Source organism: Zeus faber (assembly GCF_960531495.2).
Source record: "Zeus faber genome assembly, chromosome: 6".
Lineage (NCBI taxonomy): Eukaryota > Metazoa > Chordata > Actinopteri > Zeiformes > Zeidae > Zeus > Zeus faber.
Genome location: NC_137201.1, coordinates 25,667,121 through 25,794,328, shown reverse-complemented (window position 1 = coordinate 25,794,328; position 127,208 = coordinate 25,667,121). Strand labels below are relative to the sequence as shown.

Sequence of the window (127,208 nt, the reverse complement as noted above, 5' to 3'; positions counted from 1 at the left end):
CCATCATAGTACCCTCCACCTCAGCACCAGTCGTCCTGAGAACTGACCCGAGAAGGGCCATGAGCAGCTGGATCCGCCTCATGGCTCCAGAAACCTTCAGATGAGAAACAACTCGCTGGCCTGGGTCCAGTCTGGGGAGGCGGTGCTGTTTGTTCTGCAGGGTGCTGGAGCTCCAGGAAGAGCCATGCTGCAGGTCCTGGTCTGGCCCAGGCGACAGAACCTCAGACCTGGACCCTCACTGCTGCCAGGAGAAACAACGTCAGTCCCTTAAATATTACAATCGAAATTTAAAAAATGATATTTACCTTCTAGTTTAATTTTTTTTAATATAAAAAATAAAAATGATAATCTACGTTCAACTTAAGGTTCTGCCCAGTCCCACCTGAAAGATTCTCTTCATTGTGCTTTTCTTTGTCTCCGCCCACATTTTCATATCTGAGAGAAGCCACGCCCCCACGGCAGGAGCCGTAGGAGTGATCGATGTGGAATAACCACGTGGACTCGGGCGACACCTGCTGGTCAAACTATGATACTACACCTATAATCCACCAGCACAAGGAACGTTTCTTGGTCCCAGCGCGAGCAGAGATTGAAAAACAAACACTTAAACAACAAAGATTCAAATTATAAAATAAAAAAGGGTGATGGAATATACAGATGTGTATGTGCAGGTTAAGACACACACACACACACACACACACGCACACACACACACACACACACACACACACACACACACACACACACACACACACACACACACACACACACACACACACACACACAAGATTTTCACGTCAACTGCTTCTCCAGTTTCATATCTCTATGGCTGTTGCTATGGTGATGTTGTTGTCATTATTGGATACTGTTGCTGTTATTGGTTGTTGTTGTTAAACGTCCTTTTATCTGAGAGTGCGTGTTGTGACACATCACCTCACCTTTTTAATCAAAACGTCATTCATCATCAAATCTGTTTATTTAAGACAATACAAGAAGTGTTGCAATGCACTTATATAGTCATCCAGCTATTTCATAATTCAATACTCCCCTCCCACCAGGACAAGATGAAAATGGAAGTTTTGGCTGAAGAAGCCCAAATCTAAATATAAAAACTCTAAATTAATTCAGGTGATAGAGACATGTGTTGATGTTCTGCTGCAAATATGAAATGTATCAAAACTCTTAAAGAAGGTCTAAAAATGCAGTCCTGACTGCCACAATAGGAAAAATGCAGCTTAATGCGACTTATATACATCAATAAAACATATTACCCAAAGTGCTCCACCCCTCTACTTTGGTTCATGTCTAAGTTGTTTGACCTGACCTCCAGATTTTGGTTTAATGTTTTTGAAAAGTTTCACGCAGTATTTTCTTATTAATCCAAATTCATCTGTTTGGTTGGACTTTCTTTTCAGCGGTGGTGGTTCCCATGGAGCCCGACAAATGGGTGAATTGTCAGTTGGTCAAGGTTAACAATGTTTCGACCTTGTTAAACAACCTTAAACCACATTAAACTGCATCCAACTACATTAAACTGCAATAAACTAGATTAAAATGCATTAAACTGCATTAAACTGCAATCAACTACATTAAACTTTGTTAAACTACATTCAATTGCATTCAACTGCATTAAATGCATTCAACTGCATTACAGTATATATAAATGCATTAAACTGCATTAACTGCAATAAACAACATTAAACTGCATTGAAAAGGCTTTGAACTGTTTTAAACTTAATTAAACTGCATTAAACCTATTATGGTCACTCACTGATTGGAACTGTGACGTCACCCCTTACCCCCTTTATATCAAGTGTGTGGCCTCGCGGGGCACATGGCACGAAAAGGGTTCGAGAGGAGATAAGAGCAGATTCGTTTATGGTGGATTTGAACCATTTTCCCTGGAGGAACAAACCGAAACTAAAACACAAAAAGACCAAAGGTCGCAATGAGTCCCATTTCAATTTATGCTTATTTCCTGCTGCTTAATGGTTTACACACACACACACACACACACACACACACACACACACACACACACACACACACACACACACACACACACACACACACACACACACACACACACACTCCCTTTCTTTTTTTCCTTCTTTCACATAGATGCATCGCCATTTTGAAGCTAAATGGAAGTGTATTTCCTTGTTTGTTAAATTAATGCTGTTTTATTTAATTCTAGTTTAATCTATGTTGGATGGTGTTGGATTAGGATTGTTTGGGGTGTGGCCGCCATGTGGTTTTGATTTGACTGACTCTGTACTTGACTTTTAGACTTACTGACTTATATTTGACCAAATTAGGAAATTTGGTAAGGTCCCCAACCTTATGCCACTGCATATGGATCTATGTGTGGCCTGGTGGGGCCTTCAAGGTCAGGAAATTGAGAATCACCTATGATGGATTCGCCTCACTGGAATCACCGAGATGTCGCCCCCTCCCACACAGGGGCGCTAAAGGACAAGTAAACGGCTCCTAAAAGGCTTTTCATCAGCAACAAAAACTCAATGATCTCTACTGCATCCTTTCCCAATGTCAACACACTACATTATTCAGAAGGAGAACTGACGGAATGAGAACTTGACTGGAACCCCAGACGTGATAAAATGAGCCATAAGAGATGACATCTCAGAGGGGATCTTACTGAACTCACCAATGGACGGAGATGAACTGGGACAATGGCACACTCTGGAAGGCCTGGCTTCTCCTTCGGAAATTAAAACAAGCTGGTCGGAATGACTGATGCTCACCCATATGGAGGAATCGTGATGGCCATTCTTCCTACGTGGTGGTGCCAAAATGCTTTTCATCAGCAACAACGGAAACTCCAAATGATCTCTTATCCAGACGTCAAATTCCTAAATCAGCCACAAGAACTCGGCATGTACGATGAGAAAGCAGACTAATGCTCCTTCTGGTGGAGGTTGGTGCAAGGAAATCAACTTGATGTTGATACAGTGACACAGAAGCCATGTGCAATTCAAACAACACAAAAAAAGGAAAAAGGACTGATTTGGTAACACCGTTGCTGTGCTTTCAGATGCAGCCTATTGAATGTGATGTAAACTCGGTGGAATAATCTTGGCTGCGGCAAGTGCTAGGTCCACTGCACCACCTTCATGCAGAATGGGATCCAGGACTTCCTAATATTCATCAGAGGAGAGGTTTATTTTACTTCCAGGCTCGTATCCGGGATGGATCTTTACCCAGACGCCAAAGTGGATCCAAAGAATGCTTGGGATGATGTCATTACTTCTAGGTGTTTCTCATTGGATATGAGAGAAGTGGAGCGGTCATGCTGACAATATTGACATTGATGGACATTCATCATCAATGTTTAAGTCAACAAGTTGAACATGAAGCTGCACATGGAAATGCTTATTTCCCCATAGAGAAATAACAGGTTAGGGAGCGACACTGGGTGGACAAAGCGCACAATGGATGGCTGTTTCAGTGGTACCAAAGCCACTTGACAGGACTTCAGCCGCTACAACCAGAAGCAATGCTGGTTGACCCTGCTGAAGACCATCCCCCTACTGGACAACTTGCAGTTACATGGTGCACACACTGTCATGACAAAAGGATACTCCAAGGAACATCGTGCTACATCCTGACCGCCACTGTATGCAGAAGTGCCTCTATTCTTGAAAGTGCTCAAAGTGAAAGTAGAGAAAGTTCTGAAGCTGGCTTGGAGTCTCTGTAGCAACCAGCCATCCAAAGACATTAGTGGGTCTGCAGCTGAGAGCGCTGAATTTACTGCTGGATTTGTCGAGGAAGGCAGACGGAGTGCTCCACCCTTCATGTAGCAGTGTGTGGAAACCACCAGCATCAAACCTGCATCACCAGGACAACTTCTGTGACAAACTGCTTCACCAAGTGGAATGATCTGAGCATGTGGAGCGTCTTTCTTAAAATGGAAGAATAATCCCCACTCTATGCCAAACTGATGCTAGCATGAGGAAGCAGGAGGCTGGATGGACTTAATCTAATGTGTATGCAGGATTTAGTGTATCCTGGATGTGAAAGTTCATGAGTGGGAGGCGCTTGAGATGTCATGGAGAAGGACAACTGACTGGCCTCAAAGACTTTCTGGAAAACCCTCCGGTGACTCAAGAAGGTAAAGCACTGCCATACAGGCTGTGACCAGTTGGCAGGGAAATTGCTGAAGGAAAGTCTCAATTCACTCGTCAATCCTTGTTCCAAACCTCAGCTCATGAGATTCGGATAGTGATCTGGGTAAAAGTGGCTGCAATGAGGTTCCTCCACAGCGCGCTGTGCTCTTTATTAGGAATTGGGAGGGTAGCATCTGCTTTGAGGTTTGAGTTCAGGGGGTTTGGCAATCTGGAAAGGATTCCCCCAGAAGACTCCCACTTCCCAGGATTCTCTCAGCTGGCATGGGAACACTTCAGAAACCTCTTAGGAAGAGCTGGGAGAAGTTGGTGCGGGGGGGAGGACACCATGGTTCATTGTACTAAAGAGCTTCTGGTCTCTGTCTTTACTGCTTAGCAGAGACTTTTGGAGATGGCTGGCATGCCATAAAGTCCTTGGCAGCTTTCTTATTTTGGACCAGAACAGACAAATGCCTGAAAGGGGACCTCAGTGGAGGAATTCCAGATTCATTAGATGGTCTGGTGATGCAGTACAGGCATTTAAGTTGCCCAAGAAATGCAGATACTTGAATATGAGCACTCGGGCTGTAATGGCAGAAGTAGAACGTCAGACAAGGTATCTGATGTGCAACCAGGTTGTTGAACAGCACAGTCATTCAAATCTCCTCTTCTGGACACTGTCAAGAGGAAGAGAAGGATAAATTGACCCAGCAGGAATAAGGACTGCATCTGAAAAGGAGCCAGTGCAGGATGGAGAAGGAAAGGTACTCTCTGGTCAAAAGCGTCAGTGCCCTCATAATTTGAAGGAGCCACCCTGACGCATTTGAGCAGCAGCCTGAAATCAGTCCAGGACACCTGTTGGAGCTGTACAGATGACTTAAGACGAGGGACAGTATCTGCATTTCCCTGGGGGTTCCTTCTACCTGAGAGCTTCTGGCCACTCATGGTCTGTCTTTACAACAGAGTGGAGGAAATATTACATGTTGATTGGGATGGACTGGTGATGCTGTACAGGGATTCAAGTTACCCAAAATATGTCCATGCTTGAAGATGAGCACTGAGGCCCTGCGGCAGAAGCACAGCTTCTGACAAAGTATCTAAGGTGCTACCAGGTGGTTGAATAGCACTGGAGTCATTCACATCTCCTCATCTGGAATCAGTCAAGGGGAACAAGTGTCAATTGACACAGCAGGAAATGATGACTGCATCTGAAAAGGCAGTAGTACACAAAGTTGGTTCTGATGGAGGTGGAAAGGTACTCTGTGGTCCAAAAGGTCGGTCCACTCATACTTTGAGGAAGCTACACTGAAGCAGCAGCTTGAAATGGGAATCAGTCCAGGACACTTGTTTGGAACTGTAGAGACAACTTAAAACTAGGGACAGTGTCTGCATTTCACTGGCGGTTTGGACTACCTGAGAGCTTCTTGCCTCATGGTCTGTCTGTCGTGGTCTGTCTTTACAACAGACTGGAGGATGAATTCCACATTGATTAGGATGGGCTGGTGATGCTGCACAGAGATTCAAGTTGCCCAAGAGATGCAGATGCTTGAAGACGAGCACTCAGGCCGTGATTGAGTGCTGGAGTCCTTCACAATGCCCTGTCTTGACTCTGTCCAAGGGAAGGGAATGGTCAATTGATCCAGCGGGAAATTACCACTTCATCTGTAGAGGAGCCCAGGAGGACATTGTCCAAGAGAAAGTGTTCAGCCTGGACACAATGGAGATCTGGTTCAACTATGAAAGGTAACATACAGTGTCCAAAGAATTCTCCACGCAACATCGTGCCACATTCTGGCCAACCCTGTACACTGAAATCCCAATATTCTGGAAACTGCACCAAAAAAGCGAAGAAAGTTCTGAAGCTGCCTCCCAGTCTCTGTATTAACCAGCCATCCAAAGGCAGAGGGGGTCTGCAGCTGGAGTGCTGAATTCTCTACTGGAGTGTGTGGAAACCACCAGCATCAGAGAACTGCGTAACCCAGGACAACTTCTGTGACAAATTGCTGCACCAAGGTGAACTATTTCAGCATGTAGAGCATCTTTCTTAAAATGGAAAGTTGATCTTCATCCCAAACTGATGACTGCATCGGACTGCGCAGCATGGCGGACTGGCAGGCCAGAAGGACTTGATCTACAGTGTGTCCTGTGAGTGAGAGTTAAGAATTGGGAGTAGTTCGAGAGGTCATGGGAAAAGGACATCCTGCTCCGGAACTATGAAGGGGGGAGCTGAATCTCACTAGATTTCTCGCCAAAACAAAATTCTGCTCTGAAAACATTAGCTGTACTCTTTGATGTATTCTACAAGTATCCACAGCCCTAAGCACCTCAGACTATTACGTTTCGCAGATTTCCAAAATCCTGCTGGTTGGGATTATGATCCAGATGACAGCAAAGCAACCAGAAAAGCGCAATTGTCATTTTAAGAAGACTACCTTTCCAGAGGTTGAAAGGAACATTGTATGCTGCACCAAACGTTTGGACAGGAAGAGAATCCTAAGCTTGTGGGTGCTCAAGAATCTGGATGTCCACATGTCAGCTGAGGAACTGAATAAACTGCATCAGCCACTTTCCAAAAAGGACTGCCATCCAGAAGATCACCATGGATCGTATCTGATGTTGATGATCCCTCGATCCTTACAGGCTCCCCCGAAGAGGAGAGCCTGAGTATCACAATTTGCTTAATTTACAACCTGTTCAACCTTGCTGTGCCTCCAGTGCCTCCAGGAGCCAACCTGCGCCGTGTTGTCCAGGTGTCGCCTTGCAAATTAACAAGGTATATGCTGTAAGTGAATGATATCCGGCTGGTGGAAATTTAATAATTTCAACACGGCCGACAAAAAGGCCCAAACCCAAAATGCACTTCTCCTAACAGTACGTTCCATTTAGCCAAAGCCAGTTTGAGCTTATACCTCCAGAGACATCTTGTTCAGCAGCGTTCATCATTAATATTAATCTTAAAACTGTAGTTTATCCTGGAACCGCTTCATGGAGTGAAACCTGTGAAACGGTTTAATTCATGTTTGAAATATAATTTTGGGCCAATATTATAGTAGTTGTTATTGGTAGACAATATTTATATTGTCTACCAATGTCTTTGTCTTGGTATTGATAGATCATATTTATATTGCGTTTGTCTTGGTATTGGTAGACAATATTTATATTGGGTTTTTCTTATTTTATTCAGACCTTTGGATGAAATGGCCGGCATAAAAATATTACCATTAAAATCAGACTGGGTTTATTCCACTAGGTACAGTTACGTACGAGGAATTTGTCATGGTGAGATTGGTTCGTTACTACAGAAGATTAGCTTTTAAAAACAGCTTAAGTCTGAAAAAAATAAATAAATAAAGGAGAAAGCTGTAAATGTACATTTTTTTTTAAATGTTTTGTCTTTCTGTAGATCTGAACCAGCCCAACGCCGCTGTACCGCCCCCTGCAGGAGAGTCTGGAAAACAAGGCAGGAGTCTGGGGTACGTCGGCGATAAACACTCAAATGAGATTAATTTTCACTGAATGTAAATGGAGGCAGATTAAAGATGCATTTGCTTTACACATCTAGAGTAAAAAAAATAAGACCAATTAAATGGAGTCCGAGCAGCTTCCGGTTCCGCTCTGTAGTGTTTTCAGAGTTGAGGCTGATGGACTGTCCCTGCAAGGCTGAGGACCACCAGCCTCCTCCGTCAGACCCCTTGATCAACCTGGGCCCATCTCCTCCACCCTGAGATGGACCCCTCCACCCTGAGATGGACCCCCCCCTCCCTCCACCCTGAGATGGACCCCCAAACCCCGCCACCCACCTCCACCGCCCACGTCATTGGTGTGTAGAAAGGTCTCTAAGCCTAGACACTCGCGATTCGTAATAACTTTTATTTTCAATTGTTATTGTTTCTAATTGTTATAATATACATTAAGATTTTACTGGGTTTTTACATTTTAATTGTCTAAAACTCATCGCATCAATCTGACTCATCATATCTAGAGAATACTGAAAATAACGTTTTGCTTCAATTGTTTTTGTTTCTAAGGCCTTAAAGCTATAATATTTTTATGTACGCTCTAAATTCTAATCACCACTAAATTTCAATCACCAATTACTTACTAATTAACAATTAATAGGATTACTAATTTGAAGTGTTATGATTCAATCTCTGCTCATAGAAAAACTTGGAACCTGTTGGATCATTTTAATCTGAACTATCTGAAACAGATTTGACCGAAAATAATTAAGTTAAATAACTTGGTCCACAAAACTGCTTCCTTTTTACTTGGCATTGGTCTAAAATATGATATTAATTCCCTGAACGTAATCAAAGGAAGTCTTGACAGGACTGAGCTGCCCCATAGTGGTCCAATGATTAATGAAGCTTTGAACTCTGACACTGAAGACTCTGGGAAGGAAATGCTAATATTAATATGAATTATATGAAATGGTCACCAGGCGGCAACCGGAACGCAGAGCTGTAAATTCTGTAAAAGGAATTTTATTTCGACTTTAATTTTTTTTTCCTCCTTTCCAGACGTTCCACCGTCCAGCTGCAGGACATCATGACAACGCTGAAGTTTACTGTTATTAAATCTGAATTACTTTTAATCCAACAAAGTGAATCATTGATTTCATTCATTCGCATCATTTTCGCTGTGAAACAGTGGGTGAATCAGTTTATTCCGCGATCCCTGTACGAGGAATTTGTCATGGTGAGGTTTGGTGCGCTTCTGCAGACGATTAGCATTAAAAATGTTCAACAGTCTGAATTAGAATAATAAAGATAAAATAAAAAATGGCCAAATATACACAAGTAGCTGAAAAATACAAAACAAAGTGTGCCGTGGTGCGCCCCCTGGTGGGGCCTGAAAGGTATTGCACATGGGCCGTGAGAGGTCATTTACAATAAATAACAGGCTTTTAATTTTCAATTTTGAAATTTAGTTTGAAATACCATAAAATATTTATAATTCAATATTTACATTTAAAAAAAACAAAAAGTAATCAGGAGCCATGGGATTTAAATTGCATGTTATTCTTCATTCACTGTATCTGACCTATGTGTTGATCAGAGTTGTGATTGAAAGTTTGGGTGGGCAACAGAAGATTTCCAGATTTTAAATTGGGCCGCGGTATTTTTAAGTTTGGGAATGGCTTGTCTAATCTATAAAAATGTACAAATGCGACTTTACGCACAGGATAAGTCATTGGTGTATGGGTTCATAGGGTGATGAGTGTTAAACTGATCTCAATGGAACATTTTGGTTATTTCATATTATGTGATGCTCCAGTGTTGGTCACTGACGTCGATCCCAAGCAATAAGCCTTGAAAAGAACTCTGATCTGATCCAAGGCTGTTGCTTTGTGTTAAACTGAAAACCAAGAAGCTTTTCAATAAAATAGAAAAAGAGAAAAAACTATCTCATATCAAGTCGTTTCTGGTTTTTGATGCAGACTCTGTTCCACTTTCTAAAACTTTGAACAGCGTAGCAGAGGATCGAACAAGATGATGGGAATGAATGTAGAAAGTTCCAGTTGATGAATTGATCAAAGGTTGACAACTGATGCTGTCTTTGTAGTGAAACTACAAATTAAATATTAACATATGTATTTATAATAAACAGACAGAACTGGTTAAAGTTAAATTCCATCTTGAATAAAAAATAAAGGCCTTTTTTTTTTATTTGTCCCGTATCAAAATATGAAAACTGTAAAAAAAATAAAATAAAAAATAAAATAATAATATATATATATATATATATATTTTTACTTATGATTTAAGATATTCATATAGATAGATAGAAATGAAATGGAACAAAAGCAGAATAAACAGTGTTCATTATTTTTTTAGAAAATAAGATAATGAATAAAGATACAGAATAAAGTATGTAATTTATAAAAAGGATTTTTTTCAATTTTGCGAGGCAGCGAACCCCCAGCATTGACCACGGCAGCAAACAGAAACTGAAGCATTAAATAAAGAAATTAATAAATAAATAAAACAATGCGGTCAAACACTCCGATATTAAAAGATGCAACATGTTTGATTACAGGATTTATAACTAATATAATATATACAGTAATATATTAAAATTTCAATGTGCTCCGAGGAGCCCAAACAGTGTAGGGAGCCCCTCAGGGGACGTGGTGGAAGACATATAAGATGTGATGCTTTTGTGACTTCCCGAAAATTGTGTATGCAGATGAATTATATCTATTTGTAACAGTGAAAATTAGGTTGAATTATAGAATAACTTGGATCAAAAAAAACCCCAAAAATAAAATCATGAAGTTGTAAAAAGAAACCCAAAGACCAAGCACACTGAAGGAGGAAAATTGAAGAAGAACGATGTAAGTAAAGACCATTGCTTGGAAATTGTGATGCCGTTAAAAGCAGAACGGCTGCTGGACGCACACGGCCACCACCAGCTGGAAAATAGTGTTTTTTATATTATTTCACACTTATTGTCACATATTATGTGACAATATTATTATTAGTGTAAACTGTATATATTATCATTTCATGACACGGGTGGACAGTTTGAAACGTGGACACGCTTGGTGGACACTCTTGACCATAGGTCAGTCTATACATCCTCTGCTTGGGTAAAGTAGAAAATGCAGTCATTGGGTTCACCTAAACGTCTCCCTGGGGGATCGATTACATGTTGTCTTGTCTTATGTTATGTACCTGTACATAAAAAAAAAAAGTGTTCTGATTTACACTTAACATAAAAAAAACTACCAGATAAAAGGGAAGAAGAAAATAAATATAAAAAATAACAAATGATGTGGATATAATACTTACGCACTCAAACAAATGTGTTTACTTCCGACCGACTTATTTAAATAACCATATAAAAGAGGATTTTGAGTGACTCCCCACCCCCACCAACAAAAAAAGGCCCAGTGCAGACTTTGTTGCATGAAACTTTATTTCTATTAGTGCTGGGATAAACTCTAAGACATAGCTTTGTTAGACATCGTACCGTGCACGGCTCTGTTTGTATTGCTGTGACTCTACAAGGCACCTCGATGCATTCGAACCTGCATCCTTTTTAAACTGAGATTTGGGGTTAGTGACAGAAAATAAATAATGAGAAATGAATGAGGAGCAAGGATGAAAAGAAGCCTCCGGTGGGACGGAGGCAGGACAGAGATGACAACCACACCCAAAATGGCACGCCGGTATACTGCTCTAGTACCTCAAAAACCATAGTATGGATCAAATAGTACCTAAAAAAAAGGACCAGGATGAGAAAGGTACATACTGCGCCATTTTGGACGCAGATCTAGAGACGAAGAAATGGAATGGCTGGTACACGCACTAACACACACACACACACACACACACACACTCACACACACACACACACACACACACACACACACACACACACACACACACACACACCATTAACCATCTAAACTACAGCTACAGAGCAGGAGGATATTAAGCGTGAAAGATACGTCACTAAGCACAAAAAAACACAACGATATTCAAAAATATAAAACATACTTTCAGACGAATTTAGACCAAAAAAAAAAAAAAAGCTTCGCGAGATACGCGGAGAAGCAGGCCAAACAGGAAATGATGTCACTGAAATGTACACAGTCCACTTCCTGAGATCTCAGCTGTCACTGGAGTTCTGCTTTAAAAAAAACAACAACAACTAAAGGACATAAACAAAAGGAACTACAAAAATAGACGACAAAATATGAAGGTGAATATAGGAAAGAAATCGTTGTGTCCTCAGTATAAAATGAAGAAGGCGTCGTCACCACACACGATAAAGGAAATGTACAACAAACAGCTTAAATGTAGCTCTCAGAAAAAACATCTTTTAAAGTAACTGAGCGTGTAATAAGAAGAGGATTAAAAAATAAAACCCCAAAAGTTATCGACCCACTTTTCGACCTTTCCATCCTTTTTGCCTTTTTTTTTTTCCCCCCTCCAAAGCACCTCCTCCCACATTCAGACAACTCAGACCATAATTCAGGAATCAACAATAGATCAATTGTAGCTTTAAGACACGGTGTAATTTCCTATTTAGATAACATATGGAATGTAGCACGTCACAATAAGCTTTCTTTTAACGAACACTAAATGCACCGTTGATCTCATTAAATTCAGGGAGAATTAAATTGATTTATTTGGAATCAGTCTCGCCTGTGAAGTATGTTCTAAATGTTTCCCAGCCTACCAGCAGCTCCTCTCAGTTTGGATAGAATCTGAAGCCTGCTTCACACCGAATGCGTATCCTTATCCTACAGTCGGACCCCCCCCCCCCCCCCCCCGCCCCTAAATCTCCCTTTTTATATGGTGTTTGCAAAGTGCAAACAAAAAAAATCAGCACTATTCACTGACATAAAGAGATTTACTTCTTGTGAATATGGTGACATCCAATGTTAATGTTGACAACGTCCTTATTTCTGTACGTGAGTTATTTACTCCGTTTTAAGCCCAGTTCCAATAAAAAAAACTTGACGTCACTCCAGGTCGTACTGTCGGACCCAAACTTGTCGCATGAGCTGAAAAATCAAAAAAAATAAAAATAAAATCCCGGAACATTTGAACAGACGTGGACAGACGTCGTGTGTCGCATTCAGTGTGAAGCACGCATTCTTTTGCAGGCTTTGGGGAACTGGAACTTCAACCTCCTGTTGGAAAACTTCCTGCCGGCGCTGGAGGAGGAAGTACGTTCCGCCTGGCTCTGTGCTCATTGCGGTGCATTTCTACAAGCACTTGGAAAGCATGAACAGTTTTGGAAGAAAGTGGAATTCAATTTCAATAAAATTGACACTTTTTGGAGCGAACCTCTAGTTTTCAATGTCTCCTAATAGCTCTCTGCTTAGCTGGGAGGAAAGCAAAAACAGACTTATTGTGTTAAAAACAGGAAACTGAGAAACAGAATCATGGTCTCTCTCATCCTGCGATATATATCTACCGCGGGGTTTGACGTATGTACACGTTAATTCGACGACCAAAACGATCACCAAATCTTAAATTACTTCCGTAGTCGTTTTGGAATACATCGACAGAATGAATTGGCAGAGCGCACTTAAAATAAAACTTTTTTGCAAACACACAAAGCGTGTTTATGTCCTTGTCGGTACCCTTTGACAAAAGAGGATGATAAAACTAAAATAAATAGACGTAGCTAAAGCCTCCTGCAGATTGGAGGCTGCCTCTTCAATTGCCAATGGATATTCAGTGTTTGATAGCCTGAGAATTGGTCCACAGATTGAGCAAAGTGAGTTAACAGACCAGAAAGTACATTTAAAATCTATTGCTGCGGCAAGAGGTCTTTAATACAAAGCGAGAATAACTCTTGAGGCAGTGTTGCAAACATCTGAGGATCTGCCTCTTCGGGTCTCACACCCAGTACTGGTTCTTTTTCAAGGCGGGGTTTGTCGTCCGACAGTGCTGCAGCAGCTCGGGGTCCGTGTCTTTGGAATCCATGGAGGACATGGGGATGTTATTGGCCGCGTCCGTTTTGCGAAAGGTTTCCGCGCTGGCCACCTCTCCATTTTTGGGTTTGAAGGCTGGCGTTTGGACGTTATGCTTCCCCGTCTTGTTTTTGCGTATCAGGTAATAAGCCAAGATGGCCGCCAGGAGAAGCAGAAGGAGGATGACCAGGATAGGAATTAAGATGGACCATAGGTTGTTGCGCCGGGTCACCGGTTTTCTGCCCAATCCAGGGGAGGTAGTGGTCAGACCGTCCCCATCCCCATTACCCCTCCTGGGGCTAGCTGGAGTGTCCCAAGGCGACCCCGCCCCATTAGGCAGGTCATTTCCTTCCACATAGGGTGATTCGGGAGGCACCCTTAACAGAGTGGCCGGGTAGAGCCCAGAGGCGTTGTAGGGGCCCGTCTGGAAGAAAAGCACACATTCTGCAGGAGGGACCCCATGAGCCTTGAGCAGGAACCGGGCCTCGTCCTGGGCAACCCCATCCCCAGAATCTGCAGAGCTGTCGGGGATCTCCATGGCCACGCGGCCCTCGTCCAGGTCCCGTTGGCTGAATGTATCCACTGGCTGGCCTGCCCCAGGACCTCCGGACCTCACGAAGCGAGCACCTTGTGGCTGCTGGATGACACTGAACATGGGGAAGGTCCTGGTCTTGTTTGCCAGAGGAGTAGCGTCCAGGAGTTTCCTGTCCAGCTGGACAACAGTGCCCCGGGGTAGAAGTGGATCCTGAGCGATGTTGGCCAGAGGTTGGACGGTGATGTTGAGGACAGAGGACACGTTAGCAGCCCCACTGCGTGCAATGAACGCCACACTGTCTCGAGGGGAAGTGGATTTGACAAAGCGCACGCTGACTCTGCCCTCTTTGATTTGGGTTTGGGTGAAGGCAGAGGTGGCCTGTCGGTCCACCATGACAGCAGCGTATTTGGGTGCGTTGGTGATGGTGTAAATGACTTTTTCCTCAATGGGCCCTCCTGTTGTAGCCCGTAATATCTCCTCTGTTATCAGGGTCTCGTCGTCCCCTTGCTTCACCTTGATCTCCGGGGCTTTGGCCAGCACCAGCGTGCGAGCCAAGACACCGATGTGAAGCGTGTGTGGCTCTGTCTGGTGTTTCCCATCCCACACAACAAACTCCACAAAGCCATCGGCCAGGCTGCCGTCACTGATGAAGCCTACTTGTCCGTGGTTGACCATTTCCTGTGTGAACTCAGAGATGGGGTCATTGGTGCGCGAGTCCACCAGTCTTCCGTTGGCGGGGGCTTTGGTCACCTTGAAGTGCACCTCGTCCGGTGGACTGTCCTCGTCCCGGGTGTTGATATGATTCTTAGTCAAGACGGCCATGGATCCCTGCAGAACCTCCAGGAGCATGTCGATGCTGACCAGCTCGGGGGGATTCGAGTCCCGTCGTCTGATGGAGATGTTGAAGGTCTCCTCGAGGACCATGGACTCGGCGGGGGAGGCCGTGGCCTGGCCCTGGGAGTTGAGACGGGCTCTGAAGGAGAAGCTGTCGGAGGGGGCCCCTGAGTCGTCGTGGAGGTACTCCAGCTCGCCCCGAGTCACGTCCTCCTGCAGGAAGTAGGGTGCGTCGCGGGGTAAGTCCGCACCACCCAGGGTGACACGACCATGGGCTGGGAAGCGTCTTATCTCAAAGATGACGTCCAGGAGGCCGCGCTCGGATTCGGGGAGGCTGGCCCTGAGATTGGAGGCATCGAGGATTGAACTGTCAATTGCCTTCCTCTGGCCCTGGACCATCTCCAAACCTGAGGGGAAAATAGAGAAACAGACATTGTCGATACTCTTAAACAAATCATTGCTAGAAATAACTTATGACCCTTTTATATAATGGAAACCCGTCTTACTTGGGCAGCATAAATGTGAAGCTCTCGTTGTATTTGTGTTGGGCTTTTGTGCAAGCACTGCAAAGTATATGGCCATATATTGATCTGAACTAATGTATTCGATTAATTGGACTTATTCATCGCCAAAGGGGGAACGGGGTTGATCACCCTTGCAAGAATACAGTACGTTCCAAAAGGAAAGAATCATTATTATAATCATTAATCATAATCATTACATCTCAGGACTCAACCAATACCAATAAAAAATACATTGCAATGTTAAAATAATGAAAAAAAAAAATTATATTATAACGATTTGTATATGTTAAGGATCATGTAACAGCCAATGCTGAGAAGTTTTCTCCATTTAACTGAAATAACATCATGCAAATAAAGGTGGAATAAAACCCATTTTTAAATCACTGACCTTTGTTCTTCCAGAGCTGGGAGGAGACGTTGCGGTGAGCAGTGAAGTAGGACACGGTGATGGGCAGGACGTGTTGGACGTCCGGGGCTGGTGGGGCCGACAGGACGAGCTCGATGGAGTCCCGCACCACCCAGAAGGGGTCCTCGGGCATCTGGTGCTCGTAGAAGACTGCACCCGACTCCAGCTGGAGGAGGATAGGGAAAGAAAGTTTCAGTTTACAAATTTAGATAAAGTGCTTTACAATTATCAACGCCTATGTTAATTGTGTGTTTTTGTCTATTTGTGTACTTTTGGCTATTTATTATTTAATTTTATTTAAATTTGAACATAGAGATATTTTTTATTTTATTTTTTTCTCCTTTTTTATGCTAATTGTCTGTAGAGAAACGCATCAATCCTCGCCATGACAAATGCCTCATGTATAGTAGAATCAACTGTTTATTTAACTGATTAATAAACTGAATTCTGATTCTAAGTTTTAGGCTGGGCTTGGTTTTTGGGAAAGTTGAAGAACTCAGTTGAATGAGTTCTGCACCCCTGAGTGTTTGGGAGCTGGTGAAACTTTTCACATTAAAACAGCTTTACAGCCATGCATTGTGGCTTTTGGGCCAGTACGCGATTTTATTTTGGTTTCTATTACCGTGTTCACTATATTTTTGGCTCTTTGGATGTTGTTGTTGTTATGAAATTTCTGGATATACTGTGGTCTTCTAAAGATAAACTTGGAACCATTTTTAGCTTCTCAAAACCACGTCATACCTGCGTAAAAATGGTGTAAACTATGTTTTAGAAAACAATAATAAATCAATTGTAACTTTAAGACACACTTTTGTTAAAAATTTTCAGAATGTTTTTCTTTGATTTTGTTTTTATTTTTGAATGGGTATTTCCTGTTTCTTATCTATTGTTTCATAAATGTCTGGAATAAAAATAGTCAATCTTTTTCCGGTTTTACTAATACTATATAGAATGTCAGAAGGGACTTTCTTTCAAATAAACAAGTATAAATGCATCATTGCTATGTATTTATCAATATTATATGTTCAAATAAATCCTCTATATCAATTTGTAAAATAAGGCAGCAAAGTCGAAGCAGGCCAAAAATCGAAATCTACGGGATGAATCAGGACACAGGACAATAAAAACATCTGGACGTTCTAAATGTTTTCTATAAACTCGGGAAATTCCGTCCTAGTTTCCAGCTCAGCTTTTTGGTTTGGCTGCTGGGGATGTGTTGGGGAGCTAGAATGTGATGCTGTGAGGTTGCTGTGTCCTAAACTTAACACACACACACACACACACACACACACACACACACACACACACACACACACACACACACACACACACACACACACACACACACACACACACACACACACACACAGACAGACAGACAGACAGACAGACAGACAGACACACACACACACACACACACACTTCCTCTGCTGAAAATCACAACTAAAATAATTAAATCCCGTTCCCAGCTCAACAGATTATGTGCCTCTGGGCTTCCTTGTACTAAGTGTTTTATTTATTTTAGTAAAATGTGTAGCTATCAGAAGGTTTTAATTTGTTCTATTGCTTTTGCAAGTGGGGTCAGCTGTTAGGAAATTAGGTAAATACTATCATTGGGCTTGATTGGAAATGAGGAGAGGCAAACTAGATTACAACACACTGGGACCATTATACATAAACCCTGACTTTCCGCCATGCTATACTTTCAAAAAATAACCTGATGGCAAATGTGCCTTCGGTTGTGTCAAAATGATTTAAAAATGTTCAATCAAATTAAATGAATCAATTTACCGAAATGCATGGGAAGCTTTAGTCATTAATTCAACGCACCCTTTCATTATTGTGTTGTGGTGGCTTCACAAATGGCTAATTTTTCATCACAGTAATGGATTTACAGTCAACACCAAGTTCCCAGATGAGCGCAACTCTGCCTTGGGATGCGCGCCGCTGTTCCAACAGAGCGCTTTATTTGGTGCACAACGACGACACCTAGTGGTCGGAACGTGAACAACAGGCAGTGACATCCCAAAGTATCCATATTTTTGGAGCAAAATGATGGCCATGTTATGATGGTAAAATGTATCCCCACTAAAATGACATCAAATTTAAAACACATCTATGATTTGTGATATTATAATACATGATATTATATTATTAGGAACTATAAAAGGCTCAGATTGACTGCTTTACTCTGAGCAAAAAACTGTCAAAGGAAATGAATCAACAGAAAGCAGTGCTGCTTTAAAGTGTAGTGACTTAAAAATGACTCATCTCCTGTGTTATCTACACAAAGAAATTGAAATGCACAGCAAGTGTCAAGATGCCCTTCACTTGATAAATAGTTAAAAGCTGTGGCTTGGTTTTTATTATGGGTGAAATAGATTTTACGCCTCCTTACCCGCCTGTATATTTGAAACTGACACTACTAGAATGCCTTCAGTGGCAATCGAGGTTTAGAAAAACACAATTATATTAATAGCTTGTTCTTATGTAAAGTAGAAAATCTGACTATTGTTAAGCTTTAATTATTCAAATATAAATACCAAAACTGTGGTTAATGACTAGATATCTGCCCAAAAGAAAAGCCCACTGCTGTAAAAAAAAAAGAAAAATGTAATTACACAAGATAATCTGATTACGGATGGGGGCGAGGGAAGCTGCATGTTTGCACAGAGAAGCTTCCATCAACCTCCATCTTTTCCTCCATCAGATCCTATATCACAACATCCATCTCATCCGTCATGCTATACTACAACACATTCTCCATCTTGTCTTCCATCCCATTCTCCATCTCATGTTCCTATCGCATGCTTCATCCATCCTCACCTTTCTTCATCCTCACCTCCTGCACATCATCCTCCCATTCCACAACACATTCTCCATCTTATTATCCATCTTATACCTCCATCTCATCCTCCCATCCCATCCATCTTATTTTCCATTCCATCCTGCATCTCATCCTCCATCTCGCCCTCAGTCTCATCCTCCATTTTATACCTCCATCTCATCCTCCCATCCCATCCCCCATCTTATTTTCCATTCTATCCTGCATCGCATGCATCTCTAATCCCCATCACATCCTCCATCTCATCCTCCCACTCCACCCTCCATCTCATTCGCCATCTTATCCTGCAAATCAGACTCCATGTCATCCTCCCATCCCATCCTCCATCACATCCTCCCATCCCCTCCCCCCATCGCCTCCTCCATCTCACCTGCGTCTGGGTGAAGCGCGTGACCTCCTCGTCCTGGTTGCTGTCGTGGACCAGGACCAGGCGTCCCAGTCGCGGCGGGCGAACGAGCGTGAAGCTGATCTCGTCTCCGTCGTCGCTGGTGGCCGCCCCCAGGTTGGAGCTGGTGATGGGCTGCCGCGTTCCTGTGGGGGAACACACACGGAGGGGCTTTTATTTGGGGGGGTGTATTTTAAGCCAATCGAGCGGAACTTGTGAAGGTGGAAGAGGAGTTGGGAAAATCGCCCTCAGCTTCTTGGCGTCGCAGTCAGTCAGTCACTCGTGCGTGGTTCCTCGGAGAACCAATGAAAAGAGGGCTCCCAAATGTAATGTTTGGATAATGTCAAACTTGGATCACAACTCCTGGATGAAAAACTCTATATTCACGGACTACAGAAGCCAATTTTACAAACAGCCAACAGTAGAAACAGGGCCCGGCAATGACGGTTCTTCTGCCACAGCCACATTTTACTATTTACTATAAGCCAAGGACTGTCCCCGCTAACCACATCAAAAACATCATAAACACGTTTAACCGTCCTTATTTCTATGGCCTGCGTACAGTTCTCACTTTGAGAGTGAAACTTGAGCTTGTTCTGATAAACACATTTTTGGTTCTGGCTGGGGCTGATGAATTTGCGCATCCTTGCAATTTTGATCTTGCAACGCAAGAGTTCATTTTCCTTCTTTTTTTTAAGTGGAATTTGAAACGTTTTTTGCCTCTCTCACAGCACACTAGTGTGCCAAAAAAGCACAGTGGTTGAAAAACGCTGTTAAATTGTATATATACGTATATACCTTGTATGTTTAGAAACTTCCGCCAAGATGCAATGGCGAACAAAGACTCTGTTTGGCAAGCAGGCTGAGAAAAATTGGTTAAACTGGCAGAAGTTGAATGGATTTACTCCGCCAATAACTGTGAAACTAGTGAGAATGTCTTAATTTGTATTATAATCATATCGGATAATTACATTTTAAGGTGATTAAAGTTTGACAACCATTTTCTCAGTCTTTCGGCAACTTTTCTGCCAACTTGGCGACCACTTCTAAAAGTTAATGGGAGCAAACTTTGTATTTTCAGGTATATAGATAAACTATAAATTGTATGAAGTGTGTGTGTGTGTGTGTGTGTGTGTGTGTGTGTGTGTGTGTGTGAGTGTGTGTGTGTGTGTGTGTGTATATATATATATATATATATATATATATATATATATAGGGGATCACTGATCAATGTTGAGATTGAGTTCGATTTTGAGACACCTCCAGGATTTTGGAAACACGTCTCACCTGGAAACACCATGAGCTCCTCCTGTGTTTCCATGGTAATGGTGAGCGGCCGGGCGGTGATGACGAAGTGGTAGAGAGGAGACGTGTGCTCTCCATCTGTCACCGTGAAGCTGAAACCTCCAGAGTCGTCACCTGGAGGAGAGAGGGATTCAGTCCGTCCGTCCTCCCACCTATCCTTCTTTCCTTCCTCTATCTATCTATCCGTCTGTCTGTCTTTCTTCCCCCCCTCCCTCCCTCTGTCTGTCTGGCCTTCCTTCCTCTGTCTATCATTACATTATGCCATCCAAGGTCCTTGAGAGGAATGGAGAAACACATTTTTTATGAATGTTGAGTTAAAGCCGAGGCCACATACGAAGCAGAACTTAACTATAATAATAATAATAATAATGAAATGCTACTAATGCAAAAAGGCAGTTCTCCAGCTCCTTAAAAAGCATCTGATGTTTTCGATACTTTCAAATGAAGGCAGTATTTGGACCTGGAGGCTGGGGGCCATAATGGGTGTCGGTCGATTGTCATTACCAAGGCGTCGCCCTCACCCTCATGAATAAAGATGACCTCGCCGTTGTCGACCTGAGCCTGGGTGAAGTTGGCGACGCCGTCCGCGGGCGCCTCCTTCAGCGCCACCACGCCGCCGGTGGGAGCCTCCAGCAGGTAGAGCAGCTGCTCCGCGGGCGTGTCCGCGTCCTCCGTGCTCAACATGCTGGAGGTGATGTCGGCCTCTTCGCCGGCGAGGACCTGATGAATACCAATACGGGGAGGAGGGGGGGTGGGGGGGTGGAGGTGAATCTCTGCGCAGTCCACGTTAGTACAAACAGGTCGTTGTGAAATAGAGGTAAATAATATTAAAAAATAATGGCGGAAGGTGAACAAATGCATTCGATGAGACCCGTCACTGTTTAGGTGCCACGAACAACAAGTTCGGAGACACTGAAGTTATGTTAAACATCATAATTAATAAATGCTATTTAGGGCTAAAGCACTGGTGCCAATGAAAATAGACAGACAGAAATACATAGACAGACATGGACAGACAGACAGACAGCCATAGATAGATAGACAGACTGCCGGATAGACAGAAATAGACGGACAGATAGACAGATCGATATAGACACAGATAGATAGACAGACGGATGGACAGAAATAGACAGACACATAGACAGAGAGATAGATATCGACATACAGTAGATAGATAAACAGACGGATAGGCAGAAATAGACACAGACAGACGTTGGACAGAAATAGACATAGATAGACATAGACAGACGGGTGGATAGACAGACGGGTGGATAGACAGACGGGTGGATAGAGGAAAAACAAGACCGACGAAGGGAGAAGAGCAGCTCACGTTGGGAAACCCCCCAAGTAAATACAAATGAAACGGGGCGCAATCCATCCCGCAGACAGCAACGTTCAAAGGCGCCATTAAAAAGGTTCATTATTTCTCCCACTGCGGCGCTCTGGGTGCTCGTGCTGTGGGGGGGGGGGGAGGTGGTGGAGCAGGTGGAGCAGGCCGTGCAGGGGGAGCTCTAATGGACTTGTAACGGGCGGCCGGCTGGAAGGAGCGTTAATTGAAAGAAATGGTCCAGGTCCCCTGAAAGGGGACGTCAGACATCGGGACCCGGGCGGGGGCGGGGGCGCGGGGCATCGATCTCCACAGCGCCTATCCCCTCCACCTCCACCTCCATCTACTCCGTCCCTCTCTATGCCAACGTCTCCGTCACCCCTTTTCTGCGAAGGTGGGCAGATCGCTCCCGCAGGATGGAGACGGACGTCGTTCCTATTTGATCCTCGTATTCAGGGATAATCGTCGGGAGTGGACGTTTGTTTTGACAGGGAGCGACAGAACCACATTAACACGCGAGTAAATATTTCACGAGCATTGATCGCCGGGCGCTCGCCACCTTTTCGACTTCGCTAAATTACTTTTCTCCTTCTGTTACCTGCGCCATTTTTCAATTGTGTGAAATGAGCCACCCCGCCCGCCACCCCCTCCCTCCCTGCACCGCCCGTAGCATCACATTTATGTTCTCCGCCCATCGCGGCTCCATCCCGGCTCCGTCTCGGTGACAGACGGCGTCATCCGTCAGAGGGAAACGTGGCGCTCCGCGGTCACAGCCTCAGAACCTGTCTGCTGCTCCCTGTCCGGTGGCCGTTTCCATAACGATCCGTTAAAAAACACACACACACAGCGGCCCACGCTGAGCGCTGCAGTCCTCTCAGACTTAAGACTAGACTGCTGGTTGAAAAGCCACGTGTGTGTGTGTGAATGTGTGTGTGTGTGCGTGTGTGCGTTCGCGTGTGTGCGTGTGCGTGCGTGTGTGTTTTGGCTCTCACTGCACCGCCTCTGATAAAGCCGTAAGAAATGACCTACTTTTGCAGGAATCTTTATCTGAACATCTCTTCAATGGGAACATTTCGCAGCGAAAACATCGTGCTTTTCAGATCCTATCAGGTTTTTCGGCTGCCAAGCTTAACGCAAGCTTAACGCCCACTGGTGCAGACAGGATTTTGACCACTTCTAATAATACTAAGCTGCAGAGGGACTCTGTATCTGTGTATATATATATATATATATATATATATATATATATATATATACGCACAGTTACCATAGTAATAGCAACTACTGCCTTGTTAGCGCACGACCCTGGGGGATTGTCCTTTATCAATGAAGCAGCGAAGCAATTAACATTTACCTCCATAACCAGACTGAAGTGTCTGTTAAAGCGTGTGACCATTAAAAGTCTGATTGTTTTTCTTTCATCTCGTCTTCATGGTCTTTTTCTTTCTCTCCCCCCCCCGCCCCCAACTTTCTGCTCAATTCACCAAGGGAAACAAACCAAGTCTGCGGACGTTTCTTGCTCTCGCTCGTCTCATCAAATTCACATCAGCAGAACCTCTGAATAGGAGGCGCTCGTCCAAATCAGCCCGGCTTCGACAATCACTCTGGGAAACGCCTGTGCCTGCGCGCGGGAGTTTGACCGCCCGCCCGAGTTTGCCGCCGATCAACCGCCGCGGACGTCTCCCCAGTCCCTGGCCGGAGAGGCGTCTCCGGCCAGCGGCCCGTCGTTAAAGAAGCGGCGGCGGTAAAACCTCTCTCTCTCCCTCTCTCCCTCTCTCTCTCTCCCTCTCTCTCTCTCTCCTTATCTGCCAATGTGGAACAACGCCACGTCTACTTAGCGAGTGATGAAGTACAACCAGATGTTCCTCCACCCGCGCCGTTCCTCAGCCTGCGTGCATCCCACAGCCCCGGACACTAGATGGCCTCATCGGCTCGCACCGCGGGGCGGCAGGGTGATAGGGAGACGGCCCCGCAAAGTGATGGTTTATATAACAATCGATATAGTTAGCGGCAGAGAGGGTGGGCTGCAAATTCAATTTGATCCGACACGACGGCCGATAATTCATTTGTTGGGGCGCGGGGGGGTGATGAAGGAGCCGCCGCGGGCAAAAGGAGTTGTTTGTAAGACGACTCGACCGGACGAAACCGCCGGGACTCGGTGGGACGTGGGATGTGGAATCCTCGGCCCCGAGCGGCCCGGGAAACCTGGAGAATCCTGGGGAATGGGACCAGCCGGTCCTGCGCCTCGTCCGTAGGAGGGGGAGGACAAAACAAAACAGAAACAAAAAAGAGCTCAAACGGTGAAATCACAGCTGATTAAACAGCGCCACGACGGACCCGCTGGGACCCGCCCTCCCTCCCGATTCCAAGCACCTCTCCCGCTTTTTAAATGTATTTTTTTATTTTTTTTAAAGAGTGACGCTTTGATATCCAACAGGGTGACAATCGAGGGAAACGTTGGAAGCGGCCGCTCGCCTTCGCTCTCCCCGCCTCTGACTCGGGTGCACGGGACGGTGGGGAGGGAGGAGGATCGGCGTGAAAACAAAGGTGTTTTTGGCAGAGAAACGCAGTTCTGCTTGAGCTGGGAAGAGCCGGGAGAGAGAGAGAGAGAGAGAGAGAGAGAGAGAGAGACAGACTCGCGGTCGAAAATAATGACGCAAAACAAAGCACCAAGACAGACAAGACAAAATACCCAAATTAACCGAGCGATAGTGAGACTGGCCAAGGAGGCTGGCTCACCATCCTCGAGACGTGGGCTTTTAAGTGGAGGGGGGAGAGAGACAGACAGCGAGTGCGAGTAATGGAGACCATGTGTCCCCTGACGGCCGGGCCAAGCACTGGGATCAGCGGTGAGCATGAGCAGAGCCTGATGGCGGCCATGTTAGTCATCATGTCTGATCATCCGCCGCGGAGGTCGCTCCACACACACACACACACACTTCCTGCTTTAAATCAATCCCAGCGCCGCCGGGCCTTGCCCTGGCACTGACCCAGCCCGCCGCGCATGCTGAAGCGTCCATTTTTTATGACGTTACGCCGCGCAACCGCAGCAGAAAGTGGCTCGGGGGGGGGGGGGGGGGTGTTTGGGGCTCGCGGATAGCCGGAGTCGGGGATCTGGGGGGGCCGGGCCGGTGCCCTAGCGACTATCCTGGATCCCTCCTCCCCCGCAAAAAAAATACGTGGGGTTGCTAGGAGACAAAAGCCGCAGGCAGCGCGAGGAGGGCCGAGACGCAGAGTTTGGTTTCCACTTCTGTGGGGCTGATTATCGCCGTCCGTTGCCAAACCGCCCAATACACTAGGATTTGTTTTTATTGATCCGACCGAAGCCTCTCCTCTCCGTCTTCAGGAAGACCAGACCTTGGAGCGTCCCGCGGCGCAGCAACCGCGATACCCGCGATTGAATTAAACATGCCATCCAGCCAGACGTCCAACGCAGTATTTGCAATTTGATTTCCAGCATAAGCGAGTTTGGAAGGACATCGCCTGGCTCGGCAACGCGACGCGGTTAATTTGCGGACGAGGGACGCTCATGATTAATCCAGGATCGATTACTCTTCAGTGTTCCGTCACGTCAATCAAGCTTTGCGGATTCAAAAGAATAACTTTGCCCCGATGGGGTCAGGAGGGCTACTGTCATGTACTGCTCTGAAAGCGTCAACGCAAACACAAACGCCGAACCCGGGAGCGTCTACCCTAATTACACTTGTATTTGGTGCCGGGAGTGCGTATTAAACCATAAAGTTTTGATGGCGTGACGCCGTTCTGTCGTTCTTTGTGTGTTGTGTGAGCCAGTTCTCAGCTATTGAACCCATTGAGCCGCTGTGTTTCGTCAAACGCGTCAAAGGTTATGAATATGAAAGTTATTATTTGATTTTGAAAATCACCTCCGCTCTCTTTCTCTTTTTACTTTAGTAACTTTACGGTATACCTAAAACTATTCTCCGGTAACTTCACAGTGCATTGGCTGCAGGCCTGGGAATAGGTTGACCACACTTTAAAACCCTCAAACCGGTACCCTTAAATGCACCGCACATTTGGCACTCTGTTGGGGGCGGGCGGGCGTGGGCGGGTCGTCAACACACCCACGACACTCTTGTCATCAACACGGGTGTAGGTGCTTCAGGCTCATTTCTGCTTGTCTGTATATATGATATTTGTGTACGGTAAACAAGTATAATAGAGACAATTTGGTCGTGAGTGTTGAAAACCGGGACGTTGAGTGTTCTACAGATATCTGTCCGGGCCTCGGCACCAGGGGCGCCGCCAGTGATTTTGGGCCCCACGAAAATATATCACGTTGGGCCCCATCCTCACGTCCTAATCATTTTTTAGGCCCCCTGTCAGTCACAGGCTCTTACTGTAGATTCAGTCCTGCACGGGGACACAGAGGTCCAAAGCGAGGCGGTTGCGGACAAACCGGGGGGTCTGGTCACCGCCTGGGAAGTCTGACCTAACACGGAGCACAAAGCTTGGCCCAGGTAAAGACTTGAGTTTCACAGGAGGATTTCTAAAGAGGTGAAATAAAATCAGCCCTGTCTCAGTCTGTGATGAAATATGATGTTTAAAAATTGGACATTTTCCACTTAACCCGCTGTCATTATATACGCTTACCACTTAACCGTGAACAATTTGTTTTGTTAGATGATTAATGGTGAGTTAAAAGCTATCTTTTATTATGCAAATGATGCCGTTTCTCCAAATTTCCACCCATTTCCCAGAACAAAACCAACAAAAAAAACTGTGCTTTTATTTTGGATCATGTGATCATTTGGATTATGTTCCTCAGTTTCCTCATTGAAAGAAGAGAAAAGAAAGGCACCGTGCCGATCCGTGCGGCGTCGCGCATGGAAGCCCCCCCCCCCCCCGCTCCGCCGTGCCCCATTACACTCAAGGTCATTTTTCCTAATCGTACAAACTAATCAACAGATTAAACTTAAAAACTGATCTTTATGTGTCATGGCACCGAGGGGAAAAAAAAAAAAGAGAATAATGATTAAAAAACCGGATGATTAAAATCCAGTGTGGTCGAGTCGCTCGACGCCTTCATCTCCTACTGTGTTGCTGGTTGCTGGTAGTGTACCAGAAGCCGGCCGGCGTGTCTGCAAATTTGGAGCTGAATTGAAATGCGTGCGTATGGTATCGCGGTGGCAGGCAGCCGGCGCGTGCACAGTGCACCGCACGCAACAGTGAATCACTGAGAGGAACCCCAGGGAAAACAACCTGGTTTTCTATTTCCTACGACCAGGAGCTGCGGCTTCACTCCTCTCCATCGGTACCTTGGCAGCCGGGGGGTACGTGCTTATTTTGATTACTGTAACTTATCTTTCAAATAAAAAAAAACCTGAAACCTGAAAGGGTCACCGGCTGCCGTGTTTTAACGTTCTCCTGCCGGACTATGCTGGGGTGGTCGTCGGTCGAAGTGAAGAGGCGGAATCGCGCGGCGATTGTGACTAAATGGCGGCGGGCCGCTGTGTGTTTCAATGATTCCTACACCGAACGCTTGAATATATCCACGCTTCCCAAACGCAATGGTTTCGCCAAACGGTGGCGAGAGCAGGGCCAAATATCAACTGGGAAATAGCGCCCGGTTGCCCCGGGAAAAAACAGATTTGAGCCTCTGTCGACCATTTTGTGTGGACTGGACGCACTTGTTACCAAAGAGCCCATTATACCTTCCCCTCCTTTCAGAAATCTATCCATTGATCTCACTCAACCATAAAAGACGAAAACTTGGCCACCATTTTGCCAGTCTCGGCAACCGAAAGCTGACTCGGCAATCGCTACAAGTTAGTAGTGCTGTGCGGATCTATCCGTCCGTCTATCCAAAACAAAAAAATAACAAAGCCACATCCAGTTTTTTGGGGGTTTGGACATTCTGAATCTTTCTTCACCTCCATCCCCGTGTTGCGTGTCAGTATGGGCGGCTCGTCGTTGACCGGTACGACGGTGACGGCGATGGTGACCGGGAGGCTGCGGCGCTCCAGCTCGTAGGCCGAGGCGGAGAGCGTGAAGCTGTCCTCCAGGCTCTCCGTGCTGTCGTGCATGTAGAAGATGTAGCCAAGCTTCACCTGGAAACCAAAACACAAAACAAAACGGGAAAGAAAAAAAAAAACACTGTTACACGGGACATTTTTGAGTCGAGAGAGGAAAAAATCAAAATAAAAAACAGACTTCAAATCTACTTTCGGCTGCAGTTTCTTCCCCAATCCTGCAGTGTCATCACTTCCTGACCACAGCAATAGAAATTTAACCTGGCCTCTGGCCAGGTTAAATTTAGGCTTCACTTAGACCTAGATTAGCTCTAATCTTCCTTCTGGAAATCAGATGATGATGAGATGGCTCACAAAACTATTATATATCGATATATTAATTTATTTTGTAGTAGTACCATCTGTGGTGCACTATAAAAATATTTCCATTTTTCTCCATCATTTTTAGAATCGATTGGAATACCGGTATATACTGTGTTTATATATTACTAAGCCCTACTATATCGTTTAGTAGCATGAACTAAGACTTTGATATTGGATATGGGTATTCGGCAAAAGCTAAAGAGCATCTCTGGTGGTCTGAAACCTTGTGCACAACCAAGTGCACAAAGTTAATCATTGTGAAACTATCGTGTAACTACCGTGTAACTATCGAGAAACTACCGTGAAGCTACCACTCATACTGTACGAGCTTAGAACACACCCACACTTGGTTGGGGGCCCGCGGGGTGGGCCCGCGGGGTGGGCCCGCGGGGTGGGCATGCGGGCGGGCGATCCTGGCAGGCTGTGGGCCGTGAGGCCCGTGCCTGGCCCACAGGGGAACTCATCACAGGCGCACACACACCACCCGCACCTGTCTCCAACACCCTCCTGTTTACACCTTTCTCCCTTTCTCTCCTTTCCTGCCGTGCTGCAGCAATCACAGGAAGACGTCATGCGCCCTCGCCGCTGTCCTAACTTTCGGCGACTTGACTAATGATGTTTTGTCAGATGTTTCTGTGTTTGTGTTTTGTCAAGTACATATTGTTGTTTGTCTCAATGTGTCTCACCGGTCATGATCCTCCTCCCCCCTCCAGGAGAAGTAATGATGACAGATCAAAAACATGGTGAGATTGTTCTCCAAAGAGGGGGATTGGTGATCAGATTCATGAAGAGTGGCATTGCAGTTTAAGAATTTTAACTCCACAGTGCACTCCACTCTGCAGATGAACTCAGTCTTGGATGCAATGGGATATAAATACTCTTTTGTATTCCCAGCATGCTGACAGCACAGGTAAAATAAATAAATAAATAAATAAAAATTATATATATATATATATATATATATATATATATATATATATATATATATATATATATATATATATATATAGATGTAGCTTTTGTGTAAGAACTGTTTTATTCATTTAGGGAAACCTTGAATAAGCAAAAGGAACACAATAATATACACACAAAATAAAAACCCATTGTTTTTATAAGGACAGTGTGTTCAACTTGAAGCACGCGGAGATCGCAGGCGTAAAATCCTCCTCACTACGTCCAAAGACTATCGCTATTAGAGCGATCGGCTTTGGACGTTATTGGCAAGGTTCTATTACAGTAATATCTGGCATAGATGTTCTCGCCAAAAAACGTTTTCCATAATTCTCGAAAGTGGGGGGACAAATGTCCCCCCTATTCCGGCGCCCATGAGTGACACAATCCTGTAACTATTTTCGAGCATTGGTACATTGAAGGAATCATATCGTCCAGCACAATGTGTCCTCCTGCCCTATTTTCATGAGGGGAAAGTGAGAGATCTTTTCCCAAATCTCGGAGGAGTTGGAGGAGGAGCAGGCATGGGAGGAGGGGCTGAAAACCTATGTGATGAGAGGGCCCGCACCAAAGAGCAGGAAGTGGCTAATGGCTTCCATGTGTTTGTCGTCCTACTGGAACCCACACACGCCCCCAGCCCCTGCTCCGCCGTTACTGATGGGTGTTTTTGGGACAATCAGTCTCCTCGTAGCACAATAAACAATGGCTAGCGCTGGTTGAACATGTGGCTGTCATATTTAGTCAGGAAAAGCCAAAATGTGCTACCTACGGCTCTAATGGGGAAATGTATTCATTTATCCATAACTTCTGACTAATGCACTTTCCACTCGGTAGTGCACCTACAACACAGCGTGTGAGATTGAGTGGACTTCTGTGGATCCTGGATCATGTTCATCACATTAAACCCAAATCTGATGAAAAATAAGACGTCCTCGCACATGGGGCCTTTTATTATTCTTTTTAAGACTTTTTTTTTTCTTTTTCTTCTAACCACAGATGGAACCTATTGGAAACTTGATCGAGAGCCGAACCTGATTTAATAATAAGGTGTTGGTGGTGGTGGTGGTGTTTTTTTCTCGTATCATTTTCAACTCAAGATTCCCACTCAACCCAGCGAGTGGGGACGTGTGAATGGATCTGGGCGGGTCCTGCGGTGAGCGTCGGGCTGCACCTTCTCTTACTCACACACAGTCCTGACCCACTGTGTCACATCTGTGACACGCCGCACAAATAACGGCTTTACATTCCTTTTTTTGGGGCGGGCTGCTGTTAAGAGCTGGAGTCCTGCACTTTTTTTTTTGTGTGGAAATGCTGAGCACTTATGCTTCCCCGGGGCCGGGGGTGGAGGGGCTGTCTGACTCACTGTTTTTCCCCCCCGCCTTATTTATTTTTTAATTTTTTATTTTTTTTCATTTTGGGCTACTGCTACTGTACCCTTACATAACCCTGTGCCTTGTGGAACTACCCTTAGTTTAGTGCAAATGACTTTACGCCACTATCAGCTAATGTGTCCTGTCCCATGGTAGCAGGGCTCTTGGAACACAAAACCACTGTTCTCCAAATCAGTAAAATTCCAGATGAGGTTGGAGAATGAAAACTGCACACACAATGATAATGAAAGCCACGGCACACTCGGCTCGTTTTTCAATGTGGCATTCATTTGGGGAAAATGGCCCTGTTTAATTCTTGCCATTATAGAAAAATAAATAAATAAAAAAACAGAGAGGAACCACAAACAAAGCGTTTCCCATTACCCAGCATCAGATGTCAGGGATCAGACTCATTCTGTTAAAACAGAATGACAAAACAATTATTTCTAGCCCCAGTTTTCCTCCACAACTACTGATGTAATCTGATTAAACTGAGCCATGACTGCGCCTCGTTCCCAGTTGAGTTTAACCAAACAGTGGGGTCTTTGAGTGTCTGGCGCTCGTACGGTGTGCACACATTATTCTAGGAACATGTTGGGCCCGGCTCCGGGTGCTCCAAGAGCACCGTCAGTTTTTCCACAATGCTTCAGCAAAGGGAACAAAGACGAGGGGGAGCTGGGATGGATGTAAAAGCTATAAGATATGTGACTAACTAGCTCCAGTAAGCTATGTGGTCCTCTCAGAATGCATGAGTTTTTTCCACTGGTAGCCGGTATTCATGTCTCTCTTTTTATATTTTCCTAAAGAAGGGGCCTCTCAACCACATGGCGAGAGACCAGATAACTGTGCGGCGGTCCCAATTTTTTTGCCCTCTCTCTCTCTCTCTCTCTCTGGTACACAGGAATATACACAGAAAATCCAAAGCAGTAGGTTACTTAGGAAAGTTCCATGGTGACGAGGAGCTCCGTAGTTTTCTCAAAAGGCCCACTATGATCAAAGCCACCAGAGGTAGATGTCATTCTGGTGTAATGATAATCAGGATGGAGGTAGGTCACGGAGTAGTTTGTGGCCTCGTGGGGAGCTTAAGCTTCTGGACCAGGAGAAATATGAGTCATGAATTTGCTGTTGAGTTTTTTTCAGCCCATCATGGAAAGCCAGTAGTGCCTAATGACAGGGGAAGGCTGATATTGATTTGAGTTCCGAGCAAATGTGACTTTCACAGTTGCGTGCTGAGAGCCAGCACACAACATTGGCTTTGTATGGGATGGAAAATGTTAGAAGTAGCAGCTTTTTCAGGGATTGCGGGGGAACCTTACGCTCTTGTTCAAGGAACTACTGAACGCAAGCAAGCGAGACTCGTGTTCAACGCGGCGATGTAATCGAGGAACAGCTACATGTATATTGAGAAGGAAATACATAATTTTGTTTGAGATTGTTATATTAGATCTTACAAAGTAACTAGTGTGTTGTTACTTGGGTCATTCCCTAGCCCAATCCGCTGCCTACCTCTTCCCAGGTGAAGTAAGCCAGTTCCTGCACGCTGCCGTCCAGGTAGCGGATGTCCCCGTGCCGTGGGAGCTCCTCCACAAGAAACTCAATATTGGCATTATAGTAGAAGGGGTGGGAGATGTTCAGGATCTCCGTGGTGATCGACACGCCGAGCCCTTCCTTCACGGTGAAATTCAGGGTCTCGACGGGGATGAGCCGGGGCACGATGTTCACAGAGACTTGCAGGTTCTCCACCGTGGTGAAACCGTTAGTGACATCGGCCGTGAAGGCGTCTTTTCCCTGGGAAAACAAAGGACGGCGTAGTAAGTTATTGATATTGGAATGTATTAAACGCGCGGTGCCTGACGCGCACATGCCCTCACACACAACAGCGCTTGTGCTCTCCCTGTGCTGTTACACCGGGGAATATGGAAAGGGAATTGAATTTCATGGCTCTAAACCTGTTCTGACGCAGACACGTAGAGAATGCGTCCCTCGTCGACATCCTCCTGAGTGAAAGCGTGGATGTAGTCCAGCATGGGAGCGACGGTGCTGTCAGAGTTGTTCATCAGCATGACCACATGGCCGAGACGAGGGGGCTCTTTAATGGTGAACACCATCTCTGAGGGCAGGATGTCGGCTTGTTCCACCTGAGAGACAAAACACGATACCAAAAGAATGGACACATTGGCTCCGATGATGCCCAAGCAAACTTTGAGACAATATTTTGTTTGATTTATTAAGTCTGAGCTGAATAATTGAGTGCATACTCAAAAGAGAGGCGGCACATTTTAACCCTTAAATTACGTTATGCTTGTTAACCACGAAGGTTAAGGCTTTACTAAATCGGTATGACGATACAGCTGTATTGGACTCTACTGTGGGATCCATACGTTTTCTTAAACAGTACATTTGTCTATGGGCTTGTGGCTTCAATGCTGAGCACCAAAAACTGTGAAGCTTTACTTTAGATTCCGACAGATATTTTCCAAAATGTTTCTCATTGTTCTCAAACTCCATATATAAACAGATGGATTGCACATTGGCCAAAAATGTAAACTGTATTAATTAGCTTTAAAGACACACTGCAAGCAGAATTATCATATAAGTTACAGAGGGCTCCAGAAACCTCCTCAGGGTATAGTGCTGTTTTCCACATTTAATAGACTGTAATTTAGTACATAAACTAGATTAAAGCAGAGACTCTGCCATGATACTTAGTCCTATTTTCTTGTGGGTGTAATGAGCATTTGGGAGAGCGTTACAAAAAAAAAAAAATTGTACAACATCACGAGAAGGCAGCCTTCATTCGGTCATGTGAGAGCTGTATTCCATAGAGAAAAAAAAGTTTCAAATAACAAAGATGGTATTCAGTGAGGCAGTAATGAGTGCCAAAGTGTATGAATACAGGAGAAATACTGCCTTGTTAAATTAAAGCAACTGCTCACGGTGTACAGTAAGTTTGTCAATTATTGTAGTAATTACCATACACAATTAACTTCAACTCCTGCTGTAGAAATACTTAATTTTGCCTAAGGTAAGTAAAGCAATGCAATAAATGAACAGTACCTTGAGATGGTCCTGGTCGACGACAGTATGTTCTCCTTCATAAGAGATGAGGACCTTATTGGTAACCACCACAGGTTCAGAGAGGTATCCTTGTTTGAATATTTTAATCCTGAATGTGCCTTCCTGTGAATATCCCTTCGCCTGGACGGTGAAGCTAAAGGAGTCCTTGGACCTCAAACTCTCATAATTGTGCTCGTAGGACACAACGCCTTTCTTCAGGTCCTCCTGGGTGAATGTTGAAGCCTCAATGCCACTCACAATGATCCTCCCGTCATTGGGCGCGGTGGTCACTTTAAACTTGATCTCACTGTCATCTCGGATGTCCATGTTGGAGTCGGCGCTGAGCAGCGTGGTGTCCAGCGTCTTAGTGCTGCCATGGTCCATGACAACAATAGTGTTGTTGACCACTTGCAGGTAGGGGTCACCGGCCTGGAGCTGCAGCAGTGCGGTTGTCTGGTGTAATCCATCTGACACCTGCAGTTGGAACCGTTCACTGTCCGCTCCATGGTGAATAAAGAGAATTTTCTTATCTCTCAAGTCAGCTTGGGTGAAGCGGAAAAGCGGCTGAGATGGATTTATGGCTGAGACGGTGTTTCCTGAGAGGATTCCCTCGTGAGCGTAGACAATTTGGGTATCATTGAAATCTGAATCATCGTCTTTGAACTGAATCACATCAGTAGTTAACAAATGCTGTCCATGCCTGACCACATGAAAGACTTTGTCAACAAACCGCACGGGCACATGCTCATTTTTTGTTTGAATGGTTATTCTAAAAATGTCGCTAATTGATGACTGGCTATCAGTTTGGCTGGTTGAATCATCCATTGCGATGAAATGAAACTCATCGCTGACCATCTTGGAGCCATCATGCTTGTAAATAAGTCTTTCGAGTTGGAGATCTTCGTTGCTGAAAACCCTTATTTCCCCATCAAATCTAGGTTGCCCAGGTGGGGACTCCCTTATAAGTTTGCCATACTTTGGATGTTGTATGACTCGATACACAAAATCTGCTGAGCTTGGTGATTGAATCCAGAGGTATTTTTTGCTGAGGATTGTCTCACCACCCTGCAACACAGGCATCTGCTCATTGGTCAGAACAGGAGCGTTTGAATTGGCAAGGATGTTTATTGGATAGGTGTACACGGGAGAGTACTGATCTTCAGCAATGATTCTGAACTGGAACTGGTCCACACTATCCACAGCTCTGCGAACCCGGAGCCTGTAGCTAACATGACTGTCCCAGAGGTCCTGTTGGGTAAAGCTGTCACCCTCAGACAGCTTTCTATCTAATAACTGGAGGCTACCCAGTGTTGGAGGCTTCAGAATGATATATCTCACAGTTTCTGGATCTGGAATTAGTTCTTCGACTTTAGCCTCAAGGCTAGTGTGGCTGATAACCTTCCGTTCCTCTCCCTTTACCATCAGTGGGACGAGGTTGGAGATCTTCACCGGAGCGGGGGTGATCTGGATGACGAAAGTGTTGTTCCGTTGGGAAACCTGCCCGAGGTGGATGTCAAACTGGATAGGCTCAATCACAATGTGGTTCTGGTCACTGGAATCTGTACTAACATATCGAAGGCGGCCCTGATCCAAATCAGATTGATGGAAAGACGTGACCTGCTTGGACATGCCATTACTAGTGGTAATTTGCAATTCTCCATATCTGAGAGGCTGTGTGACGTTGTACAAAACATCTCCATCACGAGGATGAGCTATGACGGCGAGCTGTTGTATTTCTATGGTAGAGTTGCTTCCCTGAGACAAGATAATTCCAGTATTGGTTACTGTAGTCATATGTGGCTGTGTAACAGACATCTTAAAAGTGGTTGATTGACTTATTGAATGTCCGTCTGACACCTCGAAGGTAATATCATCAGCGCTTCCTCCTCTGTGTACAAAACTGATCTTGCCATCTTTTAGCTGCCTGCATGTAAACTCTGTGATACTTGTGCCAGGCTGCTGGTCATTTTCGAAGTAACCAACATCAATGGAATGCTGTGAGGTTACAGTTACAATCAATTCATCACATCGCGTGTCTGAATCAATCATTTTAATGAGGTTGGAACTCAAACGTGTGCGGCCATTCTCTGTGATTAGAATTTCCCCACCACTAAGTTGAGGTATGTCATTGACAGGAATAATCTCAACTGGAAGTATGTATTCATGGGAAGTTTTAAGGCAATCTGGTATGTATCCATTACTGAAGACAGCCACTTCCAACTGGATCTGATCCGCGTACTTTTCATTTCCGTCATGCAGATACTTAATTTTCTTGTTGACAAGATCCAGAAGAGTGAACTTCTGTGTATGTTTTGTGTTGAGATTCATATCAACAAGTCCATACCAGGGATCACTCCGAAGAGTAAAGATGATCTGAGACTGGCGCAGTCCTACAGCTGTTAAATCGAATGTGGGGCTTAAGTTGGTTATATCTAAAAAAGCTTCTCCCCCTTCAGGCACATGCAATGCGGTGACGTCAAGGAGTTTTGTGATATTTCGGAACAGCTCGGGCATGTCATCTGTTGGATAGCAATGCCGATCATTGGCGTCTACATATCTGATCCGAACAGGGGCTGTAGTTGTGGTTGCCTCTGAGTCATAATAACTTGAGTAGTCATAGTCCTCTCCTTCACATTTAACATGAACGTCTTTGGTCACTATAGCATCCTGCAAGCTCCTATCCTTCTGGTTTACTTTGATTTCCCCCAAACATCCAATAAAAGACTCCGATGTTATTTCTTCTTCCATACGATCCAAGAACCCGCTATCGCGGAATAAATCCTTCATTTTTCCTTGGATACCTCCCAAATATAGATTTCCAACTAAGTCCAGTTTGTCTGAGCTGTCCAGAGGGAGCGATGCAGATTGGCTATCAACATTGATGTCAAATGATCTCTGATCGACCTGGATCCTTACTCTATGCCACTGATCATCATCTAGCTGCACATGGGGATTGTCCACTACCTCCATGCCTTTGCCAAGGTCCACCACTCCTTTCAGGAAGCCACCTACAACACCAACAGCAATGAAATCCGACTCACGTCCTGGGTGGAAAACAAGCACCGCATCCTCAATCGTGGTTTTCATGAGGAACTCTAATGTGCGCGCACCCCCGCTAGCTCCACTCCATGTGGAAAAAGATACGAAGGAGTCCGGGCTAATGAAACTGGTGGCCTCCCCGTCGCCAGCCTCAAACTCACTGCTGCAGGTATCCTTGGTGTCATGGCAATCTTTTAACACAGAGTTGAGAATGTCAAATCCGTGGGACTCAAACTTGACCTCAGTCATGCAGCCGCGGAATGGAGGAATGGCCGTGCTGAGGTAGGGGGCATCCAACTCTCCTGTCCCGCCCAGCCAAATGCCCAGGTCAATGTTGAACTCCTCCTCTGGGTCGTCCACAGGGATGAAGGTTGAGAAAAGCTCGTCGATGGTCATGGTGAGTTTGGAGTCATGAAGGGTGACGGAGACTCTGTGTTCCACAAGGTTGTTCAGTTGCACTCCAGGCGTGGAGGTCAGCGTCATCTCCCCAGCCCCCGTGTTCATTCGCACCTATGGGAAAACACAAAGGTTTTAAATCAAATTATATTGTGCAGATATAATATTTGCATTTTACATTTTGTCTTTGAATTTTTAACAATTATGTGAAAGAGCTTTCATAGTAGACTTCACAGAATTAATTTACTCTGTGCAATAGCTCTTATTTTTTACCAATTCTATGAAGGAAAAACTTCTCTTTGTAAAAGCCATAATGAAAATATTTAAGCTTTTACACCTGAATCAGGTTACGTCATCATAATTCTGTACATCATAATATTGTAAAATTGTCAATATTAGTATTTTGCATGAGAATTTAGAAATACATACCAATACAGACACATCAGAGGCTTGTGCAAAATCTAGCCAACTTGACACTTGCTTTCAAGTTCTATCGGAAAATAATCATTTACTAGTCTTTCCCCACTCTCTTTGAAGGTGTAGTCTATATTTCACACCTGTAATTTCCCATTTTGAAGCTCGAGGAACAGATAGTCCTCCATTCCTGCCGCCAGGAGCAGCAACCCACTGCGCCGGCTCGTCTTGAACAGCAGAGAGAGCTCAAACGTGGAGACATCTTGGATGGATTGGATTTTGCAGAAACTGTCCCCAAAGTACGATACTGTGAAGGGAATGGAGGAAAAGAGTTTTGAGAACAAGGATCCCAGGACAAAAAAACCCAGAACCCCAAATTGATATGTTATATATATAAACTGGCCAAGAACATGTAGATCATTGTTTTGTAAACCACCCAACAAAAAAATAGTCAGGGATTAGTTATTTTTGGACATAATGTGAGGTGAAAATGTATGGAAAAAGCAAACAATCCACCTAGTTTATTGATGCTGATGTTTTATTTGATTACAGAAGTTGAAATGGACCCTGGGGAACCCATGGAACAAGAAAAACAACACCACCCCAACCCATTGTGTGGAAGACAAATGGGTTGACTAACAAAAAATAGACATTTTGCGCAGTTGTTATTATTCTGCTGCAAATATATTTTGGAGCTTGTCCTCATTCAACCGGCATAAGAAGACAGCTGCATCTGATACTATCAACCTAATAACTAACTTAAAACCACTAGCAACAACGGGATTTCAGATTTGAAAGTTTTGAAACCAATTAGATGAGTTTCTTTTTCTCGACAATTCTCTTGTTAGAGTTCAAGTTGTTGGAGACTGACTAGTACATTATCAGAGCTCCGCCAGCTGCTGGTGACTGAAGAGAAGCTCTTCCGCCCTCAAAGGGATTCTCTCACTAAGACATCAGTCATTACCGCTGGAGAGGTTTTCTGGGCATAGAGTCCTGGGCTACAGGATTTCCCAGGCCTGAGCCGTCTCCCCTCCAATGATATGCAAATGCTGCCACCTGCCTCGGAACGTGCTCCCCGGAGCCTCTGACAAAATGCGAGCCACGGAGGAAGTCAATTATTTCCCCCACGGTCACGGCTCCGAAATTAAACTGGACCATCTCCAGGATCCCATTTCCTATGAATGGTTTTCCGTAGTCTTAGCCAAGACACATCGAAGGGGGGGGGCTTTCCACGAGACACCCGCTTGCCTTCACAGGGAGGTGGTGATAGTTCAAGACATATATATTCATTGCGAGACACTCCGCGGAACGCCACACAAGGCTACTGCTTCACAACGGGGAGTGGAACAAGCAACAAGAGGGATTGCTGTGTCAAAATCGGAACATTCCATTAAGGTCGTCTGGGGCCGACGTGTATCCTGAAAATGAACATGTAAGTTTAGGAGCACGGGGGCCTCACGGTTCATAAGTTTGAATGTCCGCCCTGAGTTTGTATGAGCGTCCTCCGGATATTGTCGGCACCAGGTAGGAAAATGGAGGAAAGTCGAGGAGCATTGCAGTGCTTGGCGGTGGAGTTGCCACCGATGCCAACAGGCAGAACATCCCTAAACAAGACCAAATATGGCACAACTGAGTTTTCCGTGCTTTTTCATTTGGTATATGCACATTTTTTAGATGGAATTTACATTTACATTTACATTTTAGTCATTTAGCAGACGCTTTTATCCAAAGCGACTTACAATTGTTCAAACACCGACGGACGCAGCCATCAGGAGCAATTAGGGGTTAAGTGTCTTGCTCAAGGACACTACAGCATGCTAGCAGGAGGTGGAATGCCCCTGCCTGTTGTATGTTGTACATATGCCACGTTTCCAACTTCAAATATTAAATAGTACATTTTGTCCCTTGCTTTGTCATTGTGTAAATGAACCTGTCCATTCCAGATATGCCAACGTAGGCCATCATTTTGAGGTCAGCAAGAAAGGAATCAAAGGCTTTAACGTCTTGTCCGTGATCTAGTAATTACGTTAAGAGGATTCTGCTCTGGCTTCCAAGGCCACCCTGACATGAACACGCTTCGTGATCACTGGTCTCGAGCTCAAGCCAAAGAAAGAAAACAGCAGTTGATTACAACTCGCTGCCCTGCAGACAAAACAACAATATTTGGGTGCGTCTCGTGTTGGATAACGCAGGAAATAGTCCCTGCCATTGTGCAACACAACTGGACGTCACCTGAAATAGATTTGGGCAAACAGAGATGACTAGAACAGACATAGCTCTGGAAAAAGAAGTGGCGCTCAATTCGCTCAGAAAACAAGGATGGAATGATATTAGATTATCGTGTTGTTGGATGTGACTCGTCTTCAAAATGACAATAACTTTTGTAAGCAATGGCTGTCTCCTCATCTGACTGTGCTAGGGGCTGTTGTGGTACAACTCAGGGAAATCTGGTTAAAGGCAAGGTCTTACAAATGAAAGAGCAGCCCTAATTGAACAGGAGCTAACACTTAAAATGAAGAAAAATAATCTTCTCCTGAAGGCCATTGCATTAAAGAAAGATGAAATCGCAATAAGCTCCATAGTGCTTAAACCTGAGCTTTTGAGGGATTGTTTCCTGAGCGTGGGGATGAAATGCTGAAAAAGAGAACAATGCCAAGGCAATTCTGCCCGAGGACTCTCGACTGCAGACTGAACGAGCTGCCGCTGCCTTTAGGAAAATGAAGACATTTTTAATGAGGCACAATGGTGCTCCTGTCCGCAGTGTACCTGGACCTGGAATTTATTAGCTCGCTGGCTGGACTGCGAATAGAATGCATATGTGAAAAAGGGACATTTTCAGGAGTGAGTGTGTACAACAATCTGTTGCGTTTTTTTTTTTTTTTTTTAAACGTAGAGCGTTGGAAGACTGCTTCTCTGGCTGCTTTTCTTTTGGCCTATCAAGAGCACAGACAGCGGAATGTGCTCACACAGTGTATTACGACACATCATGGGTTTTTTTTCACCAAGATATTCATAACTACATGATGGACAACGTCGCTGTAACATATGGCCATTAAGCAAGAAAGATGCATTCAAGCCAAAAATAAATCTCCTACTTCCTGCAACCACAGCATTGCTGCATTTTCCAGGGTTTTCGGGGGGTTTGAGGTACAGTGTGGGAGCAGAGGTGTCATTAGCCGTGACAGTGTTGTTCCTGCTCCTCCAGAGTGGTTTCAGAGTGGCTTGAAGGCACCTGACAAGCTTGTTCCTAGTGTGTGTGTGTGTGTGTGTGTGTGTGTGTGTGTGTGTGTGTGTGTGTGTGCGTCCCTGCATGCGTGCGTGTGTGTGTGTGTGTGTGTGTGAGAGAGAGAGAAACTGATGTTGGGACAGTCTTTGATCCCCTTAAGACACCGCACCCATCTTCACACTACTTAATTGTGTGTGGAGCAGAACCCTGGTTGTCGGCCAATGCAGATGGCTATAATTTGATGACTGACTGAGCTTGTACTTACAACGCTCGGAGGGAAACAAAGAGCCTTCTTCTCTCTTTAAGGGCTGGATGAATTACTCCCTTATCTCCCTTCCCCTTTCCCTCTCCTCGTCGCCATCCGGCGTTTCGCTCTCCCATCGAGCGACACTTGTCCGGAAGAGCCACGAGGCAGAGAGAGAAACGAGGCCGACCGCAAAGCGCAGGGAGGTCGGAGACGCCCGGTCGGCGTTGTGTCCTGTGACTCGGCGGCGCTGATGACTCACCGTCACTCGCCCTTCGTTAGAAGGTTTTTTTTAAATTTATGTGAGTACAGGAAAACCAGCGCCGGGGTCGACGGAACGCTAATTGGTACCGCACTCCCCCCAGACCGCTGCCCATGGACACATTTCCTCAAAGAAACGTCTGCTCTTTAGGTTTGTAGGCTCTTATTCTTATAGGTTTACAGGTGGCTCGGTCTTATCAACTCGGAAACATCACAGCCCCTCGTATCTTTTTTTGTGACTAAAATGTTCAGATAAAGTGTGTGTGATTGTTTGAAAGGCTATGGCTGCATGAATACTCTGTGTGTTCTTGTCCCTGCCTCGCCATGGCAACAGTGCCTGGGAGTTATACAAACCGTGTTCTTAGACAGCCTATAGTTAAAGCCTGGTGTACGGCTTGACTATAAATATAGTGGTTATGTCGGTCATTTGTTTCCCTTGCTGGGATGTGCATGCTGCACCAGGGAATAATGACTCCTGGATATAATTATGTGAAGGAGAGGGCGCCCTGGGCAGAGCCGGACCCACAGAGTGTTTAGCGGCTGGAAGGACTTCAGCGGATGGTGGCATGGCACTTAAATGGCAACCGATGCTGTCTCATCCCTGCATCTCGCTATCAATTGTCCAATGACTTGGAACGCGCTTAAAACGCCGGTATTTTTTTTCCAAACCATTTTGAAGCCTTATTTTTCCCACCGGGGGTCAACTCCAGTCACTGGCGTCGTGTCCTTTTAAACCGATCCGAGATTGAGAACACAGCTTCAGCCGACCGCCATGCGACGGGGCAATCGTGGCTGCCGAAGAGCGTGGCGGGCGCACGGCTGGACGAGGTATTGCAGCTCGGTGTGCGGCGGCCCAAGCAGTTCTTCCCAATGCTGGATCAATTTCGATGGATCAATCATCCATGATGGAAAAACGAGGCTTGGGTTTTACTTTTCAAACATTTGTTTTACAGTTACGTATGAAACAAGTCTCAAGAGGCAAAAATTTTGCTCATTACTAATCCAAGACGAATATACGATTTCACATTGCTATCATTGCCACATTGAGAGTTAGATTTTTAACTCATACGCGCCTCAAATCTTCGACACAACCTGGTACAGAATCCCGGGGGTGGGGGTGGGTGGGTGGGTGATGATGTTCAGACCACTGCTGGGACGGCAGTGAAACTGACACCGCGACACATCCTCAAAGTCCTTTCAACGCACTGGTGCGAGATTGGTTGTAAGCCTCTTTCTTTTCCTTCCAAACTGGAGACAGGGCCGACTCCAGTCTGCCATTCACACGCTAATCGCAGCACGGCAACAGCTCTTAAAAAAGGAGGTGAACACTTTGTACATTGTGCTGGCAGACCTGACGGTGCTGCGTCGGCACTGCGTCCATTATTAGCCCTGGCTCCTGAATGCAGCGGAGCCGCGAGCCCCCGTGCTTTTTAAATGCCAGGGAGCGGAGACAGAACTCCACAACATACCGCCGCTGCGATGTTTTATAAGTCCTCCCCAGTTTGCTTTTAAGAACTCACCGGGGGCACATTTTCAGGAGCTTTATGGAGCTGTTTCTCAGGCCAGGACTATGGCATTGTGAAGGCATCATTTTAGCCTCCTTTTCAAATCCCCCATCTACCTCCGCAGACCCTTTGAGAACCTCCGATGCTCACCAGAGGGAAGGGGCATAATGCATTAAAAAACAAAAAAACAACAAAAAAAACCCCCAGAAGGTTTGTATGGCGTCAATGGGGGGGGGGGCGCCCGTCTCCCTGGCAATAACTAAAACTTTTCACCTCCCCGGCTGTAAAAAAACTCGCACTAAGACAGCAGTTGAGGGGAGGGGCGGCGGTGAAAAATTATGACCTTTCACTGTGGAAGAGGAATAATGTTGCAGTGTACGTTGAGCTGTGAAAAGAAAAGGGGAGGTGAAGCACGGGAAAGGTGCTTGTGAATGACTTCGAGAAAGGAGCCACTGTTGCCCCGGTCCGTAAATCAGGGGGCTCGGCCTGAAAGCCTCGGCCTACATTTTGAAACGGGGGAGGAAAAAAACAGAACATTTTCCTCAAAGATGTTTTTTTTTTTTTTTTTTGTGTGGCACGCAGATTTATGCTCAGCACATTCGGCGAAATGGCTTCGCCTCCTTGGCCGAATCGGATATATCTTTAAAATAGGAGTAAAGAGAAGGGCCGAATACAAGACAGCATCCATCATGCTTGTCATTAGAACAGTGGATGGATGGATAGATGGATGGATGGATGGATGGATGGATGGATGGATGGATGGATGGAATGATGGAAGGATGGATGGATGGATGGATAGACGTAGTCATAGGGTAAACGCCAAAATAAACATTTTTCTGCTGAGCTGGTCTGGACGCAAACTGTTGCCAATGGGAATTACTATTAACCCAGATGTTGGCTCTGTTTCAGTTTCATGTAGAATTTAACGTACTCCAGCTCCCTGCGAGGGTAAGGGGGGGGGGATATAGTGGTGTATTCATAGATGTAAAAAAAAAAAAAAAAAAAGAAAAAAAAAATGCACAAAGGGACATTCATTTCGAGGCCTCGCTGTAAAAAAAACAAAAAAAAAAACAACTCCGCTGTAAACAATTTCCCTGCCTCCATCCGACACTCCTCCATGTTCCATTCTAGCATGTTGAGTGCAAAAGTCACAGTTTGCTCCAAAGGCTCATCACACCCAGCTTAAAAGACCGGCCGCTTCATAATGAAACAGATGATCTCACTCGCTCACCTAATGACATTGTGGGACTAACAGAGCCGTGAACGGCGGCACTGTGGCGACTCGGGGCCCTGCCGGCGCTTTTACGACGGGCCCCGGCACAAAGCTCGCCTCTGTCCGAGCCCGGCCGCCGAGCTACGGAAGCCCATCGAGCTCCCAAGGTCCCCCCCCACCCCGCGGGTGGGTCCTGTTTAAATAATTTCCCGGCGGCTTCACATCAGGGGACGCGGATTGCCCCGCCCCGTCGCTCTCCGGGCCTGCATCACATGCTGCAACCTGCCGCCTAAAATTCCACCAGCACACCCCCACCCCCACCACAAAAACCCTTTCAACAAATAAGCTCGGAGAGGCGTGATAACATCAGACTGTTTACACGTGTCGCCGGGACTTTCCTCTGGTTCCTCTCATCTCGGAGTCATGCTTTATAAGGTCACGTTCCAGCAGACGTCCCGACACACCAACAACGGACCGAATTCCCGAGGGGGGTTTCCCACGCAGGGAATGTGGCCCATGTGGAGGGGGGGGGTGGACGCGGGGGTCTCGTGAGAAGGCGACGGGGGGTGAGAGGAGGTCGGCTGAGGACGGACGGCGATGACGCTCACTCGCGGAAGCCGTCCGGCGGCGAGAGGTTTCGGCGCCTTTTTTTTTTTTTCTCTCTCTTCCCAGGGCCGGTTCTCGGCGAGCCGGCCCGCGGAGAGCGGTCGTTTCGTTTTTTTTTTTTCCCCCTCAGGCTCTGCGTCGAGCGGCGGAGGGCTCCCCCGAACGACGAGCGGGGGTCACGACGGTCGATTTGGCGCCGAGTTGCGAACGGAATTGGCAGTTATTTCCCCCGGTGGAATGCAAAGTGTGATTCGGTCCCATTCAATATGAATAACGAGCCGACGCCTCGGCCCTGTCTTTGACTTGGACTTTAATTGAGTCCTCGGTGATTATTTTCAGTTTGAGGTGGAAGAGCGACTCCCGACTCCTGAGTCGTTTAAAAGATGAGTTCACCGCGAACCGATCATGTGCGGGTTGTCTGCACCTGGATCGTGTCGGAAAACAAAAAACCGCACCACCGCCACCACCGATTCTTTTCATTTGGGACGGGATTTTGTTTCCCTTGACGTCCCCATGTAAACCGGACCGGACGATGTAAAGGTCTTTTTTTTTTTTTTTTTTTCCCAGTGTGAGAGCCAATACAGAACGACGAGGTTGAAAGAAAGTTCTGTGAAAGCGTTTTGCTTTGGTCTGGAGAAGATACTGTATGTTTGTTCTAATAAAGGGTACGGGGGGCGGGGGCGGCGGCAGGGGCGGGGGCGGGGGTGGGGGTCGACTTCTCTCAGCTCAATATTTACAATGTAAATACAAAACGAGTGATGAATCATGTGCTCTGTGGGTCTGGTTTACTGACTGCTAGGACTAATTTAAGCAATGTGTAGTCATCTGAAAGCGAGTGACTCAATATTAACACGCTGTGAGCTGTACGTCTGGCTTGGACTCATGGCGTCATCATTTAGTCACTTTCTTAAAAAAAAAAAAACACGGCTTTCCTAAATGTCAGCTCATGTCGTGTTCCGCTAGTCCGTTATTCATGTGAGGTGTCTTAAAATTATTATTATTATTATTTTTGCTGCACAGATGATGTCACTTCCTTTGTTAAAAACGCCATTAAAGGGCGTCTCGCCCGGGTCGCCCTGATTCATTCAGGCACTCCGAGCGCGGCTTCACACCGTCCCGCAATAAGCCGTATCAACGGCTCCGTTCGGTTTGCGCGTTCTGAGAGCCCTTATGAGTCCTGTTACATCACTCACTCCAAACGCTAATTACCAGCGCATCGGCGGCGTTTCAATGGGCTGGAAAGCTCTTTGCTGCGTTGCCGACCTGACTGGAGAATGATTCCACTTCAGTGAGATAATGAGCGCGGACCCCTGGTGGAGGTCCTCAATCTGATAAGAACTCGGCTCCGAAACTGGACTTCATTGTTTTCTAGATTGGGTCGGTGCGTTGTGTTTAATTACACTTGGACGTGACCTTGGAACCGACCGGGGCTGGGCCACACGCAGACGTCAAAAGTACTTGGCAGTTGCGCTGCGGTACTTCAGGCCCTTCCACAACAGTGTTTCCCAACTTTGTTTTCCTGCCACGGCACTCTTTTTTTTTTTGCTCGCGAAATGTCCCCATGGCACTACATACAGTACAACCACGCTGTGAACCGCTTAATGCGTCACAAACAAATGGAAACTGTGCCTGTTGTTACGGACTGCTAATAGTTAGAAAACGGAACAAATCTTTACCCGGCGACTCGTCAAGCGCCGAATCTCAAAAAAAACCTTTCAGCGCTGCTCATAGCTCTGCCTTTGACTGTGAAACTTGAGCTCGTTCTGTGAACACAGAGCCGCTGTTCCGACCGGATCTGGCGAACGAGATGATTTAGTGCGGCTGTGACATTTTGATCTTGCAACACAAGAGCGGGTTTCAATTCAAATTCTTTACGTGGGTTTTTTTTTTTTTTTTTTTTTTCAACATTTAAAACATTTCCCAACGCACAGAGGTTGGAAAACATTGCTCAACAACGCATCCCGTCGCACGTTTCCCTCTTCGAGAGCTTCCAGCACATTGACAGCGGAGTTTGACAGTAAACATCGACAGTAAACCCTTGTTGCCAGGTTCGCGGAAAAAAACCCCACTCCAATTACCGGCTTAACGTTTAACTACGCCACGTATGCGAGGTTGAATCCGATACGCAGGCCTTTACTACGAACGAGGCCCCGGGTCCCGCCGCGGGCGAAGGGAGGGAAACTGTGACACAGAAGCTGCAGTGAAGGGGCCTCAGAAAAAGCCATATCCGGCCCCGACGCGGTCTGTAAAGTCAGTGTGTGCTTGAGATCAGAGCGTCACATTAGCTCCAGTAATGAGAACCAGCTGAAGGCACACACCACACAAATTAACCTCTCTGGCTCAGATTGACCCTCCCTCCACCACCCTGCCCCACCCACCCGCCCACCCCTCCGTCCCACCCCAGGAGCCTCCCCCCTCGTACCCACAGCCCACTGCGACCCGGGTCAAGAGAAATGGAGGTTTTCCAGAAGAGCCCTCGCTACCCCCGTCCATCAATCGGTGTTATGTGATACCTTCCGAGCGCACGCACGCGCGCGCCCGAAAGGAGAGGGAGGTATGTTCAAGTTTGGATTGAAGTGTGACAAAAGGCAGATGTCACTTCAGCGCCGCTGTTCACAATGCACGCAAATGTTCCACGTTTTTTTTGTCGTTGTTGGTTACGCAGCACATCAATGGAATATTGTGTTTTTGCAAATTGGAAATAATGAAATAGATCTTTGAGCATTACTGATTATGGTAATAGGCAAATGCTTACTCAAAGATAAGACGACTTCAAGATAAGTTAGGATAGGATAACCCTTTATTACACACACACACACACACACACACACACACACACACACACACGCACGCCCAAAAAGAGAGGAAGGGATGTCAAAGGCAAAAACATCTTGAATGTCAATGAAGAAAAGGGATTTTTTACCAGTTGTGCTGAAGTGATGGGGAAAATTGATGTAAAATGGATTTTCTCAATTAAGTGATTAATAAAGGGGTAAATGCGGCAAAAAAAAAAATTAGTTTAACGAGGCTCAAAGAGGTAAAATTCAAAAAATCTGAAAAGTGAACCAGACACTGGGGGTCACAAGACGTCACTACGCTAATAAAATTAGGCTTATGAAAGAATCTGGAACGAGAAAATAACTCCAAGTCCAGATTTCGGCAGATCAGCTTAATGGGAGTTAAATGTGGCTAAATGACCTCAAATTAAAAAATCAAAATAAATTCAGGTCATTGGAGAACATTTGTTGATACTCTTGAAGATGGTCCAAAAATATAATCATTTGCCACAATGGGGAAAAAAACGGGGCATAATGTGTTTTAATTCACATATCAATAAATAAAATACTTCCCAATCGCTTATAGCGCTCTAATTTGGGTCTAAGTCATGTGACCTCAAGTTCCTGGTGCAATCATTTAGGATCGTTTGTGAATGTCGACTGATTAGGCCACATCAAGCCCCCAAGTTTTTGGGGCATTTTCAGCCAGGGTATTTGCAACCCGTCTGTCACTGATGGAGTCTCCCGCCTTTTCAGGAGGACTCTCCCCCTCCCCCCTCCCCCCACCCTACACACCCAGCCCTGCTCTGCTCTCTCATTCGGCGAAATGACAAGCTTCCACCACACCCTCTCTCGCCGCCGTTCCGTCCATCCAGCAGCCCTCCCTGCCCTCCTCCCCGCTCTCGGCCTTCCTCGCGCCGCTATTCTCGGCCCAAAATAAACATGGTATTACACGGGGAGAGCTTGGGAGACGCTGCAGAACAACTTCAACTGCACTCCAATGTTCCAGCGCCCGACTTATTCACCCATTCAGTTTTTCCACCGCTTCCCCCTTTGCTTTGGGTTTGTTATTTTTTTCTTTTCTTCAGTCTTTTGGCTTTTTTTTTTTTTTTTTTTCGCGTCGCGCGGGCTCCCCTCCTCAAGATGGATGGTGTTGGTTTGAATGGAAAACTGTGTATCGGTGGCAGAGGGATGGCGCCCTCTGAGGAGGCTTGAATTCCAAATAGGTTCCCCCCTCTTTTCCTCGCTCCCTTTCCTCGCCGGGTTTTTGCACCGAAGCGAATGGATTTGGAGCCAGACAAATGGCTGATTTCACTTGAGCGTTGCTGTTCACAATCCACACGGATATTCCACTTTTTTTGGTTTTGTTGGTTACACGTCGCATCGATTGAATGTTGTGCTTTTTCAATTGGAAATAATGAAATAGATGTTTGAGCATAATTGATCATGGTACGAGGCAAATGGTGACAGGAAGATAGGTATCCTAGCTTTAAGATAAGTTAGAATACGATAGCCCTTTATTCATCTCTGAAGGGGGGAATTGGGAATATTGAGCTGAGCATATTGAGCAGCATCCACATACGATTTGTAATAGACCTTTGATTCCGCCACCCCTATTTCACGAACTATCGTTGAACTACCGTTCAACGCTTCAATGCAATTCAAATCCATGAGAAGAGGAGGAAAAAAAGAAAAGAAACGCCTCATAACTCTGTCTGGCCACGGAGACATTATCGCTTTCCTCCCCCGAAGTGCACCAGGCGTGCGGTGGACCTCGCAGGCTGGACCCAAATACCCCTGGCACCCCGGAGGTAATGGCTAAAACATACGCTGCAGCGAGAAAGCTCCTGCCGACGTCCAGGCCTTCCAGAGCCATCGCTCACTGACAGCGGCTGCAGAGTGGCGGGGGAGCTGGGAAGGGTCCTGGAGGGTTCTGGGGGCATACCAGGGGGGGTCCTGGGAGATCCTGGAGGGGTTCTGGGGGAGTACTAGAGGATCCTGGGGGGGTCATGGAGGGTCCCGGCCGGGGGGGGGTATACTGGAAGGTCCTGGAGGGGTCCTGGGTAGGGTCCTGGGGCAGTCCCAGTGGTCCATCCGGGTCTTGGGGTTTCCTGGAATGTCCTGGGCGGGGGGTCCAAGCCAACGCTGGCATGGGTCACTCCGGTTGGCCGCCGAATCTCAAACATGCGCATACCGCCCCGACACCAAGAGCAATCATTTTGGGAGGAATTTGATTTGTTTCCAGTCACCGTGATGAGGCAGAGGGAAATGCTCGACTCGCTGCTGATTGTCGAAAAAAAACCCCCAAAAAAACGGTTTGAGTGATAAGCGGCGCTCGCTCTGCACGGCCTCTGGGAGAGAGTGGCCGTCAGCCGCTGCACCAAGGTGGCGCAGATATGATGGAAGAAACAAACAAATATGGCTGCCACTCCATCATCCCTGGCTTCCAGACAGGTGTGTGTTCACCGACGGGGGGTGAGGGGAGGGAAAAGTTTCTGGATAAAATGTACATGATGATAAAGTGAGGCCGAATTCCTCTGGTGTGGGGACAGGATCGATGGCGGGGAATGAGAAAGGTAGATAGATGATGGGTATATTGGGTCTGTATAGTCTGTTTTGTTCATTTTGTAAACATAGAGCCAAAATCCACCCTGAAAAATGTTGTTTACGCTCAGATAGTTGAGCTTCACGCCAACGCCATCCCTGCATTGCGACGACTCGAGCCACTCTTTTTTTTTTTTCAAGCCTCCGAGCCAAACTGGAGCATCAATTCAGCCGTCGCCAACCGCGTGTCCTTATATCCAGAGCGAGAGAGAGAGAGAGAGAGAGAGAGAGAGAGAGAGAGGCTTCACTCCTAAGCAACCATCGCCTCCATCCGTCGGGTGCTTGGGCCTTTTTGCACGACAGCCGCTGTCCAGGCCTCTACCCTGCTCCAACTCTCAATCGCAACCGAGTGGAGAGGGAGACGGATCGCTTGTTACATGAACACGTAACAAATAGACACCGCATCTTTAACCTCATTACCGCTGGAATTACTGCATTCAATTAGTTTTCACTTATTCGATCTTATTCTATCTTATCCTATCTTCTTTTCTTATTTGTTTCATATCCTATCATATCCTATCTTATTTTGTCTCGTCTCATCTCATTTGTCAGTAACAACCGAGTGGAGACGAACGAGCTCAATCGCTTTGTGAAGTTGAGACTGCAGCAGAAAAGGCAGGAGTTGCACCCAGTTCCAGACCATAATTTCTTGTCTTCACCGTCCTCAATCATCGTTTGAGTCGGTGAGGGCCTAAAGAGGGCGGAAGGAAAACATATTTCAACACAGCTGGATCCAATGATGCACACTCTCACTTTGGCCCGCCACCAGCCATGCTTATTTAGCTGTATATAAATAAAAGGAGGGGGAGGGGGGTAAACAAATGTAAGTTAACAGGGCAATCCGTCACAAAGCAACGAGGTGCAGGACGGTGGATGTAATTAATGAATTGTAATCTGTTCGGGAAGGGCGCGTTTCAGAGGCCAAAATACAGACTGGAGGTGGTCAGAGCTCCGTCAGACGTGGTGCCATGGGGGCATCACGCAGGGAGAAGAAAAGAATAGAAAAATAGTGAATGTTCCGATCCCCATGCAAACCCCCAAAGGGTTCTCTCATACACCGCAGGACGAGAGGAGTCACATCCCATGACTGTCACATGCTCCTCCACGCTCTGTCCGTCTGTCTGTCTGTCTGTCTGTCTGTCTGTCCGTCTGTCTTCTATCTATCTATCTATCCATCTATCTATCCATCTATCCATCTATCTATCTATCTATCTATCTAAAGGAAACGTACATAAGACGGAGACAAAGATCCTGCTTCTTTCAGAGATGTTTCTCATACAGTACATACAATAATGTGCTGTATATAAAATGCCAACAGACAACAGTTATTGCATCTCATCTGCAACCTCCCCCCCAAACCCCGCGACGTGCACTGCATGTGCCGTTGGTTGTTGTTGGCACGTTCTCCACATCATCCATCATCTTGCGCTCACATCACTGACGGCGTCACCTAGCAATTAGACTGATAAGAGCCTCACATGTGTGCGGTGATGTGACGGTTTACCATTCGCCATGTGGGCAGATGGGCTCACGCCACATGGGGAACGGGGAACATTGTTTTCACACCCGACGGCGGCTGCTCAGCGGCTTCTGTTGGATTCATGCTCGCGTTTGTTTTCACGGACGGACGGGGGGAGACAGAGAGAGAGAGAGAGACAGACAGACAGACAGACCCACAGGAGAGACAGACCGACGGACAGACGAAAAGGGAGAGGGACGAGGAACATCTTTTCGTATTCGCCGCTGGAGGCGAGAGCTCCGTGGAGATGATGGAGTCGCCGTCTGCGCTCAAGACTCAAAGTTCCAGAGGGAAAAAATCAATGTCTCTCCACGCGAACCCTCGTGTCGCCGTGGAAACGCACGCACGCACCCACGCACCCACGCACCCACGCACCCACACACGCACACACACTTGGACAGATAAAAACAAACCATGTGAAAATGAAGGAATCTGAGGGTCCATGAATGAATGCCACCACCTGGTGATTCCAAATATTTATTCTAAAAAGTCTTCTCAGACTGAACATCTGTGGACATCTGTTCCTCCGTCTCTATACATTGTTTTTATGTAATCCATACAAAGCGTCTCTTATATAAAGCCGTTCCAGACAATTTAATGATGCTATGCCTTTACGTGACATACATCCTGTCTGTGGCCTTTGCTCTGTTCGACATCAACATAAGATCGTTTGTACATTTCTATTATAGCATCACAACTGGAATTACTACAGAATCTGATCTAATCTGATGTGATGTGATGTGATGTGATCTTATGTGATGTGATGTGATGTGATGTGATCTTATGTGATGTGATGTGATGTGATGTGATGTGATGTGATGTGATGTGATGTGATGTGATGTGATCTGACAGCTTTAACCTCTCTAATACGGTTCGTTCTTTTCGTGGTTGCGTGGAGGCCCTCCGTACGTTGTGAATGGTGGGCAAACCAGTACAGAGCTGCGCCGCATGTTGTTGCTGCAGGGTCAGAAATATATATTGAATTATTTTTTTTGGGGGGGGTCCTAGGGATGGAGCAAATTGGTACCAATCCCCCTTTTCAAGGTTGGATTTCTGGTTGTTTAAAAAGGCTCCGGGCTCTTTTCCTCATTGACCTCTTTGCTTAAATTCGTCCTCTGCACCTGTATTTGGGGCAAAAGCTAATTTAAAATCCCTGCCCTACAAAGTCAAATGACCCTTTTATCTTTGTTTTACACAAAAGGAATAATCGTTGATTATGTGGGTTCATTTCCTGCCGAATTGCATGGAATGAAAAGTTTGCGCGGATGAACAGATGAACATTCTCTCCTCTGCCGTATTAAAACAAACGTATAACTCCTAAAACCTAAACGATCTGCACATTTCGCCCGCCGGGGCTTCACCTCCAAAGTAAGCAAAGCTTTCTGGCGGGGAAAAAAAAACAAAAAAAAATAAGCGGAATTTTCGATACGTGTGAGCGCAAGGAAACCACGAAATTCCCCACGACGGCACACGGCGGCTTGCGTATCAGATCATAATTGTAAATCTGAGGATTAGCCGCCTGAGTATTTCACGCAGAGCTGACGAGCTGTCAACCTGGCAACCTGACCCACCCCGATAAATCAGCAAGTCAGACTATTAATAGTGTATATTGTAAAGTGCTTTGAGTGGTTGCAAGACTGGAAAAGTGCTATATAAAATGCAGTCCATTAACAATTTAATTATGAATAAGTATATTTATATATATTTTAAATGTTGTAAATACTTTGCAATGCATTGACATTCACACTATTCCCTAGGTTATTGAGGCATGGGATCGGATGGACCTGGATGATGGAGTAAATATTTCCCAACCACGCTCTTGGCATTGTGGCAAGGTTATTATTTTGATTTTGTGCGAGTTATGGTTCAATAACCACTGTTAGTGGCGGGAGGTGGAAAAACAACAACAAACAGGCCTGAATCCAGCAGAAAGGTGAAGTCATTGAAATCAGAACGACTGCGATGAGAGAGCACCAGCCTCAAAGAGCGTTTATAACCTGCACACTTATTATTTACAGATGTTTCAGTGTTGTATGTCCACATAAAAGTTTTGGACAAAGCCCAACGTCCGTGATCTGTGTGGAAGACATCACAAGCTCTGCCATTTGCAAACCATTTCGGTATAATTAAAATACCGCTACATGTTAATAAGTGCACTTTTTTGGCGGGGGCGAACATATGTTGAAAAAAATAAAAACGATGTTGTTGTGAGTGTTGAAAGCCGCCAGATGTGTTTGTTTTGCTGTCGGCTCAACATCTGATTTCCACGGCACCCAGAGACAATTTTTTGGCTTTTTGTTCACAGAAGACAAAGCCTCACCAGCACTTTTGTGGCTGATATCCTCACTATTGTTTATGCTGTGCATTACATTGTTTTATGTTCATATTGCAGTTTATGAATCCCCCTTGAACCTTTTGTGTTTTTTTTGGGGGGGGGGGGGGGGGAGGGAACAATTTCATGAATGATGCACCTGCTCCACTCCGAAAAGACACTCACAGCAGAGGAAACAAACCGCCCAGGGCTTCTGCAAAAAAACAAGGTTTATTGTGAGAGCAAGCATTATTCAAATTAGATTATATATATATATATATATATATATATATATATATATAGAGGTTTTGTGACGTATGGCCCAAACACCTTTTTTTTTTTGGGCTTAAACTATGTTCCAAGCACATGGAAAAGTTTCTGGAAAGGCCAAGTCACCCACACCGTCACGCCCCTCGGTCTGTGGAGGGGGAAAAACGAAAAACCTGGCAACCCTTCAACTATTATGGTTATTTTATTTCTGACATCAGCGGAATCTGCTGCTTGTTCAGAGTGAGCGGTTTTACAACAGGGAGAAGTGATTTATGGCATTTCGTTTCTGGATGGATCCGCTCACAAAGGAAGCTTCTGTTTTTGGGGGGCAGTGCGGGGGTTCTAGTTTGAGTCCAGTCCACCTTTCCCGGTGCTGTTTTACTGGGAATATAAATCGTTACGAGTTTGAGGAGTTGATCGTTCGGTGGCGATGAACGGGCAGGAAACGCTTGTGGACGTCGTTTGCAGGAGGCAAATGGCGGGCACAAGTGCTTTTCCTTCATCACCGCTTGCTCGGGATAGGGAACATTCATTTCGGTTTCCCCAGATTTTTACTCATACGCGGGGCCAGGTTGTGGCGTTCAATAGAGCGCCAGTCATTCCCAAATGAAAAAAATGAAGTTGTAAAACAGTCTCGCGCGGCTATTTGCGCCATAATAATCAACTTGTTAGTGTCCTGAGAGTCTGGGGTGGAGGCCAGTTGGGTGGCCTTCTGGGAGGTTTAACTGGCTTTTTGGTGTTTGAGCTGAATGGTTACCATAAACAATAACTGGGTTTGATGAATGAAATGATAGGAAATAGTTTGTTTTCTCCTCTGATGTCGAGAGCTCAGACTCGATGTTGAAATGAAACAGTTTGTTGCCGGGATGTAGAAAGATTATAACACGTTGGTGGGTGTGTGGTGGAGAGTGTTGAGTCTGCCGACAGAAAACATTTTCGTTCTATGTCATTTCCAGATGTTTCATTCACTGTATCCTGCTGCATTTCACTGTGTGAGCTAATGCTGCCGACTATACTACTGACTATACTACTGACTATACGACTGACTATACTACTGACTATACTACTGACTATACTACTGTCTATACAACTAACTATACTACTGACTATATTACTGTCTATACGACTGACTATACTAGTGACTATACAACTGACTATACTAGTGCCTATACTACTGACTATACTACTAAGTATACTGGTGACTATACGACTGACTATACTACAGACTATACTACTAAGTATACGACTTACTATATTTCTGACTATAATGCTGACTATACTACTAAGTATACTGGTGACTATACAACTGACTATACTACTGACTTCCTACTAAGTATACTGGTGACTATACAACTGATTATACTACTAGTCATGATACTACTGACTATACTGGTGACGATACTACCAACTATCCTAATGGCTATACTAATGGCTATACTACTCACTGCAGTAGAGAGGTCTTGTAGTATTGAGGTGCTGGAGTACTCCAGTGTTGAGGTAGTGCAGTATTGAGGTACTGGAGTACTGGAGTATTGAAGTACTGCGGTATTGAGGAACTGGAGTACTGGGATATTGAGATACTGCAGTATTAAGGAAGTGGAGTATTGAGGTACTGGAGTATTGAACTGGAATATTGAGGTACCCTAAATGGTAAATGGACTGCATTTATATAGTGCTTTTCTAGTCTTGTGACCACTCAAAGCGCTTTGCAGTACATGCCTCACATTCACACACATTCATACATCAATGGCAGCGGAACCGTGCAAGGTGCAACCCTCTTTTGATTACTGGACGACCTGCTCTACCTCCTGCGCCACGGTCAACCCCATACTCTAGTATTGAGGTACTGAAGAATTGAGATACTGGAGTGCTGAGGTACTGGAGTACTGACTTACTGGAGTGCTGCAGTATTGAGGAACTGCAGTATTAAATATCTGGTGTATTGAGATACTGGAGTACTGAGATACAGGAGTGCTGAGGTAATGGAGTACTGCAGTATTGAGGTATTGCAGTATTCAGGTACTGGAATATTAAGATACTTGAAGGCTGCGGTACTGGAGGACTGCAGTATTGAGTAACTGCAGTATTCACGTACTGGAGTCTTAAGATACTTGAACTGCAGTTTGAGGAACTGCAGTATTAAATATCTGGTGTATTTAGATACTGGAGTACTGAGATACAGGAGTGCTGAGGTAATGGAGTACTGCAGTATTGAGGTATTGCAGTATTCAGGTACTGGAGTCTTAAGATACTTGAACTGCAGTTTGAGGAACTGGCGTATTAAGATACTGGAGTACTGCAGTATTGAGCTATGGCAGTATTGATGTACTGTAGTGCTGAGGTAGAAGTTACAAATATGACAAAGATCCAGCCTTCCCTCGTCCATCATGGCTGGTATTCCAGCTGGGAAAAAATAAACAGGAAACCCGGTGTGGCTCCTTTCCTCCAGTACTCAGAGTACAGCGGCAGGAGGCGAGGAGCTGAATGCCAGGGAAGCAGCGATGACATTTGGGTGCAGAATGACATCGCCCGCTCTGCTTGTTGTCATGCGCTGTCAGTCCAAACAACTTCATTGAAACAAATCACCTGCTATTGATTTTTTTTTGTTTTTCCCGGCGTGGCCCAGCCGCCGCTGCTCGCTGTACATGTGGATTTGGTTGAAAGTTTCAGAGTTCGGGCCTGGCTTCAGGTTCAAATTGACCTCATAGGCAAGAACAATACACCGGGGTTAATACAGGCGATGTAAAGAGTAGTTCTCTTCTGTGCAGACGCACACTCCAGCCTCGTTTCCGTCGATATAACGACGATGAGATGACGTCAATATGTGATCAACCGTTTGAATCAGCAGAAACCTCTTTAATCATTTATGGCGAGATTTTTTTCAAGAGCGGGAATAACCGGGAAAGGAGAAAATTACCATGCCAAGTGATGTCAGAGTTTCCCAAAATGAAGTAAAAGTAATAATAATAATTATACAATTAATAAGTTGTTATTATCAATTATTGGTGTAAATAAAATAATATTGTATTATTATTAATACAATATTAATAATAATAATACTAATTATAATAATAATAATAATAATAATGATAATAATAATAATAATAATAATGATAATAATAATAATAATAATAATGAACATAGCTGCAGGCAGCAATACACAGGGTCCAGTTTATTAATATTAGATAGGTATTACAGGCTTCTGAGGCTCCGAGGTTCAAATCTGTGCTCTGTGATTGTATGCAGGGTCGTTTGGAGCGGACCGAGGGACTCTCTCCTCCCGATTTACAGTTTCCAGACTCTCCTAACATTTAATCATCCTGATGAATTGAGCCTCTTAACACTGACATATATGGCGAATTAACACTTATATTGAAGGTTTTCTCATTAGTGTTTTTTTCACAGTATTTTTCTTTAGTACTTTATTTTTAAGTTGTAAGCTCAGGGACTGAATTTTTAGACAATTGCTTCTTTGTCTTAGACATTTGGTTATTTTTCAGCATCTGGAACAATAACAACAACAAACTTTGTATTTACTTTACATAACAATAATGCTGACCTGGATGATGGAGAAAATATTTTTCAACCAAGTTGTTGGCATTTCGGCAAAGTTATAATTTGGTTTATGTTATGATTCAATAAATAATGTTATTTCATAAACACAATAAAGAAATACGAAAAACATTGTGGTATATATTCTGTGTGTAATCACCATATCACGGCTTCTATTTTACCGACACCTCGCTGGATCATGAACGCATCACTCACTTGTACATTCGAGTGGACCCGACTCGACGTGGTTACGACTTTTTGCGCACTACTGTTTTTCATATTCTTCATGAATCCAGCGAAGTAATGGGGACCACGGTGATAAAATATGAACAGATCCACAGACATCTGTGGATCTGTTCAGCTGACAACCCCTAGTTTGTGATCTCTAACCACTACAGAGCGACGGAGTCTGCACCGCACACTGGAAACGGTGCCAATGTACATTCTGAACCAGAACCTCCACATTTATAGTAAATATGATGACGTCATAAAGCGTCTTGCTCGAAATATCGTCTTGTTCATTTTGTTTAGGAATAGTGTACTGTCAGTCAAGCCCGACCAGCTGAAAATTTGGGGTCGAAGTTGTTCGGATTTTCGCGAACATCTGCTCCGTATGTGGATCGATTTGGATGAAACTTCAAACACGGGATCCTTGTGACAAAGCGGTTCAAACGACACCGCAACCTTGTTCGTCGCTTATGTCATTGTTTGTGTTCAAGATTATTTTAGTCCTGCTGTACATGTTATGGCGTTCAATGAATTAGACCGTGTCTGTGATTTGTGTCAAATTTGGTTGGTTTTTCACTAATCCCTGCTCCGCATGTGGATCCATTTGGATGAAACTTAAACCACGAGATGTTTGTGACATACCGCTTTGAACGAGATGCAAACCGTGTTCGTAGCTCCTGCCGTTCTTCTGTTCCAAATAGTTTTAGCTTTATGTGTGTGTTTGTTTATGTAATGATGAAAAAAAAAACAAGCAAAATATGATTCTGTTATTAAAAAACAACAACAAATATATATATATACTGTATATATATATATATATATATATATATATATATATATATATATATATAATGCTCAATTTGGGTCATCAATTTAGACCCAGACCTTGAAGGATCACAGTCTTTTATTTGCCAATTTCTCTTGAATTATGGGTCTTGCACCGCTCCAAGAAATTCTATTAATTATCCTGGATGATCCAGTCATGTTAATCTGGATTCCAGACATGACGCCCCAGCTGCTGACATGCACAACGTTACAGGGCCTTGCACCATCTAATCTTTCATCTCTCATTACGCCGCGCACACACACACACACGCACACACACACACACACACACACACACACACACAGACAACCACACACACACACACACACACACACACACACACAGGCGCACACACAGCCCAGCAGGTTTCTCCAAAATCCCCCCCAGACGCCTTCTCACTTCTACTGGGATTAACAAAGGCTCGACGGGCGGCGGAGTCTCCTCTCGACAAGGGGCGTCCTCCCTGCTCTGCTCAGTCCAGTGTTTCACAACTATGTCCGTTCGTCCGTCCGTCTGTTTATCCGTCCATCCATCCATCCACCCATCCATCCACCCACCAACCCACCCACTCATCCATTCATCTACCCGCCCACCTACCCATTTATCCATCCATTCACCCACCCACCCACCAACCCACCCACCCATCATCCATCCATCCCTCCATCCACCCACCAATCCACACACCCATCCATCCATCTATCCATCAATCCCTCCATATCCATTCCTCTCTCCCTCCTTCCCTCCATCAATATTTATTTTGTCGTATTTATGTTGACCACTGATTTTATTGTTATAAATTAGTTTGCAGCCCCTTGGGAAATACATGGTGATATGAGGCTTTGAACTGGAACTTGAATTTGGCTGTAACTACCCGGTCAAAGAGGGCGTCCCGTATGGCAGAGAGAACTAATATTTGACATGAAAAAAACCCCCCCAAAAAACGAGGCTTCGAGCAATGCAGGACGAACGAGACACGGAGGGACCGGCGGAGCTGCCGTCACTCGGCGAGCAGATCCAGAAGCTGCTGGGCTCCAAACACTGAGATTGACTGAGAACAGACGCCGAGCAGCTTGGACGGAGAGAAGAAGAAGAAGCTCTTCACTTCACATATGATAAGGGAAAAGTGGAGGGCCTGGTCTGGACTGGAAATTATAAAATAAAACTACAGTCATCCCCCAAAAACTGTCACTTAACGGCGGACCAGAATCGTGGAGTCGTTGAACGTCCCACGATAAAACATTCAGCGACATTTTTCCAGTGTTTTAATTTGTAGGTGACCACCATCATGTTTTCTCAATCGTCCTGGGGGGGAACAGAGTGGGCGTGGCCTTGTCCACATCACTATTCGTGAGCTGAGCTTTGAGCGACGGGTGCAAATCTGAGAAAGGTTCATGTAAAGCCAGCGCAGATCGGCACGTGGGCGGGGCTTCCCGGTGTGGGCGTGGCTTCGTTATTTGGGGTCTGATTGGCTGTGTGTACATGAGTGAATTGCGTGCATCTCATGACGTCATGAGAACACCCCCCAAAAAAGATGGACTGAGATTGGAGGAACTAGGGGGCGCTCCTTTAAAAGAAGAGAAAAAGAAATGCCAATTGTAATTTGATTGATAATATTTATATATTTTTTTCTCCCAAAGTGAGGAGTAAAGTTATAATATATATGGAAAAATGTAACAATACACATACTGACATATTTCTCTTTATCTGAGATTTTGAGTTGGGTCAAAGTGTTTTAAAATGTTTGACTTCAAATAAATGTCGTGTATGTGTATACATTTAAATCTATTTTAAAAGTTTGAATTTTGATCCAACTTTAAAATCCCAGATAAAGGAAATAAGTGTATATATATATATTTGTGTGTGTACTTAAAACTTTCCACACACACACACACACACACACACACACACACACACAAGCACACACACAGATCCTGGTGAGTTTGATGGAACTTGGAATGTGTTTTTATTGTGAGCCTCCACCGCCAGCCTCAAACAGCTTTGAGGTGGTTTTGGATCCGAGGGAAAGAAGGTCTCATTTCTTTTTTTATTTTATTTTTATTTTTATTTTTTAACATTTATAAGCAGAAGGGAGGGTCCGCCTAAACCCCCCGGCCCCCAGAAAAAGACAGAAAACCAAACAAACGGCACAAAAAAGTGACTTTTCAGATGACTTCTGTGAGAGAGTCTTTGTCTTGGGTAATGAATCCAACCCAGGGAAAAAGGAAAGGACAAATGGAAAGAAAGTCATAAGCCAAAAAGCACGGGAGGAGGAGGAGGAGGAGGAGGAGGTGGAGGGGGAGGTGTATTTTTGGGGAGAGGAAAAAAAAAAAACCCCTCTCCTTCACTGGATTTATTTAAGCCACTGTTTCAACCAGAGGGCCTTGGCGTAGTGTCTGGGGCGTTGGCCGTGTTTCCAGAAAAGCGCTAATAATGTGCTTTTATTTTTAGGCGCTGCACTCGTCTGAGCGGCGGCGTTAACGGCCGCTGTCACGTCCAATGAACCAAGAGTCACGACAACGACGAGGCGGCCAGGAGCAGCTACGTCCGCCGGTAGCCCTCAAGCTCGCTCCCCGACCTGTGAGTTGTTCACGAAACGAGCGAGGGAGGGTTTGCCGCCGGGGGTTAAAAATGTCGAAATTACGCAAAAAGTGAAACCTGCGCTGTTCAAAGAAGGTTCGGTGATTTTCTCAATCTGGGTTCTCTTTTCAAACAGACAGAGTGGCTCACAAAGTGGTTCACTGTCAATTCCATATAGGAAAATCCATTTGAAAGTCAATACATTTCAGGTAATACAAAGGTAATTCAATATGATCAAAGAAAAGGCATTTTAAGTATAATATACTATAATATACATATTGTTTTTTAGATTAAATCATTTTGTTGCTTCTTAGTTTTTTTCTTATTATATATACTGTATATATATGTGTGTGTGTCTGTGTGTGTGTGTGTGTGTGTGTGTGTCAAATCTTTTAAATCTAATCTTTTTTGCCTCCATGTTTTTTCTAAATAAACAATAAAAAATAAAATAATAGTAATATTAGTGTCAATATTATTATTATTTCATGAATGAGCACAAACAATTTAACCATGGGGGGACGGTAGCTCAGGAGGTAGAGCTGGTGGTCTAGTAATCTAAAGGTTGCTGGTTCGATCCCAGGCTCCTCCTGCTAGCATGCTGTAATGTCCTTGAGCAAGACACTTAACCCCTCATTGCTCCTGATGGCTGCGTCCGTCGGTGTTTGAATAATTGTAAGTCGCTTTGGATAAAACGTGACTAAATGTAATGATCATAGGATGTTTTCCTCACCGCATCATTTCGCTTTTTGGTGTAATTATAACTCACAGTAAGAATAAAGTGGTGTAAAATATCAAGCAAACACTTTCAGGGTCCGATGGAGTCCTGGAGGAAGTATTATTATTGTCATCATTATTTGGTGGCCACGGCTGAAGGAGCTGTTGTTTTCCGTGGCGTGATGCAAGTTTCACGGGACGGTGATCACCGCAGCTTGTTTCCACATCTGTTGGGCCGCGACGGCGTCCCTCCCGATCCAGCCATTAGGCCGGATCTTGAGAGTTCACGCCACCCTCTCTCATGTGATAATATTAATAAATCACTGACATAAAGGACACGCCACTTAACCGTCCGCACTCGGCTTCCACTTTGTTTGGAAAGTCCCGAGTGGCCGCGTCCCGGATGTTTGCCCACGACGCATTGTGAAGACAACACAGACGTCTCGTGTGTGTTTGTGTGCGGGGCGCAGCCGCTTACCATCCCCATCCCGGATAAGGTCGCAGGGGCAGAAGGGAAATAATATCAAGCGTGTCGCTGTTGGCTAGTGAACGCCGTGCGGAGAGCCGCCGCGGTGATCCTCCCGGATGGACGCCCTGTTTGCAGCGTCCACGTCGCGCGCAGTCGCACTGGACCCTCCGGGTGTCGGGGGCCGGCTGTGAAAGCGGTGCACGGATCCGAAAAATAAATGTGAATTCACCGCGTTGTTTAAAGCGACTGCATCTGCGGCGCGATACGCACGAGTGATGGATTTTCCTTTTCGGGAGGGGCTGCGCTGTGTGGCTTCCACGTCGACCTGCTGCTATCTCAAATCAAATCAGCCCCATACAGGAGATTGCAGAATTACGTGTGATTTACCTTATATTCGGTACATCGTTCCGCACACCAAGTCTGTGATAAGCTATCTGGACCTGGAACACAGATGTCGAGGCTGTGTTTGTGCTCTCGGTTCAATATTTAAATGCATCATTGTCTGTACTATAGTACACGCTGTCGTGTTTTATATGCATAGCCAGCCTCCCTCGTTGTGTTGCTGAAGCTACAATTAGGGTATCCATCGGAGCATTCGTAATTGGGGGGGGGGGGGGGGTCTTCGAGTCATCTTCAAATTTTGGACTATTTCCTCATTTTCTGGGGTTCCCCCGGGGCCCTGACTTGGAGCCCCGAGGCTCCGAAAAATCCCAGTTGGGTTTGGATTTTCACAGGTGGCTCAGGAGGCTATGATGTGTACGTCACAAATAAGAGTAACAGAATGTGTGTGAGCAGGGGCGCCTCCAGGGATTTCGGGCCCCCGGGAAAAAGAGACATCACATTGGGCCCCGCCGCCCCACCACCTTATATTCTAATACTTTTTTACAGCCTCTGTCATCCACAGGGCCTTAAAATCGTGCGGCCGCCCCCAACGCCCCGCACTGCAGACTGCGCCACTCTCTATGAACACGGTGACATCATTGTAAACGGCCGATGCAAAGACAAATAGAAGAACATTTTTCATACATTGACACATTGGTGTGAAATGAGGTATTAAGAGCAGGGTAAACACGGCTCCACAGTCCATTTAGAAAGCAGCGCTCGTGGAGGCCGGGAAATGTTGTGTGAACGGATGGAGGAGGAGGAGGAGGGGGGGGGAGGGGGAGGAGGAGCGTGTGGCAGCGTCGGGATGCCGAATGAAACATTGCATCATGCGTCCCGTTGGGTTCAACTTTAACGGGGGAAATAGGCTTAAAAAGCCACAAAGCAACTTTTTTTTTTGTAAAAAGCATTTTTTTTAAAGTGTCTGAACCGTCCCGGACGGAGCGATCTGGGCCTGCTCAGCGTCTCCTTGATGGATCCACAGCTGTATCATCATTCAATGATAATTATAACGATAATAATCCTAGCGTTCAGTTATAAGTTATACACTCCTCCCTCCATCCCTCCATCCCTCCATGCCACTCTCTCCCTCCATCCCTCCATCCCTCCATGCCCCTCTCTCCCTCCATCCCTCCATCCCTCCATCCCTCCATGCCACTCTCTCCCTCCATCCCTCCATCCCGCTCCATCCCTTCATCCCGCTCTCTCCCTCCATCCCTCCATCCCGCTCTCTCCCTCCATCCCTCCATCCCGCTCCATCCCTTCATCCCGCTCTCTCCCTCCATCCCTCCATTCCTCAGCACCGCCAGATGGCCGTGGGACCGCTAGGCATGCTTTCCAAAATGACCTCAGCGCTAAGCGATGGGATCCAGAAGCCATGGAACGGGTTCAGACAGAGACCACCGTCAATACTGCATGAGTTTGCTTTAAAAAAAGAGGCTGGAACGCGGTCGGTTCTGGTCAAGGTTAACAAAAAAGAAAACAAAAAAAAAACAAAAAAAATCGAAAAATCGAAAAAAACAAGCAAAAAAAACCTATGATCCTGACATGGCTGAACCCTATTTTGGAATTTTTGAGATTTCTGAATCATCCAGTGAGATTTCCCTCGTGTGGTCTGTTTGGAAGTACCATGTGAGCAGCGTTGGAGGAAGTACTCGGACTTTTCACCAAAATATAAGTACAAATTCCCCGGAGACATAAACAAGTGAAAGTGCCACATTTCCATTTTCTGCTTCCGTGAAAGTGCATAAGTACTCGCTCTTGTGTACCTCTAAAAGTAAGTCTAAAAGTATGAAAGGCAAAGAACTCGTCGTATCCAGTGTGGAAATAGAACAAAGCCTATAATACAGCATCAACTAATTCCACTTGATGCCTTGATTATTTTTGAGTGCTCACGCAGATCCTGATTTAACCACCGCCCCAAAGTACAGCTGGAGTTTCTTATGTATATTTATGTATATTTCAGTTCTTTTTGGCAAATTATATATATTTGCCTATTTTTATTTTATTTTTTTCTTTTTGGCAAATTATATATATTTGCCTATTTTTATTTTCTTTTTTTCTTTTTTGGCAAATTATATATATTTGCCTATTTTTATTTAATTTTTTTATTTTAATTTATATTTTTCAGAATGTTTCTATGCTAGTTTTCCGTAAAGCAACACACTGATCCTCACCATTCTTCTTCTGATAAATAAACGCACATCAATTCTTTTTAAAAAACTGAATGTGACAGATTAGTAGTATAGCAAAAAGTATTTATATCTGCATTGAAATGCAACAGAGTGAAAGTTGAAAATCTCCAAAATACTTATAAGTCAGGACATAATATTCTTGATAAAAGGTACAGCAATAAAGTACTTGAGAATGCATGGAGCGTTGGATTTGAATGTTCTCGCCTCAAAGGGTAAATGTCTCGACAAAATGTGTATTTAAATGAACATTCTGTGCAAAATGAGCGTAAACGGCTGAATAATATTCCACCGAATGACTGGGCGTGAATCCTCCACGCAGCATTCCGTGTCTGGGCCCAAATGCTCTTCCGATGACTTACAGTCGATGCGTTGCAAGTCCGCGCGGAGGTTCGCCGACGCGCGCTCCAGATCTGCTTTCCTCACGTTGCCGCGGCGACCAAAGAGCATCATCTGGGCTGGGGTGACTCAGCGCCGCCCACGCGGCCCGCGCTCCGACAGATGTCAGGTAATGGCTGAACATTTCCCTGGCAGTAACGGCCCTTCCTTGAATAACTCACAGCGCCGGCTGGAATATGGAGCGCGCCGACGGTATGGCCCATTAGCTCCGACTCTCTGACTGAGACTCTGCGAGGCTTGAGTGCCGACACACATTTTTTTTTTGTTTTTTATGCGACCGTAAGAAATAAACCCTCCGTACGAGGGACCCAATGAGCCATTCAAAGCACATTGTCTTTGGGTGACAATGAGCTTGCGGTCCAAAACGGATGCCGACCAGCAGGGGGGATGTTGGGAGATGCTCGGGTCGCCCCATATCGCGCGTCTGGAGAGCGGCCGCCGGACGTGACGCGGCGGCGGCAGCGGCCCCGCCCCGCGTCCCCGGCGGCCCACGCTGTGCTCGTGCGTAACGCCCTCGGACCCGTTTCCCTTCGGTTTTTTTCTCCCCAGGTTTCCATGGCGGCTCGTGAAGCGATAGCGATCTCACGCCGGCCGTCCTGGCAAGGAATGTTTAATCGCTGTAAACGGGAGTCACTGCGGGCGAGCGATGCGCGTTTCTCTTTAAAACTCTTCCGCCGTTGTCGCTCGTTCACGATTGTAACTAAGAGTTAGTGATGCAAGACTCGCCAACGATTCTCATACTGGAAATAGTTGTTGAGGACTAAATCAAAGTTCAAGGCAAAAAAAGGCCAAGGCATTTGACATCATTCTTGTTGAATGTGACTTATTTCAACTACATATTCCACCAAAATAAGTCATATGACAGAACTCAGTGATTGATGGGAGAATTCCGCCCACAAATCGGAGCCAAAGCGACTCTCTGACTCGAACGAACGAACGAACAATTGGAAACCTTGAACGACTCTTTGCACTGAGTGACTCGTCAAGAACCGAATCTCAAAACGAGAGTCAAACCTTCCATCACCGCGAATCGCTTTTTCGCTTTCGGTGTGAAACGTGGGCTGATGAGCGCACACAGCCGCCAGACTGAGCGGGACTGGTGAATTTCGATGAGTTATCGCCGCCTCCCAGTTTTGACCTTGCAACAGAAGAGCTCGTGTGCATTATTAATTCATTTTCTTCTTTTTTTTAAGCGGAATTTTGAACATTTTCACGGGGCCACGCGCGGCGGGCTCCCTCACCATAGGCTAGAGGTTGAAAAACACTGACTCAGATAATGGTAAACCTGGGACCAGCTTTCCAGTTTCGTGTGTGTGTGTGTTTGTGTGTGTGTGTGTGTGTTTGTGTGTGTGTGTGTGTGTGTGTGTGTGTGGAACAGACCGCCCTGTGCTCACCTTCAGATTTGAGAAACTTTATTTAGCCGGGAGGAGTTACAGGTTGAGTTTAAAAGTCCAAGCGGTGGGGAGGGGGAAGAGAGTAGCGGTGGAGAGAGGGCTGGATGAGAGCGGAGTTGCAGCCAGTGACTATCTTTGGGCACAGGCGAAGCTACAACCGAGCGGGGCAGCTGTGTGTTATGGGGAATATCAAAACCGTTGTCCAATGAGAGCGTTTGGCACATCCACCCATTGTGTAATCACCGCTATGGGTGTTTATTAAGCACGCTCCGTGAAGTCCAAATGGGAACTGCAGGATGACTCAGGGGGGGGCGACATGAGGGGTGTAGCGATGCAAGACCCACGGACGATCCGCCCCCGTCAAGCTAAATCTTTTAAATGAGTCGAAGGTTCGGATTCACTCGGCAGCTGAACACTATTGAGCGACTCTCGCGCGAATCCCCTCCCTCACTCCCGCTACAGCAACTGAACCAAAGGTAGGAACGGGTCGGTCGCATTGAACAAAACGTGTTCGCTGAGTCAGGCGCGAAGAGCCAAACGGATAGCAAAACAAACCGCCGGGCCCCGGTCCCGCCCGGTCCCGCCCGGGTCCCGCCCCGGGCCCCGCCCCGGGCCCCGCCCCGGGCCCCGCCCCGGGCCCCGCCCCGGGTCCCGCCCCGGGTCCCGCCCCGGGTCCCGCCCCGGGTCCCGCCCCGGGTCCCGCCCCGGGTCCCGCCCCGGGTCCCGCCCCGGGTCCCGCCCCGGGTCCCGCGTGTTCAGAACTGGTCGTCAAACCGGCGGCCTCCAACGTGCACGGTCCACAAACTGCGATGAATTCCGCGCTCGGACGCCAGGAACATATTTGTGCATATTTGTATTGGAGCAGCTGGCGGGCGAGTTGGAGCTCAGGCTTCCACTTCCAACAAAAAAAAAACAAAAAACAAAAAAACCCCAATGTATCTCACACAAAAGTTTCTCAAAGTGAAACTTCGACCTCTCTGGAGACACGTCCAGGTGTCGATACCCCCCCCCCCCCCCACCAAAAAAAAACCTCACTGCTATTTCTTCACATCTCTTTTTCTTTTTCCGCATTCTTGGGTCTTGGTTTCTATACTATCGGCAAAGTTGCCCCGCACACACACACACGCACACACACACGCGCACACACACACACACACACACACACACACACACACACACACACGGATTTTACATTACACACAGTAATGTAAAATCCGGCTTGAAATGGGGGTCGGCAAATTGAAAAATCTCATCCTGGTGGAGAGAAAAGCAAATGTGATATGAGTCGCGCCGTAAGAATAGTTACATTACGGACGGGAGATTTAAATTTGGATAATGGGGCCGTCTGCCCTTCTCCAAACGGACAATGACGGCGTCCAACCTTGGAGAAACCTTTGTGATCCGGCGACAGTCGGTAATATCAAGAGCGCTGATTTATTTTGTTCCCCTGCGTCACCGGGAGAGTCACGCCGTCTTTACAGGTGTGGAGTCATTGTGAGAAGGAGTCAAGGTTCACAGCCTTCACCCCGGCTGCGCAGGGTGGGCCCCGTTCAATACTTTACCTTACTTTACATGGCGCACACGCGGAGCTTGAAAGTCAAATGTGAACCCTCAGGACCTCAAAGACACAATTAGTTTATATTTGTTAAATGGAGGGAGAGGGAAAAAGTGTGAGCTCGCTCGTTTTTCCTCCTAAATTCCTTTGCATTAGTGAGTCAGGGAGCCATTAAACACACGCCCCCCCCCCCACCCGAACCCCGGGGGGGGCGACCGCCGGCTCATTTCCATCCGACGGTCACACCTTGCGGGCAGCAAATTAGTCCCTCACACACACAGACACACAGACAGACACACACACACACACACACACACACCGCAAATTATCTCTCCAGGTTGTTGAACAAAGGACTCACCCTTGTTAATAATTTTTGCAATATGTGAACAGGCTCCGTGCAGTTTTTCACATTTCAAAAAGAACACTAAATGTAGTGTATCCCGACATGGTACAAAAGCTTGTTATTAAATTCACTTATTTGACCAATATGATATATTACTGATATATTATTATTAGTAGTGTTGTTAATAGTAATAATATTATTATAGTTAACAATAATATTACTACTAATGACACAAAATATTTTGAATAAATAAATGAACACATTATAAAAACAAAATGAAGAAAAAATAATTGTTTGAATTAGTTAGATACATTTCTTCATCAACTGATGGCGGGACCCACCCCGGGGGGTCCGCGTGCCGTGTGCGGGCACTAGGGCTCCCCGTTGAACCACCACTGTCTTAGATCGTCATAACGGAATTTAACAGAACACACTCGTGGCATAATGGCATATTTCCACATATTTGACACTATCAAATCAAATCTTAAACCTATTTAAAGCTACAAACGATCAAATCCACACACACACACACACACACACACACACACACACACACGCTCATCCAGCCTCAAATTCCTGCTCTTCCAAATTGAGCTGCCTTCAATTCTCTATGGCGACGGGTAATAAATGGACCTTTGTCTTCAGGAGAATCTTGGGAATGCTATATTACATTTTTTGGGATGAGTTCATGATAATCTTAATCATAATCTGGCATCGTTAGAGACAAGCATCTGCACAGCATCTCACACACTGCTCTCCTCTGTCTCCTGGGCTTGGCCGCTTATTTGTTTGCTGGATCTGCCTCAGCTGCTCTTACATCAGCTGGTACAACCGCACAACCACTGGAGGAAAGAGCTGGTCAAAATCACTCAATCAATCAATCAATCAATCAATCAATCAATCACTCAGAATCTGTTTATTCTGCCAAGTACATTTTTTAGGAATTTAGTGCGGTGAGGTTTGGTGCATTGCTGTACAGAGGTTGGTTGGAGCCCCTAAAAAACGGCCCCACCCCGTGCTGCTACTGTAGACGGGCAGCACAGTCTGAACTGTTCAAGCAAACTCTGTGGGACGGATCATTTCCTGTGGTTATTTCAAGCCTGGGCGGGGAGGTGACGCCACTGTCCCTCTGGCCCCGAAAACTGAACACTGGCTCCGTGTGAACCACAGCACACGTCCCCTTTCTAACACACTATATTTACACACGCACACACACACACACACACACACGCACACACACCCAGAGCGCCACACCCTGGATCAGTGTTTTCCAACCACTGTGCTCGCCAGGTTTGCCCCGAATCACACCCGAAATGAATAAATAACGAAAATGATTTCTTTGTGTCGCAAGATCAAAATTGCAAGACCTCACTAATTGACGTAACTCATCAGGTCCAGACAGAATGGCAACTCTGTGTTCATCACAACACGTTTTCCTCTGAAAGTCATGACTATGACAAGTGATGAAAGGTTGGATCCTGTTTTCGCGAGCCGGTTTCCCGACGACTCACTCAGTCAAAAGAGCCGTTCCACCTTTCGGTTTGATTCGCTCTGTCAGGTGCACGATGAACGAGGGACGACTCGCGTTTGAGCGACGACCGGCGCTGAAATAAATTCAGTTTGTGAGTCGAAGATACACTCGCTCTCCCGCCCTTCTGCCGCGAGTGACTCCCGGGTCATTTCAAAGAGTTGTTCACGACAAACAAATCGATTGGCGAGTCTCGCATCACTCACTATGAGTCGGCCCTGACAGTAACAATAAGCACAGTTCTACAGGTTTCTGATGTTTTTTTTGCGGTTAATGGCATAGTGATTTCGTATGGAAGCAGGGGTAAAGTTTTGGAACACTGACCTAGATCCCGAAATCCAACCCCCCACCCCCACCCGCTTTAGTCCGCCCCATGTGAAGCCCTGCTCTCCAGCCTTCTTCTTTTCCAGTTATATTTATGTGCCGTCTATTCTGGTCTGTCGTTCTGCCAGGTCCCAACGCTCCCCCCGGACCCCGCAAACACCCACAACAATTTCTGTCCTGTATTTCTGGCCTCTTCTGTATATAAGGCTGTTTTTATTTTTTCATCTTTCGAATTGAAGGCTCAAGCCTGCTTCACACCTGAAACGACAAACGACAAGAACAAAAAGGAAGTCCAGTCCCTCCTCCTGTGGAGAGTCGGATTCCGCTGCGGTGTGCTTTGGCGCCGCGATGCGCTCACATTTTTTTAACCTCACGCGACGAGTTTGGGTCCGATGGTACGACCGGACGTGAGGTCGGGCAGGATTGTCCTCGGAGTTGGGCTTAGAACTAAGTAAAAATGTCACACATGTCAAAATAATGGCATTCAATCATCAATAAGTCTCTTTTTATGTCAGTGAATTGAGTGTATCTTTTTTGCACTTTACAAACACCATATAAAGGGAGTTTAGATAAACTCTCATTGGTGGAAAATGGCAAACTACTTGCTGTGTGGAAACACTGAAAAAAAACTGCTCTCCCATCTTCCCCGACATAATTGTGATGCGAAACTTAGACACAGTTCATCCGACGGCCACTAGGGGGGAGGCCGCGACTGTCGGATATGAGCACGAGGCCGTACCTTCTAACCACTTATTAAACTAAATATTTGAGATGCCGGCGCAAATTAAGCCAAACAACGTCGGCCGCAACACGACAGTTCCCTGAAGTCTTGGAATAAATTTCATGATCTTGTCAAGCATTTCGACGCCGAGCCCTTTGCAGCGTGGTCAAAATCGGATTATTGGTGGAACTTTGTTTCGCGAGACACAAACTTTTCTTGTGAATGTGACCAGCAGGGGATTCGCACCGAGCGCACGGTGTGAATAATTTAATAAGGAGCAACTGGAACTCCTTACATTACTGAATATATTAATGATAAATGTGTAGAACGTCGACTGCAGCTGTGGGTGGGAGACAGGGTGCTCATCCCAGCGTAGGGTCTTTGAGCCGCTCATGAGCCGAGTGGAAATAAAAAGGATAAAATCAAAATAAAAGTTGAGCTGATGTCTCATGATGAACCTTGGGGCTTGTGAGTCATCGTCAACCAGGCCTCATGGTTTTAGGAGGGAGTCCCTGCACTGCACACACACTATATATAACATTATGACTCATATTCACATGGAGGAAACCACAGCGGCTCTGTGTGTGTGTGTGTGTGTGTGTGTGTGTGTGTGTGTGTGTGTGTGTATGTGTATGAGTATGTGTGTCTATGTGTATGTGTGTGTGTGTGTGTGTATGTGTGTATGTGTATGTGTGTGTATATGTGTGTATATGTGTGTGTGTGTGTGTGGGGGGGCGGCGGCTAATGCTGCTGGGTATATAGTTCAGATCTTGTACAAAACTTGTACAGAAAAGCGGAAAAATATATATATACAGTATAATATATCAAAAGTAAATAAACTCTGGGAATTTTCAGGGGAAACAACATCAGTTGATTTAATTACAGCACTTCCTGTGGTATTATGTTGTGTTTGTGTTTATCAGGGAACAAAGAACATGCAGATTATGGACGCACTCGGATCATTTTCCTCCTTCTATGTTATAATGTCCATGGAAATATGTCTTCTAGTCTTTGTGTGTGTGTTGAGATTTGTTGAACGTTACCAAATTGTTCGACTGTTCAGTTGCTTATTCCTAGGTACATTATTTGGGTTATTGGTACACTGCAAATGTTTTATCTGTCTGTCTGTCTTCCTGTCTGTCTGTCTGTCTGTCTGTCTGTCTATCTATCTATCGTAGGAACTGCATTTTAGCCGTGTCGCCAACCAGTTTATCCGGGTCCAGATGTTTGGAGTTTTAAAACCTCAGTATCTCTCTCTCTCTCTCTCTCTCTCTCTGTCTTTTTTTCGATATGTTTCCGATGAATCAGCTCCACGACGCGCTGGAAACACTTCCCATTATTCATGCAGATTTTCCCGCTACCGAAAAAAATGCAGTAAATCTCCTGTTTCCTCTGCGTCAAGCCGCCAACAGAGATCAGATCAAATGCATCATTTCACCCATAGAAAGCCAATTTATTTGGATCTTATTTGGGTAAAAAAAAAAAGTGACTTGTATAACAGTATACCGCCAAATAACACAACTGATAATCATTATGAATACAATATACACTGATCTGCAGCAACATTAAAACAACCTTCCCAATATTGTGAAGGTCCCCCTTGTGCCGCAAAACAGCTGTGACCCGTGGAGACATGGACTCCCCAAGACCTCTGAAGGTGTCCTGTGGTATCTGGCACCAAGACGTTAGCAGCAGATCCTTTAAGACCAGGAAGTTGTGAGGTGGGGCCCCCATGGATCGGGCTTGTTGTTCCAGCACATCCCACAGATGCTCCATCGGATCGGACCCTAACCCCGCCCATCCACATGATGTAGAAGAAAACGTGGCTCATCAGACCAGGCCACCTTCCTCCATTGCTCCATGGTCCAGTTCTGACGCTCACGTGTCCATTGTAGGTGCTTTGGGTGGTGGACAGGGGTCAACATGGACACTCTGACCGGTCTGCAGCTACACAGCTCCATACACAGCAAGCTGTGATGCACTGTGTGTTCTGACACCTTTATATCACAGCAGCATTAACTTGTTCACCAATTTGTGCTACAGTAGCTCTTCTGTGGGATCAGACCAGACGGACTAGGCTTCACTCCCCACGCACATCAATGAGCCCATGGACGCCCATGATCCTGTCACCGGTTCACCAGTTGTCCTTCCTTGGACCACTTTTGGTAGCTACTAACCACTGCATACCGGGAACACCCCACAAGACCTGTCATTTTGGAGATGCTCTTACCCAGTCGTCTAGCCGTCACAATTTGGTCCTTGTCAAAGCGGCTCAGATCCTTACGCTTGCCCATTTTTCCTGCTTCCAACACATCAACTTCAAGAACTGACTGTTCACTTGCTGCCTAATATATCCCACCCCTTGACAGGTGCCATTGGAACCAGCTGATCAATGTTATTCAGCTGTCAGTGGTTTTATCATTGTGGATGATCAGTGTATCTTGATGATGTCATTGATAAACAATGGGAAATTTGAGGATTGTGAGACAAAATGTGATTCCATTGTACCCTTTTAATGAGTTCCATCTCCAATTTTCGATCTTGTTTCAATGGAAGACAATGACAGATAAAGCGAAATTGGGACATTATTTTCGTCCAAGCAAAAACGGAAATAACAATAATGCCAAGTGTTTCTGAGAAAAAAAAAAAAAAGCCAAAAAGGCAGCAGAGAGGCTGCTCGTATCCAGACATCTGCTCATGCATAATTCCTGCTTATTGAGATATTGGCAGTTTTGTGATTATGATAAAATTTCTCTGGAGTTTTAGTTTTTTGGGGGGCAATAAATTCCTGGCAACTCTTATCAAAAATAAACACGTTGGCGATTCGGGTGGAATATTATGTTATGCTTCTTGGGGAAACACAAACTTTGAGTTTTTAACGACCTGAACTCTTGCACGACATTTTGGTTTTCATGTAAAGAAACCTTAAATGTGGATGAATTACGTTACGTCGCTGCATTATTTGATAAGATTCTTGTTCCTCTAATATTTGGCTGAAAGGGAACATTTTGAAGTGGGGAGATGGAAGTGCTGGGGCCTTAAACTTTGTGATCCAAAAACTATTGTACATATATCTATAAAACAATAGAATATGTGTGGTTAAAGTGTGCAAAGTGTACAAGTGTACAAATCCCAGAATTCTATGCTAAACTAAATATATACCCTATACCCTATATACCCTGTTTTTTCATATTCTTTTTAATACTTCTTCTTCTTCATGTGACGGGTAGGGGATAATTTTTTTGTTCTTTTTTTGAGAATGTTCATCCATATCAACAGCTTAGCGACTCACCAGCAACACTGCTTCGTACGCTCGGTGGTGGTGGACCCCGCCACCAAACAATGGAAAACAGCATAGAGGAGCACATGCATGACACAAGGACATTGAATGGCTGTTTCTTACAAAGTGCAAACTAAATAAAGCATCAGACAGGATTTTTTAAACAAAATAATCTATCAGATTGTCAGTTTAAAATTTTTTCAAATCTCATGTAAAAGTGTGTTTCGAACCCGGGCTCTGGCGCTCAGGTGAGATTTGCGAGTTAGAAGCGCTGGCAGCTGCTGTGTTTTGGCTGCTTTGCAGCAAATCAACGATCTGGTTTACTACATCAAAATGCAATATTCATGCACCCGGCGTGTGAGGAGTGTCAGGCGGCTTTCAATCTGCCTCATTCCCATTCCCAATGAACCAGTAAATATTTCACCGCGAGCATCGTCAAAATATGCAAAGAGACTTGTAAGATATTTGGGACGAAAGCTGAAAAAATTGGCCTTGAGTTAGACCATACTTTCTACAAAAATGTTCAATTTCCACATTCCAATCTGATAATGCTGGACGTTGGTCCTCTACCATCCAAATTTTAGAATTAGAAGAATATGCCCAATGCAAAAAATCTGAACGCAATAGCCATCTCAAAAATGCCAGATATTCTAATTCCAGGGACGTGACTTTCTGCTTTTCAGGAGACAAACGCGTCCCAGATGTCCCTGATATAGTTCCATCCCGGCACACGTCTTCACCTCTCCAGATTAGATCGATACCCCGGAGCCTGGGTGCGACACCGCCGTGCCAACCGAGAGCCTCTGTGTGACGGACGCCCCAAACGGGGGTTAAGACAACACCGTGGCATGCCTCAGGCTTGACCTTTGACCCCCGCCGGTGCCGGCATCAGCACGGAGCCACAGCTCATGCCTTGTGTACAGGAACTCTGTTGTGTATCCAGCCGGTGGCCAAACGAGGCCCATGTATTCGTGCGTGTGTGTGCATGTGTGTGTGTGTGTATGTGTGTGTGTGTGTGTGTGTGTGTGTGTGTGCGGGCCCGCCCGCCCGCCTCCTCCAAACACATCCTCCCAGGATCCCCCAAATATCATCTGCGCAGCCAGAGAGCACTGTGGGAACGAGGGGCTGCCAGCGGAGGATGGGGTCTTTAAGGTGGAGAGGAGGAGGAGGAGGAGGAGGAGGAGGAGGTGTCTCCTCTTCCTCTCCGCGTTGTTGCATCAGAATGAACATGAACCCAGCTGTGATCCAAGCGCTTTCAAGTGCCAGAGCCCAAATTCACAGCAGCAGGCACCGCCGCCGCCGCCACAGCGCAGAGCAAAGGAGAATTCTGTCAGGGCCAGGGACACAAGTTTGTCCACAAACCGTGGGGAAGCGTGAGAGGGCGGAAGCTGCCTGGCTTCACAGGCGCGTTTGGATATCGGTTTTCTGGTTTCAATCTTGCCGTGCGCGAACAATTGCTTTTCATTTTGGACGAACCGCGAGTGATTAAGCTCATTGTTTCAGCTTCCGCTGCGTTCACTTAACGTCGGCACATCACAGCACGATCCACAAAAGTTCTCACGGTTTCGGACGGAGTTTTGGGGTTTTCCTTTTTTTAGTCCCTGGCAGTCGCTGCTCAGCCACGTCGGGTTATAATCAGCGTGTCATTGTTTTGGTTCCGTTGTACAGGTTGTTTCCAGTCATTCTCGTTCCGCCATGTGACGCTGCTAACGGAGCCCCGCCCCCAGCAACGCGATCGGTCGAAAGCCACACAGGAAGCGAAACGCCCCCTTCCCTCCCCCTTTCACTCCCCCTTCACTCCCCTGGTCGGGGCTTTCGTAAACAGGTGCACGTTCTGTCCCGGGCAAGCGCCTGCCTTTAAAATTTTGGATTCTCGCGGTGCGGTTCGCTCCCGGCCACGACTCCCCAAAAAAAAAAAAAGAAAGAAAAAAAAGAAAGGATGTTTATAAACCGTGGCCGGGCGGGGCTCCCCTAAAATCCGAGCGGCGCGAGTGGGAGCGCGGGGACGGAGCCGTCGGCGGGGGGGGGGATGTTGCGGCGTATTAAGGAGCGCCTATCGTCTTTTTCCTCCCCTGCGCTCGCGACAAAACGTTTACGGAGGCCTCATCTTCATACGCCCACCAGCGCCGCGCCGCGCCGCGCACGGGGGCTTTGGCGGAGGAGAATTCGACACATTTCCAAAGGTACATGACGGATCCATGTAGAACGCTGAGCGCGGCTGAGAAAACACCGGTGGAAACGCTGGAAATGGAAACGCTAATCCTCCAAATACAAATCAGAAATACCGTCTTTTGAACCAAATGAGAAACACGCTAGAGGACGGAATTGGCTCTTATCAGAAATAAACACGCCTGGTGATGGGGCGGATTATTATGGTATGGTTCACGGGGAAACACCAGCTTTGACTGTGAGCGATTTTCAACAAACTCTCGCCGTTGTGCCGAGGTGCAGGTGAACCCGGGCGGCATATTGGTTTTCATGTACAGGAACCTTAAAAATGGATGAATTAGAAGAAGCTTTATTTGTCGCACGCACACACACACACACACACACACACACACACACACACACACACGCTTTGGATGGTGGCCGGTGAAATGTGGCCCCTGCATTTAACCCATCCTGGCATCCCTTCCTCCAGGGGGGCAGCCAGGAGCAGTGGGCAGCATTCGTGGACGCGCCCGGGGACCTGGCGACGAGTGTCCATCGCTGGTCGGACGAAGATGTGTGCATGCTTTTGGTGGGGGTCCTTACTGACGTTAGGTGGAGGAAACCCCATGTGAGCACGGGGAGAACATGCAAACTCCACACAGAAAGGACCCTCATCGGGAGCCAACCCGCCGGAGCACGGTGCCAACAGCACCCCACGTGGGAATCGAACCCAGGACCGTCTTGCTGTGAGGCAGCAGTCCAATGCGTGGCCAGACGCCGTCCCACAAATTACAATAGAATACAATAGAACTACGACAGTTTGCTGCGTTATTCGATAATATTCGTGTTCCTCTTATATTTGGCTGAAAGGGAATTGAGGAGATGGAGGTGCTGGGGCCTTAGTCTATGTGTTCCAACAACTATTTATTTTCAACATCCAGGATTACCCTAATATGCGTCATTTTTACCGTCATATTATTTAGTTTCTCAAAGATGTTTGGCTCTTTTATGCTTTGGAAATGGAAACGCTAGTCGAAGTACAAATAAAAAATACCGTCTTTTAAACCAAACAAGAAACATGCCGGAGGATGGAATTATTATTATTTTTTTCATCGTGAAATCAAACCCTTGTGCATTGTGAGTTTTGGCTGGCACGCTCACAGAAGAGGTCTTGTTGGATGTTTTACGGCCTCCGCGGGTCACAAGATGGAGAGGCTTTTTGACACCGAATTCAAAAAACCCCAGGTTTTCTTGTTTGGCTTTACACCGATTGATGCGTTTCCCTTCTCCAGCCGCGCGGTGCGTTGTTTGGAGTACGAGGTGTGTGCGGGGTCGCGTGGCGCGTTTCTTCTCCGGCCCGGCCCCGTCACCGGACCGCCGCGGACCGACACTAATCTCATCAATTTCCCGGCACAAATATTGAGAGGTATTAGTCTTGTGAGTAGACACTGGTAGTCGCACTGGCTTCCACTGCCAAGCTCTCCAGGAACACACGGACGCCTTTGTATACAGACACTCCACGTAGCCCAGGCAAAAATCCATATTTATTTTCCTTGTTTCCATGGTGACCTACTGTTATACACCAGGGGAGACAGTGCGCCGTCTCTGAATGCAAATCCCCCTCTTTAAGCTTCGAAATTCAAAGTGCAAACACGCTCAGGAGAGACTGGTCTTGTAATGCCCTCCCAACATGCATACTCCAAATAATTAAACATTTTTTTCCCCAGGCATTGTTGTCTCATAAAAATAAATAAGGTGAGTTTCATCTGATTTTCCTACGTAACTTTTTTGGTAGAACATGGACAGCAGTTTGGTGGTTTTACTGTCATTGCTGCGTCTTAGAGTGGTGGTTAAATTGATCACAGAGCCTTGTGAGGGACCGGTTTGCTCAGCTTCACTGGATCATTTGCTCCTGCACAAGTGCAATCAATTCAATGAGAGACATGATGATGAGCCGTGCTCAATGGGCGGACAGATTGATGGAGATTAATTGATCTAATTCCTTTTGGAATACTACCCCGAACTGTATCTATCCGCGGTAATTGATTCACCTCAAGTGAGAAAACCAGGCAGTGATGTATCGATCTACTACATTAAGATCCCCTGGTCCACGGGGTACAGCCGCCCGGGAAAGGGCAAGGAACTTAAAGGCAGTGGAGTCACCAAAAGACTGGCGAGACAAACAACGTTTATTTCAACACAGGAAGGGAGTGGGAGCGGGGCCGTTCCGGAGCGCGTGCAATGCAGAATGCACGTCTGACCGCGCGCCACCAACGCTTGTCCCGCCTTCTTGTGTTGATGAACTTCACTGACAACCGATCAGGTCTGGGGTGGCCACAGGGGCGGCCAATGGCATTTTGGGCCAGTCCCTGGAACCGCCACTGCGTAAAAGGCCCCACGTCATTACAAATTCAATGGATGTCCCGCCAATTTTTCCACCGATTTGATAGGAGGAGAACCCTTCCCATCTCCTGCCTCTCGGTGACGTCTGCGGGCGGGGTTGTGCAAAAAGGGGGTCAATGATTGGCTGGAGTCCAACGGCGAGACCAAATATGGTTTTGTATGATTTTAAGAGAAAACTCAACATAAACAGATTTACAAATTCTTTCTGGACCCTGAGGGACCCTTAAGACAACACGCCGCGTATATGTTGGACCAAGTGGTCGAAGCTGGTGAAGGGTTTGGTTTCAAAATGAAGATCCCGAGCAGTGGCCGATGTTCCGCCACGTTGCCAGAGGTGCATTCGATTGAGAAAAGCTATTTTTTTTTACATTTACATAGACGGTCATGCAGGCGCTCTTTCTGTAACCTGTTAGGGTGTGGACCTTTGCATGAACCTCATTTAGTTTTCATGGCAAAGTAAAGGCGTGGCGGGGGGGGGAGCATGCATTTCATTATAGGTAATAACAGGTATCATTGAAAGAGGTTGATGACTCCTGTAAGTACTCTGCGGGTTAACTGCACAGTCATAAAAAAAAACAACAAAGAAACACAAGCTGAGTCATATCTAGTTAGCGCTCTCATATTTTCTCCATAATTTCCGCTCGCAGAGTCACTGAGAAAATGGACTGTATGCGCAACGTGTCACATGAGTTAGTGTTCATTCTTGCATTGTATTATTTGTCATTGCCAAGGGGAAAAAAATAACAAAAAACAGAGAATTAAATTGGCCCTTGAGAAAATTTGCACTTTTTGGTGCTAAACCACTGAACAGCAAACTGAACACTGAAGCGGATGCAAAACCACATTAGGGGCACTTTGCAGTGCTCATCATTTGTTTAGCATCAGATAGAAATCCCCAAACTTGTTGCTGCTTATTGGGCGACTCCCCAGCACAGACTAGAAGAATGTTGTTTTTGAGTCGAGTGTAATTAAGACAATCGCAAAAGTGCACATGGCGAGTCAAGAAAGACCACAATTACCCAAAGGACTAAATCAACGTTTAAAAGAAAAAAAAAAAAGTACGCGGTTTCAAAGACGTCCAGACAAACACCTGGACGTGGGAGGAGAAAAAAGTAAACACCAGAGGCAAAGAAGTGAAACGTATCCAGGTAGTTTGCGGACGGTCTCGCTGACTGCGGCAGCGGCCCCCGCGGCGCGGTGGGAGGAACACGTCTAATCAGCCCCTCCGCGCATCTGGACGACATTAGAGCTCGGAGGATTTAGTGGATAAGTGGGGCCCACACTGGGCCAGCACGCGGGATGAGAGTCGACCGTGTGAAAATAAAAAGGTCCCGCCACGATGTTCATTAACAGAACCAAGTGCGCGCGCCTAAATGACTGGTCGCTCCCCGGCGTTTTTATTTGGGAGTACGGGGGTCAGGCGCTGAGCGCTGTGCGGCCGCCGCCCGAGGCCGTACCTGCTGCCGTGACAGAGCAAACCGATTCCGCTGATTCATCGATGAACGAAACAATCAATCGGGCTCATCTATCAGCGATGAGGCTGGAGGACCAGATTAATCTTCTCACGCTCCCGGCGAACGGATCACAGGCCGGGTCAGAACTCAATCCCGCTCTCCGGCTGAGCTCTGATTTTTCGCGTTGCCGAAACAGAGAGACACTCGTTCGTTTGGATCGAGAGCCGTTCCTTCTCTCGGGCTGTGCCAAGGGAGCCACTCGTCGCGGTTTGTCCGCGACTTAATTGGAGTGGAATTGCCAAGGAGAACTTGGAAGTTCTGACAGCCGGTGGAGCACAATTGGCTAAACATCTGCTCCCAGTCCAAGCTGCCGGCTGCCAAATTGCGCAGCGTACAGTGTTGTGTCGAGGGTGATTCGCTAAAGCTGCTCAATGACATCGTTTCATTCTCTCTCTCTCTCTCTCTCTCTCTCTCTCTCTCTCTCTCTCTCTCTCTCTCTCTCTCTTCCTCTCCGTACCGGATTCAGGTCAAAAGCCCGACTTGCCTCACCCAAACACTGAGTTTAACTCAAGAGCACAAATCTGCCTTTTCATACAGTGCGAGTGTGTGTGGAGTGCTACCCCTGCATCGCAATGAGCGAAGGTAGCTCTGCGTCTCATCCCAGCCCTGCACTGTCGGACCGTTGTAAGATCTCTCTCTCTCTCCCTCTCTCTCTCTCTCTCTCTCTCTCGCCCGCTCCCCACCTCTCTCTCACACAAACTCTTACTCTTTCCATCACTCCCCCGTGCATTCTCAACTCGCGCTCTCACTTTTCACTCCTTTCATGTTCCCTTCGCCGGGTGGATGGGGGGCGGCTCAGCCCCCCGTCCCTCGCACATGGGTTTTTTTTTTTTTTCCTGCTGAAAGGGCTTTTCAGCGGAGCCGGTGGAGGGAACACGGCTCACCTCGCCACCTCGCTGCCTCCTGCCCTCTGCCAGCAGTGCTCAATGCAAACATTCCCCAGGTAAACACGCTCAAATGCTGTACACACTCAAGCAGACACACACACGCACACACACACACACACACACACACACACGCACACACACACACACACACACACACACACACACACACGCACGCACACACACACACAGAAAGAAAATATTCTCCATATTGCGACAGACACCAACAGCTGTTGTCTCAGAGAGCGTGGACTGGGTCAGAGCCCCTGGCACATCGACTCCACTGATGGAGTCGGTCCCCTGCCAGCGATGGATTTCTTTTATCGCCCGGCAATGAATGACATGGGCGCCGCCATGGGGAAACTGAAAGCACCGAGAAATGCATGACACTTCTCAAACAGGAAAAAAAAGAAAAGATCTCTGCCGCCTCTAGACCTGGACTTCCTCAGGCTGTTCAAGCACTGCACTGTATTCCTGTTTCTATGGAGTTGTTGTGTTTGGATTTCAAGGCACAACTCACCGACCCTCTGTCATGCGTTGATTTTAGATTTTTTTTTGCCTCAGGGCAGTGATTCTCAACCTTTTTTCCACATCAAGGATGCTCAATTCGATACACAGTAGGCCGCGGACCATGATTTGATAACACCTTTTTAGCCGGGAGCCCAATCTGAGCAGATCTTTATTTTTAGACACGATTTAGCCCAAACTTCCCCACATGTCCGTGCTAAAGTCAGAGCGCAACTAGGATCGCAACAGTGAACAGTGCTAAAATATTGTAAATAACACAACGTTGCAGTTGAACTATTAATAATTTTGATGGGGACGGCCCCTGGAACCTCTTGAAGGACCCCTTGGGGCGGGGGGGGGGGGGGGGGGGGGGGATCCTCCCAAACCCCCAGTTGCCACTGCCATGGGGAGGGGTGGGGGTGGGTGGGGTGCACCTCAGAAAAGAAAAGTGATCTGATCCACAACCCTCCAACCCTCCTTCAGTTGCACGTCTTGGGCAGCAAAGTTCTGGTCCTGGTCCTGGAGGGGAGGGGAGGGGAGGGGGTGCACTAAGTTGGACAGAACTGAATGTGGAGCTCCACTTACCTCCACGGCCGGGGTCAGGGAGGCAGAGCAGCGTGAGGAAGGCACCGGCCACGACTAGACGCAGGGGTCTCATGTTCTGCTGCGGCAGCGTTAAGTCCTCAGTCCTCAGCTTGAGTCAGAGACGCTCCATTCAGTAGGAACTGGAGGAGCCGTCCACTGTGGAGACCAAGGTCCTTCCCTCAGGATCCTCCCCCCGCAAGAGGGGCCGGGCCTGGGAGGAACCAGGGAGGAACAGGGCGGGGGAGACGCCCCACCCCCCTCCCCTCCCTACCTCACCCACCCTCCCCCTCCACACACAGCCGGAAAGTTCTGCGCCACTTCTCCCTGCAGCCCCTGCGCTTACGCCCTCACACACTCACACACTCACACGTGCACGCTTCTCATAATCACATGCTATACAACACAAATACCCACACACACACGCGCACACACACACACACACACACACCCGCACAAAACCGTGCACATTTGTGCACAAACACACATGTGCACATTTGCAGATACAAACAAGCACAAACCCACACACACCTGAACAAACTTGCAAATTAAGACTCAAGTACATACACTATACACACACACACACACACACACAAAAACAAGCCCACACACAAAATTAGATCTCAATCATATCTAACACGTCTACATGCATGCACACATACACACACACACACACACACACACACACACAGGTACAAACTCACACAAACAAATGCACACACAAGCTCATACACTTACAGGCCGACATACACAGATGTGCACAAATTATCCCAACCACACACACACAGACACACACAAGCCCATACATATCAAAACTCACACTTACAAATTCTCACACACACACACACACACACACACACACACACACACACACACACACACACACACACACACACACACACACACACACACACACACAGTTGTTGCTGTGTTTTGCATTGTTTGACCCGTGCTGACCCTCCCTAAACCATCTCTGCTCTCTCCCTCCCTCGCTCTGTCTGCTGCAGGAAGTGAAGCGCTGCGTTTGGGTCCATCAGTAAATCAGAGCAACCTCGGGAGACGCGCGCTCCGCCTCCTGCCATGGTGAAACACTTTTACTTTTAATTAAAGACCAATCAGCTCCCTCTCTGTGTTTTACCTCCTGCCTCCCTCCCTCTCCCGCTCCATCCCTCCACTTGATCAATGTCTCATTCTCTTTGCCTTTTGTTTAACCAAACATGCTCCTGGAGCTAATTGAGCCGCGGTGGTTCGCATCTAGTGTCGGGCATTCACATATTCTCTCCCTCGCTCTCTTATCCCCACATCCCTCCATCCAATTATTGATGGGACGTAGGCAATTGGAAAGTTTTACTTCACAATTGGAGAGAGAGAGAGAGAGAGAGAAAGAGAAAGAGAGAGATTTCACATAATATGCACCGGCACTGGAATATCTTTTATACAGAAAATCACGCTGACGATGCTGTAAACAGCCCCTCTCTGGCTCCACAGCGCCCCCGCTGGACAACCTCCTCCATGCACCAGAGCATATCACGTTCCACTCTATAGAAAGCGGCGAGGACAATGAGTGTGTCCACTCTCCTTGGTTTGAAAGAAAGGTTGTTGGACGGCACATGGAAATTGCAAGATGACACAGTTTATTGCAGACAACCTCGCTGACACCCAGTGCCCCCGCTTATTATTCAAGCGCGACGCAAGCTGTGATTTAAATTCTCCTTGTGAATGGCAGCCAGCAGATTGTGCTGGTGGAACACAGGCTCCCCTGGGGACGGCTGATTATCCTCAGAGGGACGTCACCCACGGATGTGAGTGGGTATCTGCTCCTAACGCTTTGATGTCAGTGCTTGGCACCGAGGCCCCTATGGCACCGGGGTCCTTATGGCTCCAGCACTCGGCGTGATGGAGGGCAAAGAGCCGAACGCCTGTATCGTCAAAAAATCCAATGGGTCGTGTGTTTTTCCTCATGAAGCGTAATGTATTTTTTGGAAGTTATTTGAATATGTATTATATTTAATAAAATATTTTCAATTTTTTATATAGAATAAAATAGAATAAAAACAATATGTATATATACATATATACAGTATATATATTTGGAAAATGTGTTACAAATGGCGTCAATATATATAATATATATAGTATACATACAGTACATATACTAGGAGAATTTGTTAATACCATCAAAAACGTCAGCATTGATGAAGTGATTAACACGTTGACTTTGACAGCCCTAAAATATATATGTACAGTAAATGATATATGTATAAATATAAAACAAACAAATATACATAAATCACTCGCTCATACGAGGGGAAAAGAACAACAATGCCTCAAAGTCCAAGTTAAAAACATTAACTATTGTGCGGACAATAAGTCTTTTTCTTTCTCTCTATGTGACTTCACTCTGGAATCCTCGAAACATGAATATAGTTTCTTGAGAACAGATTTCCCGCCGTGCCGCTGTGTCTGAGTCAAAGTGTCCGTTTAACCCGTGGAACTTGTCCCTCTGGGTGATGATGTAACTCCCACAGAGCTCCCACGGAGCACAGAGTGGAAAGCTCCGACTCCACCGCAAAGAGATCGCATATCACCGTCCTGAAACACTCCTGCTGCTGCTGCTGCTGCTGTCGTCTGGCCAGACCGCCCCCAAAAAAAACCCTTTGAGAATACCCTAACAAACGCTCTCCAACCCTCCCGAAAAAACTCCCAAAAAACGCTCCAGACCGGATTCAACCGATGCCAGGACAACAGCGTTGTTCCAAACATTTTCCCACCGAGTGGGAAAAAACCCAGGACTAAATTGATGGAAGGATGGATGGATGGATGGATGGATGGATGGCGTGTAGACAGACGGGTCGATAGACAGACAGACAGATAGACAGAAAGATAGATAGATAAATAAACCATTGGCAATGTACCAATAAACCAGAAAAATATATCTAGAAATAAATAAATGAACATTAAAATTTTGATATAACATAACATACAACATAAACATCTGGTAATGTACAATAAACCTAACGATAAACAATAAATAAATAAATATAAACTTAAATAAAACAATCATAAAAAAATATATTAAAAAATAGAACAATTTGGCGACATACAATACGTCTAAATACACACGCACAAGACTAGAAAAGATACATATTTCCATGGACAACATGACATACATAGAAGGAGCAAAATGATGCGAGTGTGTCAATAATCTGCAGTCGTTTTGTTCCCCGATAAACACAGACAGACAAACAGACAGACAGATGAGTAGATAGATAGAAAGGAAAAATAGAAAAACATGTCAACCTAAAAATGAGCCATAAACAATACAAATGAAAAAAATCCTCCTGCGAAATATTGTAATATTTGTGACATTGTGACATATGAGGTTGTGTGCAAAGAAAAAAGACGGATGAAAGAAAACACAATTCCCTCGTTCCACCGTTTGCAGAGAAGTAAACGCTTTCTTTGCAATTTGGGTTTGGAGCCAACGCAATTGTCTTTAATTAGTTTGGATTGTATAATTTTCATCAACTTACCCGTGGCTTATTATTACAGTTCAATCTTCTTGTTCTTTCTTGCTTTTGTCGTTCAAGGTGAAATGGTCTTTTTTTTTTTCGACATGATCTTTGAACCTTTCTTCTTTTCTCTCCATAACATCATTGACAGAAGGGAGAATAAAGTCAAAAACCATCTGTGGAACACCATGCTGGACTTCATAATGTGGTTTTTTTTTTAAATTCGGAATGTCATTATTTGGGTTCTGGGGGTCCGGGTCAGGTTTGGGGACCCCATGGGGTCCAGGTCGCACCGCAAGACCTTGAGGATCCCTGAGAGAGAAAGCAGAGCTCACTGTGACCCCCAAATCCAAAAATCTGGGGCAAATAAGGTTCTTTTCAAAATTGACGACTGTTATGAATCACTAGTTTTTGACTTAGATTAGTAATCCATCATCCACATCCACCTTATCCGTGACTTTGATACATAAGTCCTAACCATCTACTGATGTAATATATAATATTCAAACTAAATGCTCAAAATTTAAAGCGGCTATCTACCTATGCAACCCAATAAATGCACATCAGAACACTAGGGTCAGATGTTTGCTCCTGGAGATATGAATAATGGAGGCAGCACAAGGAGCTTGTTTTCACAGAGTGATCACGGAGCTGGAGCCTAATGATCAGAGGGGCGTGTACAGTATTATTAATATCAAATGATCGGACGCCTCATGCACCCAACATTAAGCTGGAACGCTGCTGGGGACATAATGCAGAGGCTAATGGTTCATTAGAGTAATACGCTGTAATGGAGCTCAGGTTAGAACTCACAATCTATGCATAATTCTAAGCATTACAAAAAAAAAAAAAAAAACACAATTTTGGGCAATTAACCGTTCAAAATGTAAGCTTTTATATTTTTTTCCTTGTAAACACATTACTTCAATATGTCATGATTACAATTATGGTGCATGTGTGATGAAGTGCCTGCAGTGATAAGACATGACTATATACTCGTAATAATCAATTTCTAACTAATATGGTGCATAAATCCAAGCATTGCGAAAAGGTCAATTTTGGGCATGAGTGCATTCACCCTTCAAATTCTTAATTATTAAAATGGTTTCCCTGTCAACACATTACTTCACATTATATACGTATGTAATGGATTACAATTCTGATGCATGTGTAATAAAATCCTAGTTTCCATGTTTTAGCTCCAGCCGTGCAACTCACTTTTTCAGTGCCTGTGCACATACGTTCGGGTCTTTGATGGGCCTAGTAACACACACACACACACTGCGAAATAAGACAACTCAGTCAGTTTTTTGTGAGCTGTCTGTTTCAGAAAACATGTCCTGAAACAAGCCGTTCAGATTTGCTGCCCTGTCACACGTCACCAGGGGTATTATTCTATATATCATTCTAATAGAGCTGCACCCCATCTCAGTAACTCCACCCCTGGCTCGGGTGCGACTGGACCCGCTAGCATCGAAGCTAAGAGCTAATCATGGGAAGTGCTCTGTTGGCTGTAGAGACCAGCACAAATCTTTTAAAGGAAAGCAGAATTAATACCATCTGTCCGTGACAAAACTCCAGACGATGGAAATGTAAGTAGTGGTTGTGTGTTTGTGTTTGTGTCCATGGTAGGTTGACTGTATTGTGGGCTGCAGTGCGCGATCCGCTCCACATTTCTACAAAAAAACCTTCGATTTATTTATTTTATTTTACAATGTTTCCGTCATTCCGTTGAATGAAACAAAAAATCTCCAAGCCCCGCTGATGCCCCAAGCTCCATGCTGGTCTGGACGATGAACCAACGGGTGAAAGTCGAACAAACTTTTAAATTCGCGAATATTCAGCAGCTGGTCTGGACTGATAAAGTGAAAGTTTGCAGAGGGAATCCAGAAGTAAAGCTCAAACCCCATTGGCTCACAACCCGGAACCCCCATTGGCTCGCTGCCTAGGGGCCTCAGGAGGGTGGCTCCACCCACTGAAACAGCCTGTTTTCAGACAGCGTTAATTGGATGCACGTTAGTATGGCTCAAATGCCTATTTGGAGGGGTATTTTTTTTTCCCTGTCAAAAACATGTTTTGGGGACCTCTGAGACCTAAATTAACTTGGTGAAAGGGAGCATTATAAGTTCTCTTTAAAATCCCCTCACACGCGGTCCTGTCAGAGATGTCTCAATCTGGCATCAAAACCACTGTTTTGGAGATTAAATTTTTGTTCACAATATTTATATCACAACAATTTGGTGTTGATGTCACAACTTACGGTTATAATAATAATAATAATAATAATAGTATTTTCTATTTTCAACATAATGATATTGGAATCCTTACATGCAAGCAGCTTTAAAATTTTGGGTGAAGGATATTCATGTGGAATGCAGGTGAAGTGGAGTCTCCTCATTTAATCCCACTGGTGGCTGTGGGCGGGAAATATTATGGATTAATGTGCAGCTATTTATAGCCGCAAACAATTCCCTTGCCTACTCAGACCTTGGATAATGTACTATAGTTTTATTTGGAGCGGGTACAAATACCTTTCCTGCTCTGATTGATGTTGCACGGCAGCAAGGAGTCGTTTCAACTACACTGAGCATCAAAGAATCACTTCAGGCAGAATAAATCTAATCATAACAATTACCTCAATTATTTTCATTAATTATTAGAATTGATAATCTTCCTGCGGCCGTATGGACCAACACTGAGAGTTTTAAACTTTTGATTGAGAGCCCCGATAGTCAGTCCTTTGTTGTTCCTTTGTTGGACCAATTCAATTCCCGTCCAAACATGCAACATTTTTTTTTGTAGATAATGAATAAGCATGTAGTGTAGCAGCAAATTACATTTTCCAGACGATTATTTTCTTCTCAGATATTTAGAACAAGATGCTAGTTTTCAAAAGCTGCGTTCTTTCAGACGGCTCATTTATTTATTTATTTATTATTTATGTTTTATTTTGTTTCACATTCCACAGGTGGTATGAAACCAAATTTACTTTTTTTTACTTAAACAAATGCATGGCAAATCAGCATGGTTGAATCAACATCCCGGAGTGGAATTTTACTTTCTCAAACCGGATTTTGCACCTCTGCCAATATCTGTAATCTGTATCATGATCATGATTATGATTATGATGTTAATTATTTATTGTTTACTGTGGTGTGGGGATGGAGTGGGTTGAGCAGCCACACCTGACCTGGATCTAGATAATTGGGGGCCCGGGGTCAGAGTGGCTGCATATTTGTTGCTCGTTGGTTGGTCTAATGAGCAACAGGTAAAACCCCCATCCCCCCGCACACTCAGGAGAGGAGCCCTTGTCATGACACATGTCTATCTCCATCTCCAATAAACTGGTGTGTCTGGCACGTGATCTTCCACACAGGGACTCTCCGGCATGGGGAAGGGACACAGGGGCCCTGGAGCCACCAGCAGGTCAACGGGCAGCCCCAGCACCAACCCCCTCCTAAATGGCAGCAGCAGCACTTAGGGGGTTCAGCGGACCAGGGGAGAAGCAGCCACAGCAACCACCCCGGGTAACTGCTGGCGGCTAGCTACTCTGCTGGGATCCGCCCAGCAGCCAGGCCATCCCTCCAAGCAGCCCCCACAACAGCCAAGTCCGACCACGCCTTCAACAGCCAGCACAGCAGTCCAAGGACCCACACTCTGGAAGGGAGGAGGGCTTCGGCCAGGCATTCTCCTTGGCCTCGGTTTGGTGTCGGGGGTATGTGGTGTGGGGATAGTGTGGTTTGAGCAGCCATATCTGACCTGGGTCTAGATAACGGGGGATTCAGGATCAGAGTGGCTGCATACCTGTTGCACATGGGTTGGTCTAACAAGTACCATGGAAAACCCCAATCCCCACTCACACTCGGGAGGGGAGCCCTTGCCATGCCTCGTGTCCATCTGCTCCTGGGCCTTTTCCAACTAGCCCACTCTCTACAATAAACTGGTGCTACAACCCTGTCGCCTGTGTCTCTGTGCCGGAAACCTGAAAACGCCACTTGGGTGGCGCGTTGTCTGCGAAACTTTTTAATTTATTTTAATTATAAAGGATTTCAAATCCATAATGATCTCAAAACGAATTAACTTGATTTACTTCAACAAACCAATGCAATGGTACGGAAGAGTATTAGGGCCAGGCAAATAAAAAAATACCCCTGTGTATTGAGAATAAAATCGGAATTTCGACTTAAAAGTCTAAATTATGTTTTGAGACTTAAGTCGGAATTCCAAGATTAAAAGTCGAAATACACTGTGAGGATACAGCCATAACGGGTTTTTCCGTCATGGTGTCTCTTGCCCACGGGGGGCGGGTTCTGTCTGACCAGAGTGTGAGCGTGGAGCGGGTTCTGGACGGCATGGCCTAGGAGGTCGGGCCCCAAAACCTGTCCTTCGCCCCTCTCATGAGTGGGGCAGTGGTGGTGTTCCTCGATGAGGAGCGCTACATGGCCGGTGGATGGCCTGTTTCTATAGGTGTTGCTGCTGGCCCTGCCCTGACCAGGGCGGTGATATCAGGGGTTCACCCCTTCATTTCTAAAATTGTCAGCCAGTTTAAGACGACCACGTTTGGTTAAAAAAGGAGGAGCTGAGAAGTGCAGTGGTTACATAGAGGGGTGCTCATGCTGCTCAGCTCCCTGGACAGGACCTGGACATGTTTGGAGTGTGGGGACTGTGTAGGGCAGATGCAGTCCGGCTGCCCGCACCGGCAGCGTCCATCCCACCGTCCTGGACGGAGGCTTTGTCTGGGCTCCATCAGCGGAGGGAAGGGAACTGATTCCATCTGGGAGGGGCGGGGAGAGTGGGTGGTAGTGATTATCGAAGCACTGACTGACTGTATTGAGACTTCATTCTCGAAATATAGATATTTTATTAAATTGTTTTTGAGTGGCCCTAATACTCTTCCATACAATGGCAGGATTTTTTTTTAATATAAAATACATAAATACGAAATTTGACTCAATAACAGATTCACGTTTTTTAATGACACGCGCTGCAAATTTTAATTAATTATACTTTTAATTCCTGTGACAATGTTAATTCGGCATAATGACAATGCATTGGATTGCTAATATCTAGAGGGGAAGAATTCCATGATCAGAAAGTAAACATCCTGTTTCCATTTTTTAATTCCAGCACCGATCCAGCTGGTTTTCACCTTTGGGTTGATATTTTTTAGCAAATTTACACTGTTTAATCAAAATCCCCATGTGGAATTTTACTTTCTGCCGACCGATGTTCTGCTAATATCTGTCATCTGTATTATTATTGTTATAATTATTATTATTATTATTATTATTATTATTATTGTTGTTGTTTAAATCTGGCCACTGGGGTGCACAAGCCAGTGTATCTTCAGTGTGGGTCCCAAGCCCAGATGAATAGAGAGGGTTGCGTCAGGAAGGGCATCCGGCGTAAAAACCATGCCAAATCAAACATGCGGACAACAAATCTGATTTCCATAACGGATCGGTCGAGGCCCGGGTTAACAACGACCACCACTGGTGCCGTTAGCCAACAGGGTGCCAGCGGAAATTGTGCTACTGTCGGCCGAAGGAGAAGAAGCGGCGGAAGGCGTGTCCGGAGACAGCAGGAGAGGAAGAAGGGTAGGAGAGGAGGGTTGAGAGTAGGAACTTTGAACGTTGGCACTGTGAATGGTAAAGAGAGAGAGCTGGCTGACATGATGGACAGAAGGAAGGTAGATGTACTATGTGTACAAGAGACCAGGTGGAAGGGCAACAAGGCCAGGAGTTTCGGAGCCGGGTACAAACTGCCCTACCATGGAGAGGATGGCAGGAGAAATAGGGTAGGGATAGTCTTGAAGGAAGAATATGCCAAGAGTGTTTTGGAGGTGACGAGAGTGTCGGACAGAGTGATGAGCATGAAGCTGGACATTGATGGGGTGAAAATGAATGTGGTCAGTGCATATGCTCCCCAAGTTGGGTGTGAGATGGAAGAGAAGGAATAATTCTGTAGTGAGTTGGATGTAGTGCTGGAGAGCGTCCCCAAGGGAGTGAGAGTGGTCGTTGGAGCAGATCTCAATGGGCATGTTGGCGAAGGAAGCAGAGACATACGTAGGTGATGAGAAGGTGAAGGGTAGGTATGGTCTCAAGGAGAGGAATGTGGAAGGACAGATGGTGGTGGATTTTGCCAAAAGGATTGAATTGGCTGTTGTGAATACATATTTCAAGAAGAGGGAGGAACACAGGGTGACATACAAGAGTGGAGGAAGGTGCACACAGGTGGACTACATCGTATGCAGGAGGTGCAATCTGAAAGAGATTAGTGACTGCAAAGTGGTGGTAGGGTATTATGTTGCTAGGCAGCATCGGATGGTGGTCTGTAAGATGACTCTGGAGGCCAAGAAGAGGAAGAGAGTGAAAGAAGTGCCATAGATAAAATGGTGGAAGTTGAAAAAGGAAGAGTGATGCATGCAATTTAGGGAGGACTGGATGATGTGGGGATAGTGGCAAGAAGTGCAGCAAATTAGCAAGGATGAGGTGAGAACAGCATTTAAGAAAATGAAGAGTGGAATGGCAGTTGGCTGAGATGACATACCTGTGGAAGCATGGAAATGTTAAGGTGAGATGGCAGTGGCGTTCCTAACGAGACACCATCCTGGAAAGGGAGATGTCGGAGGAGTGGAGAAGAAGTGTACTGGTACCCATCTTCAAGAATAAGGGAGACGTACAGAGCTGTGGTAACTACAGAGGAATAAAGTTGATCAGCCACAGCATGAAGCTATGGGGGAGGGTAGTGGAGCCTAGGTTAAGAGGAGAGGTGGGGACAGCGAGCAGCAGTATGGTTTCATGCCAGGAAAGAGTGCTACAGATGCAATGTTTGCTTTAAGAATGCTGATGGAAAAGTACAGGGAAGGCCAGAGGGAGTTAGCTGCGTCTTTGTGGATTTAGAGAAAGCATATGATAGGGTGCCGAGAGAGGAAGTGTGGTATTGCATGAGGAAGTCGGGGGTGGCAGAGAGGTATGTAAGAGTGGAACAGGATATGTATGAGGGCAGTCAGACAGCAGTAAGGTGTGCAGTAGGTGTGACGAAGGCATTCAAAGTGGAGGTGGGATTGCATCAAGGATCAACTCTGAGCCCTTTCTTGTTTGCAGTGGTGATGGACAGGTTAACAGATGAAATCAGGCAGGAGTCTCCGTGGACTAGGATGTTCGCGGATGACATTGTGATCTGTAGCGAGAGTAGGGAGCAGGTGGAGGAGAGCCTGGAGAAGTGGAGGCATGCGTTAGAGAGAAGAGGAATGAAAGTCCACAGGAGTAAGACAGAATACATGTGCCTGATTGGAGGGAAGGGCGGCGAAAAGCTGAGAATGCAAGGAGTGGAGGTGGAGAAGGCGGATGAGTTCAAGTACTTGGGGTTGACCATCCAAAGCAGCGGAGAGTGCGGGAGAGAGGTGAAGAAGAGAGTACAGGCAGGGTGGAGCAGGTGGAGAAGAGGGTCCGGAGTGATCTGTGACGGAACGGTTCCAGCAAGAGTGAAGGGGAAGGTGTACAGGATGGTAGTGAGACCAGCTATGTTGTACAGTTCAGAGGCGGTGGCACTGAAAAAAGGCAGGTGGCTGAAATGGAGGTGGCAGAGGATGGTTGGTTGGTTGAGGATGTTGAGATATTCATTGGGAGTGACAAGGATGGACAGGATTAAGAATGAGTACAACAGAGGGCCGGCTCAGGTTGGACAGTTTGGTGGAAAAGTGAGAGAGGCCAGATTGAGATGGTTTGGACACACGTGTAGGAGAGATGAGAGTTACATTGGGAGAAGGATGATGAGGATGGAGCTGCCAGGCAAGAGGAAAAGAGGAAGGCCAAAGAGAAGCTTTATGGATGTGGTGAGGGAGCACATGCAGGCGGTTGGTGTAAGGGAGGAAGATGCGCAAAACGGAAGGTATTGGAGGCAGATTATCCGCTGTGGCGACCCCTAACGCGAGCAGCCCAAAGAAGAGGAAGATTATTGTTGTTGACTTTTTATCTCTATTTTTCTATTTTTATTTTTATTTAATTTAATTATAAAGGATTTCAAATCTATGGTGTGAAGCCTTATTTACTTTTCTTAATTCAACAAAAAAGTTTTGACTCAATTGCAGATGCACTTATTTAAATGACGCGTTCCGCAACTTTTCTGGAATTACTCTTAATTCCTATGACAATGCTAAGTTAACATAATGACAATTATGTAAAAATTAAATAAATAAATAATTTCTGTAATTATTTATTGTACCTTGAAGAGAGGAAGGGATTAAACTTGCCAATCACCTAATTTCATAGCATCTGAAGCGATACGATGTGATAATAAGTCGTTTTTGGGTTTTTTTGGCATGTTGCTGTGAACCTGATAGGCAGGAAGCTGTGCCGCTAAATCCACTTTGTTTATCTCTCCCCTGACAGCTTCTATGACTTTGAATCCCCCGTCACTAATGCATTGCTTTGGGCTGCATTGTCTGCGGATAGATTGGGCAACCTCAGGTATTAAACTAAAAATAAATGAATAAATAAATACAAATAATAATAAGAAATTAAAATAAAAAGTGGAAGATGCATGAAAAATGAGGGGTAATCAGCTAAGCCGGAGTCTTAATGCAGACAGATGACACGGAGCAGTTACAGATATAGATAGCTGCAGACAGAGCCAGAACATCCCAAAATAAACACAACAGGCTTGTTGCTTTCCATTTGTTTTATTATATTTTATTTTGTGCTTAATGTCTCATTTCAGTCAAGTAATCATTCTTTCGGTGCTCAGCATTATCCTTGCTGACGACGATGTCCGTGTAATCTGGTTTCAGGGTAATTCTCTCGATGAATGGATCGATAAATCCGTAGATTAATCAAACATGAATCATATCTTCACCTCAAATCACAATCAGAAACACATTATTCCTTCATGTACAATTTAATACACATACGACATGTCTATGTTGTATGTGTATGAAAATGGCAGATACTTATAGTCCGTCCTCACCATGACAATTTCCTCTGTATTATAGAGGAAATTGTCATGGTGAGGACGGACGAGTAGTATAAAAAGAAAAGCTTTAAAAAGTTGAAAAATTGAAATTAATAAATAAGAAATGAAACTGAATTAAAACAGATATGAAGTAAAGTAAAATAAAAATAATATACGTAAAAAGCCTCAAATAGAGCAGAAATAGCCAAATATATACAAAATATGCAAAGTGTGATTCTATTCACAGAATGCATTTTTGCTATGTATAAATTATTACTATGTACTAACTAAATGATAAATAGTCTACAGTGTTATTCCAGTACATGGCTGAACAGCGATGCACTTTAATAAATAAAAAATAGTATAGTAGTTTGTTGTGGTTTTTCAAAGCTCTTTCCAGCATCAAAGGGAGAAGTTTGGAGGGAGAAGTTAGAGCTTTCCAACACTTTGTGTTTGCGGTAGCAAATAAAATCACAATTGAATCGAACGTATTGTCTGACTGATTCATACGTATCAAAGAGCATCCTTAACCCAAAACGAAACAGGAATCGTCGCCGTACGTTCTGCTGTGCTCTCAATATTACATGACGGTAAAGGAGGTGGATGCAGCATAAACGGAGAAGCGGACCCATTTTTTTTTTTTTTCTTTTTTACGTTTGGACTTATTAACACAGAAACCGGAAACCTTCACTCCCCTACACCCAGAGTTTTCCTGGAAGGAACAACAAAAATCTCAAATGAGCTGCAAACATCCTTTGATTTCTGACCTGGCATCAATAGTTAATTCGTCGCCGTATACATCGCGTTGCATGCATGTAAAGTGCAAATAGGTGCATTCAACCCAATTCTCCACCAGCCCCAATAGCAAGGCAGGCATTAAGAATTTAAAACTAATTACTTCACATTTATCACTGTTTTCCTCGGGGCGCGTGCACGCACGCACGCACGCTCACACACACACACACACACACACACACACACACACACACACACACACACACACACACACACACACACACACACACGCACACGCACACACTGTGTTGGTGTTTGGGAGATGTAAGGGGAATAAATAAAAGAGTGACGGGGAAACATCATCCATTAGTAATCTGTGATTGGCAGCGAGTGCTGAAGAGGAGGCGGCGTTTAGGAAATACAAAGCCAGCGGTGGGGATGGGTGGGGGGCGGGAGACAAACGGGAAGAGAATGAAAAGAAATCTGACAAAAGGGGGGAAAAAATGAAGGAAAAAAGTGTAAGGGGTAAAAAAGCAAAAGTTGTTTTTTTTTCCAGACTTACACATCATCAGCAACACAGTGAGTGATATCAATTATCAATTATTCATTATTAAGTATGAGAGTAAGTGGACAAACTGAATCAGAGTTTGGCCCGTTTAGAAGGAAGTGAGCGAGAGAGAGACGCAGAGAGAGAGACACAGAGAGAGAGAGAGAGACACGCAGAGAGAGACACAGAGAGAGAGAGAGAGACACGCAGAGAGAGAGACACACAGAGAGAGACACGCAGAGAGAGAGACACACAGAGAGAGACACGCAGAGAGAGACACGCAGAGAGAGAGACACACAGAGAGAGACACGCAGAGAGAGAGACACACAGAGAGAGACACGCAGAGAGAGAGACACACAGAGAGAGACACGCAGAGAGAGACACAGAGAGAGAGAGAGAGACACGCAGAGAGAGAGACACACACAGAGAGAGAGACACGCAGAGAGAGACACAGAGAGAGAGAGAATGTGACAAATAAAGATTCTTAATTCTTAATTAATACGTACTATATACTACCTACTACACACTACACACTACACACTACATACTACCTACTATATACTACCCACTAGATACTTCATACTACATACTATCTACTAAATACTCCATACTACATACTACCTACATACTACTGTACCTAATACATACTGTACAACAAAATACCTACTACATACCACCTACTACATGCTTCATAATTGTGCTACCTACGTACTACCTAAATACTACACACTACATACTACTTACTACATGCTATCTACTCCATACGACACACTACATATTACCTACTACATGCTACCTACTAAATACTAAGTGCATACTACATACTACCTATTTCATACTAAATAGTACCTACATAATACATACTACCTACATACTACCTACTATATAAGACCTACATACTACCTAATACCGAATTTACAACATAATTCCTACTAAATACCACATACTACATACATGTATTACTTACTACTGTAGGTGAAAAAACTGCATCTAACAATTAAACTGAAGAAGAGAAGTTCGAGAGAGTCAAGGTCTGAAGATATAAGACTTTATTATCACTTGCAAGAAGTGACAACAGAATCTGAGTTGGTTTGGCAAAGAACTGCTGAGCCGCTCGTGGACTCCTCCTTTTAACCTCTTTCTGTTGGTAGAGAAAGTACATCTGTATACTCAATTAGGATCCCTTCCTTCCTCCTATACGGTCAATAGTGCAAAGAAGCCATTTGTCTGCATTCTTTGACATCAGTTACAACAACAAACCTCCCGACACTAGTCCAGGCCACATTTTATGAGGGGATGGTTGCGTTCACACACCTTCCCATGTCACATGGCCCACAGTCAACAAAGCACTTATTCATGTCTTTGCTGACCCCTGTCTCACACACACCTACTTCATTCATATAGCATATGGGCAAGATAACGAATGTTCTTTCTTATTTAATGGTAGAATATAATGAACATTTTTCTTTTAAATGTACTAGTCAATTTCTCCCATACTACTTACTCCGTACTAGCTTTGTAGCACCTACATACTACATACTACCTGCATACTACATACTACATACTATGTACATACTACCTACTACATGCTGTACTACATACTACCTACTACACACTACATACTACATACTACCAACTACATACTACCTACATTAGTACACACTACTTACAGTTCTACTTTCTACATACTACCTTCTACATACTACATACTACATACTACCAACTACCTACTTCATACTGTACTACCTCCTGCATTCTACATGCTTCCTAGTGCTTACTATATACTACGTACTACATACTGCTTACTACATACTACCCACTACATACTACATACTGCTTACTACTTACTACATACTGCTAACTACGTTATGTACTACCTACTACATACTACCTTCTACATACTATATACTACCTACGACATACTACATGCTTCCCATCCTCACTATCAACCTTACTTTACTATGCAAGCAAAAAAAGATGGCTTAATAAATATTACATTATAAAGCTGTCCCACTTTTCCTATTATTGTAGTATAGTGTGATATGGGACGTGGTTAACACTCATTTGGCGTACTACATAGTCAATACTATGAAATACTGTAAGACTGACTGGGCATCCTACACACAAACCATTTCAATAAAGATCACATCACTGTCCAGGAGATGTTCCATGCTGAAAAGAAGACGAGCAAAAAAGGATTCATCCGTAACCAACAAATCTTTAAAATGACCCATTCAGACCCTTGAATTTATAAATAATTTAGGCGGAGTGAAATGATTCTCGTTATAATTAAACTCACAACTCAGAGCCGAGCCGACTCTCCGGCCTCCGCTTCAGTCAAACGGACAAAGAGTCGGGGAAAAAAAAAAATCGAACAAAATGCCTTTTCCCGCTGGAGTCGCTCGTGGAGATCCCACTCTCCAGGAAGAAGACGAACCCCTCACGCTCACCGGCGAAGCTTCACCCACGCGGCTTAACTTGGCTGAAGGTAACGGGCAGCTTGATGCCGTTAAACGCTGATTGTTTAAAAACACTCCCCTCCCTCCCTCCCTCCCTCCCTCCCTCCCTCCCTCTCTATATATACTCAAACTGACCTGTGATTTTCATGTGGTTTGCCTCTCAGTTCTGTTGTTTGTTTTTTGGTTCCCTCGTAATCAAGTCTCTGTGACATGGCTTGATGAAAATAAAGGAACCTTAAAAGTCTCTCCCCCCTCTCTCTCCCTCTCTCTCACTCTCTCTCTCTCTCCCTCCCTCCCTCTCCCTCTCCCCCTCTCGCTCTCTCTCTCACTCTCTCTCTCTCTCCCTCCCTCTCTCCCCCTCTCTCTCACTCTCTCTCTCAATCTCTCTCTCTCTCTCTCCCTCCCTCCCTCCCTCCCTCCCTCCCTCCCTCCCTCTCTCTCTCTCTCACTCTCTCCCTCCCTCCCTCTCCCTCTCTCCCTCTCGCTCTCTCACTCTCTCTCACTCTTCCTCCCTCTCTCCCCCTCTCTCTCACTCCCTCTCTCTCTCCCCCTCTCTCCCTCTCTCTCTCCCCCCTCTCTCTCCCTCCCTCTCTCTCTCTCACACTCTCTCTCCCTCCCTCCCTCTCTCTCTCTCACTTTCTCTCTCCCTCCCTCTCCCTCTCTCTCCCTCCCTCTCTCTCACTCTCTCTCCCCCTCTCTCTCCCTCTCTCCCCCCCTCTCTCTCCCTCCCTCTCTCTCACTCTCTCTCCCCCTCTCACTCTCTCTCTCTCACTCTCTCTCTCCCTCCCTCCCTCTCCCTCTCTCTCACTCCCTCCCTCTCTCTCTCTCCCTCTCCCTCCCTCTCTCTCACTCCCTCCCTCTCTCTCCCTCCCTCTCCCTCCCTCTCTCCCCCTCTCTCTCACTCTCTCTCCCTCTCCCTCTCCCTCCCTCCCCCCCTCTTGCTCTCCCCCCCCCCCTCTCACTCTCTCTCTCCCACCCTCTCCCCCTCTCTCTCCCTCCCTCCCTCCCGGGCGGTGAGTGACACGCCCCGCGTGGCGTTCAGTCGCCCTAGACAGTGCGGGCAAGGCGGCCGCTCCCTCGTGGCTCGGTGAGACGGAACAGGGAGGTAGGTCTCAAAACAATCGCAGCAGCACTCGGCTCCCCCGCGGAAAAGTCGCCGGCTGAGTTTTAAACGTATTTACTTATCGACAAAGACTTTTTGCGCGGCTAAACCTAGCGGCGGTATGTTTGCCCTAAAATAAAAAAAATTTAATAAAATCGTTATTAAATTTTTTTTTTTTTTCAGCACAGCATCCCCGTTTGATCCAGGAAGTGTCATATTGGGTTAAAATAATTAGTTTGACCGGATTAGTCATAGATGAATTCCACCTTCCCAGCGCCACGTTTCAAGAGTTTTTAGGAACTTCTGAAACGTACGTGTGGTTCACTTTCACATTGCATTTCAGAGCATTGTCTCGATGCCTCGTGTCAGAGCTAAACGACCGATTGCACTGTGATTTCTGTACATGCTCTCTGGCATTAATACTGCATATGTACACAGTATATACAGTATATATACTGTATACATATACAGTATATGAATATATATATATAGAGAGAGAGTAACTTACCACTCTGCTGCAGCTTCTCACTGTGCTTGAATGCAGTCCAATACACAAAAAAACATTAAATGTATTTTTTGAAAATGGGAAGCCCACAATATTATCAGTCATTACGCGTTATACCGAAAAAACAATTGTTCAGGCTCTTTTGCATTACTGCAAATTAGTTGTTTCGGCTACAGCCATGCTAGGGAGACTAGAAACAGGAAGTGGGCGACTAGAAACAGGAAGTGACGGACTAGAATCAGGAAGTGAGAGACCAGAAACAGGAAGTAAGGGACTAGAAACAGGACACAGTAGACTGCAAACAGGAAGCGACTAGAGGCACCGAGCTGCGCCGCTTCCTCCTGGAAAGCCTGCGTAGCCAACCTCCGGACGTACTGTGGAAATTGCAAGGTATTTTAAATTAAACTGTGATGTTACTGTTATTCAAGACATGCTCACAAATACACCATACAAGATGTGACCCACCGCGTACTTCAGGGTCATTTGGCGGCGTTGGGGTTTTTTTTTGTTTGTTTTTTTTGCATCATTTGAAAGTGGACAATTACAGCTTCCAAACAAGGTGTCACTTGCACGCAAATATTTTTAGAGCTATGACTTGTTAATGACAAGGGTGTGGCAAACTGTGTTTCTGAGATGATCACCTCCAAAGTTTTACCCACACCAGGTTCATTCAGCCAGCTCCCAGAATGCAAATGGGGTTGACGGACAAACAAAGCCTCATGGCTACTTAACATAATGCCGAATGAGCCAATCATGAACAGCTTGAACAGCTCAACAACACACAACTCATTTTGTTTTTAAAAAAGCTTTAATTTAACAGTAAGAATATACACGCTTTATAAAAGTGGAATTATTTTGGAGTTTAAAAGTATGGACAACACAACAAAATCAGATCATCTAAAATCTGAAAATCTGTCACCAACCTCAACGGACCTCATCACGTCATCAACTTCTTCCGTTGCAACAAAAACGGACGTACCGTCGGTCTCAACCGGTGGTTCTTGAAAATATTCCGTTTCATCGTCACATTAAGTTTGAAATCCGCTGTTTGAAATGTTCTCCAAGTCCGGAGTAGTATCACATTCAGCGTCGCTGTCGTTCTCCGCGTCGCTGTGGGAGAACTGACTATCAGCGCGGAAAATGAAGTCCAGTGCGCGCCGCTAACGCTGACCTGGATCAATGGCCCTGGTCAGATTAAGGTCCCAAATATGATTCGGAGCTTCCGCCGCCCGCTTCGCATAATCCATAACGATACGGAGAAGAAAGTTTGCACAGACGAGTGAGACCGAAACACCCCCGTGCTGCGCTTTAACCGTCTGTTTACGGAAGTGACGTAGGTGTGTGACGCGAAGGGTTTTTCTTCTTTGCAGTTTCACAACAGTGGCTCCGTGTGTGTAAAAGTACGATTTAAAGGTTGAATTATATCAAAACGGTTTCACATTTTGACTTCACATCACATGGAATATGGAGGAATGATCCTCACCTGGACGCTCGCTGTAAAGGAAACCACTGACTGGCGTTATTCAGCGCTGTTCCGCGTCTCGGTAAGTGAACTGCATTTCCCCATCTAATCCAACGGTAATATTTAACTCCACGGTTTGACATTTTTCCCGCTATTTATAATTCAAACTCGGTTTTGAAAATACATTGAGAGATAAAAGAAAACCCCCCACAAAGGAACACGAATCTGGAAAAGTCTAATTTTCCTTCAAGAAAGGTTCTTTTCAACTTATTTGGAATTTGAAATGTGCGAGATGGCGAGTTTTGCTGTGGTAGGACACAAATACAACAATACAAAACACGTTCAAAAGTACACACGCGACTTTGATGCACGTTTAGGACAGGAGGTTTTCACATCTTGAAGGCTGAGACGTTTGCCCCATCGGACGGTATTTAAACACGGCATGAAGCTGAAGCTGGGCGGTAAGTTTCTCAATCGTAAAAAAAACATTCGGTGAGCCCGAGCTGCACGGATGGCCTAATAAGACCCCTTTAACGCGCAAGAAAGGAGTTTTAATGACGCGCTCAAAAGTTTGAAGCCGAAGTCGGAGCAGCCCTCCGCTGACTCTCGCGGGGGGGAAGCGGCGAGCCGAGAATGATCTGAAACCGGCAATTACGGAGCGGGCCAGCTTTCTTTGGCTCCTTCTTTTAGTCCTCCTCTTACCCCCTTGACCTCTACACCAGCCATAAAACGTGACAAAAGTTCACTGTTGTGACATTGACTATTTCGACAGATCACCCCGTGTTCAACCAGTCGATCTGTTGGAAGCCTTTCCAAATCAAGAGATCTACAGAGGAGCCGGCCAGATTAAAAGCAGACCCACGGCAAGGAAATAATACGTATATATCTCTACTATCTGCAATAAGTTGCTGGAAGGATATTAAAGCATTTTGGCGAGTTCTAAAATGAAATCTTAAAAAAACAAATCACCGCCCTCGCTGTTAACTTGACGAGAAGAAATAATAAAAAATAAAAAAAAGACCCCCACCATACAGCTCGACGAGCATCTATTCCTGGGGCCAATTATAAACATGGTGGATGCGCAGGGTATGATAGCACAATCAGTCAGCGCTCCACACTCGCCCGTTTGTGTCAGAGGATATGGATTTTGTTTTTTTATTACTCGCGGGCCGATGCGGCTCCTGCGTCTGATAACCCTTTCCTGGGAGTCTCAGGGGATGGAGGCAGGAGGACGTCTTCAAACAACAAATGGCCGAAAATTGCGGCTCTATAATTGGCCTAAAAATTGAACCGTCCCCGCATTTCGCCCTTGCCCTGCAAAGCCGGGGAGCGTCGCTGCTGCCCGGCGCGCGTGCGCTGGAGCAGATCCGCGGAGGGAGATTATGCTGTCAGGGAGTCGCGGTTTAACAAAGACGCTGTGTAAGTGAGACGCGCTGGCGGACCTGGTACCGGCCGGCGCCCCGTCCGGCTCAAGGACGCCTTCTCTTACTCCATCCGGCATCTATCCTGATCTGGACCTGGAGTTTGGTTCGGCTTTCTACCTACTGCCTTCCGTTGGTGCCCAGGCGGCGAATACATGTACTGCATACATGTACTTACACCGAGCAGCCAAATGAACGATGCCTTTTTGGACACCACACCACGGTATAGCCACTTCCTTTCAGCACGTTGACCATTGATGACGACACAGGAACGTTTACCAACGTGCAATGCATTGTGGGATACACTTGCCGGCACAGTGTTTACGCATTTCGTATGTCATCCTGGTTGACTGCTATTTGAGCGTGCTATGGTTTCGGGCACCTCAACCTTCTTCGCATCGAGGACCCTCAGTTTGATGCGCATAGGGGCCACAGACCCCGTTAATATAGTATAAGTATAAGATTCTGTCTCCAGGACCCGAATGGGGGAAGATTCTTATTGTGAGATGTGATTTAGTGTCTATACTGTGGTTATGCAAATGAGAGTGAAACTATTATATTAAAAAAACAGTCAATATTGCGAACTGTGCTAAGTCTTGTAAATATTTATTTATTAATGTAATTGATTGTCTGTTTGTTAATAAATAAATTAATTAAGAAATAAACTAAGAACTATATTTGTTTATGTAATTGAATCACTGTTCAGTTATTTATTTATTTATTAGCTATATTCATTAATTTATTTATTCATCAATAATTGTTTTTGTTTTTGTTTTTTTACATCAATGTAGCATTGTACCATCCCAGCCTATTTAAAAAGTAAAGACAATAAAATCCGAATTGCTCTGAAGACAGAATGGTACAAAGGTTTTAAATATGAAGCGACCGTCCACTAATACTGTTATTGTTATAACTCATCACCTCATGGGAAACATACTTGTTGGAAAGTTTCTCCCACAGAAAGTTTGTTCTGACTTCATCAGGTCCCATGGTTGAAATCTACTTTCTGACCCCTGTTCCCGTGCTGAGCCCTGCCCCCTGGTGGCGGGGGTCCAACGTGCGCCCACGCCGCCAGTGTGGGGGGGCGGGTTTATCCAAAATCTGCCTCCTCCTCCAGCTCCCCCCTTCTCAGACAAAAATCTCATATGAAATCAACTCAAGTTACACCAGTTGGAGCGGAAGTGTATCCAATTAGAGTTATAATTCAAAACTGAATTAAGTTGCCAACCAATTTCTCACCAAAATTGGTTCCATGGGAAAAGTTTTTTTTTTTTTTTTTTTTTTTCTCCATTATTAATGCCTCCGGCTCCCAGACGCCAGATTCTTTTTAATGTCATTCAAGGACACCGACTTGCTCGTCCGGCGAGTCTGCCCCATAAACAAGGCTGGTGTAAACAGTTGTTTCCGTTGTTATGCTTGAATTTAAATGTGCGCTGCCAGGATCGGGTAAAGAATTTTCAGGGGTCAGGTTTTTTCGTCTCTGGGAACCAGACAGATGCAGAAACTTGTAAACCGAAGACATGGGAGTCTGCAGTAATGTTATTTAATGACTACATTATTAACGGATAATAATCATTTTCCACCAAGAATCCAGTGTTTGTGTAAAATTTGAGACTCATCGCGTAGAGATTAATTTGGGAGTAGTATGTGATATGTGTCTACTATACAATTGTACAACTGTAAATACTGTTGGAAAATCATACCGTATTTATATAAGCATTTTTTTTTTTTTAATCAATTTAAAGATTACCCTCTATAAAATGCTGTGGGGTAAAGAACATACATTTTAAGCTTCATGTCAGCTCTTATTTTGAATGACTACTGGGTGTTAAACTAAAGCTCATCGCATTGTGGATGTCCTTCATCTAGAACTCTACACTGTGTTTCATGATGTGTTATTTCAACAACAATAATAATAAGTGACAAAAAAAATCCCCTTAAAAAAAAAAAAAGAAACAAACTCAGATTTTTTTACTTGAAGGGAAAACCGCTTCATGTTTTCTAGTCCCTGAGAGACATGTGTTATAAATACCTATTATAAAGCACATCCAGATGGCACACAGACCTACACAAGGTATGCTGTATCAATATCAATATCATAGTAAGGTATTTGTTGTTGTTGTTGTTGTTGTTGTTTTTCCCCCAGGAAGCAGGACCTTTCACAGTACTTAGGGCCTCTTTCCCCCTGCCAATTGATTCCTGGTCCCCCCCCAAAAAAAAGGAAGAGGAGAGATTGTCATTGGGTGTAGTAGATAACCCAATGCCTGCCACATCGTGCGATTCCCCCGCAGCAGGTTCCGGGGCCCCCCAGGAACACCCGGGGAGCTTGGTTAGAGGAGCGGCTCTCGGGTTGTTTGTCCGGATCAGCGTTTGGGATTCATAAACTGCTTAAACCACGACAAAGTGTTTGCGGGCCCAACCGTAGACAGGGGGCCCCGCCCTCACCGTGCCTGAGGGCGGGGCCGCTGCTGCGCTGGCTTTGGTGTGCGGGTCTGGGTGGGGTCTCTGGTTCGGGTTCGTGGACCGGTGACTGCGGAGTCCTCCCGGCTGGCTCCGCGGTTCCGTCCTCCCTTCTGCTTTGTGGGCAGGAGCCGGAGCTGCCCTGGGCCGAAGCAGCCACACATCAGTAATCATATTCATTGTATTTTAAATTCCCTTCTCTTGCTTTTACTTATCTGTGGCTGTAATTGCGCAGGTTTTTATTCTCCTCTATTCTTCTTCTTATTGCTTTACTGCAGCTTCACAAATGCTCTATGGTTTTCTTTTCACTTTGAATGCGTTGTCAACTCTTTAAGGTGCTTCATATTATTATTGTTATTATTATTTAGGGTTAAGCGTGGGCATGGTGGCCTTTTTGGGTCTTCTGTAAGGAGATTGAAGTAGGCGTATGATTAATCAAAAAGAATAATAGTCATAAAAATGGATTGGTCCTCACTGTAAAGTTCTAGAAAGATTACTGCACATCGGTGTGATGCAGACACGTGTGCATGGAGGCGTGTGTGTGTGTGTGTATGTATGTGTGTGTGTGTGCGTGCGTGCGTGCATGGTGTGTGTGTGTGTGTGTGTGTGTGTGTGTGTGTGTGTGTTTTGAGCAATACCGGCAGCATCCTAACTCAGAACTGCGAACACAGTGATGTTGAGCCGATTTCATTACACCTCTGAGTGATGCTTCCTCTTCTAGCCTTCTGTCGCTCTCTCTCTCTCTCTCTCTCTCTCTCTCTCTCTCTCTCTCTCTCTCTCTCTCTCTCTCTCTCTCTCTCTCTTCCCTCCCTCTCTCGCCCCCTCCCTCGCACTCCATCTTGGAAATTCACTCCACCTCGCTCTCTACCTCCTCCTTGCTTTCTCTTCGATAGAGCTCAGGCTCTTCATATATTTTTTACTCTTCCCTCCCTCACAGCTGCCTGTCGGGGACCAGGCTGGATAACGATGGCCGGGGTCCCATGGCCTGTCTGTCTCTCTCTCCGTCTGTTTCTGTCTCTCGCTTTCTCCCTGTCTATCTGTCGGTTTCTGTCGCTCTCTCTCCCTGTCTCTCTGTCGGTTTCTGTCTCTCCCTCGTTCCCTGTCTCTCTGTCGGTTTCTGTCTGTCTGTCTCTCTCTCTCTCTCTCTCTCTGTCTCTCTGTCTACTTCTGTCTCTCCCTCGTTCCCTGTCTCTCTGTCGGTTTCTGTCTGTCTCTCTCTCTCTCTCTCTCTCTCCCTGTCTCTCTGTCTACTTCTGTCTCCCTTTCTCCCTGTCTATCTGTCTGTTTCTATCTATCTCTCTCCCCGTCTCTCTCTCTCTCTGTTTGTCTCTCCCTCTCTCCCGGTCTCTGTCCGTTTCTCTCTCTCTCTCTCTCTCTCTCTCTCTCTCTCTCTCTCTCTCTCTCTCTCGCTCTCTTTCTCTCTCTCCGTCTCTATGTCTGTCTCTGTCTCTCTCTCTTTCCCTGTCTCTCTGTCTACTTCTGTCTCCCTTTCTCCCTGTCTATCTCTCTGTTTTTGTCTATCTCTCCCGGTCTCTCTCCCGGTCGCTCTCTCTCTCTCTCTCTCTCTCTCTCTCTCTCTGTCTCTCCCTCTCTCCCGGTCTCTCTGTCCGTTTCTCTCTCTGTCTCTCTCTCTCTCTCTCTGTCTCTCTGTCTGTCTCTGTCTCTCTCTCTCTTTCCCTGTCTCTGTATCTCATACTTTCCGTCCCGAACCCCCGGGGTCTCAGGGGTCTCAGGGGTTGACTCATTTGACTCTTCTCTGGATTTAACCGCTCGCTGACATTCTTTGGTCGGTTGGAGAAACTTCTTATTATTATTCTTCATCATCGCCATCATCATCATCATCATCATCATCATCATCATCATCATCATCATCATCTTCTTCTTCTTCTTCTTCTTCTTCTTCATCTTCCCCCTGCCCTCCCCTATCCTCTCCCGCCCTGGCCCTTCCTGCCCCGCCCTCCCCCACCCTCCATCCTCTCCGTCCTCCCCCACCCTCCACCCTCCCTGTCCTCCCCCACCCTCCACCCTCCCCGTCCTCCTCGCGCCCTCCCCCCATCCTCCACCTGCCCACCTCGGTCCTTGTCATTTCAATCTGTTGTTCGTTGCATTTTGAAGTTCAGCAATTCTCCCAAAACCGTCCCGCTGTGTGTTTGTGCAGCGCGTCGCAGCAGTTATTTATTTTTTTATTCTGTGGAGCAGGACGCCTCTCATTTTCCCCATGGGTGACAGAGTTCCCAGAGTATGAGTCAGGGGAGATTTTCCTTTATATTTATGTTTTTTTTTTTTTTTTTTAACCACCATCACCATTTGAAAGAAATCCCAGTGGAGGAAAAGACAACAAAAAAATCACCTCACTGACAAAGCAAAACAATTTTACCCCGGATTGAAATCTCACTCAGGTTTTGTCTGTTCTGCGACGCCCACACCGTTTTTGGTGCCGTGGGGTGCCATCAACATTTTGTTTGTCATCAAGGTTTTTCTTTTCTTTTGTAGAAAAGCCGACGTTCACGCTGTGTTGGAGCTTCACCTCATTCGGTTTCTTTGTAAACTGGAATATCTGATCAATTGACTTCATAATTCAGAAATCATGTGTGTGCATTCGAATGACAAGGAGACTTATTTTATTAAACGACCACTGATAAAACACATGTAATTTTTTTTATATTATACAAGTTATGATATAAGTTATCATAATAATAAATAAGAATAATAATAACGACAACAATAACCTTTTGTGTAGCATCTTTCATACATGTCATGCATCTCAAAGTGATTTACAATTCAAATAAGTAATGTTGTACGACACCTTGTACACCTTTATTTCACAAATGTGACGGTAAATCTCTACCATCTCAAAGCGGATCGCCCTTGAACAATCTCAAAGGATTTTGGAAAATAGAGGAAAAAGGGAACATTTTGGAAAAAATGGAAACAAATAAACAAAGAATTTGTTCAGGAAAAAAATGAATTAATTCTGTCAGACCATCCATGATGATGTTCGACATTAGGCTGCTGTCGGTCTCAGCGTCACATCGGAACACATTCATGTGAGACAGCCAGACAGAAACGCACGCAGACAGTCTGACCCCCCCTCAGACTCAGACTGACATCTCCTCCCATCCGCCTCGTCATTGCCCTTGAGCAAGCACATTCTGTGAGTTCATTCATGTTATTGGTGAGTGCAAACAGTGCCGGAGCCATGGCAACGTATTAACAGGTTATTTACACCTGCACAGAGACTGATCCTTAATCTGCATATAATTTCTGTAGCATTTCACAGTTTCACACCGACTCTATTTAAGATACCTAAAGTGAGCTCCTGTCTCCAGGTGCTTTTTTGGGAGAGTGTTGAGCTCACTGCATAGCAACGTGGTGAGGGCAGGAGACGCACACACATGGTTTTATTCTAACTCGCACAGTCAAAAGGGCGGGAATCACACACAAACCTCTTATAAGTCCATTAATTATTCTTTCCTATTCCGAATTCCCCACTTCCCACACACACTCTCTCTCTCTCTCTCCCTCTCACACACACACACACGCACGCGCGGGCACACACACACACACACACACACACTCAGACAGATGCACACACACACACACACACACACACACACACACACACACACACACACACACACACACACACACACACACACACACACACACACACACACACACAAACACACACACACACACACACACACACATACAGACACTCTCAGACAGATGCACACACACACACACACACACACACACACACACACACACACACACACTGTCTCAGACAGATGCACACACACACACACACACACACATATACAGACACGCTCTCAGACAGATGCACACACACATGCGATTACACACTGTTCACGTTCCTCCTCACGACTCTGTATCACGACCTCGCCGAAGGTTTCGTGTAAAGAGAAGGAACAGGAAAAGAAAGGTAAGTAAAAGAAGCCCAAAAAAAAAAACAAATCCCAGAGAGCGGCCAAGAGAGAGAAAGGGAAGACGGGCGGGGGGATTTAACACCCCCCCCCCCCCCCAAAAAAAAAAAGACAGGCTTTATCAAAATGACCAGGAAGGACGGCCAAAGGGTCCTGTCAATCCAGTTTGAAGAGGGAGTTTCACATTTTTTTCATTTCGAGTCATTTTCATTCATTTCATGAATCATATTCACCAGCGTTTGTTATTTAAAGGTCACCTCCAATTAATTTCACTTCCCACTTCCTGCTTACATTTTTATCCATAGAGGTAATCATACGGGGGTGCACTTGGTAATTGAATGTTATGCATTAGCGTTGCCATGGCAGCCGCTGGTAACAAGACTGATTCTTACCAATGCCAAGTGATGATGGAGACTTTTCGAGAAAGAAATCTCTAAAATCTCAGTCCAGATTGCCCCCCCCCCCAATTGAATTTGGAAATATTTTTTGTAAAATATATATATTTTTTATTATTTTTTATCGGGAATTAAAGACAAAATGGGAAAAATTCAGAACATGTATATTGGCAAAATAATGAAAAAATTTGAAGAAATTACTTTGTTTTGTTAGTTCCACATTATGCTCTTGTGTTGAGGTGTGGTTGTTTATGGCTGCCAAAAATGGAGGGGAAGCGTCTTAATGTCGTTAGAAAAAAATTGTAGCTGCTTTTAGGGTTAGGGGTTTTTTTTTACATCACAAAGTATTGTAAAAAGTGAAAAGTCAAACTTAATAAATACTGTTAAACTGCTAGTTTATCAGTTTCCTGTTGAAAATGAGATTCTGACACTGTCGCCAACGCATAGTTCTGTCAAAATTTCTCAGGGGAGCCGTCGTTCCGTTGTCAGTGCCGTTGCTGTCCACTAGGGTCCATAAATGTACAAGGCATGAGATTGAAATTAAAATTCAGGTTTCGAAGTGCAGGAAACACTTGAAATTTTGAGGTGGAGGACTCCGTTTTCTCCTCCACCCTCAAATGAAAGGCATGATTTAAGAATCATTCAGGAGACTTCCATCAATATCCTGTCGCCCCTCTGCCCCCCTCTTTTAATTTAATTTAAATTAATTTAATTTAATTTAATTTAATTTTATTTAATTTTATTCATATTTTTATTGTATTGTATATTATTTTACAGTGAGTGGGCAGGAGGTGCTGGCTGGGATAATCGTGCGGTTTTTCTTTATTTAATTTTTTTTGCCATGAACAATTTTTACTAAATGCTTGAACTTCTCAACTCTGGCAGCTGAAACCAGGTAATTGTCCAAAACTTATCGAAATTCAAAATGAATCCACTGTATCAGGAGTGCCATTAAAAAAAGACAATATTTCATTGCTCCAAAATGCCAAAAAATAAAGTACTGTCGGAGGTTTTTGTATTATTTATTGACAATCTGGGAAATGGGGAAAATGTGGATTTGGAGTCAGAGTGGTGGGAGAACAAGGAAAGAGACAGCGAGTGATGGAGAGAGAGAGAGAGAGAGAGCATCATGGGGAGGGAGAGAGAGCGAAAAGGGAGGAAGACATACGTATACTGTATGTGCACTATATAGTTTATATACAAGCATATATAAGCATATAATATTATTATAATAAATGTTTTAAATCATTTGCATTTTAGTCTATGTGTTAATATAGAGTACCTACATATTTTACATTTCCAGGTCAACATGTTTCTCTTTTTTAGGTAATATTCCCTTGCAGTATGTATACATGTGTTTGACTGAAAAGTTTACTTTTTTCTATTTAAAATTCAAATGATCTTCACTGTTCTCTCTCTATATATACAGTATATATGCAGTACTGCGCAATGTTTGAGGCACTTGTTTCACGACATTTGTCTTAGATGGTTGTTTTATATCTTCTGCATTAGTGTGTCAATATGTCTGGAGCATGACAGCGACCCAAAACATGCAGCCAGAAGCAGAGTTACGAAGAACTATCTTCATATCTATCTATCCGCCAGAAGAAAAACAAGGGGTCCTGCAACAGATGGTGCGGCCCCCGCGGAGCCCTGATCTCAACATCATCCCGTCAGTACGGGGCCCCCACAGAGCCCTAGATCTCAACATCATCCCGTCAGTTCAGGGCCCCCACAGAGCCCTGGTGTCAACAACATCCAGTCAGTCCGGGGCCCCCACAGAGCCCTGAGCTCAACATCTTCCAGTCGGTCCGGGGCCCCGACAGAGCCCTGATCTTAACATCCAGTCAGTATGGGATTACATGGAGAGACACTTTAAAGTGGTAATCTGTTAGCCTGGGAACCGATCTGCAGCTCATGTTTAATTTGCTCTGCAGAATACCTCTAGCCGCCCTCCCATTCAAACAGGTTTCCACTCGACTTTGCTGGGGTCGGGCCAATCACAACCCTTTATCTAATATGGGGCGGGTTTGATATGATGATCATACAGGGGAGTGCCATTGAGGCACCTTACCAAGATGGCTGCCGTTGATTTGGAACAGTCTGTTGAATCCGCTGTTGCGAGAGTATTAAACCAGCTGGACGCAATATTCCCCCTAAAAGAAGAACAAACCACTGCACTTAAAGCTTTTGTTGATAAGAAAGGTGCCTTTGCCATACTCCAACATGATTTGGTTAAAGTTTAATTCTGGCCCCCCTGGTCACCATTTTTCCATCGTTCCGCGCTACATCACGTTTCTTTTTGCTCCGATTGGTTGCAGGTCTATCCAATGCTCTGATTGGTTGCAGGTCTATCCAATGCTCTGATTGGTTGTAGGTCTACCCAATGCTCTGATTGGTTGTAGGTCTATCCAATGCTCTGATTGGTTGTAGGTCCATCCAATTGCTTCCAGAGACATTTTGGTCTGTGCCCGTTGGTAACGCCCCTTGAAAATTGAAAACATGAACGGAGAGGTTCCAGACTAATATGAATTCACAAATTGGTCTGGCGATGCCAGGCTGGTAATCTGTGAGATCATTATTGAAAGATTAAATTGACACAAAGCCATCCAGTTTGCAGCCAGTCTAATCCAACCCTTTAATAAGACCATTTTTGTCCACGTCACAAGCAATTTGTTAAAAAAAACAACAACAACAGCCTTTATTAAGCTCTACTTTCTAAGAAACAGCCATTCAATATGTTTGTGTTGTGCATGTGCTATGCTGTTTCCGTGGTTGCTGGCGGGGTCCACCGCCTTACAGGAGATTTGAGAGAATTTGAAAGTACTGTCGTAATGCGGAAGATTATTGGCTTACAAAATATCCATTATTTGATACTTTATTTGAATGTCACATCAAAAGAAACAGCCATTCGGTGTATCTGCGTCATGCATGCACTCCCCCTATTTGCTGCCTCTACACTTGGTGGCAGGGTCCGCCACAGGCGCACAAAGTGAATGGTGGTGAAACTCCCAGGCTCCCAGTTTCCAGCTCCACATAACTGGGCTCAGGCTCCAGATGGCTCTCCACGGTGGTGTCATCTCTCTCTCTCTCTCTCTCTCTCTCTCTCTCTCTCTCTCTCTCTCTCTCTCTCTGTCTCTCTCTATCTGTTTAAATTAGCGGCAGAGGAGGCAGAGCGAGACGGGCTGGTTATGGAAGTCAGATGTCATTAACGGGCGGCGGCGATGTTCGCGTTGCTTCGAGTGTCTCCTCTGCCCGCCGCCCCCTCATCATCATCGTCATCCTCATCATCATCATCAAGAACCCTAAAGCGTTAGCGGCGTTTTGGACGCGCCGTTGGATTGTGCTCTCCGTGAAACGGCCCCCTCGTCATTAAGTAGGGTGCAATAGAGGGGAAAGACCGCGGCTAAAGCTTGTTCTGGCAGAATGAAGTTGGACCCTGACACGAGTTTAATGGTGCGTCCATGACACCAGCATCTGCGTTGTGCCGCCGCCTCCCCGTTCATGGAGCAGCCGAACGCGGCGAGTGGGACTCTCTGCGTGGAATATTATTATTATTATTATTATTATTATTATTATTATTATTATTATTATTGTTGTTGTTGTTGTTGTGTTATTGATAATAATAATAATTATAATAATAATAATAATAATAATAATAATATTCATCATACTAAGATCATACAGAAATATCCAACCGTAGACATATTCATATTTATACCCGTACCTACTCAATACTTGCAGTCCTGAAGCCGGATTTACACTGAATCCGACAAACGAAAACAATAAATCGGAAATGCATTCATTTCTATGGACGAATCGGATTCCGCATGAGAGGAGCTGATGCCCTACGGGGCCAGACTTCTGCGTCTTTGGGATGAGTTCAGATTTGTCAACTGTTGTGACAAATCTGGGCCCGACAGTATGACTGGCGTTGGAACCTGCTTCAAACTGCAAATGGGATGTTGCCATATTCGCCATCAATAAATCAGCCCCTTAATTAATTCATCTTGCGTATTAAAAAATAAATGGATGTAAATAACATTTTTGGAGCGCTTTTGAAACAGCTACAGAGCTACAGTAACGACAAGTTTTTATAAGCAGCCTTTTTTAGTGCCCTTCGTTTGGTGAGAAGCCCAAAAAACCCAAATCCCAGACAGCGGCCATCCTCCGTCTTTTCCGCAGGTCGGAGGGAAAAAGTAATTGCCAAACTTTTGCACTTAATAAGACCGAGCTAATACGAAATGGACTAGGCTTGGTCACCTCTTTTATTGTTCTTCCTCAAAGGAGAAAAGAGTCGATTATTCCTGCTCTCCCCGCTCTGACTCGGGGGAAAGAAAAGACCTGAAAAGCCCCCGCTGGAAAAAGAGAGGGGGGGAGCGAGGGACGCCTGCGTGTACCATGAAGCGCTGGGTTGTGATTTGCAACGGGTAATTCGTCTTTCACAAGCGTCGCCACGTCAATTCCGAGTCACTCGGCGCTAAGTGGTCTAGGACTCCAGACTTGGAAGACTCCCGTTTTGAGATGCGAGGGAAACGGCGGCAAACGTGACTCATAAATGTCAAAGAACATCTGTCGTTCCGAATTTATTGATTTTTTTTCCCCGTCAGGAAGCACAGCTGGTTCTTGGACTTCGGGAGTTCAGTGGTACAGAGTTGGAGCATTTAAGGTACATCGGCGGAAGGAAGAAAGTGGCTCGGGCTGTTGGATGCTGCATTTTGAGTTCATTTTTAATTGAAGTTATTATTATTATTTTTTAACAAATCACGTTTGATTCCGTTGGTGTGACTCGCGATGAATGAGAGACAGATGGCTGCTGCCAATCCTCTCCACTTCCACTCCCACTTCCACTTCCACTCCCACTTCCACCCATACTCCCACTCCTACTTCCACTCCCACTCCCACTTCCACCCCCACTTCCACACTTACTTCCACTCCCACTTCCCCTCCCAATCCCACTCTCAATCCCACTCCCACTTCCACTTCCACTCCCACTCCCAATCCCGATTCCACTCCCACTCCCACTCAAGATTCAAGATTCAAGATTAAAGAGGTTTATTCGCCCCAAACATGACATACTTCCAAACATATATGCAGTGAAATGTCAATGCAACGCACCCGTTGATTACACCCAATATGTTCTAGACTGAACACAATAGATACATAATTTCTACTTGACCAACTAACTGAAACAAACTGATTCCTAAAACGTAATGCAGTAAGTAAATTGAATAATATAGAATAAAATAAAATAAAATAACTCAAAAGCAAAACAGAGTGGGTGCAAAATAGATATAAAGGTAATAGACTTATGTATATGGGACAGGCTATTATGTATATACAGATATGTGCATTAAAGTGGCATGAATGTAATGTAATGTAAATGTGAATAAAGTAAGGTAGTGTGTGCAGAGATATACAGTACAGTATACAACAGTATGGCGCAGCAATGCAGTAACAACGAATAGAACAGCAATACAGCACAGTATGCAGTAACCCAGAACAGTGAAACAGTATGCAGTACAGTATGCTACATACAGTACAGTAAGGCTGTGAGGCCTTTGTGTGTATCTCAGTGAGGACCCCTGGTAAGTTTAGCCTTGACACTCCTAATTGCTTGCGGGAAGAAACTCTGTATCAGTATTTCTGTTCTCGCTGTGTGACTGCGGAGCAGCTTGCCCGACCGCAGCAGATGGAACAGTCCATTGTTGGGGTGGTGAGGATCCTTCATGATCCTGCTGGCTCTGCTACTACACCTCCTGGTGTATAAGGAGGAAGGTACCTGCAGGGAGGGGAAGGTAGTTCCAGTGGTACGTTCAGCTAAACGCACCACCCTCTGCAGGGCCTGCAGGTCTTGAGCAGTACAGTTCCCAAATCAGGCAACGATGTTGCCTGTCAGGATGCTCTCCACCGCTCCGCAGTAGAAGGACTTTAGAATCCTCACCGAGACCCAGAGTTTCTTCAGCTGCCTGAGGTGGTAAAGACGCCGCCTCGCCTTTCTCACCAGAGTGCTCCTTAGTTTTTCTGATGTTCGGGAAGTTGTCCTGGGACCAGAGTGACAGGGCTGTCACCGCCTCGCGGTAGGCCTTCTCATCGCCGTCGTTCATCAGGCCAACCACAACGGTGTCGTCAGCAAACTTGATGATGGTGTTGGAGCTGGACCTGGCCACATTTGTGTACAGGGAGTACAATAGGGGGCTGAGAACACAGCCCTGGGGGGATCCTGTGTTCAGAGTGAAGGAGCTGGACATGTGCCTCCCCACCCTAACCACCAGGGAACTATGGTATTGAAAGCTGAACTATGATCAATGAACAGCAGTCTCACATAGGCCCCCTTCTGGCCATCAAGGTGCGTGAGTGTGGTGTGCAGTACCTAGGAGACCGCGTCATCCGTGGATCTGTTTGGCCGGTAGGCAAACTGCAGCGGGTCCAAGGTGCGGGTGTGGGAGGCGCAGACGTAATCCTTAATCAGCCTCTCGAAACACTTCATGACCACCGAGTTGAGGGCCACCGGACGGTAGTCATTCAGGCAGGCTGGAGAGGCGATCTTCTGGACAGGAACGACGGTGGACCTCTTGAAGCAGGACGGGACCACCGATTTGACCAGAGAGGTGTTGAATACCGTAGTGAGCACCGTGGCTAGCTGGTTAGCACAGGTCTTCAGTACTCGTCCAGATATGCCATCTGGGCCCGCAGCTTTCCTGGTGTTCACACGCATCAGAGCCCTCCTGACGTCAAGCCCCTGCCCCAAGCGTCTGGTGTCCCGTTGCTCCATCTGTAGCTCCACTGTGTCCCTGTACGTCCGTTTGGGTCCTTCACCGCCCTCCGCATGTTGTACGACGCCGCTTTGTAATTGTCCATGTTTCCGGATACAAGACCATCATTGTAAGCAGCCGTGCGAGCATCCGAGCGCCATGGATGGATTTATCGACCCACAGTTTCTGGTTCGGAAATATCCAAAATTTCACCGTGGGAACGATGCTGTCCGCTAACTTAGCTATGAGGCTCACAGCTACTTCGGTAAACTTGATGACGTCACTGGAACTTCATTGGAACATGTCCCAGTCTACATCAGTAAGAGCGTCCTGAGGCGCGGCCTCTGATTGGTCCGGCCACGGCTTTACATCCCTCGTCACCACCGGTTCACGCGCAATGCATGGCTTGTAAACAGGAACCACCGAAATCGCGGAGTGATCTGATTTCCCGAAAGCAGGGAGTGACACGGTCTTGTATCTGTTCTTGTACGGTGCATAGCAGTGGTCCAAAGTTCTATCTTCCTAACTTTTTAAGGTTAGCCTTGTTGAAGTCCCCAGTCACCACCACCGCCGCGTCGGGATGTTCATTCTGAAGTACACACAACACATCAAACTAGGTCTGATTGTGCTGTGTCGGTGTCTGCTTGCGGTGGAATAAACAGTAAACAGCTGTAATGATGACCGTGCTGAATTCCCAGGGGAGGTAGAATGGACAGCATGAGATGGTCAGCTGCTCCAAGTTCGGCGAGCAGCAGCGGGAGAGAGTCTTGGTGTTGTTGGGGTTACACCAGTGGCTGTTTATCATGAGGCAGACGCCTCCACCCTTGGATTTCACTGACTCCTCCGACCTGTCGGCGTTGAACCCACTGGTCCGGCACCAGTGGGTTCAACCATGTCTCCGTCAGGCAGAGGACACAACAGTTTCTCGTATCCAGTTGGAATTTTATCCTCGCTCGAAGGTCATCCATCTTGTTCTCCAGGGACCGGACATTGGCAAAAAGGATGCTTGGGCGAGGTGGACAGTAAGGTGGCCTCCTCATTCTGACTAGAATGTCCCCTCGTTTACCACGGTGCTTCCTCCGTGGGCTCACCCATGGAATAGTGGCTCCATTGTTGTTGTTGTTGGTGTTGTTGTTGAGAGCGTTGGTGTGTAAAACTCCAGCGGCCACTCTGGATCTGTGGATAAAAAGTCTTAAAGTTGTTCTTTCAGGGAAATTTTTATATCCACGAGTGCATCGCAGCCGTAGGAGATCGCTGCCGATGATTTTTTGGCGGACATGGTGATAAAAAACTGAAAGAAATAATAAAATGTGCTTAGTCGACACGGAGCGCCCGTGCAGGCAACCGCAAGGGGCGGCGCCACGATCGCCATGAACTCCCACTCCCACTTCCACTCCCACTTCCACTCCCACTTCCACTCCCACTTCCACTCCCACTCCCACTTCCAATCCACTTCCACTTCCACACTTCTCAATGTTTTCAGTGTTTACTATCTTCGAGCCAAAGCATCTCACATCCTGGATTTGTGGAGCAGTGTTCCTTTAAGAATTACTATAAAAGAAGTGCAGAACATTTTCGTAAGAAGCCTTTGATGGAATGAATGAAACTGAATTGAACTGTAAAAAAAACTACTATAACTATTTCTGCTACGGTAGGTAGGGAGGTAGATAGACGGATAGATGGATGGATAGATAGATGGATAGATTGATAGATCAATAGATAGATAGATACGTAGATAAGTAGGTAGATAGATACAATAGATCCTTTCTATTTCCAGTTCGTCACGTTTCACCTGACACCGAAAACCAAAAAAGCGTGTTCAGTATCTTTGGTAGACAGGGAGAGTGGAAGCAGCCGATCCCCCCAAAGCTGAGTGTGGGAGCAGCCGGAAAACCCTCTTTATCGGGAGGTGTCAGAGCGATGCTAAAGAACATGGATCTTGTCGCTATCGCCGCTGGTCAGAGGCTGAAAGGTGGTTTGTCTCCAAAATGTTAAAAAAAGAGGAACGTGAGGCAATCAGAGGGTAATTACCGCAGCAGCCGCTCGGCGGTTGCGGTAATTAGTCATTTTAACGACACCGGCAATTTGGGGAGCGGCCGGGCTTCTCGGAGCAGCGCTTCCCTCGGCCCCGCTCCTCAAACCTCCGACCCCTCCTGGGCACTCGACACCTCCGCCCCCGCCGCGGCCCCTCAGAGCCCCTCCCGTGACAGCTCCTCCGAGCGACCGTGGCATCGGCGCTAAACTAATTACTCATTCTGAGGGGGGGGAAGCGCGCGAGTCTAATGAACCGGGGTCGTGGCGGTTTGGACACGGAGCCCGGGGCCCGGAAAAACAAACAGAAAAAAAAAAAATCCCAATTAAAACAAGCTACCTGCTAAACCTGGGGGCCATTGAGAAGGCGATAATGAAATGAAGGGGTTAAGGAGAAGGCGCTTCTTCCAGGTGGACGGAATTAGGGAAGACGTGCGGGAGGAATGTTGCAGGAAGGGAGAGAGGAGGAGACAGAGAAAGAAAAGGAGCAAGATCCCAGCCGTCACATTCCGCTTTGATATTTCGACATGAGAAACGTTGTTGCTTTTCCCGTTGGGTCACGGAAGAAAAAGCCTTTGAAAGACTTTTAAATAAGCCACAGTAAAAGTTTAATGTACATGCAGTATGTTAAAGGCGTCCTATATGAAATCCATTGGAATTCTACTTGAAACTGCAAGGTTTATTTTATATATATACTGTATATATATGTATATATATATATTTTTACCCTCGACAATTGCTGAATTTTGTTGTTTGTTGTCACTTTTTTGTGAATCTTAATACCATACCTCCATACCGACACTTTACGGAGTACAACTACCGTAGTTAGGCTGTTTTACCACGGCTGCCTTTTCCTTCTTGTGTGTGGTTGTCCCTGCCACCAACCATGGAAACAGCATATACCGTAGAGGGAGCACATGCACAATCCAGATACCTAGACACATATTTTTCACAAAATATTGTAATAGGTTACACATTATTACAATGTTTCCTGGTATTCATTTTTCTCATGTTTAATTTGTTATAAATTCAGCAAAAAAACCTTCCAATTGAGGGTCGATAGCGCAAAAGAGGAGGAACTGTTTTTGACAGTCCCACATGAAAAAATGTAATTGATGTATTGACTTGAGTTTTTTTCTCTTCTCAAATTGAATCCCAGAACTGGCTATTACTATGTTATTAATTTTCCAAAATATAAATACAGATTTTCCCCGATCATTGAACTTTCCATCCCACTGCCACCACCAATATAAACAGAATACAGAGGAGCAGGTGCAGAACAAAAATACAGAGATCGACTGAGTGGCTGTTTCTCATAAAGGACCAGCCAAAAAAAACAAAACAAATATGGGATTTTATTTTGACAAAATAATCTCACGGATTACCACTTTAATTATATGGCAGCAGCTAAGTGGAGGATTAAAAGGTGTATTATTAAAATGTCTCGGAAAAATAGAGATTGGCTGCAACATTTTGGCTTTGTGTCTGAAGCCAATACGCAGGAACTTGGATTGTAGTTGTTGTTCCGCGTCAGCCGTATTGTCTGGTTTCTTTCGACTCTTTCCAAATACTTGCAGGACTGGACGAGCGACGTGGGGGCGAAGCCAAATCGACGTCTCCACCAGCTACATCAAAGGCATTATAATTCCTCCATTTGATTAATGCGTTAAGAGTGAGGGAGAAAATGATTTATCTAAAATGATTTATTTGATCTCAAAATAAGACAATTACAATAACAGCAGGACACCCAACGACAGTACCAAAAAAAACGAACATTTAGTAATGGGTAATTTGAGTTTTATATGATAACAACATCTGTATATACGCAGCATATTCAAATTGAGATTCTAATGAATCAACCTACCGAGGTACATCTAATTCAGTTGTCGTTAATTTCCATGACAAATTCGTAATATAATCATAACATATCAAAGTCTTTATTTCATCGTGATTCCAGAGAAACAACGGGATGATGAACATAAATTCTTCACCGTTCGGGGACTTGTTCGGGGGCAGAGATCCGGTACCTTCTCTTGGACCGCTCTGTTATTATGGGATGTTTCGGTGTCAAAGATCAGCGGCAGCAAATTGGGATGTGTGATGATTGAGGATCGTTAACATTTGACCCGGTGTTACACTGACAGGAGAATTAATCGACCCCTCATTCAATTTGATTCAATTTTTCATCATTATTATCATTAAAAGGATTTCACTTCATTCGGTTTATTCAACATATAAACTGTATGTTGCTGTACAGTATTATGTAGAAACTGAAATGACTTAATAAAGTACATTGCTTTAAATTATAATTCATACCCTATATTACTTATCCTGTGCATGGAATCACACTTTGTATATTCTGTATATTATTATTGATTTGACTATTTCAGCTTTTTCTTAAATTTTATTTCCTTTTTACCTGTGCTGTCAGCATGCTGGGCATACAACACAGAGTATTTGTACCATTGTATCTAGGATAGAGTGTCACGACCGGAGCTAGGAGGGACCCAAACGCACGACACAGAGAGACGGGAGGCAGACGAAGGATGTTTATTAGCCCACGCGGTGGAGATGCACCGGTGGAGGTCGATGGTGGAGATTCAGGTGGGGATGGAGCAGGGCTGGGCAGGGATGATGATGACCGGGAGGCGGGGTCCAGGATCCGGGTGGAGAGACGGGGGAACCGGGCTGGATGGAGTGGGAGGGACAGACTGGGTTGATGAAAGGAGACAAGCAGGTAAGGGAAAGATTCAAGATTCAAGATTCAAGATTTTTATTTGTCACATACATATACATACTTCCATACATATATGCAGTGAAATGTAATGCAACGCACCCGGTGATAGCACGCAATATGTCCTAGGAAAAAATTTTAAATAAAATAAAATAAAAAGTAGAAAATTCCTTTCTAATAGACCGACTAACTGACTCCTAAAACGTAATACAGTAAGTGGAATACTTATAGAATAAGATAAAAATATAAAGAATAAAATACAATAAAAATAAATTGAAATAAAATGGAATAGATGGAAGGAATATGCCTATGTATGTACAGATATGTGCATTTAAAGTGGCATGTGAATTAAAGTGGCATGTGAATGTGAATAAAGTGAGGTAGTGTTTGGGATAATACAGCACAGTATACAACAGTACGGCGCAGCAATACGGCATCACGAACAACCCTGAACAGTGACACAGTATGCGGTATAGTATGCTACATACAGTACAGTAGGTAGTGGAGCCTAGTGTATGGCTCAGTGAGGACCCCTGGTGAGGTCAGCGTTGACAGTTCTAATTGCTTGCGGGAAAAAACTCCGTCTCAGTCTCTCTGTTCTCGCTGCGTGACTGCGGAGGCGCTTGCCTGACCGCAGCAGCTGAAACAGTCCGTTGTTGGGGTGATGAGGATCCTTCATGATCCTACGGGCTCTGCTACTACACCTCCTGGTGTATAAGTCCTGCAAGGGGGGGAGGGTAGTTCCAGTGGTACGTTCAGCTGAACGCACCACCCTCTGCAGGGCCTGCCTGTCCTGGGCACTACAGTTCCCAAACCAGGAAGTGATGTTGCCTGTCAGGATGCTCTCCACTGCTCCAGAGTAGAAGGACTTGAGGATCCTCACCGAGACCCGGAATTTCCTCAGCTGCCTGAGGTGGTAGAGACGCTGCCTCGCCTTTCTCACCAGAGTGTCTGTGTGAACAGTCCATGTTAAGTCCTCTGTGATGTGGACTCCCAGATATCTGAAGCTGCTCACCCTATCGACAGAAGTCCCATTAATCCACAAGGGCGCGTGCGTCCTCGATTGTGATCCACGCCTAAAGTCCACAATCAGCTCCTTGGTTTTGCTGACGTTCAGGTGGAGGCTGTTGTCCTGGCACCAGAGTGACAGGTCAGCCACCTCCTCGCGGTAGGCCTTCTCATCGCAGTCGGTGATCAGGCCCACGACCACGGTGTCGTCAGCAAACTTGATGATGGTGTTGGAGCTGGACCTGGCCACACAGTCATGTGTGTACAGGGAGTACAGTAGGGGGCTGAGGACGCAGCCCTGGGGGGATCCTGTATTCAGGGTGAGGGAGCTTGACATGTACTTCCCCACCTTGACCACCTGGGGGCGGCCTGTGAGGAAGTCCAGGATCCAGGTGCACAGCGGACCATTCAATCCTAGCTCCATCAGCTTGACAGCCAGTCTGGTGGGAACTATGGTGTTGAAAGCTGAACTATAATCAATGAACAGCATTCTCACATAGGCCCCCTTCTGGCCATCCAGGTGCGTGAGCGTGGTGTGCAGTACCTGGGAGACCGCGTCATCCGTGGATCTGTTCTGCCGGTATGCAAACTGCAACGGGTCCAAGGTGGGAGGGAGGCGCAGATTTAATCCTTAATCAGCCTCTCGAAACACTTCATGACCACCGAGGTGAGGGCCACCGGACCGTAGTCATTCAGGCAGGTTGGAGAGGCGATCTTCGGGACAGGAACGACGGTGGACCTCTTGAAGCAGGATGGGACCACTGATTCAGCCAGGGAGATGTTGAATATTGTGGTGAACACCGGAGCTAGCTGGTTAGCACAGGTCTTCAGTACTCGCCCAGATATGCCGTCTGGGCCCGCAGCTTTCCTGGTGTTCACCCGCATCAGAGCCCTCCTGACCTCGTGCACGGACACTGAGAGTGCGCGCTCATCCCCAGCGGTGTAACTCCAATTAGCCGGCGAGCTAGCGGTGTTGCTGCCAGACTCGAACCGCGCATAAAAGAAGTTCAGTTGGTTGGCCAGGGAGGCGTCCACACTCGTGGCTGGGGAGGAGCTGCTCTTGTAGTTTGTTATTGTTCGCAGCCCCTGCCACAAGCGTCTGGTGTCCCCCCGCTCCATCTGCAGCTCCACGGTGTCTCTGTACGTCCGTTTAGCGTCCCTCACCGCCCTCCGCAGATTGTACGACGCCGCTTTGTAATTGTCCATGTTACCAGATACAGGACCGTCGTTGTAAGCGGCCGTGCACGCATTCAGAGTGCAGCGGATGGATTTATCAACCCATGGTTTCTGGTTTGGAAATATCCAAACTTTCACCGTGGGAACGATTTCATCCGCTAGCGTAGCCACAAAACTTACTACAGCCTCTGTATAGTCGCTGACGTCACTTGAACTTGTTTGGAACATGTCCCAGTCTACGTCAGTCAGAGCGTCCTGAAGCGCAGCCTCTGATTGGTCCGTCCACCGCTTCACTTCCCTCGTCATCACCAGACCCCGCGCGATCAGAGGCCTGTAAACAGGAAGCAGCGAGATCGCGGCGTGATCTGATTTCCCGAAAGCAGGGAGCGAGACGGGCTTGTATCCGTTCTTGTAAGGAGTGTAACAATGATCCAGAGTTCTGTCTCCCCTGGTGGCACATGTGATGTGTTGGTGGAAATTCGGCAGAACTTCTTTAAGGTTGGCCCTGTTAAAGTCCCCAGTCACCACCACAGCCGCGTCGGGATGTCTGTTCTGAAATCCGCACAACACATCGTACAGAACCGACAGAGCTGCGTCGGCGTCCGCTTTCGGTGGGATATAAACGGCTGTAATGATGACCGTGCTGAATTCCCGGGGGAGATAAAATGGACGGCATAGTATGGTCAGCTGTTCCAGGTTCGGCGAGCAGGAGTGGGAGAGGAATTTGGTGTTGTTGGCGTTACACCAGCGGTTGTTTACCATTAGGCAGACGCCTCCACCTTTGGATTTCCCCGACTCTCCCGTTCTGTCGCCGCGGAACACGGAGAAGGCCTCGGCTGGACGTATGGCTTCATCCGGCACCAGTGGGTTCAGCCATGTTTCCTTCAGGCAGAGGACGCAACAGTTCCTCGTGTCTCGCTGGAATTGAGTCCTCGCTCGAAGTTCATCCATCTTGTTCTCCAGGGACTGGACGTTAGCAAGAAGGATGCTTGGCAGAGGTGGACGGTAAGGTTGCGTCCTCATTCTGACCCGAATGCCGCCTCGTTTACCTCGGTGCTTCCTCCGTGGGCCCGCTCGTGGAACAGCGACTCCATTTTTGTTGTAGTTGTTGTTGCGAGTGTTCCCGCGTAGGATTTCCGCCGGCCACTCTGCTCCCACGGATAAAAAGTCCCAAAGTTGTTCGTTTAGGGAAATTTTTATATCCATGAGTGCATCGCGGTCCTATGAGTTAATTGTTGATGTTTTTCTGGCGAACATTGTGATAAAAAAAGGAAAAAAATACTAAAGAGTAAGAAAGTAACCGGAGCACCGGCATAGGCGACCGCTAGGGGCGGCGCCACTATCGCCTCTTGGACGAAACAAGGAGACATAAGCTAGGGACTTGAACGAGCGCTAGGAGCTAGGAGCTAGGAACTAGGATCTAGGAACTAGTCCAATAGGGGGACCTCTGTCGGACACCACGTCTGCCGGGATGCCATGACGGTGGAACACCTCGGCCACCAGCAGGTCCGCGGTCTCCCTTGCTGATGGTAGTTTGGGCAGGGCAAGCAAGTGTGCCGCTCTAGAAAAGCGGTCCACCACCGTGAGGATGGTAGTGTTGCCCCGGGATGGTGGGAGACCGGTGACAAAGTCCAGGGCGATGTGGGACCAAGGACGAGTCAGGATGGGTAACGGGCGGAGGAGGCCGGAGCGGGGTCGAGTGGAGGTTATGGACCGGGCGCAGGTGGTACAGGCTTAGACGAAGGAGTGTCAGGGAGCAGGGTTGGCCACCAGAAGCGCTGGTGGACGACGGCCAGGGTGCGGGTGATCCCAGGATGGCAGCTGAGGCGGGAGCCATGGGCCCACTGCAGAACCTGGGAGCGTGCGGAGTCAGGGACGAACAGCGGGTAGGAGGTCCGGTACATGGGTCGGGCTGGTGTTCCTGCGCTCGGGTGACAAGGGACTCGATTCCCCAGGTGAGCGTGGCGGCAAGGAAAGGGGGTGGAAGGATGGGTTCTGGATCTCCTGCATTCTCCTCTGGCGTGAACACACGGGACAGGGCGTCAGGCTTGGTATTCTTGGTGCCTGGGAGGTAGGATAGAGAGAAGTTAAACCGGCCGAGGAACAACACCCACCTGGCCTGCCGGGAGTTAAGCCGCTTCGCCGTCCGGATATAGGCCAGGTTCTTATGATCGGTCCAGATGACGAAGGGGTGGTTTGCTCCCTCAAGCCAGTAGCACCACTGCTCCTGGGCTAGTTTGACGGCCAGGAGTTCCCGGTTGCCCACGTCGTAATTGCGTTCAGGTGAGGTGAGCCTGCGGGAGAGAAATTCACAGGGGTGGAAGCTTACCGTCGGTTGGAGAGCGCTGAGACAGTTCCGCTCCCACCCCCGTGTCCGAAGCGTCCACCTCTACCACGAACTGGAGGTTGGCGTCAGGCTGGGCCAAGACTGGGGCCGACGAAAAGTGGCTTCAGAGGTCGAGGAATGCGGCCTCAGCCGTGGGGGTCCGTTTTAATCTCACTGTGGTGGAGGTAAGGGCTGAGGGGGGAGCGGCAATACGGCTGGAGTTTCGGATGAAGCGCTGGTAGAAGTTTGCAAAACTGAGGAAACGTTGGAGTTGCTTCCTATTGGCTGGGGTTGGCCACGCCATCACAGCGGCCACCTTCTTGCGGTCCACCCCAGCCTCCCTCGGCCAATGATGAATCCTAGTAAGGAAACGGACGGAACATGGAAGACACACTTATCGGCCTTGACGAACAGACGGTTCTCCAGGAGCCGCTGCAGCACCAGGCGTACGTGTTTTACGTGGTCGGAGAGGGATTTGGAAAAAATCAAGATGCTGTCGAGGTACACACAGACCAATGAGTTGAGCATGTCCCGGAGGACATCGTTAATCAGGGCCTGGAAGACCGCTGGGGCATTTGACAGACCGCAGCACTCTCCGCAGCCCCGCCAGGTCGCAGCACACGTGAAACCACCAGGCGCAAGCGGCCAGGACTCAAGCCCAGCAGGCAGGCTGCCCACCCGGCCGCCCCCCGGCTAACCATGCCCCCACACCAACGCACCAGTCACCCATCACCCCGGAAAACCCCAATGCTCAATATGTGCCGTTGGCAATTGCAGTTATAATTGCGGGGTGTGAGGATGTGAGGCCTCCATTCTATTCTATTCTCCATTTTATTATTTATTTCTGTTTTTGGGCTATTAGGTATATTTGGTTATTTTTATTCAACTTTTATTCCAATTTTTATTCTATCTCTATCTCTTCTCGGATTCTGATTGTGATGCAGATATATATATTTATATATATATATATATATAATATGATGTGACGGGAGCAGGAAAACATCCAAACGCGCAGGGAGCAGAGATGAGTGTCCACGGTGTCCGAGTGGATCTGTGGACCTTCAGATCTCCACGCCCGGTGGACAGTGAAGACATTCCACGCTCTGCCCCCGGGCTACTTTGGTCGGTGGAGCTCAGCAGACTCAACATGTCTGCACCACCTCCCCCGCCACCTTCCTCCTCCGCCTGCACTCCCCGACACACACACACACACGCTGCTCGCAGGATGCTGCCCTGTAGGAGGCCCTGTGGCAGTTGGACTGGCTGGGTGGCCCTGGGTGACCTGGACCAGGATGTTTTATATAACTTCATTCAAACTTG

The 127,208-nt window shown here is 45.9% G+C and overlaps 1 protein-coding gene and 1 long non-coding RNA gene across 2 annotated transcripts; one reads left to right on the top strand and one right to left on the bottom strand.

Moving 5' to 3' along the window:
- Positions 1–12,426: 12,426 nt before the first annotated feature.
- cspg4 (chondroitin sulfate proteoglycan 4) lies at positions 12,427–82,437 on the bottom strand (the record flags this gene model as incomplete). The annotated part of the gene is made up of 11 exons (XM_080002633.1): positions 12,427–15,336; positions 15,842–16,025; positions 19,075–19,235; positions 20,377–20,508; positions 20,916–21,114; positions 27,613–27,789; positions 31,902–32,183; positions 32,345–32,533; positions 33,453–37,001; positions 37,445–37,608; positions 82,365–82,437. 11 exons carry the CDS (start codon positions 82,435–82,437, stop codon positions 13,487–13,489), a joined length of 6,960 nt encoding a protein of 2,319 aa, XP_079858759.1. The 3' UTR covers positions 12,427–13,486.
- On the top strand, positions 38,601–89,801 carry LOC307231794. Its single transcript, XR_013844219.1, has 5 exons — positions 38,601–38,733; positions 60,892–61,020; positions 81,235–81,331; positions 83,369–83,444; positions 89,250–89,801. It is a non-coding gene; the product is annotated as an uncharacterized lncRNA (long non-coding RNA).
- Positions 89,802–127,208: the final 37,407 nt, after the last annotated feature.